The sequence below is a fragment of the Haliotis rufescens genome, unplaced genomic scaffold (assembly GCF_023055435.1).
Source record: "Haliotis rufescens isolate VD_foot unplaced genomic scaffold, xgHalRufe1.0.p SCAF_1, whole genome shotgun sequence".
Classification (NCBI taxonomy): Eukaryota; Metazoa; Mollusca; class Gastropoda; order Lepetellida; family Haliotidae; genus Haliotis; species Haliotis rufescens.
In genome coordinates, this window is record NW_025963779.1 from 89,764,888 (window position 1) to 89,909,066 (window position 144,179).

Genomic DNA, 144,179 nt, shown 5'->3' on the forward strand with positions numbered 1-144,179 from the left:
TCTTAAGCAACCCATGCTTGCCGTAAAAGGCGACTAACGGGATCGGGATGGTCAGGCTCGCTGACTTGGTTGATGCATGTCATCGTATTCCAATTACGTGGATCTATGTTCATGATGTCAATTACTGGATTGTCTGGTCCAGACTCGATTATTTACAGACCGCCGTCATATAGCTGGAATATTGCTGAGACCGGCGTTAAACAATAAATAAACAAACAAACGATGACACAGACAATCATTCATGTACTGCCACAATCCAATCATCACAGTCCGGCCATAACGCCACGCAAGTGCTAATTTAGATATATTGATCATGGGAACCTCCACGGTAACGTCACCGATGTCAGAGGAATAGCTAACAAGTGATCGACACTGAGAGCACCAACAAAGGGTTTTCCTTGATTAGGTTAAAAAGAGTCACGATCATTGAGACTTAGAAGTGAAATATGTGTACATGATGCTTGCCTTGTGGGTTATTCCACTGTAATCTATAAGGCAATTGTTGTCAGGTATAGACATGTGATTGTCACATGTAATAATCCAATTGGTGTGATGTATGGAAATGTGATTGTCGCATGTAATATTGCAATTATTGGCAGGTATGGAAAGGTGATTGTCACATGTAATAATGCAATTGTTGGAAGGTATGGAAGTGTCATTGTCACATGTAATAATGCAATTGTTGTCAGATTATAGACATGTGATTGTCACCTGTGATAATGCAATTGGTGTCAGGTATGGAAATGTGATTGTCGCATGTAATAATGCAATTGTTGGCAGGTATGAACATATGATTGTCACATGTAATAATATGACTGTCAGAAGTAAAATATGATTGATATCTTCCGATGCAATTGTTCTCACGTGTACCAATGTATCTCTTCCTCTAACGATGTCCTCTGACGATACTAACTACATTTGGAACACGATAGCGAGAAGGAAAACTATAAAAGGACTTTCGACGTCTCTGGCGTTAACGTGCTATCGTAGTGCAACATTTAGCCAACATAGTGTCAGGAGGGTGAGTGAATGAGTATGGTTTTACACCGCTTTCAGCAATATTCCAGCAATATTCCCGCACGGCGGGGGACACCAGAAAAGGGCTTCACACATTGTACCCATGTGGGGATTCGAACCCGGGCATTCGACGTGACGAGCGAACGTTTTAACCACGAGGCTACCTTACCGTCCCTTGTTAGGATTGGCATAAGTAGAGTGAAGGTCCATGTGCATGTACTAAGGCGTCCTGAGACTAGTTATATTCATCGCAAGAAAACATTGCATTGAATACAAATAAACACGTGACACGTCCATGTCTGAATATCAATATACGAACCACTTGTTGAACCCTTCTCCCTAACAACATGTGAGCGGGATGACACGAGGGCCGTGTTACGGAAGTGATACACTACATCCGAGGCTGTTCCATGCCTGAGGTGTTGCCAAGTTTAAAGTGTCGACACACGACATCACGAAGCAGGATTCAGCAGACCACCTCCATCGGGCACGGCATTGGCGACATTCCTCCGAGGCATCGGCTGACTTCACTTGCTTTATGTATCCGTCCGCGGAGCTTCGTGGGAAATGGTCTAACATATGTCTTGGGTAACAGGGATTATGACTGATATACAGTAAACTACGGTTATAACGAACTCAAAGGGACTACTAATTTTAGTTCGTTATAACCGTAATTCGTTATAAGCATATATACAGCATAACTACAGCATATAGTCGGGACTAAAAAGTTAGTTCGTTATAAAAACTTAGTTCGTTATAAGCGTGTTCGTTATAACCGTAGTTTACTGAATATAGTGTTGAGATGGAATAATAGCTGTTGAGACCTGGTCTCCACTGGTTCAGCTGCTGCTGACTACGGTGTCCCTTTGAAACATATGAATGATGATTGTTTACAAAGTTACAAAATTCAAGGCCTCAGTAAAGCTTTCAAAACGTTTCATGGTAGGCATGTGGAGGGCACTTACAAATTTGACACCTCTCAGTGACAGAAATGACGCCGATATACGTCAACGCCGGGAAATAACATTCTTGAGAATCTCCCGAAACAGATTGTGTGTGTGCGCGCGCGCGTGTGTGTGTGCATGCGTGCGAGCGTGCGAGCGAGCGAGCGAGCGTGCGTGCGTGCGTGCGTGCGTGCGTGCGTGCGTGCGTGCGTGTAATATATTAGTCTTTCCCTGTTTGGGTGTGTGAATGTCCATGATAAGTTGCAAGTCTTTCTCTGTTTGAGTGTGGGAATGACTATATTTTGGAAGTCTTTCCCTGTTTGAATGTGTGAATGTCCATGATATGTTGAAAGTCTTTCCCTGTTTTAATATGTGAATGTCCATGATATGTTGAAAGTCTTTCTCTGATTGAGTGTGGGGATGTCCATGATATGGTGTAAGTCTTTCTCTGATTGCGTGTTGGAACTTCCATGATATGTTGCAAGTCTTTCTCTGTTTGAGTGTGTAAGTCTTTCTCTGTTTGAGTTTCGGAATGTCCATGATATGCAGCAAGTCTTTCTCTGATTGAGTGTGAGGTATAGCCATGAAATGCCTTCGTAGAAACGAACGAATCTTTCATGGCAGATACATCAAGATCGCGGTAGATACGCTGATTTGGAATTGATTTGGACAAACGGCACCAACCTAGTCCCCCATCATAAACTCTCAAAGGAAGCCTTGGCTTGAAATCGTTTATCGATAGCGTTTACTCTTCAAAAGCACTGCACGTGGTTTACAACCTATTTAAGAGCTTGCTTTAAGGTATCTTCTGCGTACTTGGATGAAATACTGTAAACGCTTCCAAGTAAACCACCCTGAGGTGAGACATTTGGCTGCGATCACTCAATCAAGCAGCTTCACCCGTGTGACCTTGGCAGGGTCTCTCCCAAAGGTCACATCAATCGGCGGTTTACAGGAGGTGGCGCTGAGTTTCAGAAACATGACGTCATCAGCACTAATTCCGTCAAAATGACGACTTTCGTGACATTGACCTTCATACTAGACGGTTGCTACAACTAAAGCGGAAACCGGGTGTCATGACTGTAATAATAATAATTGTTGGACCCGATCTCCATCACTAACGTACTCAGAGATGAATACTACAAAGATTCACCGCCAATTTGGATTATTATCATTTTGCGTTCTAGCTTTCACGATGGGCTTAAATCGGATTTCCCACATACAGTCCAGAATGATTCCTTGGGATAAAACATGAACGTAGAGCCCGTAAACTATGATATAGTGCCAGTGTCGGATAGTTCACTGGCTGTGAAAGCGTTGGCAGAGGTCTTCTCAAAAGCTGGCTCTATCTCTCAGACAAGAGGCAGGAGTCCGGCAGCATGCACAAATTGAATGAACTCGCGTTGTAGAGATTTCTCAGATCAGCGTTCAGGCTATATTCTCCATTAGTCTGGAATCGATAGAACTGTCACGAAGTTGTTACATAATACACTCAGTTTACTAGCGGGAGCGTCTAAAAGGTTTAGTTTTATCCACAACAGAGCTATAAAATGTCGCTAAACGCTTGATCACAGAAATGTGCAAAACGTCAGATAATTTGCTGACAATATTTTCAGTATAAAGGGGCATTATTTCGAAAAGAAAAAACACGCAACACTGCCCTGGCATTCAAACACTAGCGAGCACAATCCTTGGAAGGAAATCTCCATGGTAAAGAAACTCAGTCAAGGATAATATTTACAAATCAGCAAAGGTTCCTCTGACCACGGTATCGTTTGCATCATTCCCAAAAGGAAGTGACGGATACTTATAGGATCTACAGAAAACACACTCACCATAACAGGGTGTAACGAGACATACTTCAATATCACAACAACGCATCAATATCTCCTAGTATTCTACACTTCAGCGGCCAAGTGAGTGAGTGAGTATGGTTGTATGTCGCGTTTGGCAATATTCCCGCAATATCACGGCGGATGACACCAGAAATGAGCTTCACACATTGTACCCATGTCGGGAATCGAACCCCGGTCTTTTGCGTGACGAGCGAACGCTTTACCCACTAGGCTACCCGACTGTCCCCTTTAGCGGCCAAGAGATAGTATGTATCATTGTATGAAGCGCTAAATAATTCACTGAGTTGACGAAATCCAGATTCATGAACTCATGGGACGTGAATCCGTTACCATTTACAAACATAACTTGCTACATGGACGTTTTACAAACATCACGTGCTACATGGACCATCTACAAACATAACGTGCTACATGGACTATCTACAAACACCACCTGCTAGATGGACTATTTACAAACATAACGTGCTACATGAACTATTTACAAACATAACGTGATACATGGACTATCTACAAACATAACGTGATACATGGACTATCTACAAACATAACGTGATACATGGACTATCTACAAACATAACGTGATACATGGACTATCTACAAACATAACGTGATACATGGACTATCTACAAACATAACGTGATACATGGACTATCTACAAACACCACCTCCTACCTGGACTATTTACAAACATAACCTGTTACATGGACCATTTACAAACATAACCTGTTACATGGACCATTTACAAACATAACCTGTTACATGGACCATTTACAAACAACTTGCTACATGGACTATTTACAAACATAACCTGTTACATGGACCATTTACAAACATAACCTGTTACATGGACCATTTACAAACATAACCTGTTACATGGACCATTTACAAACATAACCTGTTACATGGACCATTTACAAACAACTTGCTACATGGACTATTTACAAACATAACCTGTTACATGGACCATTTTAAAACATAACCTGTTACATGGACCATTTAAAAACATAACCTGTTACATGGACTATTTACAAACAACTTGCTACATGGACTATTTACAAACATAACCTGTTACATGGACCATTTACAAACATAACCTGTTACATGGACCATTTACAAACATAACCTGTTACATGGACCATTTACAAACAACTTGCTACATGGACTATTTACAAACATAACCTGTTACATGGACCATTTACAAACATAACCTGTTACATGGACCATTTACAAACATAACCTGTTACATGGACCATTTACAAACATAACCTGTTACATGGACCATTTACAAACAACTTGCTACATGGACTATTTACAAACATAACCTGTTACATGGACCATTTTAAAACATAACCTGTTACATGGACCATTTAAAAACATAACCTGTTACATGGACTATTTACAAACAACTTGCTACATGGACTATTTACAAACATAACCTGTTACATGGACCATTTACAAACAACTTGCTACATGGACCATTTACAAATATAACCTGTTACATGGACCATTTACAAACAACTTGCTACATGGACTATTTACAAACATAACGTGCTACATGGACCATTTACAAACATAACCTGTTACATGGACCATTTACAAACAACTTGCTACATGGACCATTTACAAATATAACCTGTTACATGGACCATTTACAAACATAACCTGTTACATGGACCATTTACAAACATAACCTGTTACATGGACCATTTACAAACATAACCTGCTACATGGACTATTTACAAACATAACCTGTTACATGGACCATTTACAAACAACTTGCTACATGGACTATTTACAAACATAACCTGTTACATGGACCATTTACAAACACAACCTGTTACATGGACCATTTAAAAACATAACCTGTTACATGGACCATTTACAAACATAACCTGTTACATGGACCATTTACAAACATAACCTGTTACATGGACCATTTACAAACATAACCTGTTACATGGACCATTTACAAACTTAACGTGCTCCATGGACCAACAACATAACATAACGTACATGCTATATCAAAGACACAAATAAAATGCTACAGATACAATAGACAAAATTAACGTGCCACCTACATGATAGATAAAAATAAGGTGCTGACGTGACATTCTGCGGGTATGATAGACAAAACTGACATGATAGTCACAAATCATGTGCTAATAAAGGTATTATGGGAAAAAAATAACGAGTTGCAGGTGTGATAGACATAAAATAACGTGCTGCAGGTATGATAGACATAAAATAACGTGCTGGCGATATGATAGACAATAAATAACGTGCTGGCGGTGTGATAGGCACAAAAAACGTTCTGAAAGTATAATGGACAGAAATAACGCGCTGAAGGTCTCATAGACAAATATATTTGTTAACGTTTGACAAATATCATAAACAAGTATAGCGTTCTACAAAGATGATAGACAACAGTAACGTTCTACATGTATAATAGCCCAAACTGACGTGCTGCCGGTATTACAGAAAAATAGAAGCCGGTCATTCCTGTATCATAGTAGAAAAATGGACACCTGGTATCAGAAAATAACAAACGGGTATACTATATCATGGAATAATAACGGGTATATTATATCATAGAATAATAACGGGTATATTATATCATAGAATAATAACGGGTATATGATATCATAGAATAATAACGGGTATATTATATCATAGAATAATAACGGGTATTATATCATAGAATAATAACGGGTATATCATATCATAGAATAATAACGGGTATTTGGTATCATAGAACAAAGGGGATCCGGCACGGAGACAAACGTAACGTGCTATGGTTTTGTTTGTTTGTTGTTTAACGCCGCACTCAGCAATATTCTAGCTATATGACGACGGTCTGTAAATAATCGAGTCTGGACCAGGCAATCCAGTGATTGACATCATGAGTATCGATCCGCGCATTTGGGATACGATGACATGCATCAACCAAGTCAGCGAGCTTGACCACCCGATCCCATTAGTCGCCTCCTACGACAAACATAGACGTTTTCACGGCAAGCATGTGTTGCTGAAAACCTATTCTAACCGGATCTTCACTGGTCGTGCTATATTGATAGCGTAGACAAACGTAACGTACTATCGGTATTGTAGACAAACGTAACGTAATATCGGTATCGTAGACAAACGTAACGTAATATCGGTATCGGAGACAAACGTAACGTACTATCGGTATTGTAGACAAACGTAACGTGATATCGGTATCGGAGACAAACGTAACGTAATATCGGTATCGTAGACAAACGTAACGTAATATCGGTATCGGAGACAAACGTAACGTAATATCGGTAACGTAGACAAACGTAACGTAATATCGGTATCGGAGACAAACGTAACGTAATATCGGTAACGTAGACAAACGTAACGTAATATCGGTATCGTAGACAAACGTAACGTAATATCGGTATCGTTGACAAACGTAACGTAATATCGGTATCGTAGACCAAAATATTGGGCATCGGGTACCACAGACAAACATAAAGTACATACTCTGTCATGGCCAAACAACGTGCTACCGGAATCATAGACAGACATCTGGTGTCACAGACAAAAAAGGCATCTGCTATCACAGACAAAATATGAATATCTTGTATCATTGTACAAATAAATGTGACTGTGATCATGATGATGTTTATGAACAGTGTCGGGGCCTATTTGTTTCTTTATTTGGCTTGTTTTGAAACATGTTTTTTATGCCTTAACATGATGTGCTTAGTCTGATCATGTCTTCAAGGGCCAGTAGTGACACCCTTTTTTCTATATATGACAAAACAAACATGTAGAAATAAAGAATACTATCTCTGTCAGGCCTTACTGTGCCTTAAATTTCCAAAATAACCTTTTCAGCTTTCTTGTTCTTCCCAAGAAAACTGACAAAAAGCTTCAAGAGAGAATTATGTCTATTGAGTATCGCCATGGTTATCAGCTCATGTTTCCTCTGCGACTGTGACGACCAGGTTTATGTCCGCTTTAGATGCCACTTTGGAGATAACGTTATTTGTTTTCCGATTTGCGGATGTAATTGATTATATGATGGAAGGGAATGCCATTTGGAACCGACGGCTTTATAGGTGTATTATGTGACTCCCATACTCAATGCGATGAATACATCTGCTATTTACAGTGTATGATGTAACTCACTCTAGGCAATGTGGGGCTACTGTGAGTACAGCTACTATTTATCTTGTATGATGTAACTCACTCTAGGCAATGTGGGGCTACTGTGAGTACAGCTACTATTTATCTTGTATGATGTAACTCACTCTAGGCAATGTGGGGCTACTGTGAGTACAGCTACTATTTATCTTGTATGATGTAACTCACTCTAGGCAATGTGAGGCTACTGTGAGTACAGCTACTATTTATCTTGTATGATGTAACTCACTCTAGACAATGTGAGGCTACTGTGAATACAGCTACTATTTCAAGTACAAGTCGTGACTCCCCCTAGACAATGTGAGGAATACAGATACTGCACCCCCCCCCCCCCCCCCCCGACAATGTGAGGCTACTGCGAAAACAGCTACTACTTCACGTGCACGACGTGACTCCCCGCGGACAATGTGAGGCTACTGTGAAAACAGCTACTGCATCTCTGCACCGAGGAACTCTCTGAATCCGCTGATGCTTTGATACTTCAGCGATGCTGCCATTACTTCTTCGCCACCACTTTCAATATGAGAGATCGGTTGATCTAAAGCCGCATGTTCTAAAGTAATGATATTCCACTGCATATTGCAATAATTCAGAATAATATTTTTTTCACAAATCCGTGTAATGTCATTCTTAACACTATCAATCATCTCGGAACGAATCGTCCTAGAAATAGGAATAAAAACTCTTCTACATGAAGATTAGAATAAGCGCACAGTTAGAAGCAATACAACCCGCTGCATCCTGCTCATTGTCAAATTCCCTATCCCTCTCACACGGTCCTAAATCCTTTCCTAAACATACCTCCCACCATAACTTGCGGTGGAGCATGCAAATTTAAAATCATTGCACATGTTGTACGGAAAGAAGACAGCACAATTGTCCCTCTGTCTTGGAGCCCATCATTTGTGCAACCTCATTGTTTAATTTCCTCATGCTGTGCTTAGGCGTTGATGTAGCGCCTGCGGAAGTCAGCGCGTATTGATTCGCTGGTCAAGGTAGTGAGACGGTGCAGAGTGGGACTATATTACATCCATTGACAACGAGACGGTCAGTGTACAAGTGGCCTTCTCTCCACTCGCTGACAATGTTTGGGCAAGCCGGGGCCGTTGCCCTATTATCTACAATCACGGCTTTCCACCTCATCTCGGCTCAGCCGTAAGTTGACACTCTTTCATAATGTTTTATTTTCTTCCCACAGCGCTGTGGCCTATGAGCGGTCTTAAGTGACTCGGGTGTTTTCAAAAGTTTTCGATAGTTCGTCGTGTTGTTAGCGTGATTGTTAATGTTATATATCAGACACCTTTATGATAGTTGGTTTATTATACGCTTATTTCAGAGACAAGTTTAAGAATTATTATCGAGCAGATTCATGTTCCCCATATCCCCACAGGTTTGGTTTCATAAGACGTTTTCTTACGAACTTTAAATAAGACAACACACGCGCACTTTATAAAAACCAATCAGGTATCCGTTTCAGCATCCACGCTAAGATCAATATTGTGAGCATCGTTAAAACACCAACAAGTTATAAATGATGTAATATCCTCCCATAGTCGTACGTAGCATCTTCAATAAGTAATTCTAGATGGAATTTGACCTTCTTTTGAAGCAAAACACGTCAGAGAAACAACATCAAACGAAACTCTCACTCAAGTTTTCATAAATGTCGTTCAGGTTTTTACACTTTCCCAGAGCGCCACGCGGCGAAGAGGATCTTTCATAATTGGGTATGAACTAGACCACGCTGGGATCAGCTGACCTCATATGCCGGATCATTTGAAATGCGCGATGCTATTTTGAAGGATTAGTGTCCGACACGTGATACAAGTCGTTTAGACATATTTTCCCTTTCATATCTGGACGAGGAAAACATAGGAAATGAAAAACCGAGTATTGATTTTCGGTTACCAAAACCGCAAGAGTTAATTGTATTTGTTGGGGGAGAATTCTGATGATTATGAAACGACACACGACACATGAAGATGTGTCTGAACAGACGCTTGAAATTAATTACATTCACAAACACTTCAAAAGAATGGATCACGTGATATTGACTTAATTTTAAAGAAAATAGTTTGCAATTTAACAAGAAAAACGATATCTGTGGAATGTCTACCCAGGATTGTCACACCATCCATGCTAATTGAAATATCAATGACTGAAATATAATCATGTAGGTGCATACTTAGTTGTCAACGAAGATTAGAAAGAAATTAATAAATGTCATTTAGGTAGGAATTTAAAAGTCAACTTAAATTAGATATGAGTCAAGATTTTTCACAGAATATGAGTGCTTTTGGACTTTCACGCATCGTTTAAACATATTTATTTTCACAAAAGTGTAAAAATGGATTGGTAAACAATTGTTAATACCGCTTCATTACACATAAGACATGTTGCAATACATACATCAATGAAGGTTAGATGTAACACATGAATTGTACATGCCAAGCTAGATGTGTATATATAATAATTCTAGTTGCAGTTTATATTAAACAATTCATTTAACTGAAAATCATGCATATCCGTCCCCTATAATTTCCCGTTGTTTACATCCCCGAGGGACGACTAAATCGATATGAATCTGCAGTAAGTACTTTAGTGTAGATGGTGTATATCTAAGGATTTGTCATCGCCGTGTCTGTTGTGATATATGTGCTTACGACTTGTAACACGATTACCTATGTTAGAAACCGACATCCAAGGTGTCTCCGTGTTGACAGGTGCAGACATATGTTAGTGTGTGGTGGATAGTTGTTCACGGAGTAGTCTGTCGTGAGAGAACATGAGTGTACAAAGAACTTCTATACAACCTATCAAAGGGATCAATGCATGCACACTATAGGTGTTTGTAAAACAATATAGAATCGCATGGGGGCAGAGAAAACATAATGTTGCTGAGCTGAAAGAGATAAAAAACTGTTATGATACATTTTATGTTGCGCGTTGTCTTAACCATCCCGGACAGAAGCACAGAAACAACTGAAGACAAAGACAGTTATGCCTCTATCCAATCTAGTACCATCTCGAGTGTCAAAGTAACTTAGAAAACAATCACACAGATGTCACCAATTAAAAAAACGAAGCGTGATGCTAACGTAAATAAGAAACGTCTGTGTTGCTGCTGCAATTGCTGCTGCTGTTGGTGTTGTTGCTCGCCTTTATTACTCCTTTTGGGTTCAGGGCATATTCTGACGAGTCATACTTTATACACCCGTCTTTTTTTATATCACCAATGTCGATCCATAAACTAATACGATTTCTTTTCAATAAGCATTTTTACCACATCTTGAAAATACCAGCACGATTAAAAAAACAAACCAATACGTTGTCAGTCCTGCTTGACAACGGTATAAGGATCTATACCGAAACGTCGCTCTTTACAGTATTAAAGAAGTTGTTATCCATAAAATTGTGTCTACCTTGAAGCCAATACGAGCCCCAAAAGAAGAGTTATATGAACACATCTGAACCTTCGTGTAGATGTATTTGAAGTTGGAATTTATAATGTTGTGTCAAATGAATTATATATCAAGACGTTTTAATTAATATATCCTTACGTTGCTTCTCTTTCTGTTTATAAAAAAATAAAAGCGAAAGTAATAATTATTGCTTGGTTTAGCAAATCAGTAACAATTTATTTATTTTGAAATGAATCAGGTGGCAACGCACACACGCGCACGCACGCACGCACATACACACTATTGCATACTTAGCTTATCTGCAAATCACTAACATTCTCATCAAGAATACACGATACACGACCCACTGATTATCTCTGCGATGTATCTGGTTTTAATGATTGTATGATTGTCCTGCAATCGTTGTATTCGAGTTACTCAGTTTACCTTTGTTGTAGTTATGTCAATTAACCTTTAAGACGTATCCCTTTTATCCACTATGGTACATGGCTATTGGCTTGTGAAATAACACGTTTGGAGTTGTATGTGCTGGTGGTGGCCGTCTTGCCATTACCGTTATCTGAATTCGGTAGCAGGCCATCCTTTGTAAACATTCCTGTTATAATGATCTGTGTAATCCACGTGTTTAGACCTCTCAGTATTGGCTACATTCCAGGCTTGTATTCTTTGCATCATGGCCAAAGCCCTCAGTACATCTTTAAACCTAAACGCTTCTTAAAGATGGCGTGTGACTCTAATTGTTCATAGCACGGAGTCCTAAAAGTCATTGTTAAGCTCTACAAATTTAGCTACAAAAAACCTTCAGGAAACGAAGTTCCTAACCTCACAATCACCGGCCGCTAAGGACTGTGATTGAATGCTATATATATGCCCCAAAACTCAAATTAACCATAGCACCTCTTTCTTTGCCATGCCATTTTCTCCGTACAGTCTACAAGGTCAGGAGCTAATAGCAACTGCATAGGGCCAATCAAAGGGAAACTACAGCCCTGAGCGAGCATGTATGAATTGGAAGTCTGGTAACAATATTGCAGTAAAAATCAGGTGACATTTGGCGTTGGTTAAATATTAATGGCTTGAGTTATTTCCTCCCCTTGGTAGACCCACGTGTTGTGTTCTTGTTCCGACAGAGAACCGTAATTTCCTGTCGTACTGCACCCCAGCCTGACAAACATTCTTTGAATCAATACCACAAACAATGGAACCAATGTCTTCTCACGTACGATGCCGTATTGGTAGGGTAAACCTGTACTGTTTTGAAAAGTAGGCTTAAGTCCAGGGTACGTTCACTATTTGCTACATTCATGATGCTTTAGTTAGCCTATACTCGGCGACATGCTGCTCACATTGGAATGCATCTTTGTTCTGGTAGGTATTGTTTGATGGAAGTCCAGTATATTTTGGTACGTTTATGAGGCCCTTGTTGAAATACTTTAAAGCTGTACACAGAACACAAGAGAGTATTAATTTGAAGTTTAAAATAGGTTCTCCATTCCCAAACAGACTGACTTAAGGGTTGGAAACACCAGTTCGTTTTTAAGCTCATATGGAAAGATATATGTTTGTGTCCAAGGTGATAACATTCGCCTTACTTCACTGCCGGGCACAAATTCCCACTTCACTCCGCTCAATACTGTCTACTGTGAAATTGTGATCCTCATGTTCCTTGAGATGTCATTGATATGATACCGGACTCAAATACATCACCTTCGAATAACCATTTCTTGTTGTTTCATTTTTAGCCACCATCAAACATGGGTGTAATCGTTTAAATACATTTGACCTGATCCGGTAATATAAAATAATATGTAACCCTCAACCATATGATAATAACTTATAGGTGTAGCCATGGCAGCATGGCAGAAATGTATTCCCGCATGCAATTTACAATATTGATGAATGATGTATGACCGTAAGTCTTCCATGACTGTGAATAGAGTGGCCGTGTGTGTATATATAATTATCTATTTGTATATACTAAAGTTTTATGTAAAGGGGCTATACTTAAATAAAATAAAATATATGTCTGTCTACTTGTAAATGCAGATGTCCAATACTTCGTGTTGTATCCTAATCCTTTAGAAGTTTTGTAATCTCGATAAGGTTCATATTCATTACGTAATCACGCTTGTTTATTTAAAAAATCCAAATCAGTAAAAGTTCCCGTTTCCACTACTGTATAAATATAAATGAATCACTACTTGAGTTATGTTACAAATGTATTTCAATCCCCAGATGATGGAGTTTCCAAATCCATACTGGTGCAACATACTGGTACAATAGATGCACTTCTGTTACCATATGCATCAGTGACATGGCTGTATAGGCATTTGGCTGCCTAGGCACTGGCAGAGTCCCCACTGACATTCACGCAATCAGTAATGCTGAAGTTAAACAACAATACTCTGTCTCTCGTGAACAGTTTGTTTTTTAATGTTTCTGTCCCTGGTAATTCACTGATGATGTCAGTATGTAAAACACATAACGTGCATTCTGCCCATAACAACACTTCTGCCTTGACGGGTAGGCGAGTGTTTGATTCACCGTCTGTCACACCCCGCGTGCTACAGGGCTCTTATACGGCATTCAGTATAACAATTCAATATCGCGTGTACTTTTGGCTGGTTTCTGGCCAGGTCACAGAGGGCTTTCTTGAACAATACTATTACTATCTTCATAGATAAGACATTATGTAACAGGTAATCCCTATATAAATGTTTCGGTAGATACGTCCTCCTTGTTTGATTGCCATGTTTTTATCTTGTATTCGCTGAAGTGGTATACCAATTCAAACTGTTATGTAACAAAACAGTGAAGCCCAGTAAAGCTTTCAAAACGTTTTGTGGAAGACATCTGGAGGACATTTCCAAATTGTACGCATCGGTGACAAAAGTGATGTCCAATGCAATTCCCAATTTTGACTTGTAACATTTGGTCCCGTTTTATGGGTGAACAATTAACTTGCCTTCGTCGTGTGTTTGTGACGGGTGCCCCTAGTGGGGCAGGATACGCTCACCTTTTCGCTAACATCTGGTATCCTCACTAGGTGATGGTGGTTCATACAAATTATCTTTCATGATACAGTCGCGATCGTACAACTAAGTCTGTTCAAGTCTGGGCTTCTTATAATTATGGAAATGGATATGACGCTTTTATTTATAAATTTTAAGCTGAACCAATTTCGTATAGCAACTGAATAAAACCTATACATGTCCTACTGAAAATAAATGAAGTTGATTGATGCCCTTCACCTGTTTAATGGACGCTGAAAGCCTGGCGGCATCAACTTGGTGTTGTATTGCCCATAAACCCATCATGACGCTGCACATATTGTAGATATCCCTGCAATACCTCAGCCATCTGAACGTTACAAAAAACACTAACGCATCCCGAACACTCAAAGCCATTATTGCAACCAATAACCAGCGATATTAACAACGACTCCGCTCTCTTGGTAATTTGAGTTTCCAAAACGGATACACATTGTAAAGAGAAAGTCAATAATTGGGACACCTAGTGTCACACATCGGACAGGGAAATGCAATACCGTGGGGTAGGTTTACGAAATGAACTATAAAACTAAGATTTAATCATTTTGCAACATAGTAGACTCGTATACCCCTTCATCAACACATGGTCTGAATGGCTGTGAAACCCTTATGGAACAATCGCATGTCATCGGTGCGTCAGCTGATTACAAGATGTCTAGCGACGGTTGCTGAATTGTTGTAAAGCGGACGATAACCGTTTCAGCGTGGAACAATCAGCACTGAAGCAACTACAGAGGAGCACGTTGGCAACCTCAGTTTGGTGTAATGTAGACACGGCCAAAGTTAATGAGTTTCTTTCTGTGTCTTGTGATTATCCCCATGAGGATGGAGGATTGTAACGCTGACTAGAAGACGTCTCACCAGAGACGCATCAATGATAGATGACACTCGTCAAGCTGTTGGTTGCTGAAGCCTCCATGGTACCGGTGTTTCCCCTGTGTGTTCTTCTCGAGACATATACAATATGCGCCGAAGATGTTAAGCACTTCCCTTCCTTATTTTGATATATCCAGAGTTTTCTTTTGGAAATATATACATATGACATTAAACTTGTTTTGACAAATGTCTAAAACATCACTGATTCCTACTGGGAGCTAGTAGTAGCACAGTAAATATTCCGCTAGATGTCGCGAGGACTGGGCCATGTCATAGGATTTAAAGAAGCAGAAGCATAATTGAGTTAGTCAGTGAGCTGGGTTTAAGACGCTTTGATCAGTATTTCAGTTACATCACAGCGTGTCAGTTTAATGTCACTTTGTAAGCTGAAACAAAGAAGCCTTGTAAGAAAGAACTGCAAAACACGATTTTAGAAAATGGTTATTTTATATGGAAATATAATGGCAAGCGGTGTTTTCTCGGGTATACATGTCAGCGCACCGTCAATACATAAGCGATGCAATGATTATGTTGCTTTCATCTTAGTTTCTACTTAGTTGAAATAACTGTTGTCTTTATATTATTTTGTGTCACTTTAAGATCTATATACCGCTAGCACCTGCCATTCACATAAATTGCATAAAAAGGAAAGTGTGTATTGCCTGACGCCGCACTCAAACACCCTTTCTCGAACCCCGTCAGGTCGAAAGACACCTTCAATGAACGGTGATATTACAAAGTATCCATGGTTCGTTAATCCGTTAATCTGCCAATGAGATCGATTTGAAACGGTACCGCCTAATTAGACATGCGTTCAAGTGTATTTCAATTCGTGTAAATCAAAACCACTCAAATAACAGTTTGTACTCTTCACATTAAAAACTTGGATGAAAATCGACTCGAACCTGAATTTTTTCCTGTTCATAATTACGTTCTGTTACAAACTCAAATTTTATTGGAGATGTATATGACGACGCGAAGAAGTTCATATTCAGATATAGGCTCTCTCCAATACCTCACACCTCTCATAGCTTGATTGGCACAACAAGACAAGGAATTTGGCCAAGAAGTTGAACTTATGCTTCAAGTATATCGATGTTATGATAATCTGATCGTTCAATAATGGCATAATAACCATTTCCTTTCACTGCCTTACCCATCTGAACTCGAAATAACAGAGACATGTGAAACCGCCTCTTCTGTTTCATATTTGTATCTACGTATAAAGATTTAGAATGACAACAAACTATCCACAAGAATGTATGACACAAGCATGACTTCAACTAAACTTTCCCTTTATGTCAAGCATTAGTCTATCGGCTCCAGCCTTTGGTGTGGGGCGGTCGGGTAGCCTAATGGTTAAAGCGTTCGCTCGTCACGCCGAAGACCCGGGTTCGATTCCCGACATGGGTACAATGTGTGAAGCCCATTTCTGGTGTCCCCCGCCGTGATATTGCTGGAATATTGCTAAAAGCGGCGTAAAATCAAACTCACTCACTCACTCACTGCCTTTGGTGTCCACAATTCACAACTTTAGATTTACAGTCGAGCATGCTTTTTCTACGAATATGTCAACGATCCATGTGACTCTTGCTAAATAAATTGCAAGGTTTGCAGAATTCATAGTTTAAGTAAAGCCTTTAAAATGTGTTATTTTAGACATGTAGATGACATTTCCAAATTTGACGCATCAGTGACCTATTTTCACCTGTTTGTCCATGTGAAAACTTGCCGTGCCTTTGCATGTGTTTGTGACTGGCGCCACCGGTGGGGCAGGATACACGAACACCTGGTATCACCACTAATTAATACTTCATGATGCAGTCAGACTCTTACAGTGGACACTGCTTTTAGCGGAGGTTTCTGATGTCGTATGATTATAGAAAGTTTTTTTCCGCTTTCATTAAATATGACGTGACCACGTCGGTCCCCATCACGAAAACAGCCCTTTCCTGATTCCAGTGTGTGTAAGTGGTGACTCAATCGGATTGGGTGCCCAGAGTCGGTGACTAAAGCTTGGTCAATTGTATGTAAGCGAACCCTACATGTGTCGTTCACATTATGCCAACCACTTTTTGCCCATTCAAGTCCGTGGTTATATTGCTGAAACATTTCAGTGAACAACAAAGACAATAAACAACATGGCGTGATCTAATGCAATGTTGTGAAGCCCATTTCTGGTGTCACCCGCCGTGATATTGCTGGAATATTCCTAAAAGCGGCGTAAAACTACACTCACTCACTCACTCACCCACCCACCCACCCACCCACCCACTCACTCACTCACTCACTCACTCACTCACTCACTCACTCACTCACTCACTCACTCACTCACTCACTCACTCACTCACTCACTCACTCACTCACTCACTCACTCACTCACTCACTGAAACAATGCACTTACTGAGCGACAACGCCTTCAGCGTGTTTACTGAAGACATGTACGAAAATATGTCAATATGGCGATAATCAGTACATGCGGACCCTGGGCCCTGCGACTTAATAAAAAAACCGCGATGGCTAAGTATCAAGATCGAGTGGGCGGAACATGTCTTTTGATTGTGAGTCAGTTCCGTCATTGTCAGAGCCGGTGCGGTGAATTCCAGGCCGCTGTGCCTTGTCAGTATCAAGTCTCATCTGTTATCTTAAACTCCTTTCTCAGAACACAACTTCTTAAGTGTCACTCATTTTCTTATTACGTTGTACCTTCGGCAGCTTAACTACGGAAAGACATTTGACTTTGTGCAGTGTCGGTAACGAGGCTGTGGTCGTGTGAGATTGTCACCTGATGTCAGAGCTAGTCGGCAGTGGCTTCTATCGTTCGGTGTCGTCCCATTAGGCCTGCTTCCCATTGTGGCGACTGTTTCAATACGTAAACTTCACGACTGCTAGTTAGTATCTATCACCCCTATATATACACTTACTTCATGGTTCAGTGACATGTAATTACAACCTATCACCGTATATATATATATATATATATATATATATATATACATACTTCGTGATTCAGTGACAAGTAATTACTACCTATCAACTTCGTGATTCAGTGACATGTAATTACTACCCTTCACCATATATATATATATATATATATATATATATATATATATATATATATATACATACACATATATATATATATACATATAAGTATGTATATATATATATATACATACTTCGTGATTCAGTGACATGTAATTAATACCTATCACCATATATATATATATATACATACTTCGTGATTCAGTGACATGTAATTAATACCTATCACCATATATATATATACATACTTCGTGATTCAGTGACATGTAATTACTACCTATCACCATATATATATATATATATATATATATATATATATATATACACATACTTCATGATTCAGTGACTGTTAATTACTACCTATCACCATATATATATATACACACACACTTCGTGATTCAGTGACTGTCAATTAATACCTATCACCCTATATATACACATACTTCGTGACTCAGTGACTGTTAATTACTACCTATCACCCTATATATACACTTACTTCATGACTCAGTGACTGTTAATTACTACCTATCACCCTATATATACACATACTTCGTGACTCAGTGACTGTTAATTACTACCTATCACCCTATATATACACATACTTCATGATTCAGTGACTGTTAATTACTACCTATCACCCTATATATACACATACTTCATGACTCAGTGACTGTTAATTACTACCTATCACCCTATATATACACATACTTCGTGACTCAGTGACTGTCAATTACTACCTATCACCATATATATACACCTACTTCATGACTCAGTGACTGTTAATTACTACCTATCACCCTATATATACACATACTTCGTGACTCAGTGACTGTTAATTACTACCTATCACCCTATATATACACATACTTCATGACTCAGTGACTGTTAATTACTACCTATCACCCTATATATATACATACTTCATGATTCAGTGACTGTTAATTACTACCTATCACCCTATATATACACATACTTCATGACTCAGTGACTGTTAATTACTACCTAACACCCTATATATACACATACTTCATGACTCAGTGACTGTTAATTACTACCTATCACCCTATATATATACATACTTCATGATTCAGTGACTGTTAATTACTACCTATCACCCTATATATACACATACTTCATGACTCAGTGACTGTTAATTACTACCTATCACCATATATATACACTTACTTCATGACTCAGTGACTGTTAATTACTACCTATCACCCTATATATACACATACTTCATGACTCAGGGACTGTTAGTTACTACCTATCACCATATATATACACATACTTCACGACTCAGTGACTGTTAATTACTACCTATCACCCTATATATACACATACTTCATGACTCAGCGACTGTTAATTACTACCTATCACCCTATATATACACATACTTCATGACTCAGTGACTGTTAATTACTTTGACGCTTATTTAATCATTAATAGGAAATTTGGATTTGTTTGGGATATGGAATACGTAAAATATATATGTGACATCACTTACATCTTTTCCTTATTATTTCCATGGTATTTCCAGTTGACATTTTTAACTGAACAGTTTATAACATGCTGTGAATGCATCGCTTGCAACTTGTTCTTTATCCGGTCGGGATTTTGGCAAACCATGTGTGTGTATTGTACCTATTATAATAAACCCAAACAATGAAGTCATCCCACTGAATCCTCTCACTACTAAACTTCACCCCAAAATATATATGCAACATATCACCCTATATATACACATACTTCATGACTCAGTGACTGTTAATTACTACCTATCACCCCTATATATATACATACTTCATGATTCAGTGACTGTTAATTACTACCTATCACCCCTATATATATACATACTTCGTGATTCAGTGACTGTTAATTACTACCTATCATCCCTATATATACACATACTTCATGATTCAGTGACTGTTAATTACTACCTATCACCCTATATATATATATACACACACACTTCGTGATTCAGTGACTGTTAATTACTACCTATCATCCCTCTATGTACGTTCTTCATGAGTTCAGTGACTGCAAATTACTACCTATCAACCCTAGATTTGTTTCTAGGCGACGTTGGAGTAATCAAAATTGGAAAATGACAAAACAGATTCTTGTGGTACTCATTTGATTTATTCATTCTTTTTTCCATTTATTCATGAATTTATCCGTTTCAAGTGTCACTCAGTGTCACCCAGTGTCACTCAGCAAAATAGTGTGTGCCTGTCTGAGGGAGCACAAACTCAGCACCCTGCGCTTGTAAACATACTGAATGTAGCTCACGCCTTATGCTAAAACGTCACATATTGCACGGTGCGTATATGTTGTGCTTTCATTCACTATGCAAATGTAGCTTTTGTTGCATTTTCCATTAACATTGTTTTTGCTATTGTAAATACTCCGTAAAGCATTCTTTGTGACTGTTGTGAAAATAAAGTGAGTGAGTGAGTGAGTGAGTTTGGTTTTACGCCGCTTTTAGCAATATTCCAGCAATATCACGGCGGGGGACACCAGAAATGGGCTTCACACATTGTACCCATGTCGGGATTCGAACCCGGGTCTTCGGCGTGACGAGCTAACGCTTTAACCACGAGGCTACCCGACCGCCCCTGTGAAAATAAAGAATAAAAGAACAGATATTAAATTAAAAAAAAATAAAAATATCAACATCTCTCATAAGGCATTGTTCATGTGTATATGGGCGGAGTACGGATGACATCTGAGTACGGATGACTGAGTACGGATGACATCTGAGTACGGATGACATCTGAGTACGGATGACATCTGAGTACGGATGACATCTGAGTACGGATGACTGAGTACGGATGACATCTGAGTACGGATGACTGAGTACGGATGACTGAGTACGGATGACATCTGAGTACGGATGGTATGGTCCATTATTCTATAGGTAGCTATTGTTTGCCTACTCCTACTTTTTGTAGTCGATCTGGAAACAGCCACAATGAGAGTGAACCGTTCTTTGACACTTATTTAATCTTTAATAGGAAATTTGGATTTGTTTGGGATATGGAATACGTAAAATATATATGTGACATCACTTACATCTTTTCCTTATTATTTGCATGGTATTTCCAGTTGACATTTTTAACTGAACAGTTTATAACATGCTGTGAATGCATCGCTTGCAACTTGTTCTTTATCCGGTCGGGATTTTGGCAAACCATGTGTGTGTATTGTACCTATTATAATAAACCCAAACAATGAAGTCATCCCACTGAATCCTCTCACTACTAAACTTCGCCCCCCCACACCCCCACCCCCTCCCCTTATCTTTTTATTTTAAACTGCTTACAAATACTTCTTATTTCTCTATCTTGCTAAAAAGCATGTCAAATTTGAAGTCTAAATTGATTTTCTGCAAAGACACGGAAGATTTTTTGAAGCATGCTAATCGTCGTATAAAAAATATAAATAAAATATATATGAAACATATATAAAACGTCAGCGCCAGAGAATACCCAGACTCGATTATCCGACGACACAGATTGGGGCAAAATAGTTATGGGAATTAGCGATGAAAAAAGTGATATGAATGGATCACTAAAAAAAATTGTTCATATTCGATGATCGATCCGAAAGGCTTCATCCCTTAACTTCGGATCAGGTGTGGATAACGTGTATGTCATCCGACGGCGCGTGGATAATTGCTCATACTATCAACCGCTGATTTGGCTGGGCCAGGTTTGATTTGAATATTGCTATGTGCATCATAAAACAACATTTACACACTGTCCTCATCAGTTTAAGAGCTGGCAGCAGTTGACAAAAACAAATGAAACTTTAATCTGCCCTCGGAAACAATTATTAATAAATGTGGTTCATCCAAACACAAACTCGTTTACAGTATTCATGCCCACTTTGGGTAAAGGGATTGTCCATAATACATTCAGAAAATTACTGCTCAGTCAACTCAAGTCAACCTGAAAGGTTCTTTCCGAATTGCATCGTTAAGCTTGAAATAACCTTTTCACACTGACATTAACTTCACGTTCTTAAATATATATCCTTTTGCAACAATCGAAGCGCTTTGACATATTTATGGAATACAACTCTCAACACACACATCGTTACGGGAGCATCTTGTCTGTATTTGAAAGCGTTCAGTTGGTAAATACATAAAATGGATTTTCTTGCCACAATGTGCCTTAGCAACTTCAGTTAAATTGATTGACTACCAGATACAATGAGATCCAGTTATTCTTGCGGGCATCTTATACGCTTTTATTTATCTTTTAAACAAAGCATGTAGCTACCTTGTGTTAGCAAACCGCAGCCTGGTAGATTGTCTATTACATACCGATGTCGGTCTATTATGTATTTATATCCGTCTATTACATACTGATGTCGGTCTATTATGTATTTATATCCGTCTATTTCATACTGATGCCGGTCTATTATATATTTATATCGGTCTATTACATACTGATGTCGGTCTATTATGTATTTATATCCGTCTATTTCATACTGATGTCGGTCTATTATATATTTATATCGGTCTATTACATACTGATGTCGGTCAGCGGCCTCCGCGAGTCGCGTTATCTACAATCACAAATATCCGGCCATGAGGGCGTGTGTCGACAATACGACAATTCCCCCCTTCCCTTCGATGTCTCTCACAAGGTAAACAAACACACGTGGCTGACGGTCACTACCACATCACGTGTTTAACACACCCCCCCCCCCCCCCCCACCCCCCCGCTCCCCTCCCCTACTCACACCCTGAACTTCTCAATCAATTCTTTAATGAGTTATTTTGGATAAATAGATGTACGTACCGACTTTGAGTTTAACAACGAGATGCTGAACTGATCTTGTAAAACTAGTTCTTGTATTGTCATTATTTGTAAGATAGGCAGTGGTACACACTCGTATAAATATGGTATTTTGTTATTTACAATATTGACAACAAATTATGAATTGGATCAATTATTTTCGATTGAACGTGAGGTCGAGGGTTCGAATCCCGGTTCGCCCTTACTGTGTTTCTAGGTCTGTCAGCACCATACCCTTCCTCGTGGGTTTTGCCGGTAAACGTCTAAGACCCGCTTTACTTCGGAATTTTCGCCAACACCAGCCGCAATACTGCCATTAATGGTGTTAAATCAAGTTTACTCACTTGGTCAAGATGTTTAGGATGAGGGTTCACTGAAATAATGACTTAGGCATTTGAAGATGTAACTGTAACATGTATATATCCAAGATAAGAATGTTTCGTTTACATTTTTTCCTATCACGACCACAAATTATATAACATTTTTTCCTTAACACAAGCTCGTTCATTGGCTCGCGTGATGTTCATATCGCTATTTGATGTCTTCACATGTTGGTACCAAGTAATCGACAGCGACATCACCTACCCAGTCAAAAGCTATGCTCGATTATATATATATATGTACAAATATCTCCATGTTACTATAATAAACACCCTGGACCCAATTACGAAGCTTTTGCGGTTATGACACTGTTTTGACACTGTATTGACACTGTATTGGCTAGGTTTTGCATTGCGTCATAAATGTAGAGCCTGGCTATTGACATGTTCTACGCTGAAGAATTTATTCACATCCAACAGATATGTCGGGATTTCCAGGTAACTTCACAAGAAGACTGCCATATTTCTGTATAATTTGTTTTCTATAAAAAAAACCATGTAAACTAGAAACCCTGGGCAAAACAAATCTTGTTTAATCGTGCGCCTTTAAGGCTGATGCAACTGAATATAGCCTAGATAGAGTAAAGTGTGTCGCTGTCCTGAGAAAGTTGTAAGTGTCTCAAGACGCTTGTGAACTGTTATTTCTGTACCAAGAGGTCTAGATGCTTCCCCACGATAGAGCGATGCCACTCTGGCTTCCTGAGCGTATTGCGCGACAGCTTTCCGCCTGTTTCCGTGTCAGCCCGTAACTCGTGCTCAAGGGCTAGCTTTCCCCTTGAAATCAGACAGTAGCTTGAAATGATCCTAATTTTAGTCTTTGATATCGTTCTGAAATAGTGGTAAGACTGCGAAAAAAACTAATACAATATATAATCGAGTCTCGGTATTATATCATACTTCAATTGATATCAGTCTGTAGTCTGTAACATGTTGTATATGGGTACCCGTAAGCTCCATAGAAAAAAAACTATGCTTTCATCACCTTCGTGCCTGGTAATTGATAGTTACTGAGGAGAACCATACGGTCATGGTAAAATGTCAACCTGAGGTTATTTTAAAATTGACCAGGCCACCAGTCCTTTTTCAGTTCAGTTCTCAGACCAAAACATAAATGAATTGATATCTATCTCGTGACATGTTTTAATTGAACCAGTTGAAGTAGAGGAACAGTACATGCACTGTTCCTGGCTCGACGGGTAGCGCCAGTAAAGCAGTTCCACTGTTCCTGGCTCCATGGATAGCGCTAGTAAAGCAGTTCCACTGTTCCCCTCTCCACGGGTAGCGCTAGTAAAGCAGTTCCACTGTTCCTGGCTCTATGGGTAGCGCTAGTAAAGCAGATCCACTGTTCCCCTCTCCACAGGTAGCGCTAGTAAAGCAGATCCACTGTTCCCTTCTCCACGGGTAGCGCTGTTTCTGGCTCTATGGGTAGCGCTATTAAAGCAGATCCACTCTTCCTGGCTCAATGGATAGCGCTAGTAAAGCAGACCCACTGTTCCCTTCTCCACGGGTAGCTCTGTTTCTGGCTCTGTGGGTAGCGCTAGTAAAGCAGATCCACTGTTCCCTTCTCCACGGGTAGCGCTGTTTCTGGCTCTATGGGTAGCGCTATTAAAGCAGATCCACTCTTCCTGGCTCAATGGGTAGCGCTAGTAAAGCAGTTCCACTGTTCCCTTCTCCACGGGTAGCGCTGTTCCTGGCTCAATGGGTAGCGCTAGTAAAGCAGATCCACTGTTCCCTTCTCCACGGGTAGCGCTGTTCCTGGCTCAATGGGTAGCGCTATTAAAGCAGATCCACTCTTCCTGGCTCAATGGGTAGCGCTAGTAAAGCAGATCCACTGTTTCTGGCTCAATGGGTAGCGCTAGTAAAGCAGATCCACTGTTCCTGGCTCAATGGGTAGCGCTAGTAAAGCAGATCCACTGTTCCTGGCTCAATGGGTAGCGCTAGTAAAGCAGATCCACTGTTTCTGGCTCAATGGGTAGCGCTAGTAAAGCAGATCCACTGTTCCTGGCTCAATGGGTAGCGTTAGTAAAGCAGACCCACGGTTCCTGGCTCCATGGGTAGCGCTAGTAAAGCAGATCCACTGTTCCTGGCTCCATGGGTAGCGCTAGTAAAGCAGATCGACTGTTCCTGGCTCCATGGTTAACGCTGGAAAAGCAGACCCATTCTTCCTGGCTCCATGGATAGCGTTAGTAAAGCAGATCGACTGTTTCTGGCTCAATGGGTAGCGCTAGTAAAGCTGATCCACTGTTTCTGGCTCAATGGGTAGCGTTAGTAAAGCAGACCCACGGTTCCTGGCTCCATGGGTAGCGCTAGTAAAGCAGATCGACTGTTCCTGGCTCCATGGTTAACGCTGGAAAAGCAGACCCATTCTTCCTGGCTCCATGGGTAACGCTAGAGAAACAGATCCACTGTTCCTGGCTCTATGGGTAACATGTTGCTGCAAGCCTGCTTCAACTAATGTGCACTTTAAACCATAATGATTAATTAAATTCTTAATGTTTCATATTAAATGTTTCATGTTTAATATGTTCATCAATGACTTGGCTCAAGAAATTGAATCCAAAATGTGAACCAGGAATCCAGTTCATTGCAGAACTTCTTCAACTGTTTTTATTATTGTTTGCGGACGATGCAACTCTAATTTGGCCTACAGAAGCACATTGATGTTCTTAAAATATTTTGGCCATAGATATTCATTAACTGTTAACTTTGATAAAACTAAAGTAATGGTGTTCAGTAAAAATGACACGGTAACGTCGCTTTTCACAGTATTAAAGAAGTTGTTATCCATAAAATTGTGTCTATCTTGTCATCCGTCAACGTCTCAGTTATGCCTATCAAACAATCGACAAATGGTATTATGGAGATGCTAGATTAGAAAGTGTTTCTTCTTATAAATATTTTGGTGTATCATTCTCAAAAACTTTAAATTGGTCTAACCATATATGCAATGCTGCTGTCCAAAAAGTATGTTTGGTATTAAATCATTCAGGAATGTAAAACCATTTGATTATAAAGTATTTTTCAAGATATTTGATACCAAAGTAGCACCAATATTGTTATATGGAGCTGAAATTTGGGGCTTTAATAAATACAAAGAAATTTAACAGATCCATTTATTAGCATGCAAACAAGTTTTAGGCGTCAAGTCTTCCACAGCATATAAGCGTTGTATTACTTACTGGTATAAGGTTATATCTTTGCATAATAGTCGTTACCCAAGAAAGATCTAGAGCTATAATATGTTGTATAAAGAAGCTGTAAATGGCAAGATTAATTGGGTATCCAAGGTTAAAAATGCCTTATATAAATTTGGTTTCGGCTATGTTTGGGAAAACCAATCAGTTTCTTATCCAAAACCCTTTTTTTTTTTAATTTGTATCACGATTAAAATATATGTATGAACAAGAATGGCAATCAGATATTGCTAGTAGTCATACATAATGCATACATATTCTTTATTTAAATTAAATGCTTGTGTTGAACCGTATCTTCTAAATATCAATATTGATAAATGTCGGAGTGCGCTTTCCCACCATCGTTCTAGTTCTCATACACTCCATATTGAAATGGGGAGATAACATAATGTCCCAAGAGACCAAAGACTCTGTAACCTCTGTAACATTGGTCTTATCGAATACGAATACCATTTTCTGTTAATTTGTAAAACATGTAACAAGATTAGAAACAAATATATTCCGGAAAAATATTATGTCCATACTTCATAACATAAATCTAACATACTGTTGTCATGCCATGCTGAAACCATGGAAAACCTCTCATTATATATATTACATGCCATGAATATCAGAAGCTTGTTAATGTCCATTGTGGACTTGACTATCTAAATGTACAATGGGCCGATGGCCTGAAGTACGAAATGAATAAAGAAATATCAATGTTTCATAGTGAGTGGGGCATTTCAATTGTTTTTGTAATTAAACTTCTATTAACTAATGATGCTTAACTGGAATATTTCCATTTACATATAATTATTAGGGTGTTCGCTCTTAATTTCCCTCAATTCCTTTCAAGCAAACACGCTCTTTCGTTTTCTGCCATCTGGTCCGTGGCATCAGTAGTACATAGATCTTATAAATCTAGAAGGCGCGTTTCAGTTCCATTCAGAAAGACCATTTGTTACTGCTGTTCTATATTATAAATATATACATCCTTCTGTAATAATTAGAAACATGTATTACGTAAACGGCTCGCCAATCAAGTGATAGGGTCATTAATACAGCCGAGTTAATGGTACATTCGATAATGGAGGTTTAGTTCCAGGTTAAGGCACCATGAACGCTGGATACAGCCTGGTCCAGGGGATGTAGACAACCATCAGCATCCTCTTTCTCCTTAGATTCAGGGCTGCGGGGTAGCCTAGTGGTTAAATCGTTCGTTCACCACAAGCAGACTCCTCAGTTGCTAGCAAAGGGAGATATAGTGTGTTGTCGGAATTTACGCAACAGCACATCTTTGGTTTGACCGGCATGTTTGACGATGTTACAGTTGCTGTCTTGGTGTGAGTCTTATAGTTTAACGTACAGACACTGTAAGTATGAACACCAACACAGTGACGTATCTACAGAATAGCGATATTTGATAGCAAACAGTGCAGGTTGACGTTCAAGACTGATAGCCTTGGTGGGTAGAGGGCTTGTTGAACCGGTAAATGACGTCAACTATTCGAAGGATATAATACATAGCTGTAACCGAGATCTTCATCGGGGACATTGCCATGCGTGACGTGTACCATGCAGTATGATGCATGCCAAACATATATAACACTAAACAAACAATTACCCAAGCACAGCTTAACCGTTTCCTTGGCGAAAACATATATAACTCTAAACAAACAATTACCCAAGCACAGCTTAACCGTTTCCTTGGCGAAAACATATATAACTCTAAACAAACAATTACCCAAGCACAGCTTAACCGTTTCCTTGGCGAAAACATATATAACTCTAAACAAACAATTACCCAAGCACAGCTTAACCGTTTCCTTGGCGAAAACATATATACACATATATAACTCTAAACAAACAATTACCCAAGCACAGCTTAACCGTTTCCTTGGCGAAAACATATATAACTCTAAACAAACAATTACCCAAGCACAGCTTAACCGTTTCCTTGGCGAAAATATATATAACTCTAAACAAACAATTACCCAAGCACAGCTTAACCGTTTCCTTGGCGAAAACATATATAACTCTAAACAAACAATTACCCAAGCACAGCTTAACCGTTTCCTTGGCGAAAATATATATAACTCTAAACAAACAATTACCCAAGCACAGCTTAACCGTTTCCTTGGCGAAAACATATATAACTCTAAACAAACAGTTACCTAAGCACAGCTTAACCGTTTCCTTGGCGAAAACATATATAACTCTAAACAAACAGTTACCTAAGCAGAGCTTAACCCTACATTGGTGAAGCCAAAGCTATGCCAGGTGTTTCTAGTGGACATTATGTCTTCTTTTATAACATTCGACTCTGCTTTATGCAGAGATTTCTATTGGATATAGAAAGGGTTTTGTCGCTTTTTTTTGAAGTATGAAAAACAGAAGCCGCTGAAGTTCTGTAGTGGATGGCTGACTCTTGTACAAGTCTTGACATTTGTTCAGCGAATGTCAATTCTCCGTATCAGGATTCCGGTCGTCGTTTATAAGGAAATGGATGGGGGATCACACTGGCAGTGTGTATATGGTAAACGATGAGACTTGGCAAATATGACAAGATCGTCAACTATGTAAGTACGCCGTCGACGAATGGAGCCTTTGTCATGCATAACCTGAATATAACCAGATCTCATGGAGTGTGACACTTTGGCTACAGGGTATATACACAAATGTGTATTTGTTCAATGTGTCACGTGGTGCGAGTGTTGATGAATGTCTGAGTCGTATCTATTCTAAGAACATCATTTGAAGGATACATTAATAAGAAGTATACCGACTAATTGCCTGTGTAGCCGTAACTGTTCGTGGATGTCACAAGGCTGGGTAGTCTCTGGGATACAGGCTGCTGAATTTTCAGTTTACATTACTGATGGGTTATTAGATTGCTAACCAAATACTGTTATCACAGATGAATGCCTACTACTTGAGTGATGTCCCTTGTGCACCCAGTAGGGTTCTGTACTAGTCTTTAATATAAAAGTCAACTCCAGAGAAAAAACAGTCTCAGTTATATACCGAAACAGATTCCGTTATGGAGAAATCATGAGAATCTTTCAAGTCCGGAAGTTATTTCCGGAATCAACAAATTCGAAAAGGATTTCTTCGACTTAAACCATGTTATGGTTGATATGTAACTTCTCTATAATTTTGCATAATGACCTATAGTTTTATTTGCACAGAATGAGCGTTCAGAATAGCCTATGAGGTGAGGTGAGGTGAGGTGAGGTGAGGTGAGGTGAGGTGAGGTGAGGTGAGGTGAGGTGAGGTGAAATTGGGTTTAACGTCGCGTCCAAGATTATTGCACTTATATAGCGACGAGCATGCACGTGTATGTGTTTGTGTGGCTGCTTGTACTAGTCCGGACTGATGCCGATTTATAGTACTAGCTCACTGAGATACCATGCCGCAGTTTAACATGAATACCCCACTCAGACACAGTATACTGACTCCGAGCCAACCAGTCCTTGTTTTAGCCCCTTAATTCCGAGCGCCAGACAGGGTAACAACAAGTACCATCTTTTAACGTCTTTTGGCATGACACGGCCGGGGATCGAACCCCGGACCTTCCGCTCTCCGGGCGGACGCTCTACCACTAGACCACGGAGGCGGTCGAATAGCCTATGAATGCCTGGTTCAGAATCAAATAGCCTGACGTGATCATAATGGTTTTAATTGGCGCAAAAGGAAAAAAGGAATCCAACTTTGAAAGAGGTTCTTTTGGTGACAGTGCGTGTTCTGGCGGATATTGTGTCATAGTCCCCGACGGCACCTGTCTTTACTCATGCTATCAACCACCGGATTTCAGGGCTCAGTCTCGGTTTTTTTTTCAGACAGCCGTGTTACAGCTGTAGCAGTGCTTGGCACTCACTCACTCACTCATCGAGTGTATCCTACGTCACCAGGTATTCAGTTACTTCTAACGGTGATACCTGGTGTTTGTAACGCTGTCACCATGTCCTACCGACAACGTAAAACGCATCTCATGACAGATCGTCCATTAAATCCATATTTAGATGGTTAGGATGACATCTGTATAACATCTCCGACCACTCGCTTATCTTTTACTAAATTTCCGCTTCGCCTTCTTCTTTCCTCCTTCCTTTACTTCTTCTACCCTTGATATGACCTTGATATGACCTTGATATGACCTTGTACTTGTACAGGAAGGCTGTAGCTGGGGACGAGGCCACCTACTGCGTCAACGCCATGTCAGTTTTGACGTTATAATGTTCAGGTCCTTGTTAGTTTATGCTTTGTATGTGCGGGGTATTTCATGAATCGGGGGTAGCCCTGTGGTAAAAGCGTTTGCTCGTCACACCGAAGGCCCGGTTCGAATCCCCACATTGGTTTTATATGTTGAGTCCATTTATGGTATGCCCCGCCGTGATATTGATGGAATATTACTGAAAGCGCCGTAAAACCATACTCACTCACATGAATCAAAGATAGCTGACATATCGAGTAGGCAGGTGATACCTCTTCACAATCCTGCACACTAAACATCACATTCAATCAACACATATATTTTTGTCTCTGCACAAAACGAAACCTGAAAAGTACAGTCGATATTTCAACCAAATAATTACGTTTTATAGCAATAGAGATATGTGTCTGCATTGGCTATGCGGAATGTACAATGACATTTCAACACCAAACATCACTGTGATACCGCAGTTCATCACGCAGTTGTGTAACCTTGGACAAGATAGTGCTATGGTTACGACTCATGTACTTAGGTACGGGATAAAGTGTTTTTCACATGTCTAAATGGACATGCTCATTCTCCAGCAAAAGTCTTTGTCTGGAAGGGTTTGTTAATTATTCATAGCTCTGTCTGTCTTATTCAATTTCGAGATGCTTGCTGCTCCAGTTCATGAGATATTCTTTAATAGCCGGACTGTTTTCACAGGAGCTTCACAGTAGCCTCGGGCAGACAGGTCAGTATATAATTACCTGGGGTCGTACAAAAAGTAGGATCAGTCGATGAACGAAACACAATCGCCCATTACGAATCTGACATAATAACGTAGTGAGAGCAAAGCTTTCAAGGTATTTATCAATTAGCATGATCGTTGGCGCTCATATGCGTGCTTCGACTTCAGCACAGACAATAAGCGTCCATGCTGGGCTGACAGCGGAGGAGATGAGCACGTTATGTAATGCTGGAAGTACGTCTCTGCCCGAGTACATACCCCCCACTGTGTTGGAGATCATGTCCCTAGTTTGCAGGGATTATGGTACCTGTCCAGGCTGACTACACTGGTTTTGGTCGGAGCTGTAGACTTGCTGCATTTGAATGTATTTCCAAATGATCTCATTCAGCACGGCTATCATGTCCGCCCATGTGATTTTCATTAGTTTTATTAAAATAATCGTTCCAGAAAATATTGGAATGAACTAAATTTGCCTCAGGTTTTCACAAAAATGTCATGTAAATATAAAACGCCAACGCCAGAGAATAACCAGTCTCGACTATCCTCCGAAACAGATTCCTATGAGTGTACAAGGCGAACTAGCGGTGGAAATATGCATGGAGCAGTGAAAATCAGATGATCCATGGGTTTGCGTAAAGCTTCTTGTTAAAGGGACGGATGGGAATGTAATAAAATAGTTCGTATCACCCTTTCAGATATAAAGTCTTGAAGTAGTGACCAAAAAGTTTTCTAAAAAATTCTCAGGACCGCCTGAAAGTGGGCTTCACACATTGTACCCATGTCGGGAATCGAACCCGGGTCTTCGGCGTGACGAGCGAACGCTTTAACCACTAGGCTACCCGACCGCCCCTGACAAGTAGATTATATAACACAGGTGTCGAATACAGAAAGGAAATATCACTGTGACGTGTTGTGTCATGTGTTATATTAGGTCTTCCAGTCTTTGGTTTTCGCTCAATGGCTTTCTTTCAGCGGATACGACGTAATAAAACCGAATATATTGTTAGAATCCAACAGACACATTCCTTCCTCATTTTAAAATGAGCCGTCAACTTTCACTGATATGCGTAGGGTGGGCATCAATGTCCCAGCGTCAGCAGTCACTTCGTCTCAAACAGGAATTAGTGAGTTTGGATGATGCATGTTACACTGAAATATCGAGACCTTATGATGCTTTGTGTATATCAATAAATAAAATAAGACCCGTGAAGTACGGGTTTGAATAGGTCTTCAGCAAACCACAGTTGGTCAGGAGAGCTGACTTGGTTGATGCATGTCACCGTATCCAAATTGCATGGATCAATGCTCATGATATCAATCACTGGATCGTCTGGTCCAGACTCGATTATTTACAGACCACCGTCATATAGCTGTAATATTGTTGAATACGGCATTAAGCGACAAACAAATCAAACAAAACAATAAATATAAAGACTGTAGCGTGTTTGAAATTCAGCAATGTTCTGTGTTCCTCTACTACATGTACTTTGGACATGTCCTCCATTGATTCACGGCCTGCGCCATGCATTCCCACAGGATTGTCACACTTTTCTCATGACATTATAATCGTGTCAAGACCAACCATAGCACACCTAATAACATGAGGATATCACATGAAAATTAGCCGCTAAATGGTTGACATTTATCTGTCTTTGGTCTGAGTGTTCATGTATCGATCGTGGCAGTGTGTATACGGCGTAGTCATCGCTCCTCACAACACATGGCCATCAGAAGAAGCTTTCGCGGCGTCAACCTTGCTTCTCTAAACTTCATCTTCGCGTTAAAACGTTTAACAATATTTACTCTTGTAGCTTGTGTTGATACAGGTTTCATCCTTCATGTCATGTTTTTCTAGCTGCCGCCAATTCCGTGTGGATTTAGCCCAAAAATTTATGTTTAAGAGTGTTTTGTTTGACAATGCAAACTGTAATTTCTTTAGGTGTGAAACGCTTTCGGGTTAATTAATGTATCTACAAGAAACCACAAAGAAAACTGTTGTCTGAACTCTGGAATGGTTTCGAGAACAAAACAGTTCATAAAGAGAACAGAAAAGAATCTGTAAAAAAACATTTATGATCCAGTAAAACTAAAGAGGCATGGTTGAAGGTTACTTTGATCTGTTGGTGGTGTGAGTGAACACAGTTCTCCGATGATGCAACAAACATCCCCGATATGGCTGTTTGATGTATCAACCATCTGAAGGTGTGACTGACTGTATCTTCTTTACATGATTTGAACAGTATTGTAATTATCTCGATGTGATGATCTGTTGTGGATTCTCCCATGCTTTTGTGACTTCCTCGATCACTACAATTACATGTAGGTGTGTCGTACCAGAAACCATTTTCTACAGCGAAAGGGGGCACAGTTGTCCCATCGCGTTCCTCAGGCGTGCCAGAATCGAATCCTGTCATCATGGATTCGAATCACGGTACACCCTGAATGTGTTTCTTGGTTTGTCAGCATCATGTCCATGCTTGTGGATTTAACCAAAATGGTAAACGTCTAAGACCTGCATCACTTTGAGCTTTCTTTCAACATCAATCTGACACGCCAAGCTATAACTGAAATCCTGATCAAAGCGGCGTTACACCCAACTCACCCACATATTTTAAGTAAGAAAAGGTTAACACAAAAGTGTTGCTGTAGACGTTTACAAAGTTGAAAACACGAGACACGGATATGGAACTTACAAACCAATAATCTTTTTCGGGCAAATCTCGGGTTCAAATCAACGAACAACGGATCCTGACCTGTCTAAGCGTCGCAACTCCTCACAGAATATTAAATCCATAAGACTACTGGATTTCCTGTGTCTCAACATAAGGAGACTACAAACCAAATTGTTATCACACTTTGAATTTAATCTATTTTTGATATAGCAGAACGCATAGCAAATAATTAATGGTCATGAGATTCAACATTGTCCAGTGGCATTGTCAGCTCATATGCCCACCGTCTAGGTCACATGACATTCTCAGTATGAGAAATCATGTATTGTTACACATTCCAGAAATATTTCTGCAGTTAACTTTCGAGAAATGTGTCATCGTATTGCGAGCCCATCACGACGCATTGCAATTCACAGTAGGATAATACAATGCTATCCTGCAATTCCCATTCTGCAGCGTTTAATAAACCCCAACTCATGTATTTGATGTTCACGTCTCGTGATATTGTATTGTACAGTATAATTCATATTGTGAGTTAACGTGATGCTTTGTAGTGCAATTCTAATATTCAGATAAATGACGTTGGGTCGTAGCACGATAATCATTTATAAAAGAAAAAAAATATTTTTAGCAATGCAGAAAAAGACTGAAGTCAACTATCTGCTACCTATAAAGCATTCCTGTTCATCCCATTATTTAGTGCAAGTAGTGATTAACCCTTTCGTTCCCCCAGGGGCTACATCCTGACGTTACCACGTACACTGAGGGCTGGGGGAGAGGAGACGTTTTGTGTGACGTTGCACGACGTTGATGACCCCGCCTTTGCCTTCACGCTGCGCCTGACACACAAGGAAACACAAGAAGAACATGACTTTGAATATGAGATCTCAGAATGTGAGTACATTTTCTTGTTGGAATGGCTTCAGCATTGTTGGGGCGGTGTTTACCAAGATGACATTTTCCCAGGGCGATTACTGAGAGAATCCAACGATCAATATTGTGTCATAATGCAATCATGCAGTAAAATATCACAATGTCAGTAGTTGAGTTGGAATGTAATCATTAGTGAGCTCATTTGGAATTCTATCGTGTTTGCTTCCACCTTTTAATGAATCTCTTTGGGTAATTTTTCTTTTTTCATTGAATTCGTATAGAAATATTCTCTGTTCTTATTCTTTAAATTCAAATCATTTTCGGGAGCCTTCGGTGAGAAGCTATAGCTCCACAACAAATATTTTATTTACGACGTGACACGCCAAACCTTTTAAGTAAATCATCAATGGTTAGACATGTTGCCATGTAATGCACATGACTGAGTGATTGTGCATATTATTCAGGACATGCTCTTTGCGTCGAGGCCTGGGTTCGATTTCCCAATTGGGTACAATGTGTGAAGCCTATTTCTCATGTCCTCGCCACGGTGTTGCTGAAATATTGCTAAAAGCGGCGTTACACCATACTCACTCACTCATAGGAGGTCAGTTTCCTTTGCCAGTTTTGATTGAACACATCGTCACAATCTCTTTTTCAGCTTATAGTCAGTGTCTGAAGTTCAAGGTTCCTACCCAGACGGGTGAATATGACGTTGTTCTCCGTAACGACACATCCACCATCGAGGCGACAGGAACGACAGAGGTTGAGGTGAAGACAGAGAATTTCATCACCCTGGTTCAGACGGATAAACCTATATACAAACCTGGCCAGAGAGGTAAGAGAAAAACCACATACTACTCAGCGACATTTAAGGGATTTATAATCATCGAGTAGAGCCATCTGTTTAAGCGATAAACATGTATTCTATCAATACTCATATTCCCGAGGCAAGGGAGTTAACTAACTATAAAAGATCAGTTTCCATCCTTGCCGAACTAGGCTGGAATTTTGGAGATATGTTGGCTGGACTAGCGAGTCTATGCATTGTCCAATCAAAATCAACGTCCGGTTCGTAAACTGCTGTGCCGAGTTGCGAAACATATGCACCGTAAACTTAGCGTCAACAGATATTTTCCAAATCTTTTCATGTTTTTAATATAGGTCCTCATGCGATTTGATGCACTTCGCGAAGTAAGAACCGTTTTGTTACAATAATGATCTTGATTATCGATCAGATCACCTTCACTGCCATTTGAATGAAGCAAATGCAAGTGAGGTGAGTGGTGGAATCTGATTGGTCAATAGGAGGGACATAGAAGGGACATAACTCGTAATAGCCACAGCTGGCGCTACGATCGAACCCAGAAATTCAAGCCTAGCTCGACAAGGGTGAAAACTGGACTTTTGCAGTCAGTTAACTTCCTTGCCTCGGGAAGATGAGTATAACTGAGAGAAGTCAACTTCAACTCTCAACAAAGCTGCAACACAGATCCAGTCTCATGGTCATTGGGTGAGCACTAAGTCTTGCTCGTGGTTTGATTATTAAAGTCAGTGAGTAGATTATATTTTACGTAGTCATTTTAGAGCATTATATAGTTGTATGAAGTCATCTCTACAATGGAGGAACGGGACCAGGTAACCAGTGGTTGATAACGCTAGCAACGAACCACGCCGTGGCAATGACAACAACACCATCAGCCATTCAAACGTTGCACCCATCAGATTCTCTGTTTAGCCGAACGTGGTCTAATGGTAGAGCGTCCGCCCGAAGAGCGGAAGGTCCGGGGTTCGACCCCGGCCGCGTCATACCAAAAGACGTTAAAAGATGGGACTTGTTGTTAACCTGTCTGGCGCTCGGCATTAAGGACAGGCCGTCTCGGAGTCAGCATACTGTGTTTGAGTGGGGTATTCATGTTAAAATGAGGGCATGGTATCTCAGTGGGCTAGCACTATAAAATCAGCAAAAGTCCGGACTAGTACAAGCAGACACACACGTTAAGCCCCATTTCAACTCAACTAACAAACTAAGTTTAGCTGACTCTCAAACATGGACTACTTAAAGGGTTTCAACAAGGTCATTAAGCAAGACGTAGTGATAACAATCGTTGACACTTTTTTGTGCTTCACGTTCGAAACTCCAAAATTGTAACTGTACTAGAGTCATTACTGAAACGCTTCTGGTCGGTTCCGGGTCAAACATAGCCCTTGAAAGAAAAAAACCCATCGACTACGGCAGGCGTGTATAACAACGCAATGAAACCACGATAGTCCACACTAAGCAATATTCCAGCTACTAGTATATGATGGCGACATCTAAATATTCGTGTCCGAATCAGATAAACTAGTGACTGATATTATGAACAACGATCCACAGCGTCATGAAGCCTGACCACCAGTCCAAATATATGTAACTCGGCAACAGCAACTCGTAATCCTTGAGGGAGACTGCTAATGTAAGGAATCTTTGTAATATTTACCTCACATGGAAATACCTTTCTCAGTTTCCTGCAAGATTTCATGTACAAGAGTAAAACAAATGCTTCACACCCGCCCTAAAAAAGACATCGATAGTAATTGAAATTTGGATAACTACAGGGGAAAATACAACTACATGAATTGATAATGAAGTATTTTTTCAATTAAAATCTACAATTATTTTCAATCTCACTTGGCGCCTTGCCGTCTGAACTGCCTAATAGGGATTACTGATAGCTTTAAAAAGGGAGGAAAATCGTTCATCAATAGTTAAAATTAAAATCTGTAACCATTATTAGCAGAGAGAGCAAGGCGTTCACTTGGTCTGTAATTAGTCACATTTTACAACATATCCTTTTGGTTAGACGCTGACCTTTATACGTGGCCTACCTCTGGGAAATAGCAATAGATTTGGCAGACATGCTGACATTCAAACATTAATATGGAAAGCTGAAGACGAAGTGTTATGTGAATTTAGCATTTGATAGACATATTCTGTAGCTCCGTGAGCCCATAGAGGTTAGAGACAGCATATGTCACTAGCATCCTATGTTCAAGGAGAGTCGGGGACAGCATAGATCACCAGCGCCATTGGCTCAAGGGGTTCAGAGACAGCATAGATCACCAGCGCCCTATGGTCAAGGGGATTTAAGGGCAGCGTGAACCACATTCATTTCATGCCTGTTTCCCCGCGAGGATTCCTGGGAAACATAGGGAGCCAGCACCTTTTTCCTGTCTTTTTCCCGTTTGAATTTTTGCGCAGAGTACGCCCCAAAACCCCGTGGGGATTCAGGGACAGCAACGATCCCTTGTACGTCGTGGGGATTCAGGGACAGCAACGATCCCTTGTACGTCGTGGGGATTCAGGGACAACAACGATCCCTTGTACGTCGTGGGGATTCCGGGACAGCAACGATCCCTTGTACGTCGTGGGGATTTAGGGACAGCAACGATCCCTTGTACGTCGTGGGGATACAGCGACGATCCCTTGTACGTCGTGGGGATTTAGGGACAGCAACGATCCCTTGTACGTCGTTGGAATTCTGGGACAACAACGATCCCTTGTACGTCGTGGGGATTCAGGGACAACAACGATCCCTTGTACGTCGTGGGGATTCGGGGACAGCAACGATCCCTTGTACGTCGTGGGGATACAGCGACGATCCCTTGTACGTCGTGGGGATTCGGGGACAGCAACGATCCCTTGTACGTCGTGGGGATACAGCGACGATCCCTTGTACGTCGTGGGGATTCCCGGACAGCAACGATCCCTTGTACGTCGTGGGGATACAGCGACGATCCCTTGTACGTCGCGGGGATTCCGGGACAGCAACGATCCCTTGTGCGTCGTGGGGATACAGCGACGATCCCTTGTACGTCATGGGGATTCGGGGACAACAACGATCACTTGTACCTCATGGGGATTCAGGAACGACAACGATCCCTTGTACGTCGTGGGGATTCGGGGACAACAACGATCCCTTGTACGTCGTGGGGATTCAGGGACAACAACGATCCCTTGTACGTCGTGGGGATTCAGGGACAACAACGATCCCTTGTACGTCGTGGGGATTCCCGGACAACAACGATCCATTGTACGTCGCTGGGATTCAGGGACAACAACGATCCCTTGTACTTCATGGGGATTCAGGAACGACAACGATCCCTTGTACCTCATGGGGATTCAGGGACAACAACGATCCCTTGTACATCGTGGGGATTCAGGGACAACAACGATCCCTTGTACATCGTGGGGATTCAGGGACAACAACGATCCCTTGTACGTCGTGGGAATTCCGGGACAACAACGATCCCTTGTACATCGTGGGGATTCCCGGACAGCAACGATCCCTTGTACGTCGAGGGGATTCTGGGACAACAACGATCCCTTGTACGTCGTGGGGATTCGGGGACAGCAACGATCCCTTGTACGTCGTGGGGATTCGGGGACAGCAACGATCCTTTGTACGTCGTGAAGATTCCGGGACAACAACGATCCCTTGCACGTCGTGGGGATTCCGGGACACCAGCCACCAGCACCCCGTGTTGTCTTCCCGTGGAGATTTAAGGACAGTAAAGGTCCTTAGTACATTGTGGAGATTCAGGGACAGCAAAGTAAGCAGGCAGCACCCATTCTTATTGTGAGAACCGACTACAATGTTGATTGGGTGGTCACAATTTCGGAGCTGGCAGATATTATAACATCGTACCCGCTCGGCACGGATCGTTGATCATGTTATAAGCCACTCTGTTCGCTAATCCTCAAGCTGTCGTGATTTAGCTGGAATATGGCACACTGATCAACATTTCGCCACCGCTTGGCGACCCATGATTGGTGTGATTGCCCTGGAGGTTTCTGTGTATAAGGATGTTCCATGTTTGATTGTGACACATGTTCGACCAGGGATAATAAGCCAATGGTCTTCACGTTTAACTTCGTATGACATTAACTGGACACTTCTCGTCACTGCTGGTGACAGGAATGGCAGCCATTACTTGACGCTATTGATCCGGCTTCAAATTGCCCTCTGTCAGTGAAATGGCGTGACCGTGTGAGTAATGACTTCCTTTTGAGAGAACTTTTGGTTAGTGATGACACTTTGTTTAAATGAGTGAGAAACAGTAAACCCGAAAGTACATTGACTCCTAGATAGAAAGACGTTGACCTTGACCTTAGTACCAGAAAGAAACTGTATTGCTTCCGCTATTGTGAAGACGGGACTACTGCAACATATGGTGTATATTGCATTCCTTGTGTTGCCCTTCCAGCTATCATGACATCACCAAAAATTATTCAATAACGTTGAAGGATATTTTTCTTTCAAACTTACTTCCGTACGGTATTTCTTCATGTGGCGAAAACAATTGCAACATTTGTCCAATTTAGATAACGGCATGATACTGAATTCAGGTCTAGTTGTACAGCTAAAACATACTGTTCAAGGCCGTTGGAAGTCCAGTCATGTCATACTAAAAACGCCATCTTTGGCATTGACTGTACCTTTTATTCGACTGATGTATTTGGGAGAGATACAACAGAAATTATCGACACGAATCATCCATCATTAATCAGGCATCAAGAGAAATATTTTCAATTGTGTCTTACAACATTTGAATTCTGGAAATCATTCAATCCTTTGCATGAACAGATACCATCCATCTGATATCCTGAAATGCAGTCGACCCTATAGGATGTCTTGAGAAAACCATTGAACTCGACTGTCGTGTACAGCAATGTCATGTGGATGTAATGGCACCCGCCAACGTCGATGTATTGAGTCTGTTTCACGCATGTTTACATGTTTACGCCGACGTGGTCACAAGAAAGGACAAAGGCCAAACAATACAAATGATTTGGAAGGTGTATTGCCTCTCTTTCAACAATCACTGGGACATCACAAAGTACGAACAAGACTCTGCTCAAAGTCGTTGAGAGATCGACTCCAGCAACTTCTGCTGATGGATGGGTCTACAAACAGTTAGAATATCTTATCCACAGCATCTGCTAGGCTGTACAAGTCTTGCTATTGCTTTGAAACGATTGGTCAAACTGGAAACAAAATCAGCAATGAAACCGCATGTTCTTGAATTTGGAAACAAGGAATTTATTCTTCAAACGTGAGCAACATGCTCAGACAAAAAAACCAGTTCACCTAAATATCGCCCAATATTTCAAATTTCAGAAACAGCCCACAGTCTCATTTTCTATACAAACACCATATAATCCGAATTGTGTTCCAAGATTTATGAATGTTACGCAGAATGAGGAAATAGCGTGAACAGTCTGCTATCAATAGGGGTCAACACAGACCAAAAGATAAGATGAACCTGTTGGATGTCTTTCGGAGTGGGTTGAGTCAGTGGGCGATGTCATGTTTAGAGTGCACAAACAGAAATTGGAATAAACCTATTCCGTCCCAGGCAGCTGTCATCTCAAGTCTGGCTGCCCTATATGAATAGTGTGTACTTGTCCCACTGACAGGGCCTCTAATAGCATAACCATTATAATGAATGAGCGGTATTTGAAGTAACGCCACATATTAGGCCAGTATGTTAACTCAGGAAGAAATCTACTAAAACCACACATTAGTACTATCGATTTTTGGCTTGACATTAAAACATGAAGATATTCCTCTATTGTGCTGGATTCCAATGAGAGAAACATTGGCGTGTCTAGCAATATCCCCGTCTCAAACATTAACCACAAGCCGTAAATTCAACCGACGAAGGACTTTCTCTATATTCACAGAAAGTAAGCGAGACAAGTGGACGTCATGCCATGTGAATTCTCGAAACTGAAGGAATTCGGTTGAATTATTACAATCGCAGAAAGAAATTAAACCATGTTCAACTCGGTCAAACCATTATATTTTCCACCTTATACCTCACTATCCCACACGACAAACGTAAGGAACAACATTTTCTCCACTTTGAAAGAATTCTTTTGATTGTTTTAATTCGTTTTCTGGTATCACACAAATGTCTGTTAAATGGGAATTTAGTGTAATTCCTAATACTTCAAAATCTCGATCATGCCAGTCTAAATTTTAATCTTTGATTGCTATTTTGCAGACTTCCTACCATTGATCTTATCCATATTGCCTTAGTATTATCGATATTTTATATGAAGTCCAGACATTTTGTAAAATTTGTATAACGTGTTTATGGCTTCGTCTTCGTACTTTACTAGTTTATGTTCTGTGTCACTTTAGATAATCCCATGTATGTTGTCATTTGTTCTTATCATAATACCTGATATCTCAGCTACAAATACAAATACATAGGATCAAAGAGGACCTCCAAGTCTCCAGTCCCTTTCGTTTTCAAAACAAGTTGACAGGTGTCGAAATAAGAATATTGATCCATTTTTGAATATTTTTGCCGAATCCAAATATTTCTAAAAACATTATGAAACGCTTGGAAACTGTATCGAATGTTTTTGACAAAGTCTATTAATGGTGATAAACCTGGCTTCGTTTGCCTTATAGTTTCAAACAAAGTATCATACAATAGCCTACTATTTTCACTCATACACCTACCGGCAATAAATCCGGTCTGATTGTCTTGAATGAATACATTTAAACTGAATTCTATTTGTTATGCAAGCACTTATAATCTTTACAAAGCATTTAATAACGATATAGGTCTCCAGCTATTCAGCGGGCGTCTATTTTTCGGGATACACGTAATAACCCCTCTGTTCGTGGTAATCGTCGTAGAATTAGTATCTTTTATGTATCTCAATATCCATATTTTCACGTCTTTTCAAAATTAAAAAATCCACATGATATCCATCTAGACCAGGAATCTTATCATTTTTGTATAGATTATGAAACTTGTGATGTTTTCTTCAATTCTAATTCCTTCTCCAATTCATCCGAAGTATCTTTACTTAATGTGGGCGTTAACAATATTTTGTAAAATACCCTTTGTCTTCGTCTATGTCGCCAGTGGCTGTATATACTTGCTTATGTATATAGTTGTTAATTATCTTGCGACCATCAGTAATTTCTTCAACATTTTCCTTAATGATACTGTCAATAAGTTTAATAATGTAATTTCTATTTTCTAAGTGACAAATGTAATTTCTTGGTTTTTCACCTTCTTTATATGAGTTTATCCTATTTTTTCTCTGGATTCATATTGCCTCTTCTTTTAGATCTGCCATTTCGGCTTTGCTTTTTGAAAGGCCCGCTAGCATTGCTTCACTTGTGTTTTTGAAGTTTTCTCTTATATTATCTTCTAACTCAATACTAGTATGTATCTTCTAACTGCTGAATTTTCCTACTATTCTCATTTTACAAGTATGTGGCCCATAAAATTGATTTCCCTCTTACGTTCATTAAAAAGCTTTATAGAAATAGCGTATGTTTAATAGTTAAAGCTAGGATGTGGTCATCTATTGTCATAAATTAGATCCGCATATTCTATTTTGGTTTCTTCTAACAGGTTAGTTACTAACTTAATATATTAATAGTTTCGTAATAATGAAGTGTTAACTTTCCAGAACGTTCGAAAATGATAATGTAATGGTCGAATGGTCTGATTTATATCCTGGTACGATTGATGCACTAAGTGTTGATTTGGAATATCTTCTGTAACTAGCAAGAAATGTAATCTGGGTTGCAGTCTCGGATTCTTTTCTCCACCATGTAAATATATTTTTATAAGGGTTTAAATCTCACCAAACATCATAAAATAAAAGTTTCACATTCATCTGACCTTTCTCGCTCGAGGGTTTTTAATATTTCTATAGTTTTGGTAGTCTACCGCAGAATGTAGTACGAGACTCCAATCGCCACATGTCACCAATGATTAATTTTCAATATCATCACTATCGTCAAACAATACGTCGTAAAAATGAGGTTTATCTGAAATGGACTATCGGTATCAGTATCAATCATATCCCCATCCACTGTAATGTGTAGGATGATACAGTTTCCATATTCACCTTATGTACTCTATGCATTTTAAATTCTACATTATTATTAAAGACAATTACTGCACCTCTAGAATATGATTTGTAAGGAGCCACAATGTATTCTAAACCCCATTCATTTCTTATTTATGTTTCCATCGTCTTTAGAAATATGAATATCTTCCATATAAATTCATAACCTATTTACGTTTCCTTTTCTCTGCTTAGCCTCTACAGTTTGCAGACAAATTCTTGTTCTATCATCTCTTCCCATAAAAATGTTGTAAAAGTATCCTAGATTCTTGATTCATTACTTTAATGGGCAAATTGACTGTTATTAAAACACTATTATCAACACTAATTGATATACCAACATCTCTCCCAAACGATCCTAAAGAATTTTGTAAAGAGATAAAAGATGTATTTTTAAATTTAAGAATGTTAAGAAGGATATGATTAAAAGAACGAATCTAATACGGAAATATGAAGAGGGTGGACTTAGATGTTAAATGTAGAACTTTTATTGACTCCTCAAAGACGAGACCGTTCCTATAAACCTTTGCGGCTTTCCTTTAAAGGTTTTTCCTTTATTTTTTCAGGTGTTGATATTAGGAAAAAATATTGTTGACATCCTTTTTGGAAAGACACACTGGATGCTTGGTCAAAATGCATTAAAGAATTATATCTTAAACGATAAAAACATAAATGAATTTCTTACGCAGCCACTGTGGCTTAATCATCAATTCAAATACCCAGGTTTCATAATCAAAAACTGGTATCAGAAGAGGACTTACCGAACTTAAATATAGGTATGATATTAAGGGTACTTTACTAGGTTACAATCAGTTGACCCTTTATGTTCCTAAATCATAGACAGGTACTATTCACATGACTATTGTTCTTAACACTCTATCACTAAACACACTGAATGTGCCTGCTGTGACCTGCTTAAATCGGGTAAAGGTTCTGATTGTTCTATGATAATCTTATCACTTCAGTAGTTTCACCAGCAGTGTGCGAGAAATGAGAAACGGGACTAAACAATGACATAGTTTGGAGACATACGTTTTTGCAATATAGAGAAAGTACGCAGGATACCAAATTACTAAATCTTCAATTCAAATTCTTACACCAAATTATTTACGCTAAAAGAGACTTGTTAAAAATGAAACTCGACAACAATACCTGCTCATTCTGTGGAATAGACAAAGAAAATATATACGATGTTTATCTGGAATGCACAATTATCAAAAACATTTCGGAGGATATAAAACAATTCTTAAGTGGTGTACAAGGACATATTGTTCAATTAAATAACAAAAAACTCTTTTTAGGGGTGCTTAATCAAACATTTCTCAATCTTATTACAATAAAAGCGAGCCTTGTTAGAGGGTTAGAGCCTTGTTTCTCCCAATATATAAAAGTTATGGAAGATATTAATTATGTCGAAGAATTTATTGCCAGGAGAAACAATATTATAACGCGAAATGGTGAATTTTTATGGATATATTAGATGCCCGTACATAACCCATGAAGATCCGTTGTAGATTAGGTCTTCAGCAACCCATGCTTGCCGTAAAAAGCGACTATGCTCGTCGTAGGAGGCGACTAACGGGATCGGGTGGTCAGGCTCGCTGAGGAAACAGAGCGACACGCCCTGAAAGAGAGGTGGTATAGCAAATCAATTAACAATGTTAATATCGGGTGTGACCACCATTTGCGTTAATACAGGTCAGGCAGTGGCGGGGCATTGAAGACACCAGATGATTGAAAACAGCCTGGGGGGTGCTTTTTTTCAAATTTCAACCAAAGATTGTCCAAACTGAGCTGGCGTTACCGGATGGTTCTGGTCCTGTCGTAGGCGTCGCTCCATCTCAGCCCAGACATTTTCTGTGGGGAAGAGGTCCGGAGAAACAGCCGGGCATTATGCATTTGTACAAATGGAACCACATGACGTTAAACAATGTCGTTTTTGGAGCGTTCGCCATTCAAAGTGCCATTAACAATGATGAGTTGCGTTCTCCCATGAGTTGTGGTTCCACCCCATACCATTACACTTCCACCCGAACTGACCATGCAAGCGTCCCTAAAACGTTCTCCTGGACACTTGTTGGCCCTTACACGACCATCAGAACTGTCCAGATGAAACCTGGGCTCATCTGTGAACAGTATACCGTCCCAGTCTTGCCTTCTGAACCCCCGATGCTGTCTACTTTAACTAAATTGGGCGTATTGCTGGGCGTCAGGGCCGGATGTTGTGTTCCCTAAACGGTTCTGCCACTATTTGGTCTCAACGCGGGATTGCCCGAGCTGTTAATGTGCCAGTTTGGTATCGATTCCGTTGAAGCACCAACCGAATATGGTTGTCTTGTGGACGACCGGCCTGGGGCAAGTCATGAGTGTTGCCCTGCTATATCTATTGAACTTTGTATGAAGCACATTTACTTTTTGCCGATAGAATAGTTCAATAACGGTAAAATAGTCCATTTCCTTCCACTGATTTAGCAACCTGAAACAGAAACAAAAGATACCAGTGAAACACCCCCTTTTGTTTCATATTTAGATCTGTGCATAAAAAATCAGGCACAACAAAGTATCGAAAAGACAAGAGGGATGACTTCAACTTTCCAGAAGTCCACTTTCCTTAATGTAGAGCAATATTCCAGCAGACCATGCATTTGGCGTCTACATTTGAGGTACAATCGAGCATGCTCTTTCGAAGATTCAAAGCGCCATACGACTCGTGGTTGCATTATTCATGGCGTATATAAAGCGTTCAAAATGATTATGGTACACATGCTGCGGACATACTTAAATTCCAAAACTGATGTTATATGAAATTAATAATTTTGAGTTTTCTTCCCCTTGTGTTCCCGTGTTTGTACTGGTGAGCACATGTCTTACCTTTGCATGTGTTTGTCACGGGACAGGATATGCTCAAAAGACTCTGCTTTTTGCAGAGATTTCTTACGATTATCAGTGGGTTTTGTCGCTTTTATTCATTGACATACTATATTCTCTGCTGCTGTGTGGTACAACGTTTGTAGCCTGTTATTAGAGGTGATATGGTTGGGATATTGCTTAACGCGACACGAACCCAACAAACTCTCTACCTCTTCTGCTGTTTTCAGTAATGCTTTGTTGTAGTGAGCTCCTCGGTTGCCAATCATTTATAACCATCCGTGTGCATTCTTGTACTGGGGCTACGTCTCTGATAATTACTGGTGTCTGAGCTGTGGATGATGCATTCATAACGTGCAACAACAGCCTCACAAATATGATTAAACGAATATCCAAATACGGAATTTTATAACAATTGGCATTATTGCTTTGTCAAATGTCTTTGAGATAAAGTCATTCGGTCTTGTTTATGGAGATAAATCGATTTCTTACATTTTTTATGCCACAAAAGTTAAGAATATTTGAGTCATCACCACTGCCCTTGCCGTGAGGCAGACCCGGCATATTGCTATGGTTAATACTATTGGCGGGAACAGCATGTTGTCCTATTTCGGTTAAGTGTATATTCTGATATTGGCGTTAATGTGTCTGGGGGTACATTAAATCTATGTTTAAGGTTATCAATATATGGATCGCACGACGTCTGTCCTATTCTAGTCAGTGTATCAGTACGTATAGCAACACAACAGTGTCACAACATTATGAGCAGCGCAACAGACTGCAGCTCTGCCCCATTCCATGTCCTCCATCCGAATCACTTTTAATCAGATTTGAAAATGTGAGCTTCTTGAAAGGCGTTTTTTCAGCTTGAAAAATTGTGAATTTAAATAAACGCTTGTGATTTGTAATTTGATAAACGTCTTACAATTCAAGATGTTTTGGATGACTGTTTCGGAGCCCCCTGTTACCATATTTAATAAACATTTGTTTTATTTTTGTGTTTTTAATATCTCAAAAATAAATTTAAAATAATTTCCTTCGTGGGGCTTGTGGACATGCATTTGAATGGAATGTGAGGAGCGTGGGAGATGATTATGCAGCTTATGTGAGGCTGTGTATGTCGATGATAGGAATGCTCGACACACCTTATTGTTGTGGCATTTGGTGCTGCGCTAGTCGCGTGAAAATATTGTTTTATTGCTTAATCTTTTGCTCTTTTTTGTCTGAAGATTTCATGTATTCAAAAACAGTCCTGAAGTATTGTCTCTCACGTTGTCTGAAACACGGCTCGAATCAAAAGCTCATGTATACACCGGATCAAGCTGTCCTGGAGTACACATTGTCCTGTATCCGTTGGGAAATAAAAATGAAAATGTGTTTTCATTATATTCGGAGGGCTGAAGGTCGGTGGTTGGATCTCCTGACCGCGTCATACCAAAAGACGTTAACAGATGCTAGTTGTTGTCAACCGGCTTGAAATTCGGTATTTGGGAACAAAACAAGAAATGGTCGGATCGGAGTCGGTGTAATGAATCTTAGTGGGTTATCTGTGTTTAACTGCGGTATGGTATCTCAGTGGGCTGTGACTATTACTGGGACTAGTACAATCAGCAACACACACACACACGCGCGCACGCACGCACGCACGCACGCACGCACGCACGCACGCATGCACGCGCGCGCGCTTGTTGAAATAATCTTGAACACGATGTAAACTTCATTTCTCCTCACCTCTAAAAACAGGCTTCAACGCTTGTACGTGACGAGGCGGGTTACGTCGCCTACAGCGGTTTCGCGGACACGTGCCTGTACTTTCGAAATGCTGGCACGAAGGTTTCAATAGTGAAGAACAAAGTCATCAGTTGGCTTGAGGAATCATTAACCTCTGCTCGTAATCTCTTGCCTCACAGCCTGCATTCCATTAGTGAGAGCAAAACCCTGTCGTTCCAAGAGTGATGAATTGATATTAGATATTTTACAACACCGCGATCGTTGAATATTACTGTGAATTACGTATGAACATAAATACTCACTTTGTCAAGTACTCAAGCAATGAAATGTCATATAGTACATACATTATGAATTTAAGGCTTAAAATATATCATTTAATGCTTTTGATAGCATATTATGTGATGGTTCTTGATAAAAATGATATTAACAATAACAACACTCATTATAGTCCTGCACGTATTGATGATGATGATGAAGATGACGGAGATGGTGATGACTATGCAGATGACGATGATGATGGTGATGATAATGATGGCGATAATGATAATGTTGATTACTATGCTGATGACGACGACGACGATGATGATGATGATGACGCATTGTTCCCTTATCCTTAAAAAAAACGCATCTACTAATGACACGACACTGCATGTCAGCAGATATTTCCCTTATTTCTCCTGTTCCTGTAAGAAATAAAGCTGAGTGGTAAGATGAATTGTTCCAGGCATAATGATTACCATGAGTGATTGGCCTCCGGAAGAAAGAGCATTGATCGATTTCACAGACTGCACACTATTACCTTACGCCTTACTCCCCACAACTCTGAGCGCTGTACATGAAAAAAAGACGAAAAAACAAATAATTAGAATTCTTGATTCCTTTACATTGACGAAGAGTTGACACCTTGGCAATGACACCCGGGGATAGGACACAAGCGATTCCTTTCTTTGACATTAATGCCCGACTTGTGTCAACTTTTGACATCTGTGAGTTACATGCCACCTACTGCGCAGGGCTATTCGGATCTGGAATTGTGACGAAGTGTGTGCGTTTGCCTTCAGTGTTTCACTTTTATAACAGCGTATCAGCTTAATGTGAAAGTAATGGCCAAACTGACACAGACTGAAGACGTTTACCACTTGGAGCGTGGTGTGGCGTTCAGACTCCAAGGAACACAATCTGGACTGTTGTCTGATGGCGTCATGATATAGCATGAGGTGGTCACCCGTCCGTGTTACGCTCATCCGATTCCAATTCTGTCCTACTCGATACAAGCAGGGGTTAATGGACCTGAATCGATGCCAGAGTTCTAAAGGCGTTGATAACTGTATCCAAATAATAGAGGTGACAGACAGGGCGAGTAGGTGATGTGTTCAGTGTGGGTGCTGAATTTAATGCTTGTCATTCTAAGTGTGGTCGACTTTGAGGTAAAAGAAGACATATGTCAGACAGCTAGTGTGTAATGTGGCTATATGTTAGCGATGTTTGTCGTTGCTATTGACCATACAATAGCTACAGACGTATAATAATAGAGGTGACAGACAGGGCGAGTTGGTGATGTGTTCAGTGTGAGTGCTGTATTTAATGCTTGTCATTCTAAGTGTGGTCGACTTTGAGGTAAAAGAAGACATATGTCAGACAGCTAGTGTGTAATGTGGCTATATGTTAGCGATGTTTGTCGTTGCTATTGACATACAAAAGCTACACCACGACCGCGGACATCCATCGCTAGCTTCACGTGTTGTGTCTACGATGGGAAGCGAACTCGGTCCCACGTGATGAGAGAATGCTTTACCCAGTAGCTTATAACCAACCATCCGCCCCTTGGCATGTTAAATGACATTAACAGGTGCAAGCGATAATCCCCTTGTACGTATGGCCTCTTGAATTGAAGATAGGTCGCAGATATGCCATGTATTGTTAAATGTTACAATAAATCACCGCATTAGTCAAAAACATGTGCGGAAACTCGTCAGTACGTGATCATTATTCCGCGCATCGCGCATTTCAGATGGTGCGAGGCCTGACCGTTCTATCTATCATTCAGATTGTCTATCTACGTGTTAAAAGCCTCGGTGGAGTTCTAAACTTCTCACACCGTATGGCAAGCATACATCTAAAAGCACTTGTCTAAATGAAGTGATCAGTAACACGGGTCCTTCACGTCTCTGGTGGTGGTCGTAGGGCTATAGATTACCCGCTGCGGCAATTCTGCAGTTTCAGCTGCAGTTGATGACGCGTATTAGAGAAGTTGTTCGGTGTGCAATTTTATATTTTCAAATATTAGAACTTTATCAGGTTTTCCATTGGGGTGCTCACGTTGTCATCACCAGATTCCATTAGGTAATTAGGAAGTGTTCTTAACAAATTACTGTATTGAATTTGAAGAGGTTGGTGGTGGTGGCAGAATGAATGGTTTCGACAGAGCATTCGGTTTCTTTGTCTGCATACGTCTGGGACATTGTTGTGTGACTTAAACGGGTTTTATGCTTGGTGTATGGCTGAGTGTGCGTGGCTAGTTTTGCGTTTCAGCGTATATGTGTGTGTGTCCTGGCATACACTTTATGCGTGTGTCTTGGCATATATATGTGTGTGTGTCAGTGCGTAGATATGTGTGTGTGTGTGTGTGTGTGTGTGTGTCAGTGCGTATATGTGTGTGCGTCAGTGCGTATATGTGTGTGCGTCAGTGCGTATATGTGTGTATGTCATTGCGTATATGTGTGTGTATCAGTGCGTATATGTGTGTGTGTGTGTGTCAGTGCGTATATGTGTGTGTGTCAGTGCGTGTATGTGTGTGTGTCAGTGAGTATGTGTGTGTGTGTCAGTGCGTATATGTGTGTGTGTCAGTGCGTATATGTGTGTGTGTCAGTGCGTATATGTCCGTGTGTCAGTTCGTATATGTGTGTGTCAGTGTGTATAGTATACATGTGCGTGTATCTGGACGTATATATGCGCGTGTGTCTGGACGTATATCTGCGCGTGTGTCTGGACGTACATTTGCGTGTGACTAGACGTATATCTGCGCGTGTGTCTGAACGTATATCTGCGCGTGTGTCTGGACGTATATGTGCGCGTGTGTCTGGACGTATATATGCACGTGTGTATTGACGTATATCTGCGTGTTTGTCTGGACGTACATTTGCGTGTGTCTGGACGTATATCTGCGCGTTTGTCTGGACGTATATCTGCGCGTGTATCTGGAGGTAAATCTGCGCGTGTGTCTAGACGTATATCTGTGCATGTGTCTGGACGTATATCTGCGGGTGTGTCGGGACATATATTTGCCTGTGTCTGGACGTATATGTGCGTGTGTCTTGGCGTATATCTGCACGTTTGTCTGGACGTATGTCTGCGCGTGTGTCTGGACGTATATCTGCGCGTGTATCTGGACGTATATTTGCGTGTGTCTGGTGTATATCTGCGCGAGTGTCGGGACGTATATTTGCGTGTGTCTGAACGTATATTTGTGTGTGTCTGGACGTATATCTGCGCGTTTGTCTGGACGTATATCTGCGCGTGTGTCTGGAAGTAAATCTGCGCGTGTGTCTAGACGTATATCTGTGCACGTGTCTGGACATATATCTGCCTGTGTCTGGACGTATATGTGCGTGTGTCTTGGCGTATATCTGCACGTTTGTCTGGACGTATATCTCCGCGTGTGTCTGGACGTATATCTGCGCGTGTGTCTGGACGTATATCTGCGTGTGTCTGGGCGTATATCTGCGCGTGTTTGTCTGGGCGTATATTTGCGTGTGTCTGGTCGTATATCTGCGCATGTGTCTGGTCGTATATCTGCGAGTGTGTCTGGACGAATAACTGCGCATGTGTCTGGTCGTATATCTGCGAGTGTGTCTGGTCGTATATCTGCGAGTGTGTCTGGTCGTATATCTGCGAGTGTTTTCTGGACGTATATCTGCGCATGTGTCTGGTCGTATATCTGCGCGTGTGTCTGGACGTATATTTGCGTGTGTCTGGGCGTATGTCTGGGCATTTATATATTATATAAAATATTAACTATTTATGTGTCTTGTTCTTGAGCGCATGATTATACGTGTGCTTCTGTGTTTGTAAAAGAGGCTGCTGTCAAACATGCACTTTAAAGTGTATCAGTGCAACTTTTTTGAAAAGGATGGTCACGTGAATGAGCCACACACACTCGTGCTATTAAAACTATATGTTCACCACAAACGAAAAAATACACAAGGAAGCGCTCGGCAACACACCCGATGACACAGTGCACTAGATAATGGGCGATAAATGATGTGCCCCTGTCAGACGGATTTGATCAGGAACGCATGAAACATAATTTTCGCCTCTAATTACGGAATTTTTCCCGACAATACGGAAAATTAGGTTCTTGTTATGTCATTTTCCAGGATGTTCCTTATAATTATTGATTTCTTTTTCAGTGCAGTTCCGTGTTCTAACACTAACGAGGGATCTCAAGACAAGGACTGGCGTGGTAGGCAGCCGTAGCACTAAGTCACATTTACCAAGTTGATGGCTTGTTTTTTCATACAATACAGTTGTATATTAATTTTGTGGATCCACAATTCAATTTAAGAAAAGTGAAACATGTTTTAACGTTCAGTATTCATAGAAATCGTTTCTGAGACAGTATTATAGAGCGTCCGCCCGGAGAGCGGAGTGTCCGGGGTTCGATCCCCGGCCGCGTCATACCAAAAGACGTTAAAAGATGGTACTTGTTACCCTGTCTGGCGCTCAACATTAAGGGGCTAAAACAAGGACTGGTCGGCTCGGAGTCAGTATACTGTGCCTGAGTGGGGTATTCATGTTAAAATGAGGCATGGTATCTCAGTGAGCTAGCACTATAAATCGGCATCAGTCCGGTCTAGTACAAGCAGCCACACACACACACACACACACACACGTGCATGCACGTCGCTATGTAAGTGCAATAATCTTGGACGCGACGTTAAACCCAATTTCACCTCACCTGAAACAGTATAATACATGATCTCGGAGAGATGGCGGTGTTCTGGCAATGGTTGCGATGGCTGACACCAACTCCATGTAATGTCAACAACGTTATCGTTTTCACAATTAAGCTCAACTTACAAAAAGCATTGTTAATATCGTCATATTATTATTTTATGAAGTGTTACAAATGGGTGATTTACTTTCTGTTTAGATTCAGAGCATCTTCATAAAAACTCCGAACGACATAAGAGTCAAACAATGGCTGAATGTTGAATGTCAAGGTCAGTAACGCATGTCAACATGTTCTTGTGTGTTTGTACAATGAATAATATATTTTTTGTCAAACACACACTAATACATGCACATTCACTCTCTCACACGTATACACACACTAAAACATGCACATTCACTCTCTCACACGTATACACACACTAAAACATGCACATTCACTCTCTCACACGTATATACACTCTAACTCTTACTCATGCATCCACTCATTCACTCCAACACACACACCCTACCTCTCTCTCTCCCCCCACCCCCTCTCTCTCTCTCACACACACACACACACACACCCTACCTCTCTCTCTCCCCCCACCCCCTCCCTCCCTCCCCCCTCTCTCACACACACACACACACACACACACACACACACACACACACACACACACACACACACACACACACACACACACACACACACACACACACACACACACACACACACACACACACACACACACTCTCACACTCACACTCACACTCACACAAACACTTATAAATACAATATAAATAATATATATATAGTCTCAAGTCTCATTTCATCCCTTGGGCTATATTGTCAGCCATGATAATGAACTTTTTGAAACGGAAAACACTCTGTTTTTTTTTAAATCGGTTGTAATTTGCCACAGGGGGCGCTTGCTACAGGACTGGAATTGAATTACGATATTAAAACACCAAGATTAAAATGAGGCGGTCACGGATGGAACTCTCAAGGTTAATATATTTTGTCCTAATTGTTCCCATCGCCGTGTTTCCAGGAGTGACCAGCTTCAAGTACCCCATGCCTGCAGAGCCCACGTTTGGGGAATGGACTATCGACGTCACCCTGGACGGTGAGACCACGTCCCAGCCCTTCCAGGTGCAAGAGTACGGTAAGGTACCCACGTTTCCGGGATGTGTACAGACACAATATTGTGTCACCCACAACATCCCTATATTTTCCAAAATCCCCAGCCTGTCCAGCGCTTTCATTATTTAAAACAATCCCCCAAAACGGTAGCCTGAGGAGGAATGTTTTTTCCTTTCAAAATGAATGTAATAGAATTTAGTTCTGAAGATTTTAGTCTATTCCATAACCTGTGAGATTTCAACTCACGTCTCATGTGACTATCAAACAGTAAAGGGTATACAGTCGACGCCACACTCATCATTTCAAGCCAACAACCAACAACGATCAGTCAGCACCATGCCGTGCTCGAGCACTAAAGCAGACACTCCATGATCTACAGTAAATTACGTTTATAACGAACACGCTTATAACGAACTGACGGATATAACGAACTTATTTTTTTGTCCCGACCACTTGCTGTATATATGCTGCATATATGCTCATAACGAACTGCGGTTATAACGAACTAACATTAATGATCCCTTTGAGTTCGTTATAACCGTAGTTTACTGTAACTGAAATACCAAACCCAACTCACTCATCCACGCACCATGCTAAGTGACCTCCCTTTTTACCCACAGTGCTACCCCGGTTTGATGTCCAGATCACACCGCCACCCTTCCTGTTGTCCAACGCCTCCACCATTGACGGCAAAGTCTGCGCCGAGTACGTACTTTCCTGAGCGTCCACAACAGCTGACTGTTCGTTATCCTGTTGCCTGATATATCCCACTTCACCTTCGATAGGGATATGTTTTATTTTTCTTTTGTACACAAAATAATTCTCATACTAGTGTCAAGTGTATATTTAATATTAAACTGACATATCTGATTATCACTATCAAAATTTGAATAGTATATTAATTTACCATACACGCAGTCTTTAAAGTGTCACATCCCGCATGTCCATAATAATTAATTTACCAAAGGGATTCACTCGGTGGGTCGTGGCTCATGCTATCAACCACTAGTTTCTCTGGTCCAAACTCTCTCCTTTACCAGCCACCGTGATGTGTCTTCATATATTTAAGCCAAGTGAAGTTTGACTTGCAGTCATCGAAATCAGTATTGATCAGAGTTATTGAGGCGAATATTACTGACGCAGTGGAGATACCGGGAAGATAGCTTCCCACTCCCATGCTCATGATGGTTTGTTTGTTTGTTTGTTTGTTGTTTAACGCCTAAATCAGCAATATTACAGCGAACTGTATGCGACTAGTGAGGACTGGTGGTAAGGATACGTGACCTGACAGATTGTGTGCCATCATACCTGAACCTCGTGATTGGTGTTCATGCTATCAACCTCATGTGGGCTCCGTGGGTAGTAACTTTAAGTACACATGCATATGCTGATCGTAAGAGGCGACTAGTTTGCTCTGGTGGATAAGTGCGTAGGTTGATCGCACATCTTCGTACTTCATGGCGGGGGAGGTGCACATAACATCAATCACTGGTCAGTCTGGTTTAGGATCGACTACATGCCACTGCCAGATAGCTGGAGCTGGAGCTGGAACAATGCTGAGAGCGGCGGTCAGTAACAAACGACAACATCAACAACAAACAGTATTATTAAAGGGATAGTGGATCATCTAAACAATTTCAAATCTGAGTGTCATGTAGTCCAAAATAGACTGTCTTCTTCGTTGTGTCTTCAGATATCAAAAAAGAATTATGTTCTGCTGAAACTATGAATAAATTTAAACCTATTTCCATACATGTCGTCTGAATTGAGCTCGGGAACATCGTTTCACAATCTCGTCACCCTGCGTCCCAACTACATATGTATGCAGGCGTTACTCTTTGACATTCAGCTTCGGATTTTACTTGCAAGTCAGTTTCATGTAATATAAATTCCCACGCTACGGTTCCGCGGGGGATTAGTAATGATCTGTGATACACTTGAAGTTGACTGTATGGAAACATGGAGGCAGAAATTGAATTCTTAGATGTCATTGGCGTTTGAATGTATAGTTTCTGAAAGCACATTTGACAATGAAACCCTGCGGATTCCTGAACAGAAAGTATCGTACAGCAGAGATGAGTAGACTTGGAATCGGGTGGTCCCAACGTACGCGTGTTACAGCCTACATATCCTACAGCGTGCATCGGTGCTTGAGCTATCAACCACTGGTTTATGTGGTCATGACTCGATTACATGTCGCCGTGTTTGTTTCTTTGTTTCTTTGTTGTTTAACGCCGCACTCGGCAATATTCCAGCAATATGACGGCGGTTTGTAAATAATGGAGTCTAGACCAGACAATCCAGTGATTGACATCATGAGCATCGATGTACACAATTTTGAAACGATGACATGCATCCACCAAGTCAGCGAGCCTGACCACCCGATCCCGTTAGTCGCCTCTAACGACAGGCATAGTCGCTTTTTACGGCAAGCATGGGTTTCTGAAGACCTATTCTACCCCGATTCTTCGCGGGTCTCATGTCGCAGTGATGTACATATGGCGTAGTATTGCCCTGCAAACGGCGTAGAACACCATTCACTCACTCACTGTATATTACATTACGTAACGGGTGCACGTGTGACCAAGTTGTTTAAGGCGATGCAATTTGCGTCCCGCATCATCGGTTGGAATCCTAGATTCGCCCTAATAGTTTCTAGGTTTGTCAGCACCTTTCTCCTGCTCATGGGTTGTACGAAAGTGTCAAGCGGCTCAGACCCGAATTACTTCCATGACAAGCGGACACCGTTATGTACTGAAATACTGCCCAAGGGGCTTTAAACCCCAGTCTCACTCACTCACGTACCCACTTACATCATTTAACATGCAGTGTACTTGTTCCTCACAACGTGGACACCCGGTGCATGACATCCCAAGCGGGTACAATATGTGAAGCCTATTCTTAGTATCTCTGTCGATATGTGTCTGGAATATTGCTGAAAGCGTCGTAAAATTTATTTCTTAAAAGTTCTTACACTAATTTGAAATTATATTGAAATTTCAAGATACGTACTTAGTTGAAATTTGCAAGATAATAACTTGAAATGTTAAGATTATAACCTGAAAATTCACCTTATTATTTTGAAATTTAAAGATACTAAGTTGAATATCAAGATAATGATCTTGAAATGACTATCTTGAAATTTCAAGAAAAATAGAAAAAGTGTCAATAAAAAGCTTCCGTATACAACAGAACTCACTCCCTACTGTTGTAGATACACGTACGGCAAGCCAGTGATGGGGTACGTGAGCCTGGAGGTGTGTCTCACCAGCTACCAGTCAACAGAACGCCCGTGCCACAGGGAAACCGTCAAGGTAAGGCAGAGAGATGGGGCTGAACGTCACTCTATATTAGCATTGACTGTAGGATTGGGTGGTGTTCTGAATACGTCATCTATATTTAACATGCACTTTGCTTTTTACGTTCTGAAAATTCATAAATTGCTGTGCAGAGTTGCGTCCCTTTGGCGCTAGAAACGTGTGTACCCGTGAAGATCCGGGGTAGAATAGGTCTTCAGCAACCCATGCTTGCCATACAAATCGACTATGCTTGTCGTAAGAGGCGACTAACGGGATCGGGGGGTCAGGCTCGCTGACTTGATTGATGCATGTCATCGTTTCCAAATTATGTACATCGATACTCATGATGTAAATCACTGGATTGTCTGGTCCAGACTCCATAACTTACAAACCGCCATCATATAGCTGGAATATTGCTCAGTGCGGCGTTAAACAACAAAGAAACAAAATATGTGTAACAATTGAACGCGACTCTAAAGCCATTTCACCTCACCTTCTATGTTAGCCCGCGCTGTGCAGTGCTCGCGAGTATATATACCAAAAGGTGTAAACGTTTAACACCGGCATCACTTTGCTCCCACGTTACGCTGACATGCCTTGATATTACCAATGAGAGCATCAAACAGCTCGTGTCCTCTATGTAACCGCGACGGTCATGTTGTATTTGTAATGGATAGTTGATAGCCCCACACCAGTAGGATGCCTGTTTTAGTGGCATAGTGTTACATTTCTCCCCCTCTGTAGCCTGTGAGTTGTACAGTGATGAATCTTTCACCAGTTCGATGGCTGCTACAAGTTCTCTGTCAACACCAGCGAGGTGGAGATGGCCAATAAAAAGTACTACTTGTATGGTTCCAAGCTCCAGATCAACGCCTCTGTTCGGGAAATTAATACAGGTGTAGTAACGACTAATAAATAATTAATGGCTTTGTCTATTTTGTACATCCGAACTAAGTGTATAAGAGAAGAGCTACTTGCCAGTAAAAGTATTATTCGTTTGATTTGATTTTTTTTTTTACAGGTATGTCATCTGCCAGGCTTATTCTTTTAATAATGAAAAAGATTGTGCTTTTTAGATGAAAAGCCATTTATTAATTCTTGTTCTTTTTATTGTGAGCAAAATACGTAACCGTCTTTTAATAGTATAGAAATTTCCAGTGAAACCATTATGCTTTCTCCTGATTTGGAACGTTTTCTTACTAGTGTATGTTTTTGTTTATTCTTTTAACAATATTAACGCAAACTGATGCGTTCTGTTCAGCTGCCGTTGTCAACAAGACAAGCACCGGCCCGGCGGTTTCCTATGACCCCCTTAAGATCACGCTCGAAGACGACACAAATGGGTTCTTTAAGCCAATCTTCCCTTACCATGGTCGCGTGAGTATCCTTCTAATCAGGCGTATGTTTTACGGCTGAATACTGTTTGAAATGTTTCATATTTTAAATACACTGCTTGCACTATGGATCATAAAGACCACAACGTGTTTATATTGCTGGTACATTTTATAAACATTCATTGAACAAAACTTTAGAACAACTTCATCTTCACCAGTATTAGCTGACTGTTAACTATCATCAACGTCAACATCAATAACCACATCATCAACAACAACATGAATATCAATAACCATATCAACAACAACAATATCCGCAACCACATCATCAACCACATCATCAACAACATCAACAACAATCACATCATCAACAACAACAATATCAATAACCATATCATCAACAACATCATCAACAACAACATCCACAACCACATCATCAACAACATCAACAATCACATCATCAACAACATTATCAACAACAACAATATCAATAACCATATCATCAACAACATCAACAATCATATCATCAACAATCATATCATCAACAAAATCAATATCAATAACCACAACATCAACAACAACATCAATACTAATAACCACATCATCACCAACAACATCAATATTAATAACCACATCATCACCAACATCAACAATGACAACATCTCAATCAACAGCAATATCATCAACAACATCAACATCGATAACCACATCATCACCAACAACATCATATAAATAATCACATCAACAACAACATCAACAATGACAACATCAAAATCAACAATCATATCATCAACAACATCAACATCGAAAACCACATCATCACCAACAACAGCATCCACAATCACATCATCAACAACATCCACAATCACATTATCAACAACAACAATATCAATAACCATATCATCAACAATATCAACAATCACATCATCACTAACAACATCAATATCAATAACCAACATCATCAACATCATCAACAACATCAACATCAATAACCACATTATCAACAACATCAATTACCACATCATCAACCACATCAATAACGACATCATCAATAACCACATCATCGTCAACAACAACACCATCAATAACCACATCATCAACAGCACTTACACAGATTTACTGAAAACTTCACACTGCTGTAGTGTACCATACACCAACGTGAGTGATTATACTATGGCCCATGTAATTAGTAAGACACATCTCAGTATGCAAGTCCTACCCCACTAGTACATAGTACATACACAGAAACACACCGAGAATCGGAGGAAGTAGCACCAGCGTTAACTGATTGAATCACAAGTAACCCATTTATTAGCGTCCCCATCACTATCACCACCATCTCCACCAGCATTGAACGACTGAACTACTGTCTTCTGTTTCTAGGCGGTGGTAACGACTCCCGACGGAAAGCCAGCACCTGGAGAGCTGATCGAAGTGTCACTGGTGGACTACCGTAACGACATACGTCTCTCCAACAACTACACCTCTGACAGTGACGGCATCATCCACTTCAGTGTGTGTGACATCATCACCGAGAAGACACAAGACTTCAGCATTGATGTAATGTCTGTTACAGTAGCATAAAGGCATATTCAGACCCTATGTAGTTGTCCTTCTGTACCAGAGTCCACGGTGGCCAACTTGCCTAAAGCACCGCAATTTGTACGTAGTTACACCCCTTATATGTGCCAGGATGTACTGATCGTGGGTTCGAATCCAAGATCTTCCCCATTATGATTCTTGATGTTTCAGGACCATAATCCTGTTCCTGGGTTTTATCTAATGTGGTACACGTCTACGACCTGCATTACGTAGGTGTAGGTTTACCTCGGTATAACGCTGACACGCCTTGACAGTGACACGCCTTGGTAGAGACACGCCATGACAGTGACACGCAATGACAGTGACATGCCTTGACAGTGGCACGCCTTGACAGTGGCACACCATGATACTGACACGCATTGACATTGACGCGCAACGACAGTGACACACCTCGACAGTGACACGCCATGATAGTGACACGCCATGACAGTGACACGCCACGACAGTGACAGGTCTTGACAGTGACACGCCTTGACAGTGGCACACCATGATATTGACACGCCTTGACAGTGACGCGCCACGACAGTGACACGCAATGACAGTGACATGCCTTGACAGTGGCACACCATGACAGTGACACGCCTTGACAGTGACACGCCTTGACAGTGACACGCCACGACAGTGACACGCCATGACAGTGGCACACCATGACAGTGGCACACCATGACAGTGGCACACCATGACAGTGACACGCCACGACAGTGACGCGCCACGACAGTGACACGCCACGACAGTGACACGCCTTGACAGTGACACGCCACGACAGTGACACGCCTTGACAGTGACACGCCTTGACAGTGACACGCCTTGACAGTGACACGCCTTGACAGTGACGCGCCACGACAGTGACACGCCTTGACAGTGGCACACCATGACAGTGACACGCCTTGATAGTGACACGCCTTGACAGTGACACGCCACGACAGTGACACGCCACGACAGTGGCACACCATGACAGTGACACGCCTTGACAGTGACACGCCATGATAGTGCCACGCCATGTCGGTGCCACGCCATGATAGTGACACGCCATGACAGTGACACGCCATGATAGAGCGAAACCACTGATCTTCCACTGTCCAGTGAGATGTCTGTTAATGTGTCTTCGTTCTTGGCCTTTCTATTTCCATAAACATTCTACCGAGATATTTCATAATACTTGATTCTGATGGGTCAATCAAATTCAATTGAGACCTACCAAATCTACAAGTGACATATATGTAAATAGACGCCAAACACAATAAGTTTGCATCCGAAATAAACTGTCAGGACTACCTTTTCTTTAAATACACTTGTCATCAAACAGTAAATTTCAGATGACAATTCACCAGGGATAAATGTACCCATTGCAACATTAACTCTATACTTGGTCTAGTCCATTAATTGCTTCCTTTTCAGGCGAAGGCAGTCCTATACGCCGACGCGTCCACTTACTACGGGCTCTCCAACACCCTGTATATGCCCCGGGCATACAAGACGGTGAAACAATGGTACTCCCCCTCGCTCAGCTACATCGCCATTCCCCGCCAGAGCCGCACCGTGTCGTGTGGCGGAGAGCTGGAAGTGACCGTCCCGTACACCACCACCCTCAACACATACACCAAGTTCTACTACCAGGCAAGTCAGGCTGGGCCCGGCATACTTCTACTGTGTGCATCATTGTTGTAATGTGACATTGTTGTGACATTATTGTGACATTGTTTTGACATTATTGTGACATTGTTTTGACATTATTGTGACATTGTTGTAATACATTATTATTGTGACATTGTAACATTGCTGTGTTGCAAGTTTATGTTGACGTTGTAGTGATGTCATTGCGGTATGGAGATATTTGACATTATTCAAAAGTCAGATCGTTAAATACCTGAGTGTAAAGTGTAAATACAGAGTGTGTGTCTCGTATACTTCCCGAGAAAGTAAACGGGATGAAAAAGGAAAGGATTAACGTGAGGTAAACCGTTTTGGGTAGAGATAAAACTACCAGACGCCAGATGCATGTAAGCCTTGTTTGACAACGGTATAAGAATCTATACCGAAACATCGCATTTAAAGTAAATAAAGAGCTTGTTATACATAAAATGTGTCTACTTTGTCGTCCGTCAACTTCTAAGTAATACCTATCAAACAATTTACATGATATGTTGTTTATCATACCTGACAACTTACCTTTACTATCTGCTCCCACATCCAGGTGATGTCCCGTGGTCGAATCCTGCATACTGGACACAAAATGCACCACTTCCTGAAGCACGACTCCACGGAGTTCCTGGAGGTTCCAATGGCATCGTGCCTCCAGAAGGTACCTGACCCGTCCCCGCCCCCAGAGATTGGGGAGGGAGATGCAGAGGAGGGCGGGGATGAAGGTGCCCAGAAAGAAGGGGAGGCTATCGAAATTGTAGACCCTCCCGCGGAGATGTCGGCGGGAGTAATGCAGCAGGGTGGACTGTACCAGTCTCTGGGGGTGCGGAGGAAACGGGCACCTGTTATCGGTGAGTTGGAACAGATGAGGGATGGGGAGGAAGAGGAGGGGGAACAGATGAAGCATGACAACAAAACTCGTGAGGGAAATTACACGTTTGAGGAGGGTGGTGGCAAGCATGTACACGGAGCTGACAATCAGGGGAATTACACCGCAAACGACACTAGCTCCCAGCATGAGAGGGATGACACGCATGTGGAGAGTGATGATGGTGCTGCTGCACATGAAGAGGCTGGTGGTGATGTCGTGCATGATGAGGGTGTTGGCGGTGATGTGCACGAAGAGGGTGGTGGTACCCTGCATGAAGAGGCGGGTGGCGGTACCCTGCATGAAAATGCTGGTGGCGGGTCCGTGCATGATGAAGATGCTGGCGGTAAAGTGCATGACGAGGGTGGTGGTGATGCTGTTCATGATAAGGGTGGTGGCGGTGCCTTAGGGAATTACACATTAGAAGAGTCAGATCCTGTGCATGAGGCAAATAACACGCATGAAGTACATAGTAGGAGAGAGGATGGAAATAACACGCATGAAGTACACAGTAGGAGAGAGGATGGAAATAGCACGCATGGAGAGGATGAAATCACACTGACTGACACCAACGATACATCTGAGCATACTAGTGATGCCAGGGAGAAGATGTTACCATATAATGAGGGAAATCGAACTCAAGAAGAGGGAAATTATACGCTTGAATCGGGGAAACAAACACATGAAGAAGGGGACCACACGCGTGATGATGATGTTACTAGGAGTGACCGTTTAACCAACGATGGAAAAGTAACTGTTCAACCTGTGAGAGGCGCGCTAAATAAAGCGGTTGATAAACAGGCTAATGTCAGTCAAGGGTTGGGAGGGGAAATACAAAATGACCAATCGGAGGGAAACGAAAACGATACAGATGTGCAAGATATTGACAAGTCCGGTACAGATAATCTAACGACACATAGTGACCCCTCTGACCACGCCCTATCTGATGTGAGAACCGTGGGTGTAGGAGGCAACGGTTCGCGGGGAGGTGATGGGGGTGATATGGGAAATACTCTTTCGGAGATGGGAAATGAGACCTCAAAAGAGGGACAAATGAATTCTAAGGATAATTGCAGTAACGGGGATGCAGATGATTTAGGAAATGATGATTATGGTTACGATGAATATGATGAATATGACGATGATGATGATGATGATTATGATGAATACGATGAATACGATGAGGATGATAGAGGTAGAAACCAGATATCTGAGGATATATACGGAGAAGAGCCTATCCAAGCGGCTATTTTCAGACCTTTTGGTTTGAGGAGAAAGCGGGCGTCTGGTATAGGTGAGTGTAGGTAGCTAGCTGTAAGTTGCAGGTCAGACAACCATCGACAAACAAGATGGAAACTATGACAATGAAAAGTCCACCTCTTTGACCGCCCATGTAACTACATACCCAACTGCCTCGCTATCAGACAAACTTTTAGCCAAATGATCAAAAATGTTTAGTACATGACAAAGATAGGGAAAATCTTTATGCCTTGACCCGCGGGGCTTTTGTTACAAAACGTGGTGACCATAGATACAGTTACACATATATCTTTAGAGGTTCAGGACAATTTGTCAAAAATGAAAGCAAATGCCATCTGAAGTTTGCTGAAAAAAACAGTACGTGAAATGCTGGACTTCCTCATTGATAACATCTATGTAAAGGTTTGGGGAAAGATATTTAGTCAAGAAGTAGGCATCCCCACTGACACCAAGTGTGCTCCCCTTCCCGTTGAGCTTTTGAATCAGAATTTCTGCTAGGATTGGCAAAGTCAATAGAAGATAATCTGGCCAAGAAGTTTAACGTCAGCTTCAGGTATATCGATAATCTGATATCGTTCCTTTCACTTTTTACCCACCTGAGCTAGAAAAAAAGGAGACCAGTGAGACCGCCTCATCTGTTCCATATGTAGATCTATGCATAAAGATTCAGAGTGACAAAACACTCTCCACAAGACTGTAGTACAAAAGGGATGACTTCAACTTTCCATTAGTCAACTTTCCCTTTATGTCGAACAATTTTCCTGCAGCTCCAGCCTTTGGTGTTTACATTTCACAACTTTGGAGGTGCAATTGAGCATGCTCTTTCTACCAAGATTTTAAAGTTGTTTGATCAAGGTTACAACATTGAAAACCTCAGTAAAGCTTTCAAAAAGTTTTTTGGTAGACATGAGTGGAGGACATTTCCAAATTTGATGCATCAGTGACAAAAGTGATGTCCGAAGCATTCCTTATTTGACTTGTACCGTATGTCCCCGTATTTTTTCAGGTGAACAATTGACTTGCCTTTGCATGTGTTTGTGACCGAAGTCACATTACTGTTTGACAGTGGTTCACAGAGACATACTCATGATATAGTCAGAATCGTACAATCGACTCATGAATATGGAAAGGGTTTTGTCCTTTTGATATTTACAAACACATGATGACTGTCCTGACGCCGAATACTCTCCCAAAATCTATATCTTTCTTTGTTTGTCAAGTTGAACTTTTATTTTATTTCAGCTATCATGTAATTGGTACAGTAGGAATATAATAGGCATGCTGGGTGCTTTCCCGTTAGTCTGCAATCTTGAACCAATCCGATTAAACACACAAAACGTAAATTCATCTGCTAAATATAGCAAGTCAATCACAAACCTTTTCCAAATTGACGATGATGGCATTCCAAGGACACACACAAAGCTATTATATATATGTCACTACATTCAGGGTTAGAGAGCAAATTCAAAATACTTGTAATGGCTGCTTCCACACTGATGGCAGCGATGATACCGGGAGGGCAACGAAGGTGTCACGTGCTGGGAAGGAGCGTGTAGCACAGGGCCATGTAACTAATTATAATAAACAAACTCGCAAAAAAACTCGCAGGCGAGGCCAAGTTTTTTAATTAGTAGTAGTAGGGCTGGGATGGGTAACTCGGGTACCCGGGTAGGGTGGGTATAGAGTAGGACCCGGGTACCCACAGGACTACCTGGTCTCGTGGTTAGTCATGTGATGTATTCTCTGATGAATAAACTTATCTGGACCTCTACGGTTACTACAAGTCACTAACGGGTAATAAGGGGGCGGGTACCCGGGTAGGGTAGGGTAATAGGGGGGCGGGTAGTAAATTTGGACTCGTCCCAACCCTAATTAGTAGTAGTAACATGGTCATGTGCTTGTAGATACATGTAGAAAGGGAGGTAACTCCCATCAGTACGATTACTTCATGTTCATTTTATATTTCACCATACATACCCTAAAATATTTTGCAATAATCCGATCCTACCCCAGTCCCCACCCAACACACACTTGTAAACCTCTTAACAAAAAGACGTAACTCTGTATTAAACGTTGCTATGTAACAGTTTGGGAATATTTCATTGACATGCAGACAGTGATGCCATATCGTGTTGACTGTGTTCTGACGAAACTGTTTCTGTTTCAGCTGCGGAGATGGCTGGTAATGACCTGTCTGACGAGATGGAAGGTGGTGAGGGTGGCGAGGAACCACCCGCCGGACCAACCGGACCCCCTCCGCCCCCTCCCCCCTCACGACACGTGTCCCACTTCACCCTCCGGGTACCGGTGACGGAGGAGATGTCCCCAGAGGCTAGTCTGCTAATCTACTACGTCCGGGACGACGGGGAGACCGTGGCCGACAGCATCAACTTCGACGTAGAAGCGTGCTTTAAGAACAAGGTGAGGTCACGTGTTTGAAAGGCATTTAGAAGTGATACACACAAGGAAGAGAATGTATGGATGTCATCTTCTTTATTATGAGGGACACAACGTTTCGAAGTTTATACTTACACCTTCATCAGGTGAATGAATGCCCTGAGCCAGAGAGCATACATATTGAAGGTAAGGACAACAAAAGTAATAAGAATAAAAAAAATGGAAACTTAACAAGGGAAGCCAACAGATAATTGGCGCCGATAGGTGATTAGCAATAGACAATGGAAGCTAACACTTTACAGTAATTAGCGCTGATAGTTATGGACAACTGGAAGCAAGGACTAAATTAAAAATGGAACAATGGGCAAACGGGAGGCCGGGGGTAATTAGCACTGACAGGTAAAAGCATAGAAATAGCAAAGGGCAAATGGACGCCAGCTCGATAATTGGCACCGACAAAGATCAAAGCAATAAGTCCAGAAGGTGGGTTTGTGTGGAAGCTTGTTTCACTGAATATACGAACCGTATTTCAGTTTGAATGCAGAGTTTGCGGTAATGCTTGCAACCTGATAGAGTAGAATATCCCTACCCCAAAACTCTTCACTTGATAATGTCAACAACAAAAAGAGGGACAACATCAACACCAATTTGCAATCCTAGCTATCAATCCCCCCCCCCCCCCCCCCCCCCCCCCCAGACAGGCCACTATCTTTGGCGTTAATTTGGCGTTAATACCTTAACGGAAGTTGGTTGTCTGTCGATGTCTGCGGTCCAGACGCCAGAAAGGTCTTCATTCTTGATCACACCCCAGCGTGTGTTGAACGTAAGGTTCTCTCATATCCCCTTCCTATTGATGTTTCGGGGATGTTGGACCCCCTGGGGATTCATTCGTAGAAATTGCGTTAAGTACAATCGACTGGTTTACAGAATCGACTGAAATGTAGATTGTGTGGTCTTGAAATGAATGTGTGTCCACTATACCTCGACGGCGGGCGTCGTTACTTATGCTATCAACCATTGGTTTAGACGGTTAAGACCCGATTACACATTAATCTATAGTCAGACCAATTTATCTCAAATGTACCGATATCTCGACCGCCTCTCTATACAAATACATATACATTTAAATACCTATCTCGAAAGTCAGATAAAGAATACACAGCGCTATCACGAACATTGGACTTATCTTTGACTTTACTATCGAATTTTGTACTTATACATTAAAATGTACAGTGCAATTAGAACCAGTTGTTAAATTGTTATTGGTCATTGCCTGCGAAAAAATCTTTTTTTTTATCATGGCATACACGTGTTGTGTGATTTTTCTCGTGTATGCAATCGTATCGCTAGGGATCTGTCACGTGATCTGTTTGGCTGGCCATGGCTCCCTATCTCAACTGTCGTGACATCTTGACTGACTGACTGAGTATGGTTTTACGCCGCTTTTAGCAGTATTCCAACAATATCACGGCGGGGGACACCAGAATTGGGCTTCACACATTGTACCCATGTCGGGAATCGAACCAGGGTCTTCGGCGTGACGAGCAAACGCTTTAACCACTAGGCTACCCGACCGCCCCCATGACATGTTGAAGTTACAACACGATCCGGCTAGGTTCGAGATACAGGGTTTTGTAGTTGAAATAGTGGCATAACACAGCATTCACTCACTCACTCGCTCACTCACTCACCCATATATCTGGGAAATCATGCAGTGGTGTATTTTGTGTCCTAGACCCAACATGGCTGCGATATTTATGTCCTATCGGCTCAAACCTTGACTCAGGGGCGTATATGTTCTCATTGCAGGTGAAATTTGATTTCCTGGAGAAGAAAGTCATACCAGGAAGGGAGGCAACTCTTCGGCTACAAGCAGAACCGGGATCACTCTGCTCGATAGGAATGATTGACAAAAGTATTAATATTCTTGGAGGAGACCACCAGTTGACACCTGAAAAGGTAATCAATCAATCGATCGATCGATCAATCAATCAATCAATCAATCAATCAATCAATCAATCAATCAATCAATCGATCAATCGATCAATCGATCAAACAATCAATCGATCAAACAATCAATCGATCAAACAATCAATCGATCAAACAATCAATCAAACTATGATCTTCCTCCATGACCATGTCATTCCGGGACACGCCTTCCTGCATGTAATGGAGAGGAATGTGTGGTGACGAATGTACATACTGTCTGAACTTGATATAGTATCAGAAAATTAGAAGTACAATTTTCATAATTATTTGTTCATGTATATCAATATTTATATATATTTTTAATCATTGCTGTTCCTATGTAAAACATAAGTTTAGCAGCATAATATTTATTTGGTTGTACAAAAATGTGATACATTCGGAGCCTATGTGGCACGTAAACCCAAATCTCATTGGCAGGAAATACATGTATATGGCAATGTTTACCGAGGGTTACGTATGTGAGGGAGTTTATAGTGCTAGCCCACCGAGATACCACGCTGCAGTTTAACAATAACACACCACTCAGACACAGTTTACTCACTCCGAGCCGACCAGTCCTTGTTTATATATATTTGTCTTCTTCAGATGTTCGATATACTAAAGAAATACGGCAATGGCGGGGAACAGTACCATTACTATAAGCGTGACAAAGAATACTGTGAGCGAAAGGTGAACGGTAAGTACACTGCATGGAACGAGAAAGTGGTACACTTGTTAACGATCTGTCACTGCACAGCACAAGTTGCTGCTCTTTGTACATTGGGTTCTACAATGTGTGTGACAGTGTTCTACAATGTGTGTGACAGCTTCCTACAATGTGTGTGACAGTGACCTACAATGTGTGTGACAGTGTTCTACAATGTGTGTGACAGTGTTCTACAATGTGTGTGACAGCTTCCTACAACGTATGTGACAGTGTTCTACAATGTGTGTGACAGTGTTTTACAATGTGTGCGACAGTGTTTTACAATGCGTGTGACAGTGTTCTACAATGTGTGTGACAGCTTCCTACAATGTATGTGACAGTGTCCTACAATGTGTGTGACAGTGTTCTACAATGTGTGTGACAGTGTTTTACAATGTGTGTGACAGTGTTTTACAATGTGTGTGACAGTGTTTTACAATGTGCGTGACAGCTTCCTACAATGTATGTGACAGTGTCCTACAATGTGTGTGACAGTGGCCTACAATGTGTGTGACAGTGGCCTACAATGTGTGTGACAGTGTTCTACAATGTGTGTGACAGTGTTTTACAATGTGTGTGACAGTGTTCTACAATGTGTGTGACAGTGTTTTACAATGTGTGTGACAGTGTTCTACAATGTGTGTGACAGCTTCCTACAATGTATGTGACAGTGTCCTACAATGTGTGTGACAGTGGCCTACAATGTGTGTGACAGTGGCCTACAGTGTGTGTGACAGTGTTCTACAATGTGTATGACAGTGTTCTACAATGTGTGTGACAGTGGCCTACAGTGTGTGTGACAGTGTTCTACAATGTGTATGACAGTGTTCTACAATGTGTGTGACAGTGTTTTACAATGTGTGCGACAGTGTTTTACAATGCGTGTGACAGTGTTCTACAATGTGTGTGACAGCTTCCTACAATGTATGTGACAGTGTCCTACAATGTGTGTGACAGTGTTCTACAATGTGTGTGACAGTGTTTTACAATGTGTGTGACAGTGTTTTACAATGTGTGTGACAGTGTTTTACAATGTGCGTGACAGCTTCCTACAATGTATGTGACAGTGTCCTACAATGTGTGTGACAGTGGCCTACAATGTGTGTGACAGTGGCCTACAATGTGTGTGACAGTGTTCTACAATGTGTGTGACAGTGTTTTACAATGTGTGTGACAGTGTTCTACAATGTGTGTGACAGTGTTTTACAATGTGTGTGACAGTGTTCTACAATGTGTGTGACAGCTTCCTACAATGTATGTGACAGTGTCCTACAATGTGTGTGACAGTGGCCTACAATGTGTGTGACAGTGGCCTACAGTGTGTGTGACAGTGTTCTACAATGTGTATGACAGTGTTCTACAATGTGTGTGACAGTGGCCTACAGTGTGTGTGACAGTGTTCTACAATGTGTATGACAGTGTTCTACAATGTGTGTGACAGTGTTTTACAATGTGTGTGACAGTGTTCTACAATGTGTGTGACAGTGTTCTAGGGGCGCCCTGTACATGTGATTGTACAATGTGTATGACAATTTTCTACAGATGAGGAACGCACCCCGGAGCACGAAATGTATGGGGAATGGTGGCACTACTCATCACGATACGTTGACGCCGTCGAAGCTTTCAGGGTGAGCATTGCACACAGATTTCGGTCCTTTCTCACCAAGACGACGATTGACTTGTTAATGGAATGTGACAAGTGATTTGCCTTAAGGCTATGTTCCAGTAAGTTGAAGTAAGAATGGTCACTTCTAATTGGATTCCGTTTTCATGCCACATTACGACACTTCAAAACCTCAAATCTTGTCAGCTGAGAGAAGTTTGTTATATTTTGCTTCATCAACGGATTACCATCTTGTGCTCACCAAAATGCGATTATCGCTGATGCGTTTATTTACTTGGTGACTTGACTGGATTGTAGATATTGGATTGTTACTGAATTGCAAGATAGGTTTCAGAAAACAAAGGAAACCATATGTGGCAGGAAACAGTATCTGCTGCTCTGCTTGTGTCTGTCAATCATCCATTGTCGTCAACTGAGAAATCTTGGTCCTGTTCCAAACAGTGATCTTAGCTATACGATTGTCGTAATTCTGTATTAAAATATGGAAGTAGAGCTATGATGGTATAGGCTGTAAGACTGCTTTGTGAAACGAACCCTTGTAATTTAAACAAAGAGGCGATGGTAGCCTAGTTGCTTAATCTTTCGCTCGTCACGCCAAAAGTCCGAGTTCGGTTTCTCATATGGGTACAATGTGTGAAGACCATTTCTTGTGAAGCCCGTTTCTTGTGTCCCCCGCCGCGATATTGCTGGAATATTTCTAAAAGCGGCGTAAAACATACTCACTCACTGACTATTTCAGCAAATGGGGATGGCAGTTGCGACGAATATGTTGCTGGAGACGCGGCCCTGTTCTAAGGAGTATGCTGTGTTGTACGAGGGTAAGGACTGTCACTGACACTCACACACTCACTGAGTAGAGTTTTAGAGATAGTTTGTGAGACGTAATTGACAATATTTAAACTCATAAATATAGCCTTAGCATGGAAGTAACAAAAAGAAATGTGAATATAAGGAAGCGCTATTACTGTCACTCTGTATGTTTAGTGATGGGTGGTACGTTGTTCAGTGTAACCTCAAACATAAATAAAGGATGCATACATCTACCAGGGTAAAACAAATCTATCCGGTCCATCTATGGATTGGTGACTTGAGGTCTATCTAAAGATGGATAGCTTGAGGCCTGTCTAAAGATTGATGGCTTGAGGTCATCTTGGCATGGGTGACTTGAGGCCTGTCTAAAGATGGATAGCATGAAGTCATCTTGGGATGGATGGCTTGATGTCTGTCTAAAGATGGATGGCTTTGGGTCTGTCTAAAGATGGGTGACTTGAGGCCTGTCTAAAGATGGATGGCATGAAGTCATCTTGGGATGGATGGCTTGATGTCTGTCTAAAGATGGATGGCTTGGGGTCTGTCTAAAGATGGATGGCTTGAGGTCTGTCTAAAGATGGATGGCTTGGTGTCTGTCTAAAGATGGATGGCTTGAGGTCTGTCTAAAGATGGATGGCTTGAGGTCTGTCTAAAGATGGATAGCTTGAGGCCTGTCTAAAGATGGATGGCTTGAGGTCTGTCTAAAGATGGATTGCTTGAGGTCTGTCTAAAGATGGATAGCTTGAGGCCTGTCTAAAGATTGATGGCTTGAGATCATCTTGGCATGGGTGACTTGAGGCCTGTCTAAAGATGGATGGCATGAGGTCATCTTGGCATGGGTGACTTGAGGTCTGTCTAAAGATGGATGACTTGAGGTCATCTAGATATGGGTGACTTGACCCCCTAATCTGTACCTACCACGTCATAACCATTCCTCATTGTGTTCTGTGTTTGCAGAAGGCGGGCTGCCCGGCCCTGGGGGAGGACAGAGGGTGCTGCCACTCGGTATTCCCCTCAGCGCAGCACAAAAAAAGAAACCTTCCGGCTCTGTTCTCCGAAGCTATTTCCCCGAAACCTGGCTTTGGGAGCTGGAACAAGTGGGGTAGGTTGTTACATGGTGTCTCTTACTGAAGATTAGAGTGAGTGATTTGGGTTAAAAGCCACCTTGAACAGTATTTCAGTTAGATCACGGCGTGGCAGCTTTGTATGGGTTGAAAGCCCGAATAAACATAACAAGGGAGAATCAGAGTTTCGAACCTATGATTTTAGGTTTCTAAAACGACAGGGGCACCCGTGCCCTCATGAATATTGGACTTAAATCCATTCTTATTCTTCACCTTTGCTTTGACGTTATGAATTTAATGAAGCTTGTCTATTCAGGTTCACAATTCCCACTTTGATGGCTACTGCTTAAAGCAAAGTGTTAAAGTGGTACTTACTTGTAACTATTTGTCAGGTCTGTATACAGCTCCAATCCTTTTATGATCAACGTGAGCTTCACAGAACTTCATTGCAAGACTTCATCAATTTTATTGTGATGAAGTTGTAGTTCCCGTGCGTATATTGCAGTGACACAGGAGAGTTGGAACTGAGGAAGACTACCCCTCACACGATCACCCGCTGGGTCGGAAATACCATCTGCACCAGCCAGTCAGCGGGAGTTGGGGTGGCTCCAATGACGTCATTGACAACCTTCCAGCCATTCTTCTTGAGTATACATCTCCCGTACGCTGCAGTCAGAGGGGAGAGGCTTCCACTCCATGTTACTATCTTCAACTACCTTGAGAAATGTCTGTATGTAAGTATTGTGGTAGCTGACTACATTGAGAAATGTCTGTATGTAAGTATTGTGGTAGCTGATTACCTTGAGAAATGTCTGTATGTAAGTATTATGGAGGCTGGCTACCTAGAGAAATGTCTGTATGAAAGTATTGTGGAGGCTGGCTACATTGAGAAATGTCTGTATGAAAGTATTATGGAGGCTGGCTACCTAGAGAAATGTCTGTATGAAAGTATTGTGGAGGCTGGCTACCTAGAGAAATGTCTGTATGTAAGTATTATGGAGGCTGGCTACCTAGAGAAATGTCTGTATGTAAGTATTGTGGAGGCTGGCTACCTAGAGAAATGTCTGTATGTAAGTATTGTGGAGGCTGACTACCTAGAGAAATGTCGGTATGTAAGTATTATGGAAGCTGACTACATTGAGAAATGTCTGTATGTAAGTATTGTGGAGGCTGACTACATTGAGAAATGTCTGTATGTAAGTATTGTGGTAGCTGACTACCTAGAGAAATGCCTGTATGTAAGTATTGTGGAGGCTGACTACCTAGAGAAATGTCTGTATGTAAGTATTGTGGAAGCTGACTACATTGAGAAATGTCTGTATGTAAGTATTATGGAGGCAGACTACCTAGAGAAATGTCTGTATGTAAGTATTGTGGAGGCTGGCTACCTAGAGAAATGCCTGTATGTAAGTATTGTGGAGGCTGACTACCTAGAGAAATGTCTGTATGTAAGTATTGTGGAAGCTGACTACATTGAGAAATGTCTGTATGTAAGTATTATGGAGGCAGACTACCTAGAGAAATGTCTGTATGTAAGTATTGTGGAGGTTGACTACCTTGAGAAATGTCTGTATGTAAGTATTATGGAGGCTGGCTACCTAGAGAAATGTCTGTATGTAAATATTGCGGAGACCACCTGGGGTAGTCGATATATGACGGTGACATGCAAGCAGTCTTTTTTTAGTTATTTTGTATTTTAAAATATGAGTTCAAGAGTCACTGTGTGATCGTATAGGGACACCTTTAGTGCAGGTGATTCATGTTAAAAATGTTGTATTTTGTGAATAATGGAAACACTGAAGACGTACTGTATCAAGGAGAAATGGCAGAGAGTCTTGGGTAGGAATAACATTATACGTTTTACACTCTCTTACCCAGGCTGTCTCAACAGACTGACAATATCTTGACCTTGGAGTCAGGGTGGGGTGGTCGGTTGTGAGCGGGTGCTGGCATTCTAGTGGGGGTAAGGGTGGGCATGGATGGATATTTGTTCGATACAGAATATGTTAACGATCACCGCTTCAAGAGCCAGCGAACTTAGTTAAGAACACCCAGGATGTTCAACGAATATTTTGTTAGTGTAATACTCCAAATTGATGCGTGGCGTTGTCAGTGTCCCGTCATGTTACAGATGCAGGTGAACGTGGAGACGGGCGACGACATCACTCTGACAGTACGGGACCACCTCAAGCTTCCATTCTGTCTCTGTGGGGGCAAGAGTAAGACACAGAGCTACTACATCTCCGCGAAAGAAGTTGGAAAACTCCCAATTGTTGCCAGGGTGAGTGTACTGGTAACCTGGTAACAATATATTAGAGTTAAATATACGCGAAATATGCGCAATAATTTTAATGTGAACCTTAAAGTTTAACAAATGTTCCACAATGACATTAATGTTCACATATTGTTCGTGAAGAAATTCGAATGTGAAGTGCCTGTATACGTGCACTAGAGTGTGTTGATTTGAAAAATTGGATGTTTTAGGCGGAAATAGTCCCCGGGACATGCGACAACAACATAGAACCTGACACGGAATACATAGGCCTTTCTGATGCTGTCAAGAGAGAGTTGTTTGTTAAGGCAAGTCTCTATAGTTGACCATACTGAGTATGAATACTGAAAAAAACATATCAAGTCAAGTTAATTAGGGCCTGTAAATTAAACATTAGTGAACATAAAATGTAATTTAAATAAACTATTTTATTCTTGCCTTCGATGAACACGATATCTGCTTCTTTCGCAGGTTGAGGGGGTGACACAAGAATATACCAAGAGTCTCTACATCTGTCCGAAAGGTAACAGTTTTTACTGTCTTACATCTTTCCCAGACATAGATCAGGAAGAATATTTTGAAGTACAGTAAACTACGGTTATAACGAACACGCTTATAACGAACTGACGGATATAACGAACTTACTTTTTTGTCCCGACTGTTTGCTGTAGTTATGCTGTATATATACTTATAACGAACTACGGTTATAACGAACTAAAATTAGTAGTCCCTTTGAGTTCGTTATAACCGTACTTTACTGTAATCTAACATTTCCCATGATATGTGTTCTCTATAGTTTATACTCAAATAACTAAATTCTTTAGTCACTGCTGCATCAAGGTATCAGAACCCGTATATCATGGACACGTTTGTGCTTGTAGATTCTGACGTAACGAGGGAAGAGGTGGAACTGCCCTTGCCTGATGACATTGTGAGGGACTCCGCTAGAGGCCATGTATCTGTCATTGGTAGGTGTGCCATGTCACAGACGAAGACGACTTGTTTGATCAGCACACTTTTAGTGAGAGTATGGTTTAATGCCCTTGTAGCAATGTTTCAGCAATATCATGGCGGGGGACACCAAACGTGCACCTTTACATAGAGTAGGCACGAGTGTGAGCTAGGGCTGACTTGATTGTAACTCCGGTTTGAACAGTACGCAAGTTACGGAATGTCGTCTCAGTGAGGTACGACAAACTAGAGTTCTCTTTAACTGTGGTGGGACTCACGCGTCCTATCGAGCTGACTGACCTGAATCAATCTTGGGGCGAATCTTGGAACGGAAACCTCAGTCAGAGGATATGCAGTCGTGTGCAGACGGGTTCTCTCAGCATTATGACTTTTCATTACCTCTGAGATTTGTATATCGTGTGGTTCAGTTTTATATTAATGAGAAGAAGACTCCGGACTTCTCCCTACTGGTTAACAGGAGTCCTTGGACTTCTGGTCCTGTCAGTACACGACTTGAGTAATAAACGACTGGTGGTCGTTGTTTATCGTACAATTAAACACTGCAGGGAAAATAAACCATAACGGCGGTGTTTCATTATACCATAAAGAACGACCACGAGTCTTTCATTTCTTATATGAGATTTTGTATGTCTCTTAATGTTAATAGAATGTACAAGCTTCAAAGATATTTACCCGTATTTAAATCATGATGACTCCCTGAATACAGTCCTACCTCGGCAGTCGTAACAAGGGGGTTACGTTTGGTATTTCCCAGACAATTTTCACGTCCATTTTATGTACCTTTTCTCCCAAAATTGACTTTGCAAACCTCTCCCACTTTTGGATGCGATCATTCGGCCATTGCGGTCATCTGCGATGCCCAGCTGCTTCTGTGGGGAACATCTTACTAGACACTTCCCTCTACGCCGTCATCAAGTTGCGAGCGCATGTTCGAATCTCCGGAAATGACGTCATGATAGAACACGCTTCATTCTTCATTGTTCTTTGCGATTTTTCGCGTAGCTTTCTTACATACCGCCATAAACGATTGGGATATATTTGCACGTTAGCGGGAAGGACCTATTTATACAAAACTAAAGCATTTCGTTATAGAGATGGTGTTGTTTACGTGATATGACTAAATAGGTCTCCCACCAAACTAATATCTAAACAACCAGGCAAAAGACAGTATGTTCTTGAAAATTAGGTTTAACCCCAAAAATGCAAATGCTATCTAAACTAGGTTGAAAACGGTAGCTGGAACACAGCACACTTAAGGTAAAAACACAACTGTATCAAATACATCACCATGGAATAACCATTTCTTGTTTGTTTCGTTTTTAGCCAATATCAAACATGGGTGTGACCTTTCTTTTGCCCGGTAGTTTACTTGTCGGAGAGAGAATCCCTTTTGTCATGGAATCTAGATCGTTCATAACGAATTCCTCAAAGATTGAATAGTATTAAGTAGGCTTATCAAATAGTTATGAATTATGGCGTTGAATGGCATTGCAGGTGACATCATGGGACCAGCGCTGAGTAACCTTGACAACCTGGTCCAACTTCCGACCGGATGTGGCGAACAGACGATGATCAGCTTCTCCCCCAACATCTACGTCCTCAAGTATCTGACCTTCACCTCCCAGCTGACTGACGAGATGAAACTTCTCTGTGAGAGATACATGGAAATCGGTGAGAACTGTTTTCTGTAGAGGTGAAACGATACAGGGAGGTCACGATATGATACAAAGGTCATGATACGTATCGCGATATGCATATTTACGTCAAATCGCGTGGAAATGTCTTGACTATGAATATTTCAGAGCAGGTTGAAACGTAAAAGCTAGCTGTAGACACATGTTCGTTGCAGCTCGCTTTAGTAGTGAACTTTATTACAACACAATTTGCGAGTGTTGACTGAGTGTATCGTGAGTTCGCTTGAACGCCGTTGTTAAACAGTATTTGAGTATATGTGGTGTGTTAGTGTGATGGAAATCCCAGAGTGATGCAGGCGTTAGACGTTAACCATTTTGGTGCAACCCATGAGTTCGAGTGTTCGAGTCTGGTGCTGACAGACCAAGGACCCTGGCCTGGCATCGGGTACAGGACATCGGGAACACAGTACAAGAGGATCCTGTCAGCAAAGGGGCACAACTCTTTACAGCACCGGATCACCCCTGACTCATTGTGATATAGCCACAAGATTGCTCACCTGGATAATATTAAACCCCTGTCCTTAGCGATTCATTACTGTTACCATTCTTGATTAGCCTCCTGGGAATGCCGTCCAAATTGTAAGCTTGGTGCACCACGAATGGGCTATCCACGTTATGCTGAATGGTAGTTCTCTGTGAGATAGAATTGTGAAACAGAAGCATGCACTTTGGTCAGTGATGAATTTTACTGACATAACCTGAAGATAGTAGAGATAGAGTAGATGGTTCTCAGGTTACCCTGAACTGAACGATTCCACATCAGCAACAGCAGATACATCACTTACATCAGCTTACATGTAACAAACGGTCATTTTGCAACAGGCTACACCAGAGAACTGAACTACAGGCACGACGATGGCTCCTTCAGTGCATTTGGGAAGAGCGACGCCTCAGGCAGCACATGGCTCACGGCCTTCGTCGTTAAGTCGTTCGCCCAGGCCCAGCGCTTCATTTACATCGACCAAACCAACCTGGCCACCAGTGTGTCCTTCCTCAAGTCCACCCGGATGGAGAACGGGTGTTTCCGGGAGGTGGGGAAAGTCTTCAGCTCCTACATGATGGGCGGGCTGGGGAAGGTGGACGGCGAGGATGATACTGCCCTCACAGCCTTCGTCGTTGTGGCGTTGTTGGAGGCCCGCGTGCCCCGTGATGTGAGTAGTATCTCTCTTACACTTTGTCATTACTATACAGTGAGTGAGTGAGTATGGTTTTACGCCGCTTTTAGCAATATTCCAGCAATATCACGGCGGGGGACACCCCAAATGGGCTTCACACATTTTACCCATGTCGGGAATCGAACCCGGGTCTTCGGCGTGACGAGCGAACGCTTTAACCACTAGGCTACCCGACCGCCCCCATAACCATACAGACTAGGAAGAGAATTTATTGATGTCAACTTCTTTATTATAAGGAACACAACGCAATTTCAAAATCAATTGGTTGTAAAATGAAACAGTTTTTCTCTCTATTTATTAAGTTTTTCAAAAGAAGTACCAGATATGTTAATAATAGTGCATTAATCTGCATTATAGTGGAGCCATTTCGTGACAGATATAAGGTCAATTGTGCACTTTGTGATAAATCCAATATGGCCGCCATGGAGAATGAAATTCTAGTATATCGCATGTGAGTGTCATCGTCAGGTCAATGTAACTTGAGCCATATGCTGAACGTGATGTGCCTGTGCAGGACCCTGTGTTGATGGCCGCCCTCAGGTGCCTGTCGCTGCAGCCCCGGGACGAGATGGACACCTACACTCTGACCCTCACTGCCTACGCCCAGACTCTGAATGATCCCACCAGCCAGGCATCGGACGCAGTTATGACGGAACTCGACGCAAGGGTCATCTCTAACGGTAGGTCGAACCGTCACACAGAGCGATCTTAGCCCTAAGATGATGGTAACACCCATACTTTAACATAGGCTTACGGTAGTCGTCGCGCTGAGATCACTTTGTGGAATGGGGCCCAGTATTCCACTGTGGTACAGTAAACTACGGTTATAACGAACTCAAAGGGACTACTATTTTTAGTTCGTTATAACCGTAGTTCGTTATAAGCAAATATATAGCATAACTACAGCAAATAGTCGGGACTAAAAAGTTAGTTCGTTATATCCGTCAGTTCGTTATAAGCGTGTTCGTTATAACCGTAGTTTACTGTATTTACAATACACTCGGCAGTGATAGAGATGCTGTACAGCAAGGAAACGGACTCGTTAAAAGTAACATAATTTCCCTAAATATGAAACCCAGACTGGAATAGTGACTCTCCACGGCGTTGTTTAAGGCGACACACTTGGATCAGATGATTGGTGATTGGGTGCTCATTCTATCAATCACTGTTTCTCTGGGTCAAATTCCATTATTTACCTTAAACCTGTAGCTCTGATATTGCTGAATGCGGTTTAAACATGTCGACACTCACCTTTGAGAATATTTCAAACATTACGTTGGTAGTTTGCCTTATGGGATGATTCTGTTAATACAGTAATTACACATTTTGGTACAAACGTTTTCCCTCAGTTTCTATTCTCTGGAGGATACAATATATATCTGATACAGGAGAGCTGGGCTACTGGGGACGAGGTGGCTCCATGCCAGATGCTGTCAACACGTGGCACTACAGAACAGCACCGTCAGCAGAAATCGAGATGACGTCATATGGCCTGATGGCAACGTTGTTGTACTACCAGGACGGGGGCTTAGCTAAAGGGCAACCGATGATTATGTGGCTGTCGCAGCAGAGAAACTCCCTTGGAGGATTCGCATCTACACAGGTAGGCATTGCATCTACACGGGTAGGTTTCACATCTACACAGTTAGGTTTCACATCTACACAGGTAGGTTTCACATCTACACAGGTAGGCGTCACATCTACACAGGTAGGGTTCACATCTACACAGGTAGGTTTCACATCTACACAAGTATGCATTGCATCCACACAGGTTTCTCATCTGCACAGATAGGTTTCACATCTACACAGGTAGGTTTAACATCTACACAGGTAGGTTTAACATCTACACAGGTAGGCTTCACATCTACACAGGTATGCATTGCATCCACACAGGTAGGTTTAACATCTACACAGGTAGGTTTAACATCTACACAGGTAGGCTTCACATCTACACAGGTATGCAGTGCATCTACACAGGTAGGTTTAACATCTACACAGGTAGGTTTAACATCTACACAGGTATGCAGTGCATCTATACAGGTAGGTTTCACATCTACACAGGTAGGTTTCACATCTACACAGGTATGCATTGGATCTACACAGGTATGCATTGGATCTACACAGGTAGGTTTCACATCTTCACATGTAGGTTTCACATCTACACAGGTATGCATTGGATCTACACAGGTAGGTTTCACATCTACACAGGTAGGTTTCACATCTACACAGGTATGCATTGCATCTACACAGGTAGGTTTCACATCTACACAGGTAGGTAGGTTTCACATCTACACAGGTAGGCATTGCATCTACGCAGGTATGCATTGCATCTACACAGGTATGCATTGGATCTACGCAGGTATGCATTGGATCTACTCAGGTAGGTTTCACATCTGCAGACTGTGCAGTATAATGTGGGGGTTATCAGAGTGCCGCAATGCTAAACGGTAGCTAATGGACACTGTACCTCACGGAGTCTGATGGGAAGGTTAGGCCAGTGGTTGTTACGAGACGGCTTGTAAGGAAAGGCTTATAAATTTCATAAGAACTGAGATTTCCCATCGATACAATGATCAAAGACCCACTAGTCGGGCATGTTGACAAGATAACTGAATTCACAAAAAATCGTGTGCATGCCCTGTATGAACTACTTTTAACCATCGAAGTGAAAAGATATAACTAATACCTCCAGTTTCAAGGTAATCAGTTTTGACCTGGTTTGAGGAGTCTGTTTGAAACAGAGTCTGTGAACTCTGAACTATGGACATGGCTCCAGGAGTTATTTGTACAATTCGTCTTAGCTTCTTACAGGTTCAAAACAATTAAAACGAACTGGATACTATTTAATTACCTTCATATGAGCAATTTTTCGTTACAGGATACCGTCCTTGGCCTTCAGGCTATGGCCGAGTTCGCCAGCAAGACGTTCACTGGCAACGCCACTGACCTTAGCGTGACCTTCACCGGCAACAAGATGAGCCAGACATATGACATCACCACGGGGGTGAACACACTGCTGCTCCAGAGGGCTCCCATCATGCATCTGCCCAACACACTCTCAGTCTCAACTAACGGTACAGGGTGTGCCTTGATACAGGTCAGGCTCACTGTCGGAGGCTTTGTTCTGTAAACTCTATTAGTTATGCTTCCTCGGTTTTGTTTATTCTTGACGTTATCAGATTAAGACCAAACCACACTGTTACAGTCAGAGAAAGATGGTAGACCATACACGATCCTAAACTAATTATGTAGAGTTATAATGGAGCCCGGTTCAGCAACTTAATGTGATAAGTTTTAACCTCTGGTATTGTCTGGGAAAGAATGGTGAGGTGAAATTGGGTTTAACGTCGCGTCCAAGATTATTGCACTTAAATAGCGACGTGTATGCAGGAGTGTGTGGCTGCTTGTACTGGTCCGGACTGATGCACATTTTATAGTGCTCACCCACTGAGATGCCATGCCACAGCAAATCATGAATACCCCACTCAAACACAGTGTACTGACTCTGAACCGACAAGTCCTTGTGTTCGCCCCTTAATGGGTAACAACAAGTACCATCTTTTAACGTCTATTGGTATGACGCGGCCAGGGGATCGAACCCCGGACCTTCCGCTCTCCGGGCGGACGCTATTCCACTAGACCACGGAGGCGGTCCGTTTCGGAAAGAAAGGCAATTGGGCAGCACAAGTACACAGAAACATTAAAAAAACATCAACATGTAAATATAGTTAATTTGTCCTTTTGGTTTTGTTTCTAGGCTAATGTACAGTTTAACAAACTGCCCGAGAATCTGGGGATCAACAAACCTCTATTTAACCTCACTGTCGCCGTCAGAAGGTCAAGGACAAAGAGAAGTGATTGTGCCAGACGATCAATCAGGATATGTGTCAGGTATGGCCTATGTAGTGTATCACTAGCACTGGTACTCCTTGAGTTAGTCACATACTTTGATCATAGGATTCACAGTGCTGTACTAATGCTACATGATTTCATGCCTTTCATCCAGCCGTCAGCCGTTTGAGATGGACGTCTGAAGTCCGAATTCAAAATTGTGATGTGACCAAAGAGGCAGTGGGGATAAAAGAGACAAATTAGGAATGTAATGTTTATTAATGTGAACAAAGACAATGTAAATGGCAACATACGCTTTCAGACAACAATGGTACGCCAAGACAGCCAACTCGAGACTGAGGATGGTCCTATCAGAAACTGCATTTGGATTGTATCCATTATCAGTGCCTCATGGGCAACACAAACCATTTTGCATGTTTTGTATAACGACAGATGCTAAATATTAAATTGTTGCTTTACGTCGCGTTAAGCAATTAATATTCCAGCTTTCTGCGTCTGCCAAAAGTCGGGCCAGGCAACCAGTGGTTGATATTATGATCACGGTCGGTGGACGATAACACGTTCCAGTCGGGAACATGGCCACCCGATCCAATTTTGGCATGTCGCGGGTCCCCACGGGGTGTCAGTAGAGAACGTATCCTGAACTGTGCATCCACTGTGGTCTCATAATGGCTCAAGTTTTATCACCACACCTGCATAGAGTTAAAACAATCGGTAACTACATACAGAGCCTCATTTAACCAACTGTTACTGATGTTTTACATGAATACTTACGCGTTTGACTTGACTGTAAGATCAGAACATATTTGGCATCCATGTCATTGTTTGGGTATTTTCAGTTTTATGGGTAAGAAGGACTTCAGCGCCGGGATGAGCATGTTGACAGTGAAAATGGTGACGGCTTGGACCCCAGTCCTCAACTCTTTGAAAGAGGTTGGTCGATTATGTTGTTGTGAAAATACGAATACGAAAAAATTGTTTACGAATCCTGGTTATGAAACATGTTTTGTCAGCACTATACTCGTGCGCCTGGGTTGCCCAACCCCTAAAAGACTTACACGCCGTAAATGATGTGATGCGGTGACAAAACTAAACTGACTCATTTGTGTTACAGCTTTAAACATGTCCCACTTACACGACAAACCGGTAGTCGAATATGTTTCAGCCATCAAGTTTTGTATTTTGAATGTTTACTACACACAGTAAAATTGCTTACTGATTACGAGTTTAGAATGTAACTAATGTATGTATTCATTGCACATTTCAGCTTGAGAGTGTTTTCCCTATATTGAGTATGAAGAAATACGAAAATGACGTCAAAAAGGGTTTAATAGCATTTTATTTTGATGAGGTAAGCACAACTGATTCTTTATTGTCATACATGTTCAATATAAAATCCTATCTATTTGAAACAAAGAGACATAAATATATGGGGATTAAATGGATTTGGATACTGCAATACGTAAAGTATTTATATTGAACATGTGTGCAACAAGTTAATAACATACGTGAGCATGCCTTGCCCAGCACGACTTCAGTCAGCCTGATTGTCCTGTACACCTGCTCCTCGTGGGGATCCAGGGTCAGAATCGGTTCTCAGGCAACTACAACGCGGATTGGGTGGCTAGAATATGAGACCTGGTTGATTGTGTGTCGTGTCAGGACCACGTGGTTTGAGCTACCAGCCTCCTGTTTGTCGCAAAGATATGCTACCCGACATCCTATTACTGGATTGTGTCTGAACAACATTTACCCCCTCACACACCCAAGCTTACAAAGGCAAGGATGTTAACTGACTATTAAAGTGGAAACTGGACTTTTATAGTCAGTTAACGCCCTTGCCTCGGGAAGATGAATCACCCCTACAAATGCCTTTTTTCGATTTCAGCTTGACGTTAGAAAACGTTGTTTCGAGTTCGAACTTGAACAAGACCGTGACGTGGCTGTGTCGGACCCCAAGCCAGCAGAAATACAAGCCTACCAGTATTACGAAAAAGGTGATGCATCAAAGATCGTTTTCTTGATTACTAGTTATTCGGGCGACCTCATGCTTGTCGTAAGAACTGACGAAAATGGGGATCGGGTGGTCATGCTCGTTGGTTGATTGTTCACCGTTCCGTGATGGAACGTTTGTTTTTGTATGGCCCAGACTCGATTATTTATAGGCCACTGAATAAACAATATTGCTGATTGCGGCGTTGAGCAGCATTTATTCGCTCATTGACTTAACCTGTGGATCAGTAGGTTACCTCGCCGTCATATGGCTGAAATTATGCCAAAGCGGCGTGAAACCCAACTCCCACACTTCTGAAGGCAGTCATCGGGTGGGCCTCCAAGCGCTGCTTAATCTTAAGATGAGGCTTGCGTTTTCGCGATATTTAAGGGCAAGTAAATCTTAAATGGTAGTTAACATCAGTGACGTGTGCAGAATGAGACTTTCATTGTGACATTTAAAGGTCACGTGGTACTTTAGGTCGTCCGGCTTTTAAGTATCACTCGATGGTTTTCTTTTTCAACTGGTCTGCTGAATGGTTATTGTCAAAGTTGTTTTTTTCCAGATGTTACGATAGTTAAATCCTACGAGATTAACACAACATGTGGAACTAAAGCTGAAATCCCCGATGAAACAACGGCGCCTCCTCTGTTGCCAGGGTCACCGATAGAGATTCAGAACAGAATAGGAAGTAAGATACAACAGCTAGTATAAAGTTTATTTTGTTGGACCGGAAACCAGTCTTTGGGGTGATAAAGCTGTGAACAGTTGAACTATTAACGAAAGACATTATCCCGTAACAATAACTGATGATCCGGAAATTTGATTTGTTAATCGGGACAGTTTTACCGGGAACATCATCAGTCCAGAGTAAAGGGGTTTCACTGTACTCGGTGTACAATGTTAATTGTAGCAGATGGTGTATTTTTTGGTTTGTTGTATCTGAACAGTGTAAATTTATATATTTTCCTTCTCAGTTAGTGAATTCTCTTGTGGAAACATTTTTTTGCCAAAATATTTATATGTGTTAAATCTTATGTGTCAATCGAGATTGTCTGATTTACTAAAAAAAGCACATTGTATTTCAGGCGTGAACGACATGCCACCTCTTCCATCGCAGAAGGTTCGTTCTTTCCAGTCAAAGAATTAGCGTTTCAAATTGAAACAAAAACTACCAATATATTATTCTTTGAAGACGCGTCTTTCCATATAGTGAAGTTAATCTAGGGCGCATTGCAAGCCACGAATCGCTTTGAGTAAGCAAATTAATCGCTCATCCCGGGGTCTGCAACAGTTCGAAACGCTTTGTCACTCTTCCAAAATGGCGGCGCAACTACCACTTGGTTGCCTTGCCGTAATGAAGAACGTAATAGAAGAGGCTTGATGACGAACTGATGAAATTTATGACCACTTTGAAGTTGTGGCAGCTGCCTTTGCCCATTTCCCAGTTGATCGAGTCAAGAATTTCTTGTTCCACTTTTTTTTTGGTGTGAGAACGAAGCGACCTGTCAGCGATTGGCATGATTGCAAGCGGCTGAAAGTTAGCGTCCCGTTGTGAGGCGAATCGCTGTACATTGCTTGCAAGCGATTGGCGCTTTGCAACGCACCCCCAATTAAGGAAATGTTTTACTTTGTCGATACTTTTTTAACTCTAAACAAATTTTTGCATATGATCCACATAAGGGTTGAATAACCCCAATATTTGCCTCTGTGACTCTCAGTGCTATCAACCCAAGCTTGCCGTAAAAGGCGACTATGCTTGTCGTAGGAGGCGACTAAAGGAATCAGGTGGTCAGGCTAGCTGACTTGGTTGATGCATGTCATCGTATCCAATTGCGTGGATCGATGCTCATTATGTCAGTATCTGGATTGTCTGGTCCAGACTCGATTATTTACAAACCACTGTCTTATAGCTGGAATATTGCTGAGTGCGGCGTTGAACAACAAACAAACAAAGGTTTATCTTGTCTCCATTTTATTTTAGATGCAGGAGACGACGGGCTGCCCTGCTTGTATTAACGAGAAACCAGAAGATTTTGATCAATTAATTTGTCAGTCAAGAGCAAGTAAGTGTGCAGTAAAACTATTCCTTCCCATGAGCTTTACGAAACATCAAAGAAAATACCTTCAACCTTTCGTTACATTTTCAAATAAAATATATCATACATGCCAAATTTAACAGCATCTAAACCCATATTATTCTTTGGCCCTCGTCTAATATGGTCAATTATATTGATTGGTCTATAACATCTTAATAGTGCCTCTACAGTAAACGTTCCCTCCAGTGAATTGGTATTGTAAAAGAAGAATATTCAACTTCACCTTGATGAACCACTTGCACGGTGGGACACCCTGTTGTTCCGTGAGGCATTTTCTTGACTATGTCGGCAAGTGTTCCTTCGTGAGAGATTGGGGCTGAGAACAAAGGCCCCAAGCAACCTGTCCTTGCCGAAAGAGTCGACTGAATTGATCGGATGGTCCGGCTCCGTGACCTCGATTCATGTCATCATATCCCAGATGCGTGGATCGATGCTCACGATGTCAATCACTGGATTGTCTGACCAATATGATTATTAACGGGCCATAGCCATATAGACAGAATATTTCTGTGCAGCTTTAAACAACAAACAAATCTTCGTGTGACTTATTGTATAGAGTTTTGCAATGACTTTTTTCTTCCTCTCCAGTTTATAAAGTTCAAGCAGGTCGAAATGGTAGAGCTTCCATGAAAATCAAAGCTGATCTCAGAACTAGACGAAAGAAAAAAATAGACAAATTTGCAAGTTTCACTTTGGGGTCAGAGTGCCAGTGTGACCTTCTCAACCCTCCGAGTAAGTAGACACATCTTCATGTCATCATGTGCCAAGATTCGTTGCTTGTGGGTTTGCCATTAGTATGATTGGTTTGTCTTTGCTTGAAAATATTTACAAATTGCGATATTTGAGAATTTCCTTCACATCGTAAATTAGCGAAAGTAAATCCTGTGTGTCTTTGGGGGGGGGGGGGGGGGGTAGGCCTGGCGGCTGTGTAGCTTAGTGGTGGAACACTGGGTACAAAACCCACAATGTCGCACCTGTTCTGTTTATTATTATTGCTGGAATACTGATAAAATTGGGGTACAACTACACTAATCTATTTTTAAGCGTATATTTGTTTTTAACTAATGTTTCAAATCTGGTATGTGCAGATGAAAAGAAAAGAGGTAAGTTTGTTTTGTTATATCTGGTTTTGCTTCATATGAGATGTTGCTTTACTGTCCAGTATGTCCGTCAGTCCGTCAGTCGGGTGCACTCTACACTTGTCTCTGGATGTTTTCTAATGATGTCTGTGAAAATAGGTTTTCTACAGAATTACAACAAACCATTCAATTTCTTTATTCTTTCAGACATAATGCTTGCTAACTGTAGTTTTGTTAAAGCTTTTCTTAGCATCATATCCACACAATAAGGAGGGAAAGACCTCATCTGTTTGTTTTCAAACCTTTGTTGATAATATCATGATTAAAGTAAATAAAGTACCATAAAATTGCTATACTGTGTAAACATGAAACAAAATAGATTCACAAACTTTCGTGTTGGCATACATTAATACCAATACAACTACAATGCGATTTTGTAGGGGGCTCATAATCCTATATCATAACACTCATAAACAGAAGTTACTTACAAATACTTGTCAAAAGTAATGTTCTTCTTGCTTGAAATCTCTATCTCCAGTTTCTTGAATATAGTCATATTTTGTAAGTACAATATGCGTACGTCTATACTAACATGCCACAGAGAACTAGAACTGTGCCATCATATATCTCACCAAACTGGAACTAGCGGCCTATCCCATTAAGCCAATAATGAACTCGTACTTAACTTGGTGTATGCATGTAATCTTGATTAAATCTATATAAAATATGAACTGAATTTCACCAAACAATATATATTCACGTTCACTGCACGCTACTGGGTTCTATGGTCAATCTTGATGTTTGCACCAACAAAGTGTTTTTTTGTCATCATTCTACTAGACAACTAAAAACCTACACTGAGTGATGTCATCTTTCATACAAACACTTGCCACAAAACACATGGCATATCAGTCTTTCTGCAAAGCCTGTTATAACTGTCGACTTATTTTCTCCAGTGCGCCGTCTGTTGATTCTGTCCAACCGGGAGCAGTCATTGGTGCAGAGTGTCGATCCAGGGAGTGTTGGTCACGTGATTCACCTGGGCTCCAGTACCATTATTATTAACCTGGACCGGAACCGGAAACTGGAGAAAGAGACCCGGAAGAAGGCCCGAAGTTGCAATCGCAGATCGTAGAAACTAAATCATCCCTGCTTTATACATAACATTGTTGGTTGAATGTCCGGGATGTCCGCTTTGTAAGTCAGCTGCTATCTATTGAAGATTATCACCAGTGTGCATTGATGCTGTGCATCTTCTTTGGGTAGTGAAGGGATGGTTTAAGAACTAAGTCACCATCATCTTTAACCCAATCCTGAATCTGGACAATGTCTAACAGCAAACAGACATTTATAGCATTTGAACAGGTAAATCGCAAAAGTTAAGAATTCAGACGTTCTGTCTTAATAAACAAAAACAGATCATGTTCTTATTTTCCTATATTGTAAGACTGGAATGTATTGTGTGCAGTTTCTTGTGTGATATCTTAGGTGATCATTGAAATCAGAAAACTTCATCATTCACAAAGTGATCTTTAGTTCCATGGATCTTCAAAGCAAGAAAACATTATATCGTTTAACTTACATCAATTTAGTAATTTTGATATCTGTCTGATCTGCTTCAGCAAATAGATAACAGCTTTTCCTTTGCCAGCATAAAAGATCTTATGAAAATGTAATCCTGCCATATTTGAATTTTAGGGCATTGTTGAAATACTTATTATCATCAAATATTATTAATATTCACATAAATTGTAGATTTGGTGATGAGAAGTCATTGTTGATATGACAGAAATTACAGTTTGTGTTTTAATTTGAATTTACATTCATACTCTTATTCCAAAATACCATTCCATTTCATCTACCACCTCCTTGTACATAGACTGTTTGATCTTTTTGACTCTAGTTTAGTGGCCAGTAGTTGAATTGTTATCGTTGTTTGGTATTACATGTATCTTATATTCATAGTAAAAATATAGTTATGTGATTATGACGTATGTATATAATATATTATTAGTACACAACATATAATGGTGCAGTCCTTGCATTGTTCACCTTGCATACATCGAGTTATTTGTACTTTTCTATTATTTCGTTGCACTATGTTGGTCGAGCTTAAATTTGAATTTGAAAAGTTTTGACAGTTTGGAGAGATGTAACCATGGTAACCTAATGTCAACACTATGTGTACCTGTCATTCAAATTAATGAAAATAGGACTCATATTGACTTTATGAAAAAGAGCTACATTTATCAAAGCTGATCACTGGTTGAATGACTAGAATCTCTGAGTGAATGAGTTAACTTGGTGAACCAGAGCATCATCTGAAAAAATATCAATAACTATATTTAAAGGATGATTTGTTTCTCTTCGAAACACGGAAGATACTGTGCTGACTGAGAGATGTTTCTTCTCGTACCTGGCAATGTGGTGGACAGCAGTGATCAGGTTTGATACAAAGATAATACCAAACACACCTGGTTGTTTTACATGTATTACCTTCAGTGTCTCCATACATGAAATAAACAAATATTATTCCACTCTTGTGTTGTTGGTCTTGTTGGTGCCTTGATTCAAGATAATTCCTACAGTCAAACACTGTGATAAGTTCGAGGAATTCTGTTATGACAAGATATTCACAAATTTATGTTTCGTCAACAATTCAATATGTCCATGGTTGGCTGTCATCGTCATGTATTCTGATCTGCAAAAATGAGTTCCAAGGCAGCCTGGATGTCTCCGCCTGTGGCATCCAGGGCTCTGCGGGCCAGGTTGTCGTCAGTGATGCCCATGTCCCGCAGTTGCTGCATCTGGGCCTGGCAACAAAACAACATACATACCGCATTAGTCCGTGTTCATACACTTGTCTGTGAGACAGAAACTTATGACTTGCAAGAAGTCGGAAAATACTATTGAACCTTTACCTCATGATGAGCAGCTTTGTTGATTGAGTACCATTTAGATAAATACCAACAGCTGATCAAGGCTAACCTTACACTTAAACACAAACTAAGGGATGCAACTCTGCACTTTGCAGTCCAGTTTGCTTTTGTGTGATGTTTAATGTATTCCAGATATATCACGGCGGTCTGTAAATAATCAACTCTGGACCAGACAATCCAGTGAGTGACATCATGAGCATCGATCCATGCAATTGGGATACAATGACATGCATCAACCAAGTCAGCAAGCCTGACCACCCAATCCTGTGAGTCTCCTTCTACGACAATCATAGTCGCCTTTTACGACAAGCATGGGTTGCTGAAGACCTATTCTACCCAGGATCTTCATGGTTCTATTCATCAAATGAGTAAACCATACTGTCTTGGTAAGATGACCCAATCAACCAAGTCACTGAGCCTGACCAGTGGATTCATAAAAGCATCTCTAACGAGAATTCGAACCCCGAATTTGCATTTAAAACATATAAATATTAAAGGCTGAGTACTTCACCTGACTGGTGAAGACATTTTACCCCACACCATACAAACATCTATGGTGAGTTAAACAAAAATGGTGTAAAAAGAATCTGGGAAAAAGAAAAGAACAAGTATCTTCACAGCATCGTTTATGACAATGATATTGAGTGCTAACTGTGATGCCTTGAGCAATCTTTGATCTATTCTCGGTCATTTCAGTCACACAAAAGTTTAAACCCTGTGCACATTCTAAACTTTTTGTAAAATTTGATGTCTTTTTAGATGTTAAAATCAAAAGAATTCCAATAAATTCACAATGACTTGAACAAGATAAAATTTCTTCATAAGAAGTAACCTGCATGCCAAGTTTCAGCTTCATTAGGGTAACTGACACACTAGTCAAATTGTCCAAAATGCTGACCCATCTGTCGTCTCTTTGGGCCTTCTTGAACACATGTTGAACCTTTTCTCCAAAACCAACATGTGTAAGATGGTGAAACTTTGCATGGACCATCCTACTAACCTCCTAATATTGCTTGAAACATTTCATTTTAAGTCAAATTTGGTTTCCATGGCAACCACACGTGAAACCTACTTTTTGCCATTGATCCCCAAATGTATGCAGACGATCAGATGCAGCTTGGTGGCAGCCTAGTGTGCGTTGGGGTCACAGAGATGGCTTTCCAATTTGCACCTGCATTAATTTTTATTGACCATGTTCATCATGTACACTTTGGTTGCGCCAACTATTATGGTTGAATCAAGGTCATAATTAACATTATCATTAAAAATGGAACAGATGTGATAGGCCCCACTAGTAGTGAGTGAGTGAGTTGGGTTTAATGCAACTTTTAACAGTATTCCAGTTATATCACGGCGTGTCAGCTTAATGTTGGAGTAAGGCCTGAAGTGATTGATGCAGGTCTGAGATGTTTACCACTTCAGTGAAACCCACGAGCACGGGTATGGTGCTGACAAACCTAGAAACATAATCGGGCTGAACCGGGATTCGAACCCACAATCATAGGTTTCTGGCGTGCCCAAGGGACACAACTCTGCACAGCGAATTGCGGCGCCTTGGACTACTGGGCCACCCGTGCCCCACCCCACTACTAACTACACCAATACCACATTTCAATACATTTTGAAAAAAAGATGACCAATTATTAGCCAAAATTGGATTGGTATTCTGAGGGCACTTTTTAGAGACACAATAGCTGAGATCATTTATGCAACGTTTCAGCTTCACAGGCCGTGTAGTTTCAGAGGCGATATCTAACATTGAACAAGAGTCATCCGAAGATGACATATCCCCCCGGTGTGGTATGTCGGTAAAGTGTGTGTACCTTCAAATGTATTTAGATTGGCAAGGAAATCTTTTTCCTTGATGCCAAAACCAGAAATATAATGAAGGTTATTAAATATTGGTTCATGTAGCTCACTTTCTGATGATCTTATTGTAATAACAATAACTTCGCAGATTCGCATATGAATAGCTCTGTAGTAGCCTCATGACACAAAGGCATAAAGAGAATGTACTAGATTATGTAGCTCACATCATATATAGTATATGATATCAGTAAATAGTACACCTTAGAATAATATGTCAGGGGCTACAAATTAAAAAGATTAAAATCTATAAATAACAAACTGCACTACTAGTGAACATGATTGACATGTGCATAAAGTTTGATGAATCTCTGTCGCATGGTTCAGAAGATATGCTCCAGACGAGGACATTACCCTAAGTTCATCAAATTTCAATTTAAATTGAAAAAAGAAAAAAAAAGAAAAAATCTGTTAATAGCAAAGGCACCACTACATAACCTGCTTGATAGGTGTCAAAACTTTTGAGAAGCTAGGTTCTACGGTTTAGGAAATATGCTCCAGACAAGAGCACTACCCTCAAATTTCCTAAGTTCATTATATTTCCATGGAAACGACAAAAATAAAAAATTCTAAAAATCTCTAAATAGCAAAAGGCACTACTACTGAGCCTGATTGGTAAGTGTACAAAGTTTTGTGCAGCTAGGTTGTACGGTTTAGGAAATATGCTCCGGACAAACAATGATTACAGACGGACAGACGGACAGACAGACAGACGGTAGGACGGACGGACGGACTGACATACTGATGGCTATATCCCCCCGTCATTATATGTCGGGGGGATAAAAATGGCATTGTCATGGAACTGAGAGAAATTTGTACAGACAACATAGCTGGGATCATTCAAACAAAGTTTCAGCTCCATAGTAAAAACGGGGTACCTGAAGGTCAAAGGGGAGGGGAGAGAGAGAGAGGAGTCCAGACCCCCGGTCCCCCCCCAACCTCTGGATTTACCTATGACCATAGCAGCATCACTCACCTCTGTGGCAGCATTTTGAGCCTGCAGCATCGCCTGCTGGAAGAAGTCGGAAGAGATGATGGGAGGTCCACCGCTTGGATTAGCACTGGATGTAGACGCGCCACCAGACTGGTAAAATGAAACACATACTTGGTACATTACATAGATAAGGATCTGCATCATAAATTGCAAGAATCATGTGTTATATGGCAGTGTCATTTACTGTTAACAATGATTGTCACTGTATTACATTGTTAATGTTCAGATTCAGTAGAAGTTCATTGCATTGTATTTGGACAATGATTCATTGTCAGGAAAGAAGCACTATATAATGTTAGCAGTGGTGAGGAAGTAGTTATATTCAGATGCTCAAATTATCTGTAAATTTCTGGAATAGTTTGGATGGATGTCAAGCATTATGGGAACGTGAACTATTCCGTGATGTTCTGGTGACACTGAACTGGTCAAGCAGTGTGTGAAAAGTGATGGAAAGCTGGTTAGACCATATAAGTGGAGAAGGCGCGTCCCTGTCTTTTCTCACATTTCATCTCATATTTCATGTGACATTACATCAAGACCAGCTTTCGTGTGAAGATCACTTATCACCCTGGATTCGAAGCCTTGGCCTACCTTGGAAGTTTGACCATTGTTGCGGATAGGTGAATATTATTACCAGTGATCTTTTTGATATCACTACTGCCATCATATTTTGTATCTCATTCTGCCATTGAATGTTTTGTAAACCTAGTTAATTATGTAATACATTTGTTGACTGCATACCATTTGTTGGATGGTTTTATTCTACGGTTTTTCATACAGATTTCTTGGTTAACATATTGTTTCAATTTGGGAATCGACTTGTAACACTGGAAAATCAGTAATAGATTTTTATGCATCATTATGCAGCCAGTAATCATTGATGCACAGTATATGATGGCTGATGAAAAAAGTGTGAAAACGTTAACTTAGTGCTTCTGCACCTAATTAAAAGTATGTATTTTGAGGTCTGTAGTTGAAACCCAAAATAATCTTAAAAGGGGGCGTTGCTTAAATAGAACGACAAGCTAGGCCTGCAAGCTGATTGGACATTACCACCAGCCAGGTACAGAATATACATGATTGTTTATTAGTTGTGGGGAAACCTGTGTTTGTATATATAATACCGGTACGGATTCCATGCGTGTCAACAGTATGGCTAGTGGGTCCGTGTCAAGTAACATTGATGTAAGGTGAACTATATAGCTTCAACATTGGAAGATATTTTCCTTTTAAATATTAGGGCCACATGTTCAACCCCTACCCCTCCTCAACTCAATCCATGCCGTTATAAAGATAGACATTAAGACAGTCTGTATAACCAATTACTGCTAATAAACCAGAACGATATTTGTCTCCCCTACAGTCACTCATCTCTCACCAACATGTAACTGCAGTAGATTATAGCATAATGTATGCCAGCAGTCAGTCCAGGTATCATAAAACACTCAGCTATGTGATAAGTGACACGGACTCACAGTCTATGACATGTTGCTTCATCTTTGTAGAGCAATATCAAGACTGCAACAGTATATTGTGATTTTGAGAAAAATATACTATACAAATGATTGAAACGAACCAATCTGTGTTTTGCAATCACTATATAATCTATCTGTCCAAGAGGGAGATAATCCTGATTATTTTCGTCACTATTGTCCTCCAGGCAGGGGTTCACTTGTACTGTTTCCACTATCACCAAATCATCTTCTGAGAAACATGCACATTCCATAACTCAACAACTTTTGTCACTGTCAGAGTCGGACATATCGGCAGATTGTGATCAGGATACCACAAAGTATGTACTAAGTAAGTACTAGCAATTTTTTATATACAGGAAAGTCTCCCCAAAAAAATATGAAATGACACGTAAACAAGGAACACAATTGAAGAAATAGTATCTTTAGCACACTGTTTTCTCACTGAATAGAGAACTCAATGTGTGATGTAAATGGCCTTTGTCACATTTCAGTTTTAGAAAGAGAGAGGATTATATATTAATCCTTGAATCCCACTCATACAAAGGAAAGTACAGTGTACAAATGTTCATTGCTTATTGTGGAAAGGAGAATGTCTAGGGCTTAAAAAGGGTTGGGAATAGGTTAGCTTTGCCAAGAAGGTGTGCAGCCAACCATGACCGTGAACAGAGGATTGCCTGCTTGAGTGTGAACGGAGGGGCAGGCTTGTACGATCAAGCATGTAATTTTGGAGGTAGCTTGCGTGATCACTAGAATACATGAGACCTTCTTAATCAGTTGGATGAAGTGGAAAATGCTGTTGGTTCTTGTAAAATTGTTGCTGTGCCTGTGCTGTTATTGACATCAACAGCGTAATTAAACAGAACAGTACCATTCTCAGTAAACAAAAAAAGATAGCAATAAATAAATTTGAATAATTTCGTTCCTTGTACATTGTAAAGAGAAAGTTATTAAATCCTAAGATACAATCTGTCAACGAGAGTTCCAGCTGGGCTTACCCTTGGACTCGAGCCTTGTGCGGCTTGAAGTGCAGCTGCCAGCTGTGATGCTGTGATGCCCTGACCTCCACCCACCGTGCCAGACTGACAACAGATCAACAAGCTCACACTCAGTACAGAAGCACACTGCCCATCAAACGCTTATCCCTTTTAGCAGAAAATGTTTCTTAGTCTTATCAACCATCTTTAGAGTCAACTAACCGAAGATACCACTTCGTTTCAGTAAAAGCAGTCAATTCATGTCACATAAAATACAGAGGATTCGTTTGAATGTTATATGTTAATTGGGGTGTAATGTCTCTTTAAACAGCATTGCAGTTTGACCAGGGCACGATCTTGTAAACATGTTTCGGTTCGATTTCCATGTTAGACATTCAAACAGGAGGACACGCTTCTGTATAACAACTTCTTATTGTGATTTATGACCCGTTGCCGTGTTTATTCTAGAGAGTAGCATTGTCGCTTCTATTTAAATAATGACAATAATTATAAAGTGGGGCAGCAGGGCTCCACTAGCTGCTATGTTCACATGTTCCCCCTATTTCAGGCTTCCCTTAAGGGAGGGACACCGAGTTACCCTGGAATATTGACAAAAACAATAAAGATGTTATCCATTGATGTGGGAGGAAAGCCCACTGAGATGCAGGTCTCAGACAAGCATGGGTACTGACAGACCTATGGTCAGCATAGGCAGATCCAGAGGGGTGGTCCAGGGGTTCCGGATGCCACCTTTTGAAAAATGCTGTATCTGCCCTTGGTCAGTGTGAATGCCAATTTAACCAACAACTTGCCTACACCAAGGGATGTAACTCTTCACACCAAGTTGCAGTGCTCTCGGCAGGCAAATTGGGAAAAATTATTATTTTGTTCAAAATTGGGACATTTCTTTTAAGATCTTATTTTCTTTATTTTAGGGTATTTCAACATTGTGTTATAACATTGCATTCAAATATTTACATGACATGGGATTATTATTATTCTAATTTGGGAATTTTAACCGACATGTACTGGCGACTTCATGAATATTCCCTGCATATCTGTAATTCTGCCACCCATGCCCTCTCATGTGATAAACAAGGCAAACCCCTTTTGGGAAGGAAGGACAAACAACAGGACATCGATCATCCCTCATTATCCAGTGCATTAGGTCTTCATTCTATGAGGACAAATACCTTGGACTCATCACCATAGCTTGTAGTGAGACCTATTTGAATGACAGTCTGAACACTCTTCTGATATAAGTAAATATACTGATAGCTTGCACTTACAAGATGATGATTTTCACGAAGTGGATTAACGCCAAGCTTTGAGCTGCCAAGAGCTGCTTTGATTGCTCGTTGATTTCTTGCTTAGAGCGAGAGACATCCTGTGCTAAGATGGTGATAAGAGAGATTGAGATAGTGACGTCACTTCCGTGACGAAGCTATGGTGGCGAATGTAGACATAATACCGGTACACAGGCCAACTGAAGATAGAGATGTAACTTGATGACCTTTTGGGCCATTGGGTACTCACCGGTGGGCCCGCATCCTCCTCTTCATCTGACATCTGGTCCAGAGAGTATGTCCCTACAAGATGACATGTAACCATAGTAACAGTGCCAAAAATCATCAATCGACAACAGACCCCGAACCATTCCCACTAAGCAGCTGTCAAATCAATACTTGATGTGAATCGGGGGGGAAAAAGGGAGTTTTTCTGAATGTTTTTAGAGATGTTGAATATGCAGTAAAACAGGGGTACCCAAAACAATGAATCAAAATATGAAAAAACCTGTATTTTATGTTACCCTGCACAACACACACTTACTGCAAATCAAATTTTACAATGATATGGCCGACTCATAACAAAACAATTCAAATGGGATTGGAATTCTTTTTTCAGAGACACCACAGCTGGGATTATTAAAAACAAAGCTTCAGCTCCATGGGCCTTATAGTTTCAAAGACATTGAGCTAAATATCACATGATCTGCTGTTTGTTTTCTTTCGATACACAAGACCAATGAATGTTATGCTTAGTGTCATCCAATCACAGCTTCAAGATATCAGTCACTGCCTCCTCACTGTGGGAGACAGGAACCCAGGCAACTCCAGATCTTGATTTCAGTGTATACATATGCTGTTCAAATTACATTGTTTATGATACATGCATTGATCTGGCAAGTGGAATGTCCTGTACACCACACGATGACAACTGTTGATTTGTAAATATACCAAGATCACATGAATATAATGGGACGGATGATGCATGTAAATCTTAAATTGACTGACTAATTGGGGAAAAAAGCAGCTGTAGCCTGCTTGTACATGCTGGGGACAGTATGCTAACCTGTAGAGACTCGGGCAGCGTCCTTGGAGCCCTCCTCATTGACAGCTGCTGCTATTGTGATGGCGGCATTGCCGAATGATGGATGTTTCTCCAGCAACCTACAAATGATATGGGTCATGAGGCAACATACCACAGCCCTGGTTGGAGACTGGTGGGCGGGGTATAAAGGTAAAATACTACATCCCTGGTTGGAGACTGGTGGGCGGGGTAAAAAGGTAAAATACTACAGCTCTGGTTGGAGACTGGTGGGCGGGGTATAAAGGCAACATACCACAGCCCTGGTTGGAGACTGGTGGGTGGGGTATAAAGGCAACATACTACAGCCCTGGTTGGAGACTGGTGGGTGGGGTATAAAGGCAACATACCACGGCCCTGGTTGGAGACTGGTGGGTGGGGTAAAAAGGTAAAATACTACAGCTCTGGTTGGAGACTGGTGGGCGGGGTATAAAGGCAACATACCACAGCCCTGGTTGGAGACTGGTGGGTGGGGTATAAAGGCAACATACCACAGCCCTGATTGGAGACTGGTGGGCGGGGTATAAAGGCAACATACCACAGCCCTGGTTGGAGACTGGTGGTAGGGGTAAAAAGGCAACATACCACAGCCCTGATTGGAGACTGGTGGGTTGGGTGAAAAGGCAACATATCACAGCCCTGGTTGAAGACTGGTGGTAGGGGTAAAAAGGCAACATACCACAGCCCTGGTTGGAGACTGGTGGGTGGGGTATAAAGGCAACATACCACAGCCCTGATTGGAGACTGGTGGGCGGGGTATAAAGGCAACATACCACAGCCCTGGTTGGAGACTGGTGGGTGGGGTATAAAGGCAACATACCACAGCCCTGATTGGAGACTGGTGGGTGGGGTAAAAAGGCAACATACTACAGCCCTGGTTGGAGACTGGTGGTAGGGGTAAAAAGGCAACATACCACACTGACGGGTGGGGTGAAAAGGCAACATATCACAGCCTTGGTTGGAGACTGGTGATAGGGGTAAAAAGGCAACATACCACACTGGTGGGTGGGGTGAAAAGGCAACATATCACAGCCTTGGTTGGAGACTGGTGGTAGGGGTAAAAAGGCAACATACCACAGCCCTGGTTGAAGACTGGTGGTAGGGGTAAAAGGCAACATATCACAGCCCTGGTTGGAGACTGGTGGGCGGGGTATAAAGGCAACATACCACAGCCCTGGTTGGAGACTGGTGGGTGGGGTATAAAGGCAACATACCACAGCCCTGATTGGAGACTGGTGGGTGGGGTAAAAAGGCAACATACTACAGCCCTGGTTGGAGACTGGTGGTAGGGGTAAAAAGGCAACATACCACACTGGTGGGTGGGGTGAAAAGGCAACATATCACAGCCTTGGTTGGAGACTGGTGGTAGGGGTAAAAAGGCAACATACCACACTGGTGGGTGGGGTGAAAAGGCAACATATCACAGCCTTGGTTGGAGACTGGTGGTAGGGGTAAAAAGGCAACATACCACAGCCCTGGTTGGAGACTGGTGGGTGGGGTATAAAGGCAACATACTACAGCCCTGATTGGAGACTGGTGGGTGGGGTATAAAGGCAACATACCACAGCCCTGGTTGGAGACTGGTGGTAGGGGTAAAAAGGCAACATACCACAGCCCTGATTGGAGACTGGTGGGTTGGGTATAAAGGCAACATACCACAGCCCTGGTTGGAGACTGGTGGGCGGGGTATAAAGGCAACATACCACAGCCCTGGTTGGAGACTGGTGGGTGGGGTATAAAGGCAACATACCACAGCCCTGATTGGAGACTGGTGGGTGGGGTAAAAAGGCAACATACTACAGCCTTGGTTGGAGACTGGTGGTAGGGGTAAAAAGGCAACATACCACACTGGTGGGTGGGGTGAAAAGGCAACATATCACAGCCTTGGTTGGAGACTGGTGGTAGGGGTAAAAAGGCAACATACCACACTGGTGGGTGGGGTGAAAAGGCAACATATCACAGCCTTGGTTGGAGACTGGTGGTAGGGGTAAAAAGGCAACATACCACACTGACGGGTGGGGTGAAAAGGCAACATACCACAGCCCTGGTTGGAGACTGGTGGGTGGGGTATAAAGGCAACATACCACAGCCCTGGTTGGAGACTGGTGGGTGGGGTATAAAGGCAACATACCACAGCCCTGGTTGGAGACTGGTGGGCGGGGTATAAAGGCAACATACCACAGCCCTGGTTGGAGACTGGTGGGTGGGGTATCAAGGCAACATACTACAGCCCTGATTGGAGACTGGTGGGTGGGGTATAAAGGCAACATACCACAGCCCTGGTTGGAGACTGGTGGTAGGGGTAAAAAGGCAACATACCACAGCCCTGATTGGAGACTGGTGGGTTGGGTGAAAAGGCAACATATCACAGCCCTGGTTGAAGACTGGTGGTAGGGGTAAAAAGGCAACATACCACAGCCCTGGTTGAAGACTGGAGTAGGGGACAAGTGCAGAAGGGAAACCAAATAGCGCTTACTTTCCCTTGCCCTCAATTAAATACTTGTTTCCAATTTCATTATTTGGTGCATTTTGAATAAATACAAAACCTTCATCTAACTGAGTAATTTTACAATACACACCATGGTGGTGTTATGTTTTACTGTGTAAAAAGCGATCACACTGCTTACCCCTATGACTGAAGGTTCAGGTATCACAAATTTTACACCTGGGTTTGATTCCCCTCATGGGTACAATGTGTGAAACCCTTTTCCAGAGATATTGCCAGAATCGGGCTAAAGGCAGCATAAAACCATACTAATTCACTCACTTTTTCTATGGGCAGGTTATATAATTTCTAAATCAGCAGTAATGGTAACAAATGAATTAGAGTGAGTGAGTGAGTGAGTGAGTGAGTGAGTGAGACAGCTACCATACACAGAAACCAACGAGCATGGGTGTGATGCTGACTAACATGAAAACATAAATCACTGGGATTCGAACCAACGATTATAGGTTTCTGGCCTGAGAAACAAAGTCAATTTGTTCAGCAAACTGAGGTGCCTTAGACAATTGGACCACCCATGACTCAGGGAAGCACTATAGTATAACCTTTGAGACTCATATTGAAGTGATTTAGCAGTGAAATGGGTACTTACTTTGAAATGTTCTGTGGATGCGCTAGGATAGTGAGGAGATCTGGATCTTGCAGCATTGCTGAAGAACAGGATGAGCTAAATAAAGCAAAGTATCAAGGCACAGGAGACACCTATATTCACTAATGTGAGGATGTGCAAATACGTTTTTAGAAAAATAGAGAATCTCTTTTGATATCAAATATCAACATGAGCGAATAAAAGTTTAAAATTCCTTGGAAAGCCTTGAACTTTAACTGATATATTGGACATCAAAAGACACAAGGGTGAGATTCTATTTATAATCTAAAATCATTCTCCCTACCTTTTCAGGTTGTTAATATAATATATTGTGATACGGTACATATCGCAATACGGCCTTGTGCATCACAAAATATTGTGATACACTTTAAACTTCCAATACCCATCCCTAATGTTAACCAAGCATTGTGATGCAATTTCATTGTAGCAATATCTCCTCTGATATTTTGACAAGCATCAGTTTTTAACTTTTATTGACTTGTGTTGATACTAGATTTTATATCAAAATTTAATGGGGTTATAAGCAGAATATCTGTCCTCATAAATAGAGGCTCCATAATGGTGTGCACAACCTCCTCACTTACATCCACTGAGATCACATTTTAACAGACATGTTCAACTTTAAATTAACCAACTGAAAATGACATTTACACACGACAGGTGAGTAACCCTGTTATCTTAGAGAGAGGAAAAGCTCAAGTGACTCACAGATAGCCACAGGGTCGCTGTCAAGACCGGGCGTGGCTGCAATGATGTTCTCGATGGTGTCTGGATCTGTCAGCATCTTCTCCACCTGCCAACAATACCAGAGATTGAAACTGTGGAGTTCCGAAGTCCTTGAGGTCAGCTCTTATAGTAAATAGCCCGGGACTCCTAAATGTTCAACTTTCAACATAAGGTATAAATGTCAAGGAACCTTACTTTCATGCCTAATTTCGACAAATATACCTGATTGACAACTAACTTCACAGTCGGCATGGCCTGACTTCAATTCACATACAAAATGAACTTACTTGCAAAGTTAGTCAAACTGGAATGTTTCAAGGCAATTTTCAAATTAGTGTTCATGCCAACATAAGTATTATATTTTAGATTTTGAAAAATTAGTGTTCAATAGTGTACTATATACATTCACCTGCAAAACACAAACTGGGCAAACATATTTGAGCTCATGTAAATCTCTGTATACATTCACCTACAAAAACACAAACTGGGCAAATATATTTGAGTTCATGTAAATCTCTGTATACATTCACCTACAAAAACACAAACTGGGCAAATATATTTGAGTTCATGTAAATCTCTGTATACATTCACCTACAAAAACACAAACTGGGCAAATATATTTGAGTTCATGTAAATCTCTGACTGTGACTTAAGTCATAATGACTCATCTAATTCCAAAACAGGACTGGCTTAATCCCACATATCAATTCAAATAAAATGTTGTCTCTTATAGCATTTGTATAGTTTATATGAAAATATTGGAAATTTTAGTTTAAATTGTACATATCTTCTTTCTTCTTCGATCCTATGCGGAAACAAGCTTGAACCATGCTTCCAGCTTCTAAACCAAACACTTTACCCGAACACACTCCAGCATCCCTGTGGTTACTGACCAGTGACTGTGTCAATTACATGCTCCGTGCACAGTAAGCTTTTACGACCCAATCGTATGGGTATAGATTTAATATCAAAATCTATTGGAGTTATAAGATGAACATTTATACTCATAAATAGGAGGTCAATCACCTCATCACTTACATCCACTGAGACCATATTTTAACAGACATGTACTATTATGAATTAACTAACTGAAAATGACATTAACATACAAAAGTGAGTATAACAAGCCCTATGTAGGTGAGTACCCTGCTACCCTGTGTGTATCTCTGCCAACTCTTTCTCTTTTGTAGAGCTATCAGGAACCAAGATGCGGGCATGCTCAGGTGGGTATATCGTGTGTGATAAATATATACATATACTCTTTCTACTAAACATTTCTACACTTATCCTATCTCACACGTGCATGTATAGATTCTGGTGTGTTTGTATTAATTGTGAATATATTGTGAGAAAATCAAACTTGAACATACAAAACATAACATGTCAAAAATCTACTTATTCTTACCATGCTTCAGTACAGTAAACATCAAGAACACACAGAGATCAACAATGTTGTCAACACACTAGTTTAAACGCTCCATTATTTTTCAGGAATGGAGAGATGTTTGTCAGTTATACATTATCTTGAAACAACATTTCAATTAATTTTGCATTTTGAAATTGACAGAACAAATTTATAAATAATTTGACAAGTGAATAATTTCAAATTTTATCGGAAAACGTCTGTTGCCAGCAGGGGTTCGAACCCACATTGTTTGATTTAGGGATGTGTGTAATTTAAGACCTCAGCTTCAGTGACACATGAGGGTATGGCCTGAAAGTATCTATTTAATATATGTATTCCATATTTTTTTGCATAATGCTTAAAAGCTCAAAAATAATATACATATGGATATAATGTTATGTTAGATAAACCCTTGACGAGAAAATAAATAAATAAATAAATAAATATATATATATCCTTGTTTGGGGCTCCATGTTTCCAATAATCCCTGTCAGCATGTATTTACAATGTGCAAGCGATTGATAAAATACTGGTTTAGGACCACACAAAATTATGAAGAACCGTGTACCATGTATTGTCCATATCAGCTCGCGACGGAGCTTGGTGCACGTGCAACAGCGGCAGAGAACGTTTTCCTCGTGCATCATGCAAGGGTGTCTCATGTAGTATAAATAGAGACTACAAACAGTTCTGGTTTATTTTTCTAATGTTTTCCACAAGAGAATATCTTGTCAAAGAGTAAAAGTAGGGATGCGTTTTAAGTAGGGTAATATCCCCGTAACTCTCTATTCCTTAAAAATAATGGGCTTCGGGTCCACTATTTTAAAGGAACTGTGGGTCACGAGGACATTCCCCTCTACATCTATACATGGTTATGAATTAATTGTTCTATAATGCTTAAAAAAGAACCGATATATCCAGTTTGTGTATGTGTTCATGGAGTACCAATATGGAAATAGACATGTCAGCTATGATGTGGGTACATTCGTAATGATAAGACTTTTTACCTCTCGTTTCCATATAACCAATTTTCATGAGTCACTGACATTAGACTTTCACTTTTTTCTACATGACACAAATTACAATTAACCTATTGTTAACCAAAATTGAGAATACATTGCAAAATGCAACATTTATATAAAGTTTACTTAGTATCTCGACCGTAATACCTTGTTCAGCCCATGAATGAATCACATCAGGCTACTGATTCTACAAGTTGTACAAGCCAGCAGAAGTGAACATCGCACAATGCTCTTGGAACAACAACCCACCAGAAAGTGAATGTTGCACAACGCTTTTGGAATGACAACCCAGCAGGAAGTGAATGCGGCATAACACTCTACGAACAACAACCTAGCAGAAAGTGAATGTCTCACAATGCTCTTGTAACAGCTACATGTTCTACAACTACCCAACAGAAAGGCAATGTCTCACAATGCTCTTGTAACAGCTACATGTTCTACAACTACCCAACAGAAAGGCAATGTCTCACAATGCTCTTGGAACAGCTACATGTTCTACAACTACCCAACAGAAAGGCAATGTCTCACAATGCTCTTGTAACAGCTACATGTTCTACAACTACCCAACAGAAAGGCAATGTCTCACAATGCTCTTGTAACAGCTACATGTTCTACAACTACCCAACAGAAAGGCAATGTCTCACAATGCTCTTGGAACAGCTACATGTTCTACAACTACCCAACAGAAAGGCAATGTCTCACAATGCTCTTGTAAGCTGGGTTGAGGAGGTCACTCTGTAGAGCAGCAATAATCTCAGCTTTGCTTGGGGTGTGACTCGCAGCAGCTGCAACAGACAAGGAAGTGGGATTCAGTCATTATCATCATCATAGGCTTTACATGGGTTAAATGTTAAACGTTTATGTTGCGAGAGCGAGACTCCATTCAAGAAGGCTGCAGCCAGTGAATGATCGCATTCGGTGTTACCAGTTTAACTTATAAGGTAATGCTCTCTATGTGATAGTATATGTGACGTAAGAGAGGTAGGTTGCTTGGGGAATGACCGTTGGACCTTAGTCTGGTTGAGAATGCTGCTGTGTGCACACATACATGTCTTATCGAATATATAACCAATTAAATAACCTTGACTCAAGAATGGTTGTTTTATCTCTGGGCCATATTCCGATCTAACACATGAAGCAATCTGTCCCACAGTTAAGGTACCTTTCAAGTGAACAGACATGTGAAATGAACAGTGGTTATGGTAGTTTGCCTACATGTTAATTATCTTTACACAGGCAATTGTATTAATACAATGATCATGGGTGAGGTTTGTTCAACACCACTATGTACTCCTATAGGGGGTTTGTCAGATCTTCGTGCAGAGAGGAATACACTTAACTATGCAACTAGTTGGGTTGAAATGATACAGCAAGGTCAAGAGCACAATATGATATGTATCGCGATATGCATATTTACTTCAAATCGTGTTGAAACGTCTTGAATATAAATATTTCAGAGCAGGTTCAACAGGAAAAGATAGCTGCAGACACTTGTTCATTGTGGCTCTTTGTAGTAGTGAATTTTGTTACAACACATTTTGCAATTTTTGACTGACAAAAATGGTGGGGATTCATTTAACGATGTATTTAAGCATGTGTGTTATCATGTATTGATACAGAAAAAAATATATTGTGTATCGTATCGGAGCATGAAAACTCACACTGCACCGGTGCACCTCTAGCAACTAGTGACTGTTGCTGGTCTGATTCCTAAAGCTGTGTTTTGTACACTACCTGCTGGTTCATCTCTTATCCTCTTCTGTAACACATAGACAGTTGAGCCGGGTCTCAAACCATAAGCAGTGAGTGGTCTGCTTTCTAGTAGTCGCTGACCAGAGTATATCAATTCTGAAAAGAAATCCATAGAGATATTGTTTGTTATCTCTAGTGACCATTATGATTCAAATACTTCTACTCCACAAGAACTACTTTCCCACAACTTCATTTCTTGACTAACCCCGCTAACAGCAGTAGTATCACTCACATGTACCAACAAATTTGGTGTAAATCTTTGATTGAAAATTGATACATTTAATTTATTATTTATCATGATTATTGTGTTTTAGTCATGTTGTCAAGTATTATATTTTATTTTAATAACATAACATACACATAGGGACCCAGGTTAGAATAGGTCCCCAGTACAACACTGCTGTTTACAAATTGGACCGGGTAGTTTACAAATTGATGGTTTGGTAAATTTCATGTACCAGCACGGTTTGAAATTCACAAACGGTAAGTCTGCTTGTCCAAGACTAGTAAATTTACGCAGGACTAGTGATATTTTCTTGTTGACGACCATTAGTTGCCAATAAATACATGGCAACTTTGCTGTATATCGTTTTTGCAGAATATTGAAAATAAACTAATTTCTAACTTGTCTAACCCTGCTAAGTGACCATATCCTGATGAACATTTCTCATAATAACAATAACTGGTCAAGTGGTTTGCCTGGAACAGATACCATTATTTATATGGTCTCATTATATAGGCGTAAATTTGCAGACTGTGGTATAAAAACAACAACAAACAATACAAAATTTTCAAAATGCTACAATAAATATGGTAAATGTCAAATAAAACAGTATCAGAATTCTAGTAAGAAAACTAAAAGTTGCTTTAAGGGAATAGTTCCTTTCCTCAGGCAAAGATGGTGTACAATTTTACAATCGAATAATGAAATATAATTAAAATAACTATCTCAGGTGGTAGGACTACATGTGTTTTACATTCAAAATGTTCAATTGTCTGTTGGAACGAGACTACTATACTACTGTGTTGAGGATAAGAACAAATTCAGTGATAGTAGGTCTCATTGACTAGTAGCATTTGAGGGCAATACTATTCTGACCCAGATCTCAATGCTTCAATTTTGCTACAAATTGGAACTGAATAAAACTGACAGAAAATGTAAACATTGTGAAAAATATTTGTCTCATCCCAAGCTGGATCAGATACAAACAAATTAAGGTTTATTTTCACAAATTTCTAAGGCTGTGTGACCTAGATTCAACCATGATGTCTACATTATTATCGAATGAGTGTAAAACATGCTAAATGAGAGATGTTCAGTCAGGAATACGAGACGAGATCAATCATTTCATCAAGAAAGAAAGACATGATGGAAGGATGAAATTGACATCAGAATGTGTAGACACCCTTTCTGTAAAAAAATGTGTTTCCTGTTGTCTAAATTCTACCTCCTGGTTGGTTGCATACACACACTGTCACTACAGCGACAGCAGGCTACAACAAACTGCTCAAGTCACAGCAATGAGCAAATGGAAAGGTACTCTCTCCTACCCAGAGTTCTTAGCGGCCAACCTACTACCCCTGCCTTTTCGATTACAGAATCTTTATGCCACCCAATAGTATCATAAAAGATATATATATATATTATGTACTGGCTAGCATGGCTAGCATACAGTTATCACTGAGGACCAATTATCATGATTATCTCCAACACCCTGTTATATATGGCTCATGTGATCGCATCATGTTTTACTTTTGCTCATTTTCAACAGAAGAAATATTCATCCGAAAATGATGAACAAACCTGACTTTTGTTAGGAATATTAGAAACATACTGCTTAAGCATATTGCTGAAATAAAACATTAATTTTAATGAATAATATAATTCAGTGCAATACCAGTGATAAAAAATGTAATATGTATAACTGAAGCGGAGCACTGTTAAGACGGCTATGAGGTACAATAAGTCTACAGGAAAGCTCTATTTCCACTATTCTGATTCCCTCTTGTGGCGTAATAACAAGAAATCTATTCACACTTTTTCCACAGACAGAAATAGGCACAATTGCTCATAGTTTCACAAAAGCATTGAAAGTCTATGGTAAATTACATTTAAAACACGGTATATTTCAGAAATAACATGAAACAAATGGCGATAACTGGTCGCTGGCCAATATACATTATACATATTACGATCCTTGGGTTAGGCTAGTTATGTGGTGGATGTGTTAGGGCAGGTTACCCCCACACCTCTATCCTTATCTCATAAATGAAAATAGTGGTAAACATATTGATATAGCGGCACATCCAACACAGGCCATTCAGTAAAATACATTATTTTTCATCTGTTTCAGAAAGCTTCGAAGGGCTTCAATGGGGCTCGCCTGCTCTGATTCAGCGAATTTGTTTTTAAACGAAACATCCCATCACGGGATTATATTTGCTTGTGGCATAGGCGTAATGCTAAGTCATCACTTCGCATGGAGGGTCATGTATGGTTCACATTAGTCAAACGTAATTCATAAGATCACCTCAATACATCAACAAACATGGCATTTAGTGATGAATGTACTAGAATCTTCAGCCTACAAAAGTGTGTTACCTAATTTCGTGGCATCACGAAATTGCGATACATAATTTGTAATTCGACTTCTATTAGTTCAATAACAAAAATACCGATGTCATCTTTTGAGGCTTCGATCTTCTTGGCTATTTCTTGTAAAAGATTAGTGACTGAACCTTCAATATTCACGTCTTGCAGACGAAATCTACCAGTTTTTCCTGAGTCGGTTCGATCACGGACATTGATGTACGCCATGTTTAGATGTGACGTCACATGTACTATGGAATATAATTGGTTGGAACGTTTCATTGTACAATGCATGCTGGGATTTGTTGTTGTTTAGCAACTCCACGTGGTAGCAGCTTTCAATGACTGACAGCGTGAATAGAGCGCGCTCACAATGATACTATAGATAGGGATAGGGAAACATGTAGCAGATCCCCAAATATGGGTCAAACTGAAAGCAACAATTTAAAACAATTTGTTTCGACAAAGAAATCAAAAAGCGAATATCGGACAAGGCGTCTTCGGTACAAGAGACACAATGAGCAATACGACTGGAACTCTACCCCTCCCGATGGCTCCGATGTGGGACATGACATGTATAAAGTTAAGGTCTGCACGCCTGGATTAATTGAAAACTGCAAAACATTTCCTCCTCTTCGATTCCCAGAACTACACAAACACAAAGATAAGAAACAAGACGAGGAAACATTGAAGGGGACAGTTCTGGAGCGACTTCGCAAAGTTCTTAAAGAAGAGCAAGACGAAGAATCTCAATTTGCTGCTTTGCTAAAGAAGAGGGAGGATAGTTTGAAATTGCTTGAAGGTAAATGGTTAAAAAACCATGACAAGTATGTGAAGAAACTAAAGAAGGAACTTGAAAGTTTCTCAAATGATGAAATAATCAAGTCACCAGGATGGTTCAATATGTTCTTGAAAGAAAAGAACGGAATTATAGTACTTGGACATCTTCTATCGTCACCCCATCCCACTGCTCCAAAGGAAGTAACCGAATTCTCCTCCAGAACACCCAGAATAATAATTCGCCCAAAGAAAAAGGAGAAAGGAGTTTTCAGAGTGTCTGAGCAATATCGAAACGCGGGGACTGGCAAATGGAAAACAGCTTTCACATGTACAGACGCGCGCATCAGTCAGTTTGACGGCACGAGAGTCTGTATTACAGGGGAATTTGGACTACCCGGACAATCAGCATTTGACTTGATGGTGGTAAACAAAGACTGCCTGGATTCGAACCACAAGTTGCGAGGAGCCTATGTCAGGAGGGTCACGATACACACAGATATGCTCACCTGGATTGTTGCTCCAAAATAAACTTTTGCACATGGACCATTGTTTGTTACCGGTGTGATCCTGAGGCATATACCCGGCGTGTCGTTTATAATATGAACAACAAGAGGAATGCTTTCTTTTCTCTGTTTTATTTGGATAACATGTGGAATAGGTGCGAGGAACTAAACCAAACTGAGGTTTTGATGCGAAACTGAGGCAAATCAAGGGAGAACATTGCTTACAGGTTTCAGTTGTGGGAACTATGGTGCAGGCATCACTAAGGAATGGAAGTGAGAACATTGTTTCTAAGTTTTCAGTATGGAATTATCGTGAAAGCATCACTTAGGAAGATGAAGTGAGAACAGTGTCTCCAGGCTTTAACAGTGGCACTATAATGAACATTGCTTTCTGGATTATAACTCTGGACACTACTGTGAAAGCCTCACCGAGGAATGAAAAGTGAGAATATTGCTTTCTGGATTATAACTCTGGAAACTACTGTGAAAGCCTCACCGAGGAATGAAAAGTGAGAATATTGCTTTCTGGATTATTACTGTGGAAACTATTGTGAAAGCCTCACTGAGGTATGAAAAGTGAGAACATTGCTTTCTGGATTATTACTGTGGAAACTATTGTGAAAGCCTCACTGAGGTATGAAAAGTGAGAACATTGCTTTCTGGATTATTACTGTGGAAACTGTTGTGAAAGCCTCACTGAGGAATAAAAAGGGAAAACATTGCTTTCTGGATTATAACTCTGGAAAATATTGTGAAAGCCTCACTGAGGTATGAAAAGTGAGGATATTGCTTTCTGGAATATTACTGTGGAAACTATTGTGAAAGCCTCACTGAGGTATGAAAAGTGAGGATATTGCTTTCTGGATTATTACTGTGGAAACTATTGTGAAAGCCTCACTCAGGTATGAAAAGTGAGGATATTGCTTTCTGGATTATTACTATGGAAACTATTGTGAAAGCCTCACTGAGGTATGAAAAGTGAGGATATTGCTTTCTGGATTATAACTCTGGAAAATATTGTGAAAGCCTCACTGAGGTATGAAAAGTGAGGATATTGCTTTCTGGAATATTACTGTGGAAACTATTGTGAAAGCCTCACTGAGGTATGAAAAGTGAGGATATTGCTTTCTGGAATATTACTATGGAAACTATTGTGAAAGCCTCACTGAGGTATGAAAAGTGAGAACATTGCTTTCTGGATTATTACTGTGGAAACTATTGTGAAAGCCTCACTGAGGTATGAAAAGTGAGAACATTGCTTTCTGGATTATTACTGTGGAAACTGTTGTGAAAGCCTCACTCAGGTATGAAAAGTGAGAACATTGCTTTCTGGATTATTACTGTGGAAACTGTTGTGAAAGCCTCACTGAGGAATGAAAAGTGAGAACATTGCTTTCTGGAATATTACTGTGGAAACTATTGTGAAAGCCTCACTGAGGTATGAAAAGTGAGAACATTGCTTTCTGGATTATTACTGTGGAAACTATTGTGAAAGCCTCACTGAGGTATGAACAGTGAGGATATTGCTTTCTGGATTATTACTGTGGAAACTGTTGTGAAAGCCTCACTGAGTAAGGAAAAGTGAGAACATTGCTTTCTGGATTATTACTGTGGAAACTGTTGTGAAAGCCTCACTGAGTACGGAAAAGTGAGAACATTGCTTTCTGGTTTGTAATTGTGGAACTATTGTGAAAGCCTCACTGAGGAATGAAAAGTGAGAACATTGCTTTCTGGATTATTACTGTGGAAACTATTGTGAAAGCCTCACTGAGGAATGAAAAGTGAGAACATTGCTTTCTGGATTATTACTGTGGAAACTATTGTGAAAGCCTCACTGAGTAAGGAAAAATGAGAACATTGCTTTCTGGATTATTACTGTGGAAACTATTGTGAAAGCCTCACTGAGTAAGGAAAAGTGAGAACATTGCTTTCTGGTTTGTAATTGTGGAAAATATTGTGAAAGCCTCACTGAGTAAGGAAAAGTCAGAACATTGCTTTCTGGTTTGTAATTGTGGAACTATTGTGAAAGCCTCACTGAGGAATGAAAAGTGAGAACATTGCTTCTACGTTTTCATTATGGGAGCTTTTTGTTAGTGCCTCATTCAGGAAAGAAAAGTGCGAAAGTGCTTCCAAGTTTTTTTTAATTGTGGAACTATTGAGAAAGTATCACCGAGGAATAAAAAGTGAAGACATTGCTTCCACGTTTATGATGTTGGAATTATTGTGAAAGCATCATCAAGGAAATATAAATGTGATGATGAATTTCAATTTCCAATTTAAAACAAATTATATCACGAAATTAATAAAACAGTTTGCTACCTAGAGCCAATTTTTCATGTGGCATTGTAGTACTTCGGCTGTATCGAGTAAATAAATATGGAAATGTGGAACTTGAAAACACATCAGAATAAAAAAGAATTTTGCCTTTAAATATTGTGTATAACCATTTCTGTCTGTGCCCATATACATGTGTATGTGGACGTATCTTCACATTCAACTATGGACGTCACGAAATAATTGCACCCAGATAACTTACGCACAGATTCATACGCAAAGGATTTGAATAATGTTCCTTCATGTTGATTGGAACTAGAATTAAGAAGGATATAGTCGGTTAATGATGATAAACATATTTTGTTTTCAATTCAGAGTTATCTTCTCTGTTGTGAGTGAGTGAGTTGGGTTTAACGCCGTGTTGAAAGGTATTTCAGTTATTGCATGGCGTGTCAGCTTCATGTGGGAGGAAAACCCACAAGCACAGGTATGGTGCTGACAGACCTAGAAACATAATAGGGGCAAACCCACGCTAATAGGTTCCTGGCGTGCCCAAGGGACGCAACTTTGCACAGCAAATTGTGTCGCCTTAGACGACTGGGTCACCCTTCTCTGTAGATCTGACGGAGAAGGTTGAGATCTCAAATGTGAGAATCTACTATCACTATCTGATTAACTAAAAAATCCAATAAGGAATACTGATTTGACGCCTGGTAGCGTAAGGAGTTATTCCCCTTTAACCACAACCTGCTCAGAACCGCACTTTCTCTATGTTACATGTTCTAATAGTTCGGACAGAGCTTCAGGAGAATTTATGCTACCCCCGAAGGCCTAACAAACTCAGAATACAGCTTGCCGAGCTGGATCTCCCATCCACATACTCTCCCCCGCCAGTGTATACCTGCATACTGCCATACACCACAATGTGTGATGTGTGCGTCTTTCTCTTGACCACTTCCACATATTTATATTCGCCTGTGTTTGCGAATAAACTCTTCAAAAAAAGAAAAGCACAGGTCATATGTAGTGCATTGAACCTGACTACACAAAAAATCCGGTAAATAAATAGGATATATGTTTTTGGAAAATGTTGGTGGCCTCTTATTCGACAAACGGTGTGTCAAAACGCAGCCATTGTCGATTTGCAATGTCTTAAACGGCATTGTTTTCACACTTTTAAAAAAATGTCATGGAGGAAAACAGTAAAGCAAAATACACGTGCAAGTTATGACATTCGTAACTCGTGTCAGTGGCTATAAAAAGGCAAGCATAAGCCAATAATTTGTCATTCAATTGTCAACATTTTTCAATTTCGAAAATGCCGAGACTCAGCGCTGCCGATCGGAACATCGCCATAGGCCGTATCCATAGAGGGGAATCGCGGTCTTCTGTTGCACGCCACTTCAACGTCCACCACCGCACCTTTTGCCGCCTTTGGGACCCATACACACAGTTCAATTCCACTACAGACCGTCCGAGACCCGGCCGACCAAGAGTTACCACCCCTGCACAGGATCGCTACATTCGACTGTTCCACCTACGTCATCGCAATGACGCAGCTACAGAGCGGACCAGACTGCCAGGAATCATCTTCGCGAGGCTGGAATCCGACCCAGAAGACCAGTTATCGTCCCTATTTTGCAACAGGTCGACAGCGACGCTTGCATTGGTGCCATACTTTACAGCCTTGGAATTTGAGTGAGTGAGTGAGTTGGGTTAAACGCCACTTTTAACAGTATTCCAGTTGTATCCCGGCGTGTCAGCGATGCAGGTCTCAGACGTTTACCTATTCGGTGAAACCCACGAGCACGGGTATGGTGCTGACAAAACAAGAAACATAATCGGGACGAACCGGGATTCGAACCCATAATCACTACTCCCATAATGACCACATCACCTCTTGCCCTGGCCACTCCAACAACTGGCCAACGCGTTACAAGCGGAATGGCGCAGAATTCCGCAGGACATAAATCTATCCAGTCAGTGCCGAGGAGATGCAGAGCCGTGATTGCTGACCGGGGCGGTCACACGAGATACTGAGTTGGGCGCAACCTTGTGGCCTTAAGTGACATGACAATGAACAGTTTTCAATGTCATTGTACAACGACAACATGTGACTATCGAGCTCCAAAATTTAATATTTGTACAATAATTATACTAAAAATATACCTGTGCATTTCTTCTTATTTGAAGAGTGTATGTGCAATTGACTAGCCTCATAAGACCATGGACGTATGTCTAGTCAAAGAGCGTATTGTTTCAACATAGAATGTTTGACTTTACATCTCCAGCGGGGGGTGGCCAAGTCGCCGCTATTTGCCAGAAACCTATGTTCGTGGGTTCATTGTCAGCACCATACCGTGCTTGTGATTTGATCCAATTGGTAAACATCTGTGACCTGCAATACTTCGGAATTTCCTCCCACATGAAGCTGACACGACGTTATATACCTGGAATATCGTTGAAAGCGGCGTTAAACTCAATTCAAACCTGATCTCCAGCAGATATTCCAGATCATGTGACACTCTCGTCAGGTTGCAAATAATGGTTCGCTCCCATTATGTCTACTGAAAAAAGAAGGGGGTTAAAATGAGCCTACCTATAAAATAATGAACTACTCCAGTCGTCATCTGAACTCAGCCCATGAAAATATATGAACATTGTCTAATGAATGCTTTTTTCAATGTATTATTTTTTCGCTTATTCTTATTTTCACAACAACCACAGAGACTACCTTACTGATATAGTTAGGATAGTCACTCTTGATTGTAAATAAAGCGACAAAACCCTTTCCATACCCAATGGAAATCTCTGCATAAAGCAGAGTCGATTGTACGATTCCGACTGTATCATGAGCATGTGTTTATGAATCACTATCACATAGTAATGTCACCAGGTGTTCGCGAATAGTAGGTCACGTGACTACAATGATAATACAGATCCTAAATGTGATGGGGTGACATTATGGAGGCGAGCTGAGTTCGAGTGAGTGAGTAAATGTTGTTTTACGTCGCAGCCTGCCCACGACTGTCTTGGTACCTCAGAATGTAAGTTATCGAATGTAGGCCGTAAAACCCAGCGGTTAGCAATGTGAACAATGTGAACATATTTACACAGGAGATTTTCGTTCCAACCACCTGATTCATTTAGTCGCCTCTTGAGACGAGCGGGTGTCGGTGTGCACCTATTGAGTGAGTGAGTAAGTATGGTTTTTATGCCGCTTTAAGCAATATTGCAGCAATTTCACGGCGGGGGACACCAGAAATGGGCTTCACACATTTTACCTTGGGAATCGAACCCGGGTCTTCGGCGTGACGCACCTATTACGGACATAATGTATGTATGTGAGGAGAGTCTCACCCGAGTGTCTTTTGATATCAAATATTTCAACACGTGATAAAAGTGGAAAAATGTCGAAACTTGCCGAGCAGTTTATCCACTTTTATCAACGAGTGTTGATATATTTGATATCAAAAGGCACGAGGATGTGATTTTATTTATCATCCAACATCATTCTTCCAATTTTTCAGTTTGTAGACAGTAATAAGCAGTGTCTAAAGCCCCCGTTACACTATCAAAAAACTTTGATAAAAAACGTGGTCAAAATCCATTTTGACCAAGTTTATGATAGTGTAACATGCCGTCAAAAACTTTTGGTGGAACAGAAACCGATCCTATTTCTCGTCAAACTTTGATCAAAGTTTGATGACGTAGATTTAATTTAGCCAATCGGGAACATTTACCCCTTTTCAACCGGAAGTGCATATAGTCAAGTCAAAATGTGTCAACTATTTTGACTGACGAGATGTTGGAAGAATTAAATGATTTGTTTCAACAAAGAGCAGCCATTGTCGGGACCAAATATGCGTTTGCCTACCCCGACGCCGCCTTCTCAACATGGCAATACACAAAATACATATGACAACAGCAAATAATTTTTCGTGTAAAAATTACTGCTTACAGCTTTAGTAGCAGAACCATTAGTGTTGTCATTTAATTTTGACGTCATGGTAACAAAGACGTCACAATTGTCTTCTAAGCATTGTGATGCAATTTCATTGCAGCGATATCTGCAATGCACGGTATCCTGCGGCCCCAGGAATGCAGGAATGTTAATGAGGGTGTGTGTCGTTCAGTCAACAGTAGAATGTTGCAAGGTCTGGAGTTGTATGGATACATATCGTCTTAAGTATCTCACCATTCTAGTTATTAAATATCACCGAATAAAGATGAGCTTTTGTATTACTGCTACTCCGGTACTCTTTTCCCACATCCATTAGAAATCCTACTTTGCTGTAAAAACACAATACCATGTTGAACAAAAAGTGAAGTATATAAATACACAAAAGATTTGCATTCTTTGATCAGGTACTCAATAACACGCCCACATATGATAGCATTAGAGGTTTCTTTTCTCAAATAGCTATTTTGTTGTCAATTATATGATTTGTCAGACTAATAATCTCATATTCTGCAAGAACAAGAACAGGTGAAAGTACCGACCATTTGTCAGTCACATCTGTCAGCTGACTGAAACCTGATACCGCTGTTTGCGTTAGATTTCCAAACCATGGAAGACCCATGTTACGTCAGTCGGTTGACCTACTGAACCCCTGGGCAGCGATACTCAGGGTATCACCCTTCAAGTGACGTCGGGGGCACGGGTGGCCCAGTCGTCTAAGGCGCCGCGATTCGCTGTGCAGAGTTGCGTCCCTTGGGCACGCCAGAAACAAATGATTGTGGGTTCGAATCCCGGTTCGCCCCGATTATGTTTCTAGGTTTGTCAGCACCATACCCGTGCTCGTGGGTTTCACCGAAGTGGTAAACGTCTGAGACCTGCATCACTTCGGGCTTTCCTCCCACATTAAGCTGACACGCCGCGATATAACTGGAATACTGTTAAAAGCGGCGTAAAACTCACTCACACACACACTCAAGTGACGTCATCGTTAAAGATATTAAGTTTCATTTATTGATTCAACCATGAATAAACACATTTTATTTCACGATTGAACAATGTATTGTCTTTTACGTTCTTGTCGTTTTACATACATTACATAGAAAAGATACAATGACAGATTTGTCAAGCAATGAGACACTTGATAACCTCTCATTGTTGTGTGTTGTAGTATATGGCTGAGGTGGTTCTCCTTACTGCTCATATTGATTAATCCCCTTCATTATGAATGTTATGATATGTACTTTATGTGCACGCAGCTGTTGTGTAAGAAACACCCGTCTCTGTAGCACAGCCTTGTTCGACCTTACTTGTGTTATGTTTTGTAATCTACATGTTCCAGACAAATTCAAGCGAGCTACAAAGCCATGTAACTCTGATTTTTAAAGGTATCAGATTATTGACAGACACGGCACAGATAATGTTGGATAAGGTATCCGAACATGTTGATAAAAGTAATTAAACCTCTGTCTGCTTCAGGCTATATTAACGTGCTAGGGTTAATCTCTGTCTGAACTCATACATTCATCCGCACAACAGTGAGTCAGAATTTGACTTTGTTCCCTTATAGAGGATCGAATCTGGTCCTTCGAGGTGACGAGCGAACGATGTAACCATTAGGCTACCCCAACGCCCCCATCCTCACATCAACCATTTTCCCTAGGCAAGCATGTCCACGAGCCCATATGAAAGCCTAGTTTCTACCCTTGCCACATCAAGGCCACTTTTCTCGGCTCGACCCTGGCACCACCTCGCGTTGATCACGAGTTGTGCCCCTTGTAATGGAAACGCGATATCCAATCAGATCGCTGTTCTTATCTCGTATAGCTTCACAAAGATGGCGACTACCTTGTCGATAAGATAACGAAAACATTCGCGATTTCATCCCTGACACAAAAACATAGGCAATCGTTGGGGGGTTAAAGATGAAAAAGACATATTCGAGTCAACAAGAACAGGCAGCGGTAAATCACTTTCATACTAAGGTGTACCAGTCTTGGATGTTGATTTTGTGAAACGTTCTCGGATTGGACTATCGATATGTGCGATAGTCCAGTCATATTTAACACAGGAAAGTGGGCTTGAAGTGGCAAGGGTGGAAACAAGACTTAAAATAAAAAGGCTAGTGGACGCTCTTGCCTCGGGAAAATGCACATCAACTGTCAGTGCCATGTTGTGGATGTTGAATAAGTAAGGCAGGTGTGTCGGTGGGTTTGTCGTTGTATACGCCGTGTGATCAGCTATACATATATTTCTCGTTATATATATAGTTGTCTATTCGTTCCTGTCTCCATGCCCCACGCGCCCTAAATAAAGTCGGCGCGATAAAAGCTTACGCCGTTTATAAAAGAAGACATTCATTGTACAAAAACATTATGTTGAAAGGTTCAATGTCAATGTCTCTAGGTAAATGGATAAAACCTATTCGCCCTCAGCTATTACTTCATGTTCAGACACTTGGTTTCTAATTCCGAGGGTATAAAATCCATCACCATGAAATTGACCTGATCAAAGTTAATGTAACCGATATATTTTGCCACACCAATGAGACACAAGATTCTATTAGGTCTGTAATGAGGATCATCGCTAAGTTGGCATGTCGTCGCGCGGTACACGATTTGCCTCGATTGCCAGAAGGTGTATTTTATCATATTGTTTTTCGATCATTTGTTTTTAAACAAAAGCAAACCATTTATTTCGTTGACTAAATAGCACGAGGAATTCCGGTGTAGAATGATACGGTGTATGTTATATGACGCTGTCGGTAGGTGTGATGGCAAATTAACAAAGTCTATAACAGTCCTCGCGATCGAGATAAAACATCAGATTGATAGATTACCTCCGTTTTGAGGCATTTTTTGTACAATGACGTCAACTATTCGTTTAAAAACACAACAACCATTTACCATCCAAACCTGGCGCCAACAGGAGATACCGCTTGTGTTACCAAATTGGTTACCATGGCGTCACAATCAAATGACATCACTAATGGCTCTGCTACTGAAGCTGTTAGCAGTACTTTTTGCAAAGTTGGAAGAATGATGTTGGATGATAAATAAAATCTCACCCTCGTGCCTTTTGACATCAAATATATCAACAAGTGTTGATATGTTTGATAAAATGACACTCGTGAGAGATTCTCTATATATTATACAACAACTGAAGGAGAACAGTTCTTTTTCTTTCCAATATTAACGTCGACATTCTACTGCCAGGACTTGTGGGTGTGTACCAGATACGTTGGTGTCATTGTCCAAAGCCAACGGTGCTTCGATGCAAACTGAGTGTCATCTTCAAGGTATCGTTTGCAAAGTGTTGCCGAATTATATATATGTCGTATCTAAAAATACGATATTCTTTGTAAGTTTTTAATAATCTGGAATAGCAAGTAGAAGGTGGCAGAGTCGTCCGAGGCGTCGTAAGTCGCTGTGCAAATTTGATCCCTTTTGGTGCCAGAAACCCGTAAGTTGGTTTTGAATCCAAGTTAGTGTAGATTATGTTTCTAGGTTTGTCAGCACCACATGCGTGTTCGTGGGTTTCACCAAAGCGTTTAGACGTCCTGACGCGTCGTGTTATATGTGAAATTCTTTCTAAGCGGCGCACTAACTTCTGTTAAACTTCACCGCTTTTCAACCATACTGTCTTCCGGTTCTGGGCCTGAGAACAACCAATACTTTATACATGATTAAATGAATGTATGTGCACACTGATTATGTAATATTTTCCGGTTGTGTCAGAATAATTGTGTGAATGAATACACAATGCCATTTAGAAAGTGGTTTCTCGTACTTTTTTGGGTTGAGTCCCGTCCGAGATTCGAACCCACACTTGCCAGAGTGGGGCACCTAATCGCCAGAACACAAAGTCAGCGATCTTACCCACTCAGCCACCGAGGCTTCCACAAAATTGAAAGTCCGACAACTGCTAGTCTAGATCACGTACTTTGAGTACCCCTCTGACAAGTGTAAATTGGCACGGATCCCATGGCCGAAAGCTATGAATACACAATGTCATTTAGAAAGTGGTCAAATGTAACAAATGTAATATTTGGGATAGCACTTTTTTAGAAAAGTACAGATTTTCATACTTTTTTGGGTTGAGTCCAGTCCGAGATTCGAACCCACACTTGCCAGAGTGGGGCACCTAATCGACATCACACAAAGTCAGCGACCTAGCCCACTCAGCCACCGAGGCTTCCACAAAAATTGAAAGTCCGACAACTGGTAGTCTAGATCACGTACTTTGAGTACCCCTCTGACCTTTCTGAATGGCATTGTGTCCTAACCTCAACATAAAAAATAACCAGTCTCGATTATCCTACGCAACAGATTCCATTGGGCGTAAAAGTAAAAACAGCAGCGTAATTTATAGGCATTGATCACTGTAACTCAGTTCTGACGCCAGGTGTTCGCGAAAACACGCAGGCATTACATATACACAGCCATACCCCTCTGGCGCATACGTCCCAGACGCCCTGATCATATTCGCTCTATTACACGACAACCTCCACTGTAAGCTAAACTGATACGGAATGAACACGGCACTAGAGTAGAAGTGGTAATTTTGTTGCGAGGCGGATTTCGAAATTAAAATAGCTTCGAAATACAATTTCCTGCAATTTTTTTGTAATAAAAATAACACTTGTCAACAGTTAAGATAATCAACGCGTGGGAGGATGCAACTTATCAAGAGGAAGATGCCACTCTTCTCGTGTATCCTAATGTTCTCATCACGCAGTATTTCGGCGAATGCTTTCCATGAATGCGGCGACACAGCGGCCATTTTTCAGAGATGTTATTCCAATTGTCAGCAAATTATATTAATATACACCAGATAAGGTTTTCAATCATAGAAGGCAATGCAATGCATGGGCTCAGGCGTGAGGCAGCATCAGTACATAGTATGAGTGTTACTGTGGTCAGCACGGCTTTCTGTCGGATCTGCTGTAATATAAACCCACAATGAGAGGCCATGTTGTTGTTTGTTTGTTGTATTATGCCGCACTCAGCAATATTCCAGCTATATGACGGCGGTCTGTAAATAATCGAGTCTGGACCAGACAATCCAGTGATTGACATCATGAACAATCCACGCAATTGGGACCGATGACATGCATCAACCAAGTCAGCGAGCTTGACCACCTGATCTCGTTAGTCCCCTTTTACAAGCACGACATGTATGCAGTTAGGATTTTGCAGGGGTTTTCTGGGAAGATGGCTGCCAACTTTGAAAAAGTAAACAACCACTACCGAAAATGTATCCATGAAACGTTTCTAGCCATGTGTGGCGAATGTTGAAACAAATCTGGCCCTGTTGATCCAAGCTCTGGAAAGCTTACGATGCAGCGAGAGTTGTTTGAAGAAGTGAAATCTGTAAAACTGAACGTCAGGGAAAAGAGAACTGAGACCATGAGTATGAATGACGCTTTAAAGGCAATCAGGTCACATATATAGACTTTGGCGTTATACGACTTGACATGGATGAAGTTGCAGCAAGGTCAGAAGAAAGACCACGTGACGAAATAGAGTTGATGAAACTTGAGGATAGTCTGAAAGACACTAAAGATAAAACTGACAAATATTTGAACAATATAGCAGGAGGAAAAAAGTGGTTATCTCCGGTTTGTCCGAGAATGTGTACGACAGTATAGCAGAACGCAAGCGAATTGATTGTGCAAGTTTGAACAGAAACGCAAAAGCAGACGACGCACTTTAACCATGGACTTATTAGCCACAGCACACAGAATTGGAAAACCTATGATCGTCGGATTTATTTATGGTGAGGACAAAGTGTGGCCTTTGGGCCCGAGAGACCAACTAAGGAAGGGCTCAATTGGAATCGGTAATGATCAGCGCTATGCTTTGAGACAACTTACAGAAAATAGAAAGCATCGATACTTCATGAACGGGAAACTCATAATAGAAGACGGCCAGTACCAGCCAGATTCTAGGCTCAATAATGAGACTGATCGTGGCATTCTTCGTCAATCATTGAACAGAACCAGCGAAGAAATCAACAACCAAAGAATTCTACGACCCCGAGCAAGCAAGACCGCCAGTTAACATAACAGAATAGGAAGAAACAAAGGTGTCGCCGAGCCCAAGATAGTCAGCGAAGACAATCGCACTTCAACGTTTTATGTTTGGGTGTAAGTGGATTGACTACCAAATAATCTGACAATGCCTTCAGTTTAGATCGTAAAAACTTTGATGTCGTCTGTGTTTTTGAGACTTGGAGTCAGGAGTTGGTTCTTGATTTTACGTTTAATGATTTTGTGACTTTTGCTATCGATGCAGCAAGAATAGCCAGATATGGTTGTTTGTCGGGAGGCATAACCTTTTCTTATCCGAAAATCTTTTTATGACGATATCAATTATTTACATCTTGGTAACATTTAAACTTGAAAAGTGTTTATCTGATTGTGTGAAAGATATACTGATTTCTCTGTTTATGTTAAACAAGAACCATTAGAAAAGTCATTGTGAGCAAAGAGTGGATATACATTACTCCAAGATGGTTTCTTGGCTGTCCTGATAGATGTTTGGAATGTCGAAGGTCTCCTCGGTGGAGATTTCAACACCTGCCATGGAGTAGACGTAGGCTATGCCAGTATTCAGTCTTTCAGCTGACAGATCACCCCCAAATGTTCACATTGTACAGTTGATAAATGAACCAAATGATTTGGAACTATGCGGCCCTATCTCCTTGTCACAATATCTAGAATTTGATTGGACATGGACATAATACATTCTGGTTTTATGCCAGGTATGAGTTTTCGGACATAGAATCACTAAAAAACTACTTTCCAGCACAGGGGCTTTATGAAATCAACAACAATGTTAGAAAAGCACCTACTTGAGAAGAAAATGCAAAAACATCCTTTTTGGTAAAATCAGGACAAAAGAAAATCTGGTTCTCAGGCGACTTTATTAAATTTACATTTGACCTAATACATAGTCCTAAATCTCAGAATGTGTTTAAACATTATGGAATATCTTTAAAATTGCAAACTATTTACAAATGTGTAAAAGCCAGTGTCAGGGCAAATAATAGTACTTTCCATACTTTTAAATGTCCTCATGATCAGTGACTAAGACATTTTTGAGTCCTTTATTATTCCCTTTTTAAGGAATAAGCAATTGAAGTAGAGTCCTAGTTCCAACTTGAACTTGTGCAGTTGTTTTTATTGTTATTTGCAGACGAAGTAATCTTGATTTATGACGCAGTTTATGGGCTACAAACACGTATTAACACGTCTTGTGATAATTCGCATTCGTTAGGTTATTTGGTCATGAGAAAGTCATTACTTTTTAGAATAGGGAATTCTATCTAAGCGTGAGAGATCAACATTTGATGGACAGCTGCTTTTTGCGTACCTTCATATAAATACTTAGGATTTACTAAATCCGTATATTGGTCAAAATATGGTCAAAAGAGGCTTAACCCTTTTCATATTTGCAAGAAATCTCTGACAAAAATTTATCTCATAAGCATGTGTTTATGAATCACTATCAAATAGTGATGACACCAGGTGTTCGCGAAAAGGTGATCCTGACACACCGGTGGCACCTGTCACAACACATACAAAGGCAAGTCAATTGTTCACCTGAAAAACACGTGTCCACCAACATTACATAAGCATGTCCAACTTTCTGTTCTGTATAGATACCGTGATACGTTCGTTCAATCTCTGACTGGGCGCATGATCCATCGATAGATTTCACGAGATAGTCACACGTATGGCAAGAGTACACGCTATGCTATCTCTAACGACCAGAACGTTTTTAATGCTTTACTTTACGAAGGACATGATTCAGGGTTTTCCCTATATAATTCATTACATTCGTGACAGTGGCCTTGGTTAATAAGCGGCCACTTGTCCCTCCCCTTGATCCACACATAGCTATATCCACATTCGTTACCTGCTGTCGGAACATACTCCTTCAGGGCTATGAGATGTGTGTAGAATCAGCGGATGCCTCCTTCAATAGTTATAATTGGGGTACCTATAACCAAGTGATATAAGTGATTACTGCTGACATGTGTTATATTGACTCGCGAGATTGGTGCGGCTTGAGCTTTCTTGTGAAGGTATTGAAAAGTATTTTCTGTGACAAGTTTATTTATGGCTAAAGTGGGCGATGCTGTCAGGAAATAGATCGACTTGACTCGTTTATTGAGTTTGTAAAATATTACCACTGAACCTTCAGAGAGTTGATTATGACGTCATTATTATAACCGATTCACGCGTATGACGTAGGTACCTTCCAAACTACATCAATCTAATTTGCGCATGCACGGAACCAATATTATCCCCGGAGACAGCATGCGCACCGATACTATCCAAGATATGGGAGCTGAAAATATGACCCAAGTAGTCCCCGAAACGGTCTGCCATGACGCCTGATATAACGTAGAATGGTGCGAGGGCTGCATGCATGTGCTTGTCCTAAGAGGCGACTAACGGAATCGGGTGGTCAGGCTCGCTGACTTGGCTGATGCATGTCATCGTATCCCAGTTTTGTGGATCGATGCTCATGATGTCCATCACTGGATTGTCTGGTCCAGAATCGATAATTTACAGACCGCCTTCATATGGCTGGAATATTCCTGACTGCGGCGTTAAACAAAGTGTATGGACTGTCATAGAACATGATACAATCCTGGATGGTATATGGGCTGTCATAGAACATTATGCAATCCTGGATGGTGTATGGGCTGTCATAGAACATGATACAATCCTGGATGTGTAGGGGCTGTCATAGAACATGATACAATCCTGGATGTGAAGGGGCTGTCATAGAACATGATACAATCCTGGATGTGTAGGGGCTGTCATAGAACATGATACAATCCTGGGTGTGTAGGGTCTATCATAGAACATGATACAATCCTGGATGGTGTATGGGCTGTCATAGAACATGATACAATTCTGGATGGTGCAGGGGCTGTCATAGAACATGATACAATTCTGGATGGTGCAGGGGCTGTCATAGAACATTATGCAATCCTGGATGGTGTATGGGCTGTCATAGAACATGATACAATCCTGGATGAGTAGGGGCTGTCATAGAACATGATACTATCCTGGATGTGTAGGGTCTATCATAGAACATGATACAATCATGGATGGTATATGGGCTGTCATAGAACATGATACAATTCTGGATGGTGCAGGGGCTGTCATAGAACATGATACAATTCTGGATGGTGTAGGGGCTGTCATAGAACATGATACAATTCTGGATGGTGTAGGGGCTGTCAAAGAACATGATACAATCCTGGATGTGTAGGGGCTGTCATAGAACATGATACAATCCTGGATGTGTAGGGTCTATCATAGAACATGATACAATCCTGGATGGTGTATGGGCTGTCATAGAACATGATACAATTCTGGATGGTGCAGGGGCTGTCATAGAATATGATACAATTCTGGATGGTGTAGGGGCTGTCATAGATTATGATACAATCCTGGGTGGTGCAGGGGCTGTCATAGAACATTATACAATTCTGGATGGTGTATGGGCTGTCATAGAACATGATACAATTCTGGGTGGTGTAGGGGCTGTCATAGAACATGATACAATTCTGGATGGTGTAGGGGCAGTTATAGAACATGATACAACTCTGGATGTGTAGGGTCTATCATAGAACATGATACAACTCTGGATGTGTAGGGTCTATCATAGAACATGATACAATCCTGGATGGTGTAGGGGCAGTTATAGAACATGATACAACTCTGGATGTGTAGGGTCTATCATAGAACATGATACAATCCTGGATGGTGTATGGGCTGTCATAGAACATGATGCAATCCTGGATGTGTAGGGGCTGTCATAGAACATGATACAATCCTGGATGGTATATGGGCTGTCATAGAACATGATACAATCCTGGATGAGTAGGGGCTGTCATAGAACATGCTACAATTCTGGATGGTGCAGGGGCTGTCATAGAACATGATACAATTCTGGGTGGTATATGAGCTGTCATAGAACATGATACAATCCTGGATGGTGTATGGGCTGGCATAGAACATGATACAATCATGGATGTGTAGGGTCTATCATAGAACATGATACAATCCTGGATGGTGTATGGGCTGTCATAGAACATTATACAATCCTGGATGGTATATGGGCTGTCATAGAACATTATACAATTCTGGATGGTATATGGGCTGTCATAGAACATGATACAATTCTGGATGGTGCAGGGGCTGTCATAGAACATGATACAATTCTGGATGGTGTAGGGGCTGTCATAGAACATGATACAATTCTGGATGGTGTAGGGGCTGTCAAAGAACATGATACAATCCTGGATGTGTAGGGGCTGTCATAGAACATGATACAATCCTGGATGTGTAGGGTCTATCATAGAACATGATACAATCCTGGATGGTGTATGGGCTGTCATAGAACATGATACAATTCTGGATGGTGCAGGGGCTGTCATAGAATATGATACAATTCTGGATGGTGTAGGGGCTGTCATAGATTATGATACAATCCTGGGTGGTGCAGGGGCTGTCATAGAACATTATACAATTCTGGATGGTGTATGGGCTGTCATAGAACATGATACAATTCTGGGTGGTGTAGGGGCTGTCATAGAACATGATACAATTCTGGATGGTGTAGGGGCAGTTATAGAACATGATACAACTCTGGATGTGTAGGGTCTATCATAGAACATGATACAACTCTGGATGTGTAGGGTCTATCATAGAACATGATACAATCCTGGATGGTGTAGGGGCAGTTATAGAACATGATACAACTCTGGATGTGTAGGGTCTATCATAGAACATGATACAATCCTGGATGGTGTATGGGCTGTCATAGAACATGATGCAATCCTGGATGTGTAGGGGCTGTCATAGAACATGATACAATCCTGGATGGTATATGGGCTGTCATAGAACATGATACAATCCTGGATGAGTAGGGGCTGTCATAGAACATGCTACAATTCTGGATGGTGCAGGGGCTGTCATAGAACATGATACAATTCTGGGTGGTATATGAGCTGTCATAGAACATGATACAATCCTGGATGGTGTATGGGCTGGCATAGAACATGATACAATCATGGATGTGTAGGGTCTATCATAGAACATGATACAATCCTGGATGGTGTATGGGCTGTCATAGAACATTATACAATCCTGGATGGTATATGGGCTGTCATAGAACATTATACAATTCTGGATGGTATATGGGCTGTCATAGAACATTATACAATTCTGGATGGTATATGGGCTGTCATAGAACATGATACAATTCTGGATGGTGTAGGGGTTGTCATAGAACATGATACAATTCTGGATGGTTTAGGGGTTGTCATAGAACATGATACAATTCTGGGTGGTGTAGGGGCTGTCATAGAACATGATACAATTCTGGATGGTGTAGGGGCTGTCATAGAACATGATACAATCCTGGATGGTATATGGGCTGTCATAGAACATGATACAATCCTGGATGGTATATGGGCTGTCATAGAACATGATACAATCCTTGGTGGTGCAGGGGCTGTCATAGAACATGATACAATCCTGGGTGGTGCAGGGTCTGCCATGACACTCAATGAACAACACACTGTTTAGGAATGATTCTTTTGGTGTCAAAGGAGTTGAGCAATTCAGCAATATCCTGCCGTCGTTACTACTGTGCAGGATAACCACTCGTGGTAAATAATATTGCATTCCCTTATTCGAGGTAATGACTGTCAAAATAGGATCAGCTCGGCTATTGATAACAACATTGACTGAATTTGCAATAAACAAAAGTATTGTGAAATTAGTGTGTGTGACAATGAATCATCAACACTTGACGTCCGTTGTTGATTCCAATCTACCTTTGACATTCCTTTGTACCAGAGTGATGACATGTACAATGATGCCATGTCTCACATACAACTGCCAACCGCCGAAGACCCGGGTTCGATTCCCGACATGGGTACAATGTGTGAAGCCCATTTCTGGTGTCCCCCGCCGTGATATTGCTGGAATATTGCTAAAAGCGGCGTAAAACTCACTCATTCACTCACTCACTATCTCACTACAACTGCCAACCTTTTATTAAAAGTTCGATGAGATTATCAAATGTCTGGATTCAATTGAGTCCTGTCCAGTAGACCAGTACATAGACTTTGACATTCCTTCCCCTGTACGTTATGCCATGAATTACCGTGTGCATTAACGTTACTCTTGGTTTATGAATCATCAAAATAAAGACATGTGTTTTTTTTATCTTACTGGAGCTAGGTAACCATTGACGTATGATAGGCATCCTTTTACAATCTGTTTGTGTAATTTAGAACTAAACCTGGCATGTATTCAAAACCATCAACAGTGAATGTATTGGGTTTAACGCCTCTGGATCAGTCGTTGTTTGAGCGGTCGGTCGGGTAGCCTTGTGTTTAAAGCGTACGCTCTTCGCGCCGAAGACCCGGGTTTGATTCCCGACATGGGTACAATGTGTGAAACCCATTACTGGTGTCCCCCGCCGTGATATTGCTGGAATATTGCTAAAAACCTCACTCACTCACTCACTTGTTGTTTGAGCTGGATGACATGAATAACTTGCGAGCACGAGTATGGTGCTGACAAACCAAGAAACATAATCAGGGCGAAACCGTTAGGACACAAGTGAATGTATTAGTGGTTAGTGATATAAATAGGTAGATTGACTATTGAAAACGTCTGTATTATTGCTATAGCATTGTAATGATTAAAACACAGTTGTGATAAACGCGATGGGACTATTGCAATAGTTTATTTGTGCCACACGACAGGCAGGATACGCCCACCGTTTCACATGGTGTCATCACTATTTGATAGTGATTCACAAACACATGCTTATGTTACAGTTATATGGACGCTTATGATTATAAAAAAGGGTTAATTAGTTTTAGAAAATAATCTTCCCATAACACAGATTCTCGGTCTCTATTCGACATTATCTGAACGATTGACACATGTCTCTTCAAACAAGATGTATGGTTCGAAACGAATGAAGTAAAGTTAAATATTTACCTACATATTCACGGTATTACGTCTATCAATATAATATACTATACACGTAGATACATATGTGATTGTTATGTCACAGTTCTGAAACTGTGACTGGAAACTGTAACGTCATTACATTGTGTTAATCGTGGGGCTGGTCAAGAAGTTGTGTAAATAAGTTTATTGGAATGTTCATAGTAAACTTATGCTTTGGGCAAGGTAACAAATTAGAGCTGTGTGGTCATTTCCGGGTTGCTTTCCCGAGAAGAAATTACAAGATATTATTATGTGCCAAGCAGCAGGACGTCGTGAGAATATGTTAATGTCATCACACGTCTTAGTTTGCTTTTGGCAACGGTTTAACATTTGTTTCACAACGTATACATGATTTGCTGAAAACACGGGAGTTTGGTGTAGTGAAACTTGGACATTCGAGTAAATTTCAGAAGTGCAACCCACATGCGATCTCTGTCGACGTCAGTATATTTTGCCGCTCATGCTGTGTGGCTGCAAGAACCCCCACATTCCTGACAGAATTTGCGTGACATGTGCCATACTTTGTGATACACAATGATTAGGATCCACGATAGTACAAAGCCTGTTTCAGTGGTCTGATGGTAAGAAGAACGGCTAACATTGGCTCAGGTCGTAGAAACCAGGGAGAGTGAGGATGTTGCTAACACACCTTGAGACCATACACGTGTAAATGTACATTAACTAGACGGTACGAGTTAGTAGTATCCCAGAGGTACAGTGTAGCTTCCTTTCTCATCGCCACAGTAAAACGTCTACACTTCTTACGATGACTGTTTTGCCCGTCCCGGAGCACGCAGCAAGCATAAGTAATAAAATACAGATTCTATCAAGATATTCACAGACATTTGCAACATGAATGAATCATCTTTCTTTAGAACATCAGGTATGATGTGTTAATGACCAACATCTACTTCATACAGTGATTCATTGCGAACTGCCGTGTTTGCTGAATGATGCCTATACCAACACAAGGCCATACGTCAAAACGATTGATCGTATAGTCCATGACCAGCCTTTTAAGGCTGAGTCATTTGTCTTTCATGTCAAGGAGAACGCCTTATTTTGCCACGAGACCATTGTATGGCAATGACATCGTGAGGTTTTCAAGAACGAATTGCTGTACACTGTGTCTCTCGTGAGAACGTCCAAGGTTACATAAGTACATACATTAACACATATTTTCGAATCACGTGGACACGTGTTCACCAAGTTTCTACTATATTACCGGATACTGGCAGTTAGTTTGAAGGTAAAAATCACAAAAGATAAAACTAAGTTAAGGTACGCCATCGAAAACTGACTTGACTAGTTAGTTTGCTCCCCGTCATATTCTGACATCATTCTTGAACATCTGTATTGTTGAACTTGGACCAAATGCATTAGTTGTCCCCACACATTTACTGACATGGTAGATGACCATCCTGAAGAATGTGAGTGAGTGAGTGAGTGAGTGAGTGAGTCAGTGAGTGAGTCAGTGAGTCAGTGAGCCAGTCAGTCAGAGACTCAGTGATCATAATTAGCACGAATATGGGCTATTACGTATTATAGATGAAACAATATGATTTAAGAATATAAATATGAACAACATATTGCATTAATGTTGATGTAAAAATGCTCATGATACAGTCGGATGCGTTCAACGGACACTGGTTTTAGCAAAGATTTTTGGAATCCAAAGTTTCATAAAAGAGAGATATTGCTGGGTCCACCACAGGTACCACCTATTCCCTGTCTGGTAGATTAACCCTAACCCTGAATACAATCAAGGAAGTTCTTTCTATCTATTCACAGAAAGTATCTGAGACGAGTAGAATTTATTAATACCAATTGGATTCTCAAAAAAATCAAAGTATTTGTTTGAAGTTTCGCAATCTCAGAAATAAACTAACTTTAATTCTGTCCAATCATTTGGTTTTTAACTTTGTACAAAACTATCCAACATAACAAACTTGAGGAAAAACGTCCTCTGTTGATCCATGGGTTATTTGTTATAGAAAGGCTTTTGTCGTATTTCCTATAGATAAACGGTAGATAGAGTTACAAACCTATCTTCAGAGATTCAGAACAATTTGTCAGAAATGAAAACAATACTATCTATGTGAAATTTTGGGGTGTGATATATAGACAAGAAGTAGGCATCCCCAGGGACACATGTGTACTCCCCTTGATTATGTATACTTCTGCTCAGATTGGCATAGTCAAAACAAGGGAATTTGGCCAAGAAGTTAAACCTCAGTTAAACCACAGATACATCGATGATCTGATATCGTTCAATAACGGCTAAATAGCCAATTCCGTTCAAGTGGAACGACTTTCCAATTGTCAACTTTTTGTCGAGTAATATTCCAGCAGCTCCAGCCGTAGGTGTCTACATTTCACGTACAATCGCGCATGCTCTTTCTACGAACACGTCAAAGAATGTCACACGGCTCTTGCTCAAAAGTTATTTGATATTTGATCAAGGTTACAAAATTCAAAGTCTCAGTTAAGATTTCAATTGAAATGGTTTTAAGGTAGACATGTGAAGGACATTTCGAAACTTAGTGACGCATTACTGACCAATATGTTGTTCGATGCAATTCCCTATTTTGATTTGCACCACATGTTTCCGTTTTTTTTAATATGACTTGCCTTTGCATGTGTTTGTGACGGGTATTTGATAGTGATTCATAAACACATGCTCATGATGTAGGACTGTTGTATAGTATGCTGTATAGCATGTTGTATAGCATTTGGTACCAGTGGATATCGTTAACATTTGTGAGATAAACCCTTGATACGATAACTAAATCAATCAGGAAAAATATATACATCATTTGGCAAGGCTCTGTTTTGTTCTATAATGTCTCATCTGGTTCTCAAGCAGGTCTACAGGAGATAAGATGCGAGGCGAGCTTGAGTCACAGTTTAGATAACTTATCCATATTGCAAAACCCTTTGCAAACTGTACCAACACATAACCTTGACATGCGAAATCAACTGATCTATTTCGGAAGATTCACTGCTAAAACAATCCCCAGAACTGACAGACATAATCCACATACACTCATTTAAACACACACACACACCCTGGATCTACCAGCTCAGTACATAAGTGCTCACTTGTCAGCTCTTTGTTAACTATGGGCGGGTTAAGACAAGTACAGTGCAGCAGTGGATAAGACGGGCTTCAGGGCTTGCGCAACATCCCTGATCTACATCCACATATTGATGAGGTTATCAAGAAGGTGGAGGCTGCAGACAATGCAAAGCTGGCATAACTCCACTGCGATGCCGTACCACCTATGCAGAAGCGTTTCCAGAGGGAAGTGGAAAATCGTATAAGACCCCCAGAAGACCAGCTCTAGTCTGTCTTACAGACCCTGATACAAATATATATCAAATACAGCCCATGCAAGTCTATAATGTTTGGCAAGTCTAGATTACTGCAGTATGAAATGAAGAGAGTCACTGGGCTCCCTTTTGTTATATTTATATTAAGATAACTGAACAACTGTTTTTTTCTGTACGATATGTTCATTTCAGAGACTAGATGTTAAACTAGTCCAGCTCGAACACGAACCAAATACACCAATGCAGAATCTGGATGCCATTGGTCATACACCAAGTTGGGAGAGAGTGAGTTTGACGCCGCTCTGGAGATTATTCCAGTTATATCGTGGCGTGTCAGCTTCATGTGGGAGAAAAGCCCGAAGCGATGCAGGTCTCAGACATTTACCACATTGATGAACCCATGAGATATATAAGATACTGTAATAACGTATTAATGATAATGCTGTATAATGTTGACGTAGGACACATATAAAAATTCTCTAAACAAGATTGTGTTTACTGCTCTTGGAACGAATGGGAGGATGCTGTTCGAAACTGCAAATAACCTTGCACAGTGCATTGTAAAGCTCAACGACCGAACTTGGCGCACGTGCATCAGCATCAACAGTGAACATATTACGCGCACATCGTGCAAAGCGACTCAAACGTTATAAACACATCCTTCAAGACGACAATGTTCACATGGCGGGCCCACTTAGTCAGGAACGACATCACTACATAACTGATCCCATTCCGCCGCCCACATCTCGTCTGAATTTGGTCGCCTACGCGGCAACTAATTAGGTATCAGAGGCCGATCTTGCCAACGGTTCTATCAAGAAGCGTGTGTATGTAACTCCGGAGTCGTTAATAGCACACCTTGTGATATAACAGAGAGAGGTTATGTGCGCGCGTCATACTGATTTGACATGAGAACAACGCAACAAAGTAAATGTTATGATGGCTAATGATCGGAGGAACCATACTGCGTCTGAGTGTGGTATTTCTGTTAAACTGTGGCATGGTATCTCAGTGGACAAGCACTATAAAACCTGCTTTAGCCCGGACAGATACAAACAGCCACAAACACACATACAATCAATTAAGTACTTTCCCTCTATTCACAGAAAGTATCTGAGACAAGTAGAATTTACTAATACCAACTGGATTCTCATAAACTCAAAGGATATGTTTAAAGTTTTGCAATCTCAGAAATGAACTAACTTTAATTCTGTCCAATCATTTGGTTTTTAACTTTGTACAAAACTATCCAACATGACAAACTTGAGGAAAAACGTCCTCTGTTGATCCATGGGTTATTTGTTATAGAAAGGCTTTTGTCGTATTTCCTACATATAAACGATAGATAGAGTTACACACCTGTCTTCAGAGATTCAGAACAATTTGTCAGAAATGAAAACAATTCTGTCAAAACTATCAAACATGACAAACTTGAGAGAAACATCCTCTGTTGATCAATGGGGCATTTGCTATTGAAAGGCTTTTGTCGTATTTACTAAACGTGGTGACGACAGATATATTCCTCATGTGAGCTGGAAGAACTATATTTATGTCCTACAGCAAGGCACGACGACAGGTGTGCGCCGCAATCGGCCCGGACGTCAATCTCATGGACGATAACGCACGACCTCGTCGTGCCAGAGTCGTTCATGCCTGTTTAGAGCAGGAGACCATTGTCCGCTTGGAGTGGCCAGCCTGGTCACAGGGCCTCATCCCGATCCATCACACGTGGAACGAGATCTCCCGCTCACGACACCCAGTCCTTCCGGCAAGTCTATAGGAACTCGGCAATATTGGGAGCATGAGGTTAGTTGCCAGGCTGCGAGTGCATCACGTGTATCACATGTGCACTGTGAGTTGTCTTTTTGGACAATGACGTTTTCCTGCTTTATTGACATTTCCGTTTTGGTCAGATACTCTGATTTTGACGGGTGACCTGACTGCTTATTGGTCACATGTCGTTTGTTGGCATTGTGTTGCACGGTCTTTGCCTATTTCAACAGATGCACACAATTTGACGTATCACCTGTGTTGATCCTTAGCAAACTTGAGTGGTATATCCGTTATTTTAAAACAGGGACTAAAACAGAATTAGAGAGATATAATTATCTATTGCTCATCATACAGCTGTCGTGACAAGCAAAGGAGACTAAAGTTATTTTGCTTATTTGACATTTCCAGCATGACAATCTCCGAGTGAAAGGTGTGGGCAGAGAGTAGCGGCAAGGATTTGTGCCTAATGCCATCGCTGATATCAAGTCGATTTATTTATTCCAGGCCAATCTTTGGCTTCCTTTGATGTGCCTGTGACAATGTTATGATCATTACGTAACCTGACTTACAGCCCAACCATGTAACAACATGTCAAATGTATGTGTATGCGAATGCAAAAAAAGTGAGAAAGAAATTAATGTGTCTGGGTCAAAATGTCAGATGGTTTGTTTGCATCAGATCTCTTTTTGTGTCTAATCGTTTTTACAGCGATGCTATGTGCATAGTTCACTCGATTGTACATAACAACTTAACCATACATGACTTCTTCAGGTAAAAGTAGATGGAATAATATATATGGGTGAATCTATAGAGTTTTTATTAACATGAAAACTTCATTAAAACATAACACCTAAGGCTAATTGAATTCATTACCATAATATTTCATAATTTGTAAATGCTAATATTTTTAAAGATAATTATTTATTAATGTGTGTATGTGGTGTAATGTCCGACACGGGAATGGCATTGTTTGTTCATCTGTATTTTCAGTTTAATTCTCAAAATGTCTAGATTATTAGATTATTCACAAACACAAAATAAACATGAATACATTATTTGACAGTACTACTCAGTACTACTCTATGTCAAGGACTTGCTCTAAGGGAGATCACTCTCATCAGAAAGTGGAATGTCGGAACAGAGTAGCATGGCTGCCATGTAAAAGACTTATGCTTAAGGTTAGTATTTAAAATAAAATCCCGAAACTTGTCTTCAATTATGGCAGACTCATGATGTCAACTAAAACCATGTCATTACCAAATACATTATAGTAAACCAAAACGAATAATTTTGCAAACAGTGATGTATTCTTCTTTGAATTCGATGTTTCTCAATCAGTGCTTTGGAAGGTGAGCATGCTAATAAGCCACCCATATAAAAAAATGAGTAATGTTATTACCCTCACATGTCATTTCCAAAATGACCACCTCCGTGGTTTAGCGGGAAAGCGTCCCCCCGGAGAGCGAAAGGTTCGGGGTTCGACTCCCGCCCGCGTCATCCCAAAAGACCTTAAAATATGGTACTTGTTGTAACCATGTCTGGCGCTCGGCATTGGCTAAAACATAAGGGTCTAAAACAAGGACTGGTCGGCTCGGAGTCAGTATATTGTCTCTGAGGGGGGTATTCATGTTAAACTGCGGCATGGTATCTCAGTGTGCTAGCACTATAAACCGGAATCAGCCCGGACTAGTACAAGCAGCCACACACACATGCATGCACGTCGCTATATAAGTGCAATAACCCCATTTCACCTCATCTCATTTCCAAAAGAAATGCATGTGATGGTAATGACAGAGTGTGTAACCAGTAAAAACATGATTTAACTATTGTCAATTCCGTCGCAGCTAAACTCACTACCGCCACTGTTGCAACGCATACATATGACATTAGTTTCTCAATTATCAAGTGATACCATCCAAGTAAACAAGAGACTACTGGTAACATTATGCTCAAAGTAAATGACTTTGTTTGTATGTGCTTTTGCTGAATTGTCATACCCGCATTTTCATGGGAATATTTAGCATAATTGTTATGAAGGTAATGACAATAAACAACACACCTAAATGTTTATTTCATCAGCAATCAGCAAAGATACAAAGGTGTGCGCATTGAGCTATTGACAGTAACAGCACCTTACTCTATGAATCCCTAAGCAGAAAACATAATGAAAGGGTTTTGGAAATTAACACTTGTTCAACCTGATTTGTGTCTCTTGTAGTAAAATCACCCAAATACAGTAACGCCAAAGACACCGCTTCATGATACTCGGTCAGTGCTTCGAGGCACTAATTCACTGCTATATGCATTGTCCTCGGGCTGTGCTTCATGACATTCGTTCACTGTTTTATGCATGGCCCTCGTTCAGTACTTCATGACATTCGTTCACTGCTATATGCATGACACTCGTTCAGTGCTTCATGGCATTCATTCACTGTTTTATGCATGGCCCTCGTTCAGTGCTTCATGACATTCGTTCACTGCTTTATGCATGGCACTCGGGCTGTGCTTCATGGCACTAATTCACTGCTATATGCATGACACTCGGGCTGTGCTTCATGGCACTAATTCACAGATTTGTGCATGGTCCTCGGGCAGCGCTTCATGGCATTCGTTCACTGTTTTATGCATGGTCCTCGGGCAGCGCTTCATGGCATTCGTTCACTTTTCTATGCATGGTCCTCGGGCAGTGCTTCATGGCACTAATTCACTGCTTTATGCATGGTACTCGGGCAGTGCTTCATGGCATTCATTCACTGTTTTATGCATGGCACTCGGGCAGTGCTTCATGGCATTCGTTCACTGTTTTATGCATGGTCCTCGGGCTATGTTTCATGGCACTAATTCACAGATTTGTGCATGGTCCTCGGGCTGTTCTTCATGGCACTAATTCACTGTTATATGCATGGCACTCGGGCTGTGCTTCATGGCACTAATTCACTGCTACATGCATGGCACTCGGGCTGTGCTTCATGGCACTAATTCACTGCTACATGCATGGCACTCGGGCTGTGCTTCATTGCACTAATTCACTGCTACATGCATGGCACTCGGGCTGTGCTTCATGGCACTAATTCACTGCTACATGCATGGCACTCGGGCTGTGCTTCATGGCACTAATTCACTGCTACATGCATGGCACTCGGGCTGTTCTTCATGGCACTAATTCACTGCTACATGCATGGCACTCGGGCTGTGCTTCATGGCACTAATTCACTGCTACATGCATGGCACTCGGGCTGTGCTTCATGGCACTAATTCACTGCTTTATGCATGGCCCTCGGGCAGTGCTTCATGGCACTAATTCACTGCTACATGCATGGCACTCGGGCTGTGCTACATGGCACTAATTCACTGCTACATGCATGGCACTCGGGCTGTGCTACATGGCACTAATTCACTGCCTTATGCATGGCACTCGGGCTGTGCTTCATGGCACTAATTCACTGCTTTATGCATGGCACTCGGGGAGTGCTTCATGGCACTAATTCACTGCTTTATGCATGGCACTCGGGGAGTGCTTCATGGCACTAATTCACTGCTACATGCATGGCACTCGGGCTGTGCTACATGGCACTAATTCACTGCTACATGCATGGCACTCGGGCTGTGCTTCATGGCACTAATTCACTGCTTTATGCATGGCACTCGGGCTGTGCTTCATGGCACTAATTCACTGCTTTATGCATGGCCCTCGGGCTGTGCTTCATGGCACTAATTCACTGCTTTATGCATGGCACTCGGGCAGTGCTTCATGTCATTAATTCACTGCCTTATGCATGGCACTCGGGCTGTGCTTCATGGCACTAATTCACTGCTTTATGCATGGCACTCGGGGAGTGCTTCATGGCACTAATTCACTGCTTTATGCATGGCACTCGGGGAGTGCTTCATGGCACTAATTCACTGCTACATGCATGTAGTCCAGTAATTAAAAGGTCCAGGTTCAACAAAATTGACGGAAAAGGTTTATTGCTGGATTTTGGTGCCTTGGCACCTATACATTAAAATAAAAAATAGTTTACCAAAATCGGACATGGGGAACCATCCGAAAATAGGTCAAATCCAAGATGGCCGCCAACAAAAGTAATAATAGTCATAAGCGTGGAACCAATAACAAAAAACCCATTTATGATGAGTCTATCTATATTAGCTTGCCAGGATAAATGCAAAGGAATGTATAGTTAACAATTTTGAAAGGAAAATTCACATAGAAATTTAAAATAATGCTTCAAAATGTCGAAAAAGTACATAAATTTGTTAATATCAGTAATTCTTGCAGAAGATGAACCGATTTATTATAATGTTGACGTTTTACATATAAAATCATGCAGTTTATTGTCTTCACATAAATAATCAAGTTAGAAACAAATATAATTGAAAAAACCCAAAGTATTACCTTCTTCAAAATGGCGGCCGAGCATACAATGTTATAAAGATAGACCTCAAGAACATAAAGGTATGTATAAACTATTTTTCTTTTATAGCAAAAATGAAAACTTGTATAATATATAGTTGATTGGCTCTAGAGAGGAATAACTGATGAAAATATGAACAAATATAAATATAAAATTTGAAACAGAGCCTTAAAATTAACATCAACATTTGTTTAAAGGAAAATCAAGGGAGATAATCCAAACTCCGGGAAGCAGTTATTTTTCTCAAATGGTATTAGCTTCTCAGAAACTTTATTAAAAGTTAATTCAGAAGATATAATCAAGACATTTAGCACAAAAATCATTTGCTATAATCGGAAAAGCAACATTTGTATCTGGACACATGTCAACCATATTTCTATCAACTGTTACTATTCGCAGGTGACTATTCTCAACTGAAGGTGTCCTATGTAGATCACAGATGGCGACTTGTCTGCTATGTATGGAACCAGTTAACCTGGACAAACCCAAGGATTATGTGAAGTTGACAGCAAAATGCTGCTGTACATTCGATGCACCAGACATCATATACAACTGTAGCCTGTTGGTACACAGACAGTGTCGAAGTATGCATATAAATCCAAAGGCAATCAAAGTAGCTGAAAACTTTTTGATCATATGTTTAAGCCTTAAATTTTAAAACTCAATGTTTTCTATGTGGTACTTGTACAAACATACATATAGAAGTGTACTTCAGCCGTGCGATGGCTCTTCAGTTACTCAACATATGTCTGCAACATACTGTGTCAACAGGCAAGATGAATGGGCCAAGATGGTACAGTCAAGTATTGTGCCCATATACGATCTACCAGCTGAAGAAGCTATCCATCACCATGCTTGTGATAAGAATTTTTCGGAGAGGGACAAGTATACCTGCAGCTTATATTGAACATGGGGAGGCTCCACCAAAGAAACGGAGACTTGGTCGACTGAAGTGTATGTCCTAGATGACAGCATTTGAGATTGCCATTTATTACTTGGAAGAGAATGATGATGAAACGATTCCTTTGGACAATTTGCATCACATTATGAAGTCAATGAGTGCACTGAGTGATGATCAACTACACACTACATCTCAGCTGAAAAGGGAATTCATGAATCACTATGGGAACAAGGTATTCATAACTAATCAGGCAACAACCTAACATTGCATCTCTTACGGCATATGAAAATGTTGCAAAGGTGGACAAATCCGACATGGACAGTTTGATTAAAGTTGGAGGAGGATACATTCATACACAGGTAGAGAGCATGTCGAAACATGTTGATGTGTATCTCGACAATGAGCAGATGGCATTGATTGACACCAATCTTGATTACCTCCCACATGCATTACACATCCTCCTTCAAGCTATCATCAAGAGCTGAGCTGCGTCATTGGGTCAGGCAATAATGCATTCGAAATGTCCCCATCATTTCTGCCTCCTCGACAAGTTTGACAAAGTATCACACTACAACACATATATGGTCATCGTAATTTAGTGGATATGATAAGCCAACTCGGTTTCAGCTCCTCGTAAATTTAGAAAATTCTCGGTGACCACTCATGGTGTTCACCTAATCAGAGACATTGCAGATACATTCGTGCAATACCAGGCTGGTTATATAGATCATGCCAGCAAAAGGTTTGATGGGACTGGCTCAATCCATGCCATGGGCGAGATGGTGAGACGGAGGGTACCAAGAGTTAAGGTGGACTTGGATGATGTTAAAAAAATCAACAGTGTCAAACCATTCTCACAAAGAAATCCAAAGGCAGTGCTGGCGAACATTATCTATTCACCAATTGGTGACTTCTGTCTTGATGAAAAGAATAGCAAACTAGATAACTAGATACTTCTGTGTGTGTTGACCACTGTGTTCCGGTTGCATGCAGTTGCTCCATTCTGACATTCCATACCCCAGGAAGAGCTCTGAGATATTCTTGTCGATTATAAATGTGACACCAAGTGACGAATCCTGTGTCAGATCAACACTGGAGTATATTTCCAAATATGCCAGACGACATGGAATCACACCGGTTATTACAATCGACCAGCAACTTTGGTGAATTGCATACATGATCATCGAATCACGGCCAGCTGAGAGCCCCTTGCATCAAATAGCCCTGGTCTTAGGGGGGATTCCATACTTAGATGAGTTTTGTGGGTACAGTTGGGAATCTGATGGCTGGATCTGGGTTAAAGGAGATCATCAATCAAGTATATTCAGAGGGTAGTACAGATCAGATGTTGTCCGGCAAATCTGTGTCACAAGCTGTGCGGGCTCATTTCTTGAGGAACCACTTCTGCAATGCTCTTATCGTGTTTGATGGTTATTGTGGTGTTTTTTTACCAAGGATGAGACCCATCAGAGAAGAACTGGAAGTGAGATTGGAGTGGATGTGGATTTCACACCAGACTTGATTCTGAAAATGAAGAAAAAGCCCTTTTGGCAAATGAAAGAAACAAACAGAAATAGTGGTAGGGAATGACACCGACCTTCTCATCCTGTTGCAATATCACTTCAGACCCGATACCATGAGGCCTTCTTTCTTCAGACAAGTACAAAGATCACTGACATCTTCATCCTACAGATGATCCTTGATCCTAATCTCAGCCATTCTTTGCTCTTTGTACATGCATTGTCAGGGACCGACACAACATCGAGGCCATATGGCATAGGGATGGTCTCAGGAATATTCAAAGGTTTTCATGGTGACAGGTGGAAACCATGCAGAAATCGAGCAGGCTGGTAATCAGGCACTTGCAATCCTCTGCGGCTGTATGCCTGGCCTGGATTTGAATTCTGAACGTGTGACAAAATTCACTGAGAAGGTATGTATCAAGCTCAAATTACCTATCACTTCGACACCTTCCACCGACATCAGATGCTGCCAGATTGCCCAGCTAACGAGTCTGACTCCAAGTGCAGACCTGGCTAGGCAACAATATGGATGCGACAGAATGGGGCTGGACGTTTCACAAGAGCAACAAGGGCACTATATTGAAACCAATCACAAGGCACCAAGCTGTCACTCCTAAATTTCTGTTGAAAATAATCAGATACAATTGCACTGGAAAGTGTGATAAAAACACATGCTCATGCAGAAATGTTTTGTCTACAATGTACCTCAGCATGTGGACAATGCAAAGGGATGACATTTTCAAATGGACCAAGTCATGACTTTTCTGACATTACTGAATAATCGTCTCTTCATGTCCAGAATATGAGTGTGAATATAAAGACTGTCTTGAACTTTAGACATTTAAATTGATAGTAAGTTTGACTTGTAAACTGTAGTATGGCAGGGTTATTCCCTCTTTATAAGCCCGTGTTAAGTATTTTGTAGTCCGATATGGAACAATTGCATTTTTTTCACATTTCGGGCAGCCGTTATTTATTTCTGTGTAAGATTTCACTTTAAAATTGTTAAATATATATTCCCCTGTCTTAATCCTATGAAGTTGATTATAAATAGAGTCATCATCCATGTTTAGATTTTGATTGATTCTTCTTTTTTTTACTTTTTCGATTTTCGTTTGTATTGATGGCAGCCATCTTGGATTTGACCTATTTTGGGTGTTTCCCCAAGTCAAATTTTGGTAAACTATTTTTTTTTTTAAAGTAGACCTATCAAGGCAGTGAAATGTGTTAAAAAACCTTTTCCGTCAATTTTGTTGAACCTTCATGAAAAATAAACCTTTAATTACCGGACTAATGGCACTTGGGCAGTGCTTCATGGCATTCATTCACTGTTTTATGCATGGCACTCGGGCAGTGCTTCATGGCATTCGTTCACTGCTTTATGTATGGCACTCGGGTATTGCTTCATAGCACTGATGCACTGCTTCATGGCACTAATTCACTGTTTTATTCATGACACTCGAGACTTTTTATGGAACTAATTCACTGCTTTATGGCTTCAGCCACCCATGCTTGTCGTAAGAGGCGACTAACGGGATCGGGTGGTCAGGCTCGCTGATTTGGTTGATGCATGTCATCGTATCCAAGTTGCGTGGATCGATGCTCATGATGACAATCACTAAATTGACTGGTCCAGACTCGATTATTTACAGAACGCCGTCATATAGCTGGAATATTGCGGAATAAGCTGTGTGCGGCGTAAAACAACAACAAACAAACAAACAAACACTCCTAATGTCACTTAATCACTGCTTCAAGGCACTCCTGTACTGCTTTATGGCACTAATTCACTGCTTCATATCATTCGGGCACTGCCTCATTGCACTAATTCACTGCTTCTGGCATGTGGCTTGGAAACTACTTCGTATCACTTGGTCGCTGTTTCTATGATGGT

The 144,179-nt window shown here is 41.0% G+C and overlaps 2 protein-coding genes across 5 annotated transcripts; one reads left to right on the forward strand and one right to left on the reverse strand.

The window, feature by feature from the left end:
- The first annotated feature begins 8,980 nt into the window (after positions 1–8,980).
- Positions 8,981–91,079, forward strand: LOC124134186 (alpha-2-macroglobulin-like). Of its 3 annotated transcripts, XM_046498897.2 has the most exons (39): positions 8,983–9,142; positions 35,093–35,253; positions 35,891–36,067; positions 53,167–53,219; positions 53,910–53,979; positions 54,742–54,855; positions 55,454–55,538; positions 58,048–58,147; positions 58,911–59,028; positions 59,394–59,509; positions 60,850–61,026; positions 62,467–62,685; positions 63,263–63,560; positions 67,005–67,258; positions 69,044–69,193; positions 69,809–69,899; positions 71,451–71,536; positions 72,272–72,350; positions 73,300–73,444; positions 73,912–74,140; positions 75,538–75,687; positions 75,891–75,986; positions 76,150–76,201; positions 76,560–76,646; positions 78,145–78,321; positions 79,167–79,495; positions 80,034–80,199; positions 80,908–81,122; positions 82,398–82,616; positions 83,277–83,410; positions 84,211–84,304; positions 84,639–84,722; positions 85,260–85,368; positions 85,930–86,055; positions 86,453–86,487; positions 87,349–87,430; positions 88,052–88,195; positions 88,552–88,566; positions 89,499–91,079. In XM_046498897.2, exons 1-39 carry the CDS (start codon positions 9,072–9,074, stop codon positions 89,675–89,677), a joined length of 5,286 nt encoding a protein of 1,761 aa, XP_046354853.2. In that variant the 5' UTR covers positions 8,983–9,071; the 3' UTR covers positions 89,678–91,079. The 3 variants fall into 3 exon arrangements, with proteins under 3 accessions (XP_046354854.2, XP_046354853.2, XP_046354855.2); XM_046498898.2 differs by lacking the exon at positions 88,552–88,566 and having other exon boundaries at positions 8,981–9,142; XM_046498899.2 differs by lacking the exons at positions 8,983–9,142; positions 35,093–35,253; positions 35,891–36,067; ... (8 more) ...; positions 62,467–62,685; positions 63,263–63,560 and adding an exon at positions 63,568–64,871.
- LOC124134187 (ubiquitin-like protein 7) lies at positions 90,446–110,011 on the reverse strand. 2 transcript variants are annotated; one of them, XM_046498900.2, is made up of 10 exons: positions 109,852–110,011; positions 107,158–107,271; positions 106,126–106,208; positions 102,979–103,063; positions 102,253–102,310; positions 99,143–99,240; positions 98,327–98,379; positions 96,812–96,895; positions 94,324–94,431; positions 90,446–91,355 (listed from the first exon to the last, which is right to left on the reverse strand). In XM_046498900.2, the coding sequence occupies exons 1-10, from the start codon at positions 109,991–109,993 to the stop codon at positions 91,230–91,232; spliced, it is 951 nt and encodes a 316-aa protein (XP_046354856.1). In that variant the 5' UTR covers positions 109,994–110,011; the 3' UTR covers positions 90,446–91,229. The 2 variants fall into 2 exon arrangements, with proteins under 2 accessions (XP_046354856.1, XP_046354857.1); XM_046498901.2 differs by lacking the exon at positions 96,812–96,895.
- Positions 110,012–144,179: the final 34,168 nt, after the last annotated feature.

Coding starts and splice junctions, on each gene's coding strand:
- LOC124134186 (XM_046498897.2), top strand. CDS start 9,072: ATGTTTGGGCAAGCCGGGGCCGTTGCCCTATTATCTACAATCACGGCT. Junction 72,351..73,299: donor GTATGCTGTGTTGTACGAGG/GTAAGGACTGTC, acceptor CTGTGTTTGCAG/AAGGCGGGCTGCCCGGCCCT. Junction 84,305..84,638: donor TCCTCAACTCTTTGAAAGAG/GTTGGTCGATTA, acceptor TGCACATTTCAG/CTTGAGAGTGTTTTCCCTAT.
- LOC124134187 (XM_046498900.2), bottom strand. CDS start 109,993: ATGGCGTACATCAATGTCCGTGATCGAACCGACTCAGGAAAAACTGGT. Junction 103,064..106,125: donor ACCCAGCTTACAAGAGCATT/GTGAGACATTGC, acceptor TATTGTTGGCAG/GTGGAGAAGATGCTGACAGA. Junction 96,896..98,326: donor AGGAGGATGCGGGCCCACCG/GTGAGTACCCAA, acceptor ATCTGTTGTCAG/TCTGGCACGGTGGGTGGAGG.